The sequence below is a fragment of the Corvus hawaiiensis genome, chromosome 2, assembly GCF_020740725.1.
Source record: "Corvus hawaiiensis isolate bCorHaw1 chromosome 2, bCorHaw1.pri.cur, whole genome shotgun sequence".
Classification (NCBI taxonomy): Eukaryota; Metazoa; Chordata; class Aves; order Passeriformes; family Corvidae; genus Corvus; species Corvus hawaiiensis.
Window position 1 is genome coordinate 114759717 of NC_063214.1, and position 144179 is coordinate 114903895.

Sequence of the window (144179 nt, forward strand, 5' to 3'; positions counted from 1 at the left end):
TGTTATTTTTGGATTTTGGAATATTTTGTAATAGTTGTACGTGTTTGATAAATCCAGCTCACTTGAACCTTTGGAAGTGATGATCATAAACCTTAAGAAGCGTTGCCTATAGGTGTAAGGAGGACAGCTATGACAAGTGCCTTTTATTACACTCTTAAATACAGTTTTACCTTTTGGACTCTACCCTAACCCGGTGCAGATACAGCTATTATTTATTAAAGGTTGAAAAACCATAAAACTGTAAAGTAAATACCGTGTTTTTTCCCTTTCCAAACCCTTTCTGAGAAATCACCGAATCGCCCCCTGAGCTGCCAGTTCCACACCACTAAAACCCCGCTGAAAACTAGGAGATGATACTAACGGGACGTGCACCCTTCCCAACCCCGTCGGAAGGATGGGGTGACCTACCCTGGCGAGTGGGTCCCCACCGGTCCCCCCTGCATGGGACGGCGGTGGCACCCCGGGGCGGGCAGCGAAAGGGGAGCGGGGAGGGCGAGGAGAAGGAAGAGACGGGGAGAGAGAGGAGAGCAGGAGGAGGAGGGAGGAGAGGTGCCGCTGCGGGAGCGCTCCCGGCAGGTCGGGACGGCGGCCCCGGCTCCCGGCCCGGCTCCCGGCCGGCGAGAGGCGCTGCGGGAGCGCGGCCGCGGGGCCGGATCGGCAGCGGGAGAGGTGCGGGGGGCCGCGGTGGAGGCGGCTCCGCTCCCGGAAGGGACGGCTGGGCTGGAGCCACCGCCGGCAGCCCCGGGCTGCGGGAGGAGCGCGGAGGCGCGGGCGGCAGCGGAGCCAGGTCGGCTGTCGGGGGCTGCACCTGCGGAGTCGCTGCGAGCCTGCCCGTGCCCCGGCCGAGCGCGGGGCTGTCCGTGCTCGGTGCGGGCTGTGCGCTCCGTGCCCGAGCCGGCAGCCGAGCCCGCGGGAGCGGGACCTCACCTCCCAGCCCCACCGGGCTGCGGAGTTCGCAGCAGCAGCAGCAGCCCTCGGCGGCGGCAGCGGTGCTGCTGCTGGTACGTGATTTCCCTCTCCTGCCGAGGTTCCTGGTGAGTCCGTCATTCTTAATAGCGACTTGTCTGGGGGATTGTTTTGGTTTTGTTCTCTTTTTTTCCCTTTTCTTTACCCCCAGAGAAGGACCCGAGGAGGGAGCCTGCGGCACGGTCCCAGTGGAGACCCGCCCGCCGGAGCCCTGCCCGGAGCGGGGGCTGCGCTGGCCCGGCTCCCCCCGCGGAGACCGGGTGCTTTTGGTGTTAATAACCTGATAGGGGATGCCTGCATATTTGGTTCGGTTTTATTTTTTAATGCCTTCTGCAGCGTGTTGCTGTGAAAATTCAGGGTGGTGGATCTCGCCGGTCACTGATGCCGTCTGGGGTTGTTGTGCGGTGAGAGGGATGGTAAAGAACGGGCTCTCAGTTGTTCTCTTCGCCACTGAACAGGTGAGTGGCTCTGTGGCGCCCAGGTGAAGATCGGCTCTTGCCGTGCGATGACTGGATTTTTCTTCCATGTTTTTGCTCTAAAAATTATAGTTACTTATTCTTAAATACAGTAATGTATAGCTTTAATTTTATTTTATGACTGTACAAAGAAAAGAATAAATGATGGAGGCTGAGAACCCCTCACATAGTAGTTTCTGATGCTTGATAGCTACTGAATGCAGCTAACCACCACTCATTTCAGTATTCCAAGTGTGGAATGGGAACAGTCAGGGATTCTGCACCCCAGAGTTAGTGATTCTTAGAAAGCCTTAGCAGAAAAGATTTAATGTGACTGCCAGGGAAAAAGCCCTTTAAGTGAATTTGAGAGGATAGAGGAGCAGGTGGGACAATTACCTGTGAAATGCACGGGTGTTACTGTTTTGCTGTATGCACTTCAGCTGAGAGAGCTGCTCAAGGTGCAGCACATTAAGCATTTTAAAGCCCCTTGCAGTAAAGACGTCTGGAGCATACATTGTTTTCTGTGGATCCAAAAGAAAGAAGGAATTGGATCCTTGCCTAAAAAAGTTGAGGTGAGGAATGGCCTCTTTACTCAAGAAAGGAAGAGTTTAAGGGCAGCCAGTGCTGGAAATTTGAAGTTGGATATCCTGAGGCTAGACAGAGGGTGCAGTTTTATAAATAAAAGCACTCATTAGATTAATAAGGTCTTAGTTTTTCGTCACTGAAAAAACTTTAAACCAGGGACTTTTTTTCTAAAGGCAGGTTTCTTTATAGCAGGACTTAGTATGGGGAAATCTTATGGGCTATATATAGGGGAGGCCAGAACAAGTGATCATAATGAACCCTTATTGCCTCAATTAGGTGCATAATCAGGAAAGCTGCATTATCTCTGAGAGCACATGTCATGCATTCTCTCTTTCTTTTGCTCCCCCAACCTCCTGGATGTAAAAGGGCTTAATAATATTGAGAGCAGCCCTGAGGAGAAGAACTTGGGGGTGTTAGTTGATGAGAAGCTCAGCATGACCTGGCCACGTGCCCTTGCATCCCACCAAGCCAAATGTGTCCTGGACTCCATCAACAGCAAAGTGGGCAGCAGGTCCAGGAAGGGGATTCTTCTCTGCTCTGGTGAGACCCCACCTGCAGTGCTGCATCCAGGTCTGGGGCCCCCAGCATGGGAAGGATGTGGACCTGCTGGAGTGAGTTCAGAGGATGCCACAAAGATAATCAGGGGGCTGGATCACCTCTGATACAAGGACAGGCCGAGAGGATTGGAGTTGTTCTGACTGGAGAAGAGAAGGCTCTGGGCAGACTTTGTAGCATCTTCCAGTACTTAAAGGGGGCTAGAAGAAAGCTGGAGAGGGTCTTTTGACAGGGGCATGCAGTGATAGGACAAGGGGTAATGCCTTTAAGCTGAAAGAGGGTAGATTTAGATTGAATATTAGGAAGAAATTCTTCACCATAAGGTTGGTGAGGTACTGGAATGGGTTGCCAGACAAACTGAATGACCCATTCCTGGAAGTGTTGAAGGCCAGGTTGGGTGGGGCTTTGAGCGACCTGATCCAGTGGAAGCTGTCTCTGCCCATGGCAGGAGGGGTGGAAGAAGGGGAAATTTAAGGTTCAACCCAAGCCATTCTGTGTTTCTGTGATACCAATGGTTAGACTTTCACTGTATATTTTTCTGTGTATCTTTAATATAAATTATTTCCCAAGTGCAATTAGATCCACGTGTCTCCCTATTTCTGTTTTCTATCTAAGCAATTACAGGGAAGTTCTGGAAGATGAGAGTTGCTATTCATAAATCTGAGTAAGGTTTGAGGAATGTGGCTTGTAAGGCTCAGGTGTGGGTACAATTCCCAGGCAATATCAAAGTGTTTAAACATTTGAAGTTATTTAACATGCTAACATTTCTAAGCAGCCTTCAGCACTATGTTTACCCTTAAGAAATACTTACTACCCTGTTTGACTTTTATACATTTCATGGTAGTTGAAGTATTAAGTTCTTTAGGGATGGAAAAATGTTTATTGAACCAAAATTCTATGTGAATTTTGGGCTATAGCTGTTGTTCTTACAGTCAAAAGACAATAAGCATGAAGGATCTTATTAAACAATTTTCAATGTGACAGTGCAGTCACCCAGTTTTTTGCCTGTCTGCAAAACATATTCTTATTACATAATGTTCTAAATCTCTTTATCAAGACAGATAAATTTCATATCTGATGACTAACTAACATCTCTTAATAGGACATTTGGTCTTGTGGGGTGGAGGGAGGAAGGGAATGTGTTTGCTAGAAGAATGGCTGAGGACATCTGCAGTGCAGGACCGTGTTGTGACTGAGCACTGCTTCCCAGTGTTTTATTGCCTTTTGCCTTGCCTACATTTACTCTGCCTTCTAATCAAACTTCATTCATACCAGGGATGAGCACACTCATGTGTTTGTTGTCCCAGAGCCTGGAAACATAGGAAAGCAGAATAGGCAAGCAGAGTGGGAAGAGTAGACCTTGAAGACCAGCATGGATTTGGTTCCAAGAGCGGTAGGTAGGGGGTAATTTGTGGTAGGAGCAGGAAGCTCTTATGTGTGTATTTCTTTGGATTTTGGAGCAAGTTTTCTCAATCCTTTATACTGAAGGAACATATAGACATGTACATACAATGTATAAAAATGAGGCTTTCTGCATTCTTTCTGTTCCAACCACCCTGGTTCTGCTGTGGAAAAAAAAAAAAAAAACCAACAAAAAACCCCAAACCAAAACTGATATAAGCTCATCTCTTAGTCTGTCCAAGGTGTGACTGAGTGGCCCCATTTTGTGAGGCTTTCCATATGCTGGGGCACAGCTTCAGAACAGAAACAATTGCTTGAGAACTGAATTTGTCTGTTTTGGTTTTTTTTTTAATCTTTCTCTGCCTGAACTGATATTTCTTCATTATTCAATTACTCTAATCTATACCTTCTTATTTTCTTCGTAACTTCTCCCTGGGTATGCTTTTTGTATTGCTTAGAAACAGAAATGGAACCAGAAATGAAAGAAAATTCCATTGTGGTTTGAACTATATTCCACAAATGAGTATTAACGGGAAGCTCCTTAAATGAGCATTTTATTTATTTTGAAGAGAGTTTCCCTGCATCTTCACTTAAAAGCATCTCTGGAATACTTAAATTATCTGTGGCATCCCTCATTGTTGGCATATAGCTTTTTTTCGTGTGAGAGTTTACCTTTCACCACAGCCTGTGCTTTTTAGGAGTGGTTGCATTATGTATGGGGATGACTTGTGATCTGCATGCAGCTGGACGTAATCTTGTCTGCCCTGGGAGTCCAGTGACTTCTGGATCACTCTGCCACCTTTCACCTGTACCAGCTGTCCCTGGCAAGCTGAATAAGCAGCAGTGCATCCACAGATGAGAGGAAAACATGTTCACAGCATAAAGGTCTCCAAATTTTTATATAATTTATATAATACCTACAGAGATGGAGACAATGTAGGAATTGTATACAGCACCACTGTGTTTCCAGAGCTTGAACAGGAGAGTGGCACTTGAAGGAGATGTCTGGGTTTGGGGTTTTTTATGTGCATGATTCAAAAGTTACAGGTGATATCTGAATAATGTGGAAGCAAATGTCCACAACCACTGGAACTTTGTTTCCAAAGATTCTGCTATTGAGTATCTGGGGAAAAGTGGTGTTTGAAAGCAAGCCATTTGTCACTTGGAGATTATATTTTTCATTTGCAGTTACTGCATGACACAGCTGATGGCTTTTCGAGCAGTTGTATGTGCTTTGAATCTGAACTTGCCCTCTTGCTTCTGCAGCCATTGCAGAGCTCTAAAGAAGGTCAGTGTTGGGAAAAGTTCTACTTATTATTGGTTCTAAAACCTCATTCATTTTCCTGAATCTTTGCACAAAATCCCTGCTGCCTTGTGAATCAGGGAACAGAAAGATGGAGGAAATAAGGATCCAAATTCCCATTCTCACAATATTAAGAAAATAAATAGGTTAATAATGCCAAGATTAACAGGTGCTTAAACACACATGCAAATTTGGAAGGCTTCAGTTAAATAAATATCCAATTAAATAAAGATATGGTCTAGGAATTAGCATCCATTCACTGTAGGCATTAGTGCAGCAGTGGCACCAACTGCATCATGGAGTGTGTTAACATCCACAGCCAAGGACATGAGATTTGTGTGGGGAATGGAGAGTCTTAACCCTGTTTAAAGTAATTCAGAAGACTGAAATATGGGGACAGTCCTTGAAGCCTGTAGGTTTGAAACATATTTGAATTTTGCATTGAAGATTCATAGTAAAAAACAAAAACCCAACACAGCTGCCTGCAGGGAAATGTTGCCTTGCAGAAGCCACTTTTTCTAAGTGTTTTCTAAACTAGCTGTTGTTTCTGAAATGTTTTTTCGCAGTTGCCAACCATAAAACAGCTTCCTTGACTCTAGTCATGCTCTGGAGTAGAAGTGCAAGTATATTTGTCTCTCAAGTAGCATTTCTAGCCCTTTTTCCTACAGATGCATTTTAAACCTTTTAAATATTTTAAAATTCAGGTGCTACAGTAGTGAAAGTGTCTTTTAACTGTTGGCATCTTTATCCACATTAGAGCTCTCTTTATTGTTACTACCAATGTGAAGGTTTAGAGGGGAAAAAGTAGTGGGAATGTAGTTCTTAACTCTGTCTAGCTTTGAAACCCTCACTGTCAGAACAATATGGATGAGTAGGAAGCAGTTAGGAGGAGAATAGCGATTAATGCACTGAAGAATAACGATTTATTAGGTAAGACTGAAAATGAAGAAAGGAGAAGGCTGTACCTCCTTAGTATTTTGTCTTTACTGGGGAATTATGGCAGCAAAGAAAGGTGGAGAAATGTGAGTAACCTGTGCAAACACAAGCGTCACCTGGCTGGTGCTGGGGCAAGTGAGGAGTGCCCTGGAAAGGGGTGGGAATTTTGTGTGTCATGGTGTGTTTGTAAACCCTGTGCTTCCATTAGGGAATGTTTGTCTGGCTTTGGCCTTCCTAGATGCAGATGCAGAACCCAAATGGAGTTTATTCATGCAAATTTAACTGTACATTCTCCCAGTATCTGGGTTGTCAGCATTGGGCACTAGAAATAATATTCCTTTGGATTTCCTGTTTTTCCTGAATGTCTTCAGGCAGTGGTTTGTTTTGGTTATGATTGTGAGACTTTTTAATGGAATTATTTAGATGGTATCATCCATGATAAGGTAGAAGTTCCTCTTGATCAAGTTTTTTTCTTACAAATTTTTTTTGAGACAACCTTTGATTTGATAGGAATTTGCTGTTTGCTATGAAATCATTTTAAACCATAACCTTGCCAATGACGTTTCACTTCTGCTATGGAAGAGAGCAGAAACATGTCAAAATGATTTGTGGTGCAATAGTTTTGAAAGTGCAGTTTCTCAGTGAAGTGTCTAAATAATTAACATCATAGTCTTTATATCTGAATTGAAATTATGAGCTCATTTCTGATTAATTTTGTTAAAACATGTTAATGTTAGTTTGCCACTCCATGTTTCCAAACATGAAAAGGCTGTGTTTGGAAGTAAAAGCAATTAAGAATTCAGCTTCAGGCTTGATACAGTCTTGGACCATTGATACCTGTAAAAGTCCTCTCTCTGAACAATTGCAGTCTGTCTTCTGTCCCATTCCTGTGCCCTCTGAGATCACGAAGGTTCTGGTTTCAGTCAATTGAACCTCTGCACTCTCATCTGCACTCATTCACATCTTGGTTTCTGATGGGGTTGATCTGAGCCAGTTCTTTTACTAAAGTCAGATTAATTTCATTAACTTCATTTTAAACCTACTGCAGATAGAGTCAGAGGCTCACTACATCTCTAATGGGACACCTTGAAATGCATAGCAATATAACAAATAAAGCTTTTTTCTTCTGACCTTTCTTCCTTTAATTGAAAAAATAATGTTTAAACAGTAGTAACTGTTTCTGAACTTTAAATCTGGGCAATATCATAATTGATTTGATACCCAAACCAGCCATCAGACCATATAGCATGGATGATTGCAAGTTTGTTCGGGGTGTGTGCTAATGTGTATCACTAGCACACAAACAGCTGATCTTAACTATGAAAACCCCATGACTTAATGAAAAGTGAGGGCACTTTTGTTGCACAAGTGGGTTATGGTGGAACAGTTTATTGTACATGCTGTGTGTAGAACATGGTTTTTTGTTTGTCCAGGGCTCAAAAATTTAAAAGCAATCCCAGTGTTGTTTGACTTCTGACTTGATACAATTCTACTGATTCTGCCTGGCATTAGACCACAGCTCATGTACAAACCTACACTTTTTTCAAACTAAGTTTATTTTTGGCATTATCAAAAATGCCCTTTTTTTACTTCTGGCTTTTATTAATGGGGAGGGAATGAGACCAGGTTGAAGGTTTTCACTGTGACATTCAAGGAACAGAGTAATGGCAAGAGAGACAGGATAATGTATCACCATGTGGCAGCCTCACACAGATAGGAAAGTAAGACTTTTGTTTTGGGATTTGTTGTTGTTGTTGTTTAATAGGTAATTGTAATGACAAAATAACCAGTAACAAGACAAGGAATAAGCAGGGGGCCAGGGACAATTAGCAAGCTGTGTTTGTGGTTTAGAAAGTTTCTTTGCTCCCAGTGGGTTTCTGTTTAATTGCGAAGGACCTCGTATACCTGAGTAGTTTGTGAGGTTTTTTTTAAAAGCGTAGCCAGAAACCTTCTCTTTTGGAAGAGATCTTAGTATAGCAGTGGAAAATACCTCTAATACTGAAGTGTGTTCCTTGTGGTTTGATGCTTTTTTGTTTACCAGAGACTATGGATAGTGCAGAAGGGAAACAGTTCAACTGCACAGCGCCCTAAAAATGAGAATCTTTCAATTGGTCAGTCTCAAGTCAAGCAAATGTTTTTGAATTAGCCAAATGTAATTTCTTTTTGTACTATAAAATGTTTGTGTGCTTGAATAAAGGGACTATGACTATATTCTTTGACTATTAATACAACTTTTCTGTTGTTATTTAAGGAATTCTACAACAGTGATGCACCCAACTTATTACTGCAGCATCTGCAGTTAATACCTGATGGGATCTGAGAATGTTGATTTGATAAATACACAGTATGGTACAGACTTCCCCCATTATCTTTTGAAACTCTGATGTAAAATGAAATGTAAATAGGAGGTTAGCGTAATCATGATGGTGTCATAATGAAACGTTGTGTGGTACTTGAGTTGTTTGGATTCTCTAGAAATAAGCAGAAATTCTACAAATTATGCTTTTTGGATGAAAAGGTGTCCAGTGATTCTACCAGAGGGAAGAGTATGCTTTAATGTGCTCAGGGGCTGTGCTGGTTTATTGCAGTTCCCTGGCTACCTGAGACCTTTTGATTTTTCTCTAACAGCTCTAACACAACATTGTATTAAAAGTATTGAGTTTGAGGGAAATGAAAAATGGAGCTGAACCCAACTGAACAATATAATGACAATCCACTTTCTTCAGCAGAGCTGTATCAGTTTGTATTACCAGAGGAGCTGGATCCCTGTATTTAAAGCAGTTCAAACTGGCCTCTTTGATCTCATGGAGAATTCTGTCTGGCATAATGGATGGGGAGAGCCCTTTTAGTGTCCTTCCAGACACAAACTGAAATGGTTCATTCCCTCACTCGTGGACACTCAGTTGTACGTGGGCAGCCCTGCACATCTGGAAATCTGCTGGAGGCTGGGAGCAGAACTGGAGGCTGGTGGTTCTCAATCTTTAATGTAAACTCAAAACTGAGATATGCATATTCATGGGGGTAGATTTTAATGTCAATCTTGAAAATCAAATTAGACTTTCCAAGGTTTGTGGCAGTTCTGCATTGGAAAAACCTCTAAACTGGATTGGTTTGAGTAGGTTTTAGTCTAGAGTGAGTTTGAACAGAAGGATTCCTGCAGTCAAAATGGCTGAAACATGAAGGAAATAATAGCTTTGAGCTCTAGCAAAACCAGATAGTTTTCCACAGGTCTAATTATTTCACCCTTGGAGTCCCTTTTCCAGCCCCTGGTACAATTGCTCTTCAGTCTTTTATTCCTGTAGAGCACTAAGGACAGAGTGACTACTTTGCCAGAATACTGGTAAACCTTCCCCACGTTAAATAACTTTAATTATTTATGTGTCTAGAGACCTCAAGTAGGGTGGGAATGAGAGAAACTGTGACAAAATGGAAAAAAAAAAAAAAAAAAAAGGAAGAGCAGTCAGCCAAGTGGAAAACAGCAAAATAGTATTTAAGGCTCACAACTATTAACTGTGATACATTGCAGTGATGTTTCATGACCTGTGCTAGTGCAGTTTTTCTTGCTCTCTGAGGCCAAAGCATGAGAGCATTCACATTATGCCAGAAAGTACAAAAGGAATGGAGAAAATACCAAGGAATACTCTCATTTTCCTCCCCACAATTCTCCATAAATCAAAAATTAAATGGAACTGGTGCCCTTGTGATTCCTTTGTTAAATTTGTGTCTGTTGCAATTAATAGACTTGAGAGTCTAAAACTCAAAGCCAGCTTTCCAAATTCTGTGAAACCTCCCCCATGGAGTTGCTTCTATACTGATGCCCCAGGATGTTGGTCTTAGCTTTCAGTGCCTTGTTCTCTCAATCTATAGTTTAATTAACTTTTGCACCATTTATAGTATTAGTTTAGATGAGAAAGTCATCAAATGAATTATTTGTTTTGGTGTGTAGTGTTCCTTCTTTAAATTAAGCAAATAATTTCAGCTGTTCCAGAAGTTTCAATTTCTTTGTTTAAGGGATGACAAAGATGGTTATAGAAGTCTTGAAAGAACCTCCCTTCTGTTGAGAACAGAAGAACAGATGGAATTAGCTGTTTTGGATGCGCTACAAGTGGCATAACCAGCAATTCTTATAGCAACTCTGGGCATAGGGCATCGACATGGGATACACATCATAAAGTCACCCCAAGACAATTATATTGCCCAACACATCTTGCACATCGTATATTTTTCATTTGGTATTTATTTTATTTTGTGGTTGTGGTCCATTTTTGTTTATTTTCTGGGGTTTTTTCCTTCACATTCTTCCAAAATTTCCCAAATTTGACCATTAGGAAATTTCTGTCTTCATGTACTTGGTAGCTTTTGCAAGTATTTATTGAGCTTGTATGAGCTATACTTTCCTCCACAAGCTTAAAATATGGTTTTAACCAGACAAATTTTAACAGCATCTGCAAGAAAATATTCCCTGACAGAAAATGTTTCCTATCCTTTTAAGTCTGAAGTCTCTCTCCTACAACTTGTATATGAATTTGTGAAAATGGAATTGGTGTGCACCTAAGACAAAGTAAAGCCATGTGGTGGGGTTCACTTCCATGCTCTTTTCAGAATGTTCATCTAGAATATGTCCTAAACATCAGTGTGAGTATTGCAAAAAACCTCAGTTTTGATAGGTAACATGGCAAAGTTATTAGGAAATTGACCTTTTATAATGGAAAAAAAACCTGTTAGTTTTTAATGGAGAGGCTTCCTGGCCCACCTGCTGTTATATGCAAAGCCAGAAAGGAGGGATCCTATTTGCCACAGAAAATAAAAGGAGAATTTTAGCAATTTGATATAACGTGTGCATTTTAGTGAAATGTCTGGAATACCCATAATGTCAGTGAGCCTCGTGGCCCCTGATGTGTTTTTCCTTGGCATATCCTCTTGCAGCAAGAGATGAGGTTCTCTCTTTGCTGGCTGCAAGCAGAAGCACAGAGAAGCTGAGAGGTTTGCTGTGGTTTCCATGTGTTGGGTGGCAACGGTTTCTTCTTTGTACCAGCCTGCTGCTCCTGTTGGAGGGTTATCCCTTTCCATATTTTTGCATGGTTTTAGGAGTTCTCATGAGCAGTGGTGAACTGATAATTTGCATGACAATACATCACAGAACAAAAGCATTCAAGAGACTTTCCAAGAATCTGGGGATTTTATAATAACATACATGAAAATTACTTATATAGATGGAACTTTTACTTTAGAAATCTCTGTAATAAATTACTGAGGAGACACAATCCAACTGAAGAGTTGGAGAGAGCCAAGTAATACTAAATCTGTCTTTAAATGCCTTTAAATGAATTGTAGTGAGCTTTGCCTGCTACTACAGCAGAAGTGAATACTTGAAAAGCAGATGAAAATTTCAGAGCTCAATACAAGATGTCAGAGCAGGTAAATTGGTGCATGGATTTTGAGAATAGTTTAATGTGCTATTATATACAAAAGAACATATAAGATGAAATATCATGTATTCCCCAGAATTCTGCTGAGTCTGACAGTCTAAATCCTTCTTACCCAATTCTGTGGCAGCAGGAAAATGAGTAGTCTGAGTAATCTGTGTCAAAGTGGTCAGCTAATCTTCCTTCTCCAGGCTGGAGGGAATGTTCCAGTATCTAAAAGCATTCATATACTTCATGTTCAATCATATGTTCCCTTTGTCTCCACAGCAGGTCATGAGTAATCTTCTTGTCAACTGGTTTGTGACAGCAAGAAGGCTTGCACTTAGTACATCTAGGAGCAATGAATTTGTTCATTAAACCAATTTTAGTCCACACCTAGAGACCTGGAAATCTAATTGTGCCTCTCCTTTTGCCTTCATGGATAGGACTTCCCTGTTCCCAAACATTTGGGCTGTGTATAAATAATTAAGCTTTCTATTACTTTTTTTATTTAAACAGAATAATTTTGACTATCCTGGCTTACTCACTTCACAAACAATTGACAAGAACATCCCACATGTGAGATCATTTTGCATACAGCTCCTCAGTGATTAGACAGAGACAGCCTCTCTTTATCTGCCAAGAATACCAGGGAGATTCTAGTCTGGCCTGGTGAAACAAATCAGATTTTGTTCACGTGTGGGCAAGGTATCCTTGACCCACACCATCTCCAAACCTCTTGTTTCTCTTCCTCTGATGTACAGGCTTGTACCCCTTGCTGTGTTGTGGGAACCCTTCTGCCCTGAGCTGTGGGCTGGGTGCTTCCCGTGCCCTTCAGGTTGTTTGGAAGTGCTGGATCTGCACTGGGAAACTGCACCTGGGCATTGGGCTCCCTGGTGGGCTATGATCAGGAGAGATGCTAAGGTGTGGTGCCACAAAGCAGATTTTATCCTCTTCTCTTATCTCATCTGCAGATATGTGGTGAGCTAACCAGATGTGTTTGTTCGCAAGTGGGCAAAGGCACTTGGGTTGCTGTGAGGGAGACTGAACAATAAAGGAGCTTAAGGTGGGAGTTGAGTGAACCTTATAGATGAGATTTGACAGCTCTGCATCTCTGATGGTAAAATTCTCCTTGAAAAAGGGAAAATGGAATGTTGAGAAATGAAGCAATTTCTATAAAGTGTCTGTTTATTAGTTTGCCAAATTCTATTGAGTAACTTAGCCAAAATATATCAAAGTTAATCTTGTCTTAGATGGAAAACTCCATGTTCTAAAGATTGATCTTTCCATAGAAAAGCACACTTCAACCTGAAACCCTTTCCCCCTGTTATGCACCAAAAAAAACCTGCTCAAGCTCTAATTTAATTCAAGGAAAGCTTAAAATTTTGTTGCTGTTGTTAATGGAGTGGTGCTCCCTGCTTGAACACCACGTTTCCTTATGGCAGGCACCTTAATGAGGATGCTGTGTGCAAACAGCTCAGCATCCTGTGGTCTCTCTGTGGATGTCTGAGTTCATACTGTGTTTGACCTATGGGCTGGCACAGCTGCACTGCAGAATTGTGTCATCAAACAGGCTGCTAAACAATGCTGGGTTCAACCAGAAAGTTCTTCCATCTGCCATTCTGAATTGTTTTGTAATGTGCTGTGCTTCTCTTTTTAAGAGACTATGCAGTAATGCTACAGGTAGTTTATTTATAAATGTAAGAGATGAAGGAGTGGAGGGAGAGCCTGAGACTCTGAATCCATTTGCTAAAACGTGGCTTGGTGTTTCTAGGACTCATTATTTAAGAGATTTCTAAGGGTGATCTAACCTATTATTTCAGAAATACCTTGCCATTTTCTCAGTAATGGATTAAAGTACTGAAAACAATGTTGGCTTCAGATATTATTTTGAACAAGTATTTAACCCTGAGTTACCCCTACATAGAGATTTTAGGTTGATAAAGGGATCAGGTTAGCCTCTGTTGTTTTGGGGTTGGTCTGTAGGCTTTTGAGTTAAGTTTGAAGCAGTAGAGAAGCTTCAATGATTTGTTTCCCAGTACAGTCGTCTCACACTGGAGGAGGACATTTCATTCTTTTGATGTGCTTTTAATAGCCTGAGGTGTGTTCTTTACAAGGCTGTGCTTCTCGTTCAATAAATCACGTGTGGCAAAGACAAAGCTATGTTGGTTATGTTTAGCTGGTTATACTTTCAACTTTCAAACAGCAGTTTCAAATTGTACTGTAGGCTTTACCTGGGTTTTACTGCTTCTTCTTGTGCATTATACAGCCTTGATAACATTCTCTCTAACTTAACTTCAACTTTTTTGATTGTTTTTTGCTTCTTTTTAAAATTTTACGTATTTCTATAAGCTTTCCTTATGTATCCCATAGTGCCTTCTAAGAAGATGCTGTCTCACAGCTGGAAAGGACATTTAGCTTCTGTGACAGACTTCTCAGTGTCCCTTGCTATCCTTCTGTATCAAAATTATTAGCTTTGGAATAGTGCTGATGCTTTTAAACTAACGTTGCACGGAAGAGTTTTGGATTTCCTCTTGATTTTAGATGCTGTGTTGAATAGGAATTTAGAAACATAATCTTGTTACTTGTAGCTGGTTTTCCAGTTTAGAAGCTTTCCTTTGTCACTATCACTTTTTGTTAAACACAGTCATTGCTCTACAGTTCTGCACTGGTGTGTGTATATGTGCATATATAAAAAATATGTAATGGATAAATATGGGGGTTTCCCCCATTAAAAAATCAAGTTTTGTGGCTTTTTTGGCAGGAGAAGCCTTTAAAAGGAAAAAAGAGGATGAGTGAAGGATTTCTGTTCCCTATAACAAGGTTGAAGAATTTTGTACTTCAGGGCCTGACACTCAAAGTTGCTGGGTGTCCATGAGTTTCTTAAAAATAATATGGGATTATGGATACTCACTAAAGTTGAAAAATCAGGCTGTCTGTAACTGAAGTGTCCAGCCATCAAGATATTTTGATTATCAAAGTGTTTCCCTTCCTGTCCTGTCATTAACTTACGGGATTTTGGTTTTCTAACTAAAAATTAATATATCAAAAATGCCATATATAGAGATCAGTGTAAGGTACTTGGATACATGTGTACAAGTATGATATAAAAGCTCAAGTTTTCTATTAATTCTGAATTCAGGAGTGAGAAAATGTGCCACTAATGAGACACGGGCTATATGCTGAATGGTGGAACTTGGAAGAAATTTTGGGCAGCTGCCTTGCCATTATCTTTCCTGATTGTTGAATGGAACAGAAATCCTGTGGAAAACAAGATCTGTGGCTGTGTATTTTTAAAACCTTTTCATATTGCCAAATGATCAGAATAAAAATTGACACATTTTTAAGGTGTTGAACAGTTGAAAGTCTGATGTAGTACAAAAAGCTGTGCCTAAGACTTCGTGATTTACAGGTTTTGTTTTGTTTCCTGAAGGATTTCAGAAACATCATTCACAATAAAGCAATAGTTGCTTAGCAGGATTGTGCACACACACACAAGATTAATTGCTGAGGGTTGGAATATTACTGATATTCACAGGTGGTAAAGGCAGGAGTTATTATAAAATATTAACTTGGGATGATCAGAAAGTGTTTTTGTTAAGACTTCTTTTTTAGTTGTGGTTATTTACTCTGGTTTCTTGGCACATTCCTTTGGGGGCTTTAAATTAAAGACAAAAAGTGTGTTTGAGCTTGCTGGTTTGCAGTAATCACAAAGGAAAGAGTAAAGACGTAGATAGAGTCAAAACCATGGGCTTTTTTAAGACTGGGGAGGCTTATTCTTCTGTCATAAAGTAACAGATTTCTAGTCCTGACAGGTTTTTCCCCTGCAGTCTCTGAGGGGACCCAAATGGTTGTCTGTCCCCAAAAGGCTGTGTGTAGGAACACAGGGCAGTATCCACTGGGGAATGGTGTTCCAAAACCAACAGACTGGAAACATCACTTGATCTGTTATTGGAAAAAATCACAAAAAAATCAGTCTTTTTCTCTTCCTTAGCCATCTCAGTTCATCATGTAAGGATGCAGTTTTTCCAGAGTATCTTGTGGTATAAGGTAATCTGCTCCCAACAAGGTGCATTTATGAATCCTTTTGAGAGTGCCTGCTAGGCTGAGAGCATGAGCTGTGTGCAACAGCAAGCTGATTTACTGACTGGTGTGGAGAAAACAACAAAACCTACCTAAATCTCTGTGCTCTGAGTGAGTCAGTGATTGAATAGATAAATCTTATTAACCTTTCAATAGTCCCAAGCTAGAACTTGTGTCCTTATTGCTCCTGTGTACTCCCTGAAGGCATTTATTAAACTATAGCTGCTGCACATGATGTGTAAGGAGAAATGCTCAGCTGTGGAACATGGGCATCTAGCATTTGATCACTGGAAAAAATGTAGCTCTATTCACACCAAAAATTATTAACCAGGTTTCCATAAATATATCCTTAGCTCTTAAAACCTGTACTGGTAAATGAGGAAGTTGGCTTTATAGTCAGGTTGTGATGGGATGACTGCTGTGGGGTAGCAAGAGGCACCAGTGGCAAGAGACACCACTGTTAGCAGCTCCTGACTGTGTCCCTGACATCTTGGAGGTGTTCTTTCCAGGTGAGGACATGGGGCCAGCCTTTCTTCTGTGCTGGCAGACTTTGGCTGCCTTCTCTGTGTACACTGACCATCTCAGAGATTACTTGTTCTGTTCTGCAAGATTTTTCATAGATTCCCTACTGGAAGTGTGCACCCACTGTGCTTTCTATCTCATACTCTGACCACTGAGTAGTTTGACCCCCCCATAATGATAAATTTTGGTATAATTTCAAGTGGCATAAGCTGTTTGTATTGCAAATGCAATGAAAAGGCTGGCACACTTACTATGCAGATAGCTGCAGTAAATCTTGGCCAAAAGGAGGCAGAAAGATGCTGCAGAAAGGTCAAGTTGTGATTAATATCCTTTGAATGCAGCTCTGTGCAGTCTTTCTTGTGAGTAATTTCTCTTTTGCTATTTCTACTAAAAGCTGGTGTCCCAGTAGAATGCTGCCTTTGTCCAGCAAATTGGAAGCCCAAAGATTTGGAAGAGTAGCCCTAGGATGGCAAACAGTATGGAATTTCACTTCCAGGTTCTTGAACTCTTTTGCTTCTGGTGCCACCAGAATTACACATCTAACTGCAAAGAGGGAGAAGTGTATGGGATGTATGGTATGGTAACAAAGGGAACCTGCAGTGAAGAGACATGATTAAGGGTGCATCTGTGCTGGAGTAGGAGCTGCTTCTTGAGAGCTTCTGTACCTTCCTGCTGTTTGTGCAGCACCCACTACTATTATATTATGGAATTACCTTGGCAGATCATGGCCTGAAGGGTAGATGAGAAAGCTTGTGATCCTTTTCTCATAGTTTTCAAAAACTATCATAGTATATTAGATGTCATTTATGTTTGCAAAATTCAGATTGCTGAGAAGGATAGGTCGAGGCCTAAGGTCTCATAAGATATTTCTGCAATGGACATCTGGTATCTTCTGTCATGTTCTATAAAGTAATCTTCAGCAGTTGCATCCAGTTCCTTCTAGTGTGGAGCACTGCTCACACAGTGACCCCTTGTGCAGCTTTGAACTTCACTGCTCCAGCCCTGTCCCCTGCTGCTGCTCTCTGACTGCTGTTGGAGATTGGGCTGCCAAAGAGCTGTGATTGCTTTTTGTGCAAAGTAGACAGAAGCCAGACAGTCTGTGCAGCATTGGCAGCTTCAACTGCATGCCCTTCCCTCAGGAAACATCCCTCTGAGGCACTGGATGGGCTATGCTGCAAGGGCAGAGTTTTAAAATGGCAATGAAAACCATCCCGGATGTTCCTCTGGTTTGATTAACAGTATTTTCAGAGGAATCTGCCACTTCTCTTTGTCACACAGTGTGTAAAAAAGGATGCTGATCTTGTGCATGCTGCTGGCAGACAGTCCATACAGGCTTTTGCTGAAAGGGCTCATTGCATTCGTTGGGGTCCTGAGGAGATCCAACAGCAGAGCCCAGCTCTTTTCTCACTGATCGAACTCTACTCCTCAGTCATAAAAATGCATGACTGCTCCCCACAGACCATCTCCCGTTACTTTGAGCTGTTCTGCATAGACATTATGTTATAAATCTCACCTTGGGAAGCAGAGAGAAGACTCCACATATTCCACTACTTCCTCTGCCCCACTGAAGGGGATCCTTAGGGCTCTGATAGCTGATGCACAACCCAGACTTCAGAAAGACAGCTCTGTGACCTGTGAGATTACATTTTCTAACTGGATTTTTGTGGGTTTTTTCCTGCCTGCCACAAGAATTTTGGAAACCGATATTCTTATATATGCAGACTTTCAAACCATGTTCATTTTGAGGCAGATACTCTGGAGCAACACACTGATGCATTTCTTGGAAGATTTAACAGACCTGTTAGCTTTATTTGCTGCTTGTAGCAAAAAACATTTTACCATTGTATTTAATGGAAAACAAAACAAGGCAACACTCCAAGCTCATCCCACTCTCTGATTAAGCTGTTTATATCCTCTGGTAGCTTTCTTGTCCTTGTTCACAAGTGTCCTTGTGAACAGCCCATTTTATGCTGGAAATGAGAAGCAGGACACATTTGCTCACATATTTTGCATGCCTGCCTTTGAGGTAGTCATGCTTCATCCCCTTCACAGTCAGTGGAGAGAAATGGATGCTACCAGACAAGGGCTCCTCTGACCTTTTTAAAATGTTCCTGTGAAGATGAGGTGAGTCATGCCCTGGAAATGCCTATTTCTCTCTGTTGCTTATAGAGAGGGACTGGAATGGTTAGGGCAGAAGAGAAAAGAGAGGTCATAGAACAGAGCCATGGTTTGAATTAGAAGAGATCTTTAAAGATTACCTAGTCCAAAATCCACAAACCCTCCTGACCTCCACCCCTACCTTGTACAGGTCAATCTCTTAAAGACTTCTCACACCTCCATAAAGAGAAGTCATATAATGTATGATTAGATACCTTTGGTATGCATGGAGACCAAACTTAGCTCTTTTCATTATAATGAAAATCCAGTTGCTTTGTTAAATCAAATAGAAAGTCCTTATCAAGAACAGTGGAAAATGAGTGTTGCTGCACCACACTGTTGTGGCAGAAAAGCAAACTTGGCATCAAACAAGCTGAAATAATGGAGGACTGGATTTCTCATCTCCTACAGACAGACACCACATGCACCTTTCCTCATTCAGAGCACTCACACACCAGGTCTGTGTTCCTTTCTCCCCAAGCCCAGAGTGGGTTTCACTGGCTTGGTGGATGCCTTCCCAAATGGCTCCTTTTCTAGGTGCTGCTTCCCTCTTCTCTGACTGCAGCAGTTCCTCAGCAGTCTTCCTGCAGCCCTCTTGCAGAGCTCAGAGAGAATTTCATTTTGGTTTGTTCATGAAGAAAGCAAAGTCAATGGCAGAATTTTTTCAAGTGGACTAAACCTCAGATGAGTCACAAGTTTTCCTGCAAAATGAAATGTTTGATGAAGTGAAGGCACTTCCTTTGGAGTACTCTTAGTTCAGCAAATTAGTGAAAACATTTGAATTTGAAGATACAAATAGATTTCTATTGTGTGTTTAAAGAACCCTCATCCATTTCTATGCAACATATCTGCTGCTGGGTTTTTGGTGAGAAAATTCTGCTGGGAAAAAAAATCAAATAAACCTGCTGATATTTCAGTCAATCACTTGCTGGAGTTAAAAGAAACAGATACTTTTTTTCCATGAGGGAGTTTTGTTAAGTAATGAAAATAGTCCTGTTGTTCTACCATGCATTTTCTACTTCATGTCAGATGAAGCTTCCTGTAACAGTGCTGCAGTACAGGCCACTGCCCCATGGATCTCATAACACATGATGGTGGCTGCAGCCTCAAGTCCCAGGGAAGAGGAGACAGGGAACTTAAGGAGCATGAATAAAGGCCGTGACCATATCTGATGAGCCATGGACATCAGAGGGGCTTTTGGGTGTCCTGTGTGAGCTATTTCATTCCTGTGTATCCTGGTGTCAAATACAATCATGTCATAGCACAATATGTGTCAATTTAAATTCTCCTAAACTGTAAATTTGATATTGTAAAGAAATGCTAATGGTTAGAAAGAAGAATTAGGAATCTTGCTGGTATTGTACTTGATTTCAATTTCTAAAAGAATTCAGTGCCAAGAGCTGAATTCTTGCTCCCAAAATGCCATGTCTATTTTAATGTGGGGACACGGTGCTACAAATTTTTAGAAGTAAAGAATTGATAAACTTTCTTCAATTTGTCTTAGTTAAATTTCATAACAGTGACTCATAGTTTATTCATAATTTATGCAGGCATTAAGCAAAACATGTTAGGTGGATACTAAAACTTGTTTTACAACTGTGTATAAATCCATTCTATTCAAGACCTCAGTTCACTGTTTCTCTTTCCATTTCATCACAGAAAGTATAGAGACACAGGGATGAACTTAAAATATATTAAGGTAAAGTTCAATGCTGAATGAATTGCTGCCTTCATACACACTGTGACTAAGCAATAAGACTGAGATGACTCAAGCCCTAACTCATATTTTCATGGCTGATTTAACATTGCACAGATGCTATTTGCTTAAAAATAGCAGAAATATTTTTCCTTCAGTCATTCTTCGGTTCAGATCTGTTTGGTTTCTTTGATTTGGCAAACTGATGCATTAAATTTTCTTTCCATTCTTGCCCTGGGAAGTGTCTTCTTTTCTGGCTAAATGCTCAGCCAGGAAGGTAAACCATGTTTACCCAGTGATGAGCAAAACAAAAGAAAAAAGGTTGCCACCCTATTGTGTCATTCTTCCCACTCCTTGCCTCCTGTTTGTAAATAAATTAGCTTAAGCATGACAGATTCCCCTGAATCTTCTCTTAGTATAGAAAAGATTGTAGATAATTGTTTATTCTGAAGTATCTCTGACAGAGTTAAATTCTTTCATTGTTTTGTAGGATCTCTAGGAAGCATGGGATGGTGTTCACAAGTGAACTGCCTGGTGTTCTCTCCACCTCTGGTCTGTTCTGCACCTAATGCCCTGCCTGAATGGCCGCTGCCTTTTTCCCAGTGTAGTGCACTTGAAAAATAAGCCAAGCTTGTTGGGGTGGCAGCCAGCAGTGTCTCTGTAGGGAGCTTTCTCTGGACAGTGCTGTTCCGTGTTCTTGAGGACTGTAACCTGACTGCACAGCTGCCTGAGCCTAAATTTCTACAGCAAGGAAGCAGAAAATGTAATTTATTTTTTTAAAAGTGCTTTTTTTGATGTTACTTAATCCTTTTTATCAGAGCTGAAGAGCAAGAGGAGGGAGACCTGTAGAAGGAGCAATGTTTATTGAATGCTCAGGTTGTCACTGCTGAGCTTTGTCCTAGCTTTCTTATTTGTACAATCAGGCAAGTTAATTTACTGTTTTCTTACACAGCAAGGTCTGTTTCATAGACTTAATGAGCTCTAACATAATTGCTTTAGTCTTTAAACACTCATGATTTTGGGTTTGAAATATTATTATAGTAATTGTAGAAATTAGATATAGCTCACAGGCATTGACTGTGGTTGGAGAGAGATCTGCAGCCCTGTAGGTAGGTACACGACAGCTCTGCCAAGACTTTTCCAGACAGATGGAATTGTGCCCAGCCTGAAAAATGAACTGCTTCTGAATCCATTGGGTTTGTTTGATTAACAAATCGGAGTTTTTCTAATTACTCTGAAGTCAAACACACTCATGCTACACTATTAGAAAGAAGTAGACTTAAGGAATCATATTTTCAGCTTTTCTCAGCCTCTATTCACTCCAGTGCACTGATACCAATTTGTATGTGCTTTAAACAACTCTTCAGTGTTGCTGTCACTCATATGTGATCCTTTCTTTGATGCAATACATAACTTCCCAGTCCATAAATCTTCTAGCTCTTACGTCTAAAGGTCTTTGAAGGTTGTTCTTAACCAAAGAATCTGCTTATTATTTGCATTGTAATACTGACCAGAGCTCTCACTCAGTCTAATCCATGTGCAGTTAACTGAGATCACATTCAACAAGTGTGGTTTGGTTTTCCTTTTCTGCTACCTGACTTCAGGGTCTTGACTTGTTCCTTCTCACCTTACAAATTTGTTGATTTTGGCAAAAAGCATTTCCTGGTGCTTCAGTGCCTGCTGACACTTGGTTTGCTCACTTGGGCGTGTGCCCTCTGTAAACACATTGCTGGGAAGTGAAGCTGGTTTTTCTTGCTCCTGTTCATGGCATTCTGCAAGCAACATGCTTAAGTGAGAGCAGGAGGAGAAACCAAGCTGGCCACTACAGTCTCAGCATGGTAAGCTTTACATTTGTGCAGTTTTATGTCTTTCTGCCATTTTATTAAAATTGATGTGGGCAGCCCTTCCCCTCCTTCCTCCATCACTGGCTCGCATACTGAGCTGAGCTGTGGGCCTCAGTAAAGAGAAGAATGGCTGTGGATATGAACCATATTTTGGTGGCTATCTGCTGATGCCACCTTAGTTTTCAATTTTACCAAACCCTATGTGAATGAACTCCGCATACATAGGACTTGTGTGCTTTAAACAGCACATATGTGAAATGTGCTTCTTTTCATTTGAATGTCAAAGCTGTGTGCACTGGATTTAGATTCACCATGCTGTGATCTACACTGAGCTGGGAGGTGAAAACTGCAGCTTCCTGAAGCATGGGGAAGAGTCAGTAATGCCATTAATCCTGTTCCTGCAGATTTTCCAACTAGGCTGTTGTGCCTCATGCAGCTTTGGTTCAAGCAGTGGTTGGTGCCTTTTCAGGACATGATGTATCTCAGCTTCTCAAGTGGCAAAATTAATTACAGCCACCACACCATGCTGCATTTGGCTACTCCTATTAGGAATTTCCTTACCAGTATGAAAATACATTTTATTCCTATCCTAAATACACCCACACTAGTAAATATGTGTAGTGCAAACAACATTCTCTGCTGGCAAAGAAGTAGGTGGAGGCTCTATCACTCAAGCAGTGTGAGGCAATGCTGTGGTTCCTGTACCAGTGCTGTCAGTGCACGTGGAAAATGTTGCCTCTGTTGCTGAGTCACTAAATTGTTCCATGTCCTGCTTCCAGCTAAGTAAACATAATGGTTCAGCTGTGAGAGAAATTTCTTGCATCAGGCAATTTGATGACACAGCCATTGAAGAAAAGAAGATAATTCCTCTCCCTTCATCTTGCTTCCTTTCAGCTTTGTCTCTACAGAGCAGGATGCTTCTCTTCCTACCCAGGAAGATGGGGGAGAGATGAAGCAAAAGTGTCTTGGAGTGCAGATGACTGTGGTCTTGCTGGGCTCAGGAGGATGCCCATGGGGGTCACTGTGCCTGTGACAACTGCAAACGTCACTGATTGCAGAGGATTCACCATAATTCCTGTGGCTCTGAACTAATGTCCCTCAGGGAGGTTCAGTTTTGGGGGTGCTGTAATTGTCACAAGAAGCTGTAGGGCTAGAGTTAGCAAAAATAAATGGCATGTTCTTCCATATGGTAATGCTTTTGGTTTTTGCTGATTTTTTGTTTTGTTGATGTTGTTTGTTTTTTAGACAATCCTTAATTAATTCTTTTGTCTTGGGAAGGTGAGCAAATGCTCTCTGGGTAGACATGGTACCTGTGTGCAGTAGATGCAGTTATATGCAGGATAAACTGCACCTTTTTATTAATTTTTGTCTAATTTTGCTGTCCTGTGGTAAGTGCCTGTTATTTCTAATGTATCTTCCCTCAATAATAGCTTGAGAGAGGAAAACTCCACTCCAGAAATACATTTCTATGGGGGGTAAGAGAAGTGGGAAAAGCAGGGGGGATAGTCCCACTGAGCATTTTTTCTACCCTTCCCATGAGGCAAGGGAAAATAACCACCTACTTGAGAAGCTCACTTACATACAGCCTTGGGATAGTGTCACAGTGGAACAGGAATGAATGAAATGTCTCCTTCCTCCAGAAGGAGTATGATATCAGATCATACTTTACTCTGGCTTAAGAAATTAATGTTCTGTCTATATACTGAAAGTAGATTAGAACAAAGCCCATCCTTTTAGGGGAGGTTTGCATTTTTCCCAGTTTCCTAATTCACATTTTAGTGCTCCTCAAATGCTCTGTTTTGTGGAATCTTCACCCACTTTAGGATGAAAACAACTACATTTCCTAATCAGCCCCAGGGCTGCTTAATAAAACATCAAAAGTCTGTTAAAAGAAGCATTGTCACTTTCTAAAAGCTGGCTGGCTGGTTTTGTTTTTGAACCCCAGATTGATTAATGATTCAGGTCTTGTCAGCTAATTTATAATGGACCATTTAGAGACACAGCAAAAGTACCACAGGAAAGGACAAGAGCAAATTTTCCTATTAAGTCTTAATTTAAAATACAGGTCTCTAATAATGCGTTGTCTAAAGCAGGGAAGTCTTAAGTGGTAGATTATTAAAAACAGTATCTCTTTACTTATTAGTCTCCTTTCCTATGGAGCAACTGTCCCTGCAGGTTGTGCTGTCATTGTTCTCTTGTTTAACAACTACCTGTACCACAGAAGTGCCCAGCACTTACCACAAAGGGCAGGGGGCCAAACAAGGTGGGGTCCTGCTGTGAGGTGGGGGACATTTTGGCACATCTTGTACCAGCACAAGGCAGAATGACAGCAGTGTCTTTAAAGTCTCAACACAGATTCTGTCTAGTTGGAGTGATGTAGGATGCAGGACAAAGGATTTTTTTCTAGATCTGCATCCTGTGGGGTAATGATATCTGCAGAACCTTCAGTCCTAAAAGTTAGCCTGGCAAGGGCAACATTGTCTAAGGGCTATAAAAGAATTGGGAAAACCTGTTTTATGCAAAGTTAACTGCTGCCACTACTTCAGCTAGCCTGAGAATATCACCTAGGCAGAAATCATGAGTGTAACATGTTTAGAAGGAAGCCCATCTGAGCAAAGAGCATCTTCTATTTGCTGAAGCTTCAGCAGAGGGGAATGTCTGGTTAGGAAATCTTATTTTTGAGTAGCAACTTCAGTAGTGCAGAAGAAAGTCTGGAAGGTGAGATGAGTCTGAATCTTAGTCAATTAGCTGGTAGGTGCACGCGTGCTGGACAGGGGGCAGACAGGAAAACTGGGCTGTTTCAGCATCAGGTCTGCTCCTGCAGCCTGGACACAAAGCCTGTACTGCTGCTGTGCTCAGAGTGCTGGAGCTGTTCCCCCACCAAAGCAATAAGATAATTGGAGAATGCTGCTTTTTAGACTCACGTTGGTGGGGTTTACATCTTGCTAATATTGAGTATGAGATCATTAAACAGGCTGCCATCCTGGTTCTTTAGGAGAATACTGCTGCTAATTTACAATGTATTTTAATCTACACAGAGCTGGTTGAACATATAAGCAGGTGAAATCGTATTTCCTGACAGTTGCCAGATCCCTCTGTTAGGTGATAAGGACAGTTAAAATCCACAAGATTTTTGTAATTGATGGGAATGAAGGATAAATTTCGAGGAACGTTCAGTAGAAAATAGAAAGAGCCACACAAACCATTGTGAATAGAATTCAACTTCAGGTAATTATAGTAATTATACAAGAATAGATTCTACTACAAGTATACTTCTGTTAATGTGGGTAACATGAATGTAAGTTACGTCTATCTGTCCATCTGGTGAACTTCATAATGCTCTGCAGTATTCTCTATACTGCAGACTCTGACATAGTTTCTGTTGTCTTTACAAACAAGACTGTAAGAATTTCTAGTCTAGATTCACATAGTTCCCCATAATTCAGCTGTCAGCATGAGATACCAGAATGTTTTTGAATAGACCACTGTGGTTTAGGATTTCTTGCCTGTAAGAAACTAAATGGAACAATTTTTCATCTGATTTATGTCTGCACAGGAGTGTGTAGCCCTCTCTGAAATTTTGTCTGACTTATCTGACAGTCTGTGGTCTCATCACTCTTACCGGTGCTTAGTTCTGCTCTGGGGTCTGTGTATTCGACCCTCCAGGTGGCAAATGAAATAACCAGATTCCCAAATGTGGCTTTAGAAATTTTGGATGTCATATGTGCCTCCCTGCATTGAGAGAAAAATCTCCCAGGACATTCAAGGATCAGCAACACACTTAGTCAAAGGGAAAATTTGAGGATTTTGTATGTTCTGGTACGAATACTAATCCCTTTAGAGTTAAAAGAAAAGCTGAGAAGAAATGGCCAGATGTCAAGTTAACCTTAGGAAGCAGTTTTTATCTTCCCTGAAATCCCAGTATCAGGATGTCTCACAAGGTAGAGTATTCTTGACATCCTGCTTGTCGTACCACTGCACTGTGGTTCTGCAAGAACCCTGCTTACCTGTACCACATCATCAAGACAATAATGGTGCTGTCAGAGACCATTTTAAACACTTTTGTTTTTCTAAATGTCTAGTTTTTTCATTCAATCTTTCCCCTTTACCTCTTGGCTTTGCATTTCCAATAAAACCTGGTGTTTTTTTCCCGCTAAAAATACGAAATGCATGGGAGAATAATGTATTGTGTCACCTGTGCTACCCCGGCAAGGCAATCGGCAAACAGAAATTTGGAGCACCTTGACCAGAAAAGCAATGACTCTGTGAGATCTGTGCTGATGCCCCATGCTCCCCAGTCTGCTGATGTTAGGATCTGCTTGGGTTGAAAGTACTGTTTTCACCAGGCATTTTTCTAGGCAGTTCAAGGAAGAACTTGACCTTCTTGATAGTAACAAAGAACAGTTCCCGTGTTGGATTTCTTCCTTTTGCTTACTTAACTTAAGTACTTAGCTTACTTAACTTAAGTAACTTGATCTTATGGTATGAATAGAAACACCTTCCTCAAGAACTTAAGAACAAACTTAATGGTCCAGCATTGGGAGGTTTGTTGGGGTTTTTTTTTTTGGGGGGGGGGGGGGTGGTGTGGTGTGGTGGTTTTTTTTTTTTCTATTAAAATAAATGCAGACCACAAAAATATTTTTTTTTCCATGTGTGTTTTTATTACTTTGCTGTTGCATGTCTAAGGTAGGAATCTAACCAAAACCATAGCTGTCTATGGTTTGCTTGTTTTCCAATTTTCAGTGATAAGAAGTTCATAACTGGCAATCCTGACTTGTATTTCTGCCTTGAATTGACTTGTGTGCTTCAGTTTGTGTATCACCTTCCTGTCCCATTTCCTGATAAAAGTGACACTGAGAATTGGATCTGTATTGCAGAAACAATGAGATTTTTTACTCTTCTATTAGAAAAAACCACCAAACTTTATGCCAGTTGTGTATAAGTTGCCCCTGAGGTAACCTGGTAAGCCTGCAGGCCATTCTTCAGTGGCTTCCAAACCTTTACTAGATTTAGCCTTTGTCAAAGCAGACTCTGATGGTAATTTCAAAATCACCCAGACTTTTTTTTTTGACTTTCAGGGAGTTTGATATAAATATACCCAGAGATTTTGTGGCTCCAAACTACAATTATTCAGGAAGCTGATTCTGCAGCTGTGATGGATGCCATCTGAAGGCCTGCAGTGAGCATCAGCCAGGACCCAAGGGCATTCAATAACCAGGAAAATGACTGCCTTTCTCGAGGAAGAAACAAAGGACAAATGTTTATTTCTTGTGTAGCTGGAAGGAAAAGCAATACAATCTTGACACACAGTTAATTTAAAGAAGCATTTTTCAAAATACCTCTTGACTGCTTGGATCCTGTAACTCTGACACAAACGTGTCTTTGGACTTGTGCAAATAAATCATTGGAAGAATTGATTGGGTAAAGTGATCACTGGCAGAGTGACTGTTGAAGGATCATGACAAAGCACTTGGAGATCATCAATTTGTCATTTTTGTTGGAACATGAGAGGGAAACAATATTGGGAGTATTGAAGAGAGATGAGTACTTGAAAAAAGTTGAAGATAAAAGAATAAGGTAACTCTTTTTGTTATTGCTTTTAAAAATACAGCTGGTACATATTTTTGTGGTACCCAGTGAGGGTTTTCTATATGCCTCACACGAGGATGAGTGTTGGGAGATAACACAGTTAATCATAAATTCAAGTGAAGTGTGTTAAAAAGAAAATTGTTTGCTAGCGTAGTTCTCTGTAAACAAAAATCATGTCCATTGCTTCAAGACAAAAGCGTAAGGAAGATAACAAATGCAAAAATATGCAGCAGTCACTTTTAAATTTCAGACTCTGTAGATTTAGTCCAGTTTGGCTGAATCTCCCCCTGTGGATGGAAAGCTTTAGTAGGACTCTTGAACTCTCTTCCTCTGGGAGGAGCTGCACACAGGGTCTGCCTTCAGAGCTGACTACAGGGGAGAAGTTTGGAAGGTGTCAGAGGGAAGGAGATTTGGTATCTGACTCTGTTCAGGACTCCCTACAGCATGGGACAAATGCAAGGTGGTGTCCTTCTTCTTTCTGTTGTGGTGCTTACAGATTAGGGAGGAGGGACTCTTCATTTTTCAAATGACTTAGATTTACTAATAAATAAAATTTAAAATCTCAGGTATTTTTCTCAAAAGTCGCTGTTTGGAGAAGTAGAGTCTCAGGGTATTAATAGAGTCCATGTGTTCTTTTTCTATTCAGAAAAGTAAAAACCAAAGTTCAGAGAACAATGTGTGGAGGCAGGCTGAGTCAGCAGTTTTAGAAGGCTCAGTTTGAGTTAGTTCAGCTAAGTATCAGCTCTGCAAAGGTTCCTGTGCTTTTCCAGGATGGTTTTGCTCTTTCCTTTCACTTCCCCCCACTGCCCTTTTAAACTGTCATACAGTTCTGGTTCTGAGAAAGAAGCTTGGTGTGGATGGATGCAGCACTTGGTGTTGGCGAGGCTGCTGAGTATAACGGATGATAGAGGGAAAATTTCCTGTCCTTGCTGGTTTCTGTCCATGAATTCCAATGCCAGACTGCATTGTTCTTCCCTTGGATTTTCTAAAAACATTTTAGACATTGCTCAAAGACATTGTAGACATTGCAAAGATGTATGTTCAGCACCTGCTGAGGCTTCTACTGTGCAAAACTATTATTTGGAAATCTATGCAGAATTAGCCACAGGTTTTGGAAGCTTTTTGCCTTCAACTGAAGCAAGTCTAAGTGCAATGTTGGTGTGCAGCCCATTTACCTGAGGGAACACAGTGGCTCATCTGAAAGGAGGAGGTGAAAACTGGCTGCTTCTGCTGCTGCCAGACTGGAAGGAAAGGTGTTTCTTTAAGGTGGTGTGGGCAAATGAATCATTTTGCCTTCTTAGTGGTTTGTGAGATGAAGAAGAAAACAGATGGAGCACTGTTTGTTCCAGGCACTCGGCTCTATTTAGTAATAAGATAAAAATTTTTAATTAAGTATTTTGATTTTCTGAGGTGGTGGCCTTGGAAATGTGTGATGTGCCAATAGTCACCTGTCAAAGTCATCAGTATGGAGCGTATCAGATCACTGGCTTCCTAAAGCCCCAGAAGGCTTTCCTTTCTACTATTGTCATTTCTCAGTCTCAAATGCAAAGTTGAAACTCCTGAGGTTTTGTGGGGGTTTGTTTGTGGGGTTTTTTGTTGTTGTTTTTTTGGTTTTTTTGGTTTTTTGGTTTTTGTTTGGTTAGTTTGGGGGTTTTTTTGTTGCTGTTTTTTATTAACATGATGTCTTAACCCCCAAAATTTTCTGCTTTTTATGGCATTGCTGGAATTCACTCTGCCAAACCTGCTGAGTCTGGGAACTTGAGGCACTTCTGGAGGGTACAGTTCAGTGAAGTCACAGGTGGTATTGGCTTATCAGTATTTTGGTAAAAATGTAAGAAGCACCCTAAGAAGATGCTCAAAATCAAGTTAATCTGAAATATAATGCTGACTAGAATAACTAATTATGAACTATGGCACTTATGCATACTTCTAGCACCGTGTATGAACCAATTGGCTTCAAATTTATTGTCACTAGACCATACTTTGCCTGATAGCAGTGGAATGAAAGATTTCCAGGATATAAAAAATATAAAGAATTGGATGGTTAACTGCTTCCTAGGAGACTTTTAAATTTTTCTTTCTCAGTACAACTTGTCAAGGATCTGTAATCATCGCTTATAAGCATACTCCAGAGGAACATGTGTTGTCTTCAAAATTCCTTTTGGTACAATCTGTTATGTACTTTATTGAAGCACTTTGCAAAAGAGCAAGTCCTTTTGTATTTATTTTCAAGGCATTTTCCACTCTGGGAAGATGTTTACTTGTACATTCTACTGAAGAATTTTTATTATCCTGTTCTACTCTTTCTGAATCTATCTTGGTAATTGTTTTTTTTTCTCTTCCTATTAGTTTTCAAAAGCCATTTTAACTTAAAGAGGCCTTTCTATTCATTGTGAAGGTAATGGTAAATCTAGGAGGATGTTCTAATAACGAAATTGTTAAGGTTGTTTTTAATATTACTGCTCATACTCGTGTTCTGGAGTGCAGGTGGCTCTTCTTGTGTTTTTGTTTAATGCACAATTATTTCACCCACATGAGAGAGAAACAGAGGGCGGCAAGTTCTTTTTCTGGAGTCTGGTTTTGGTAATGCAAACAATCAACCTCCTTCATAAAGATTGTTGTTTATGTTCTTAACTCTAAGTGTGCATCTAGCATGACTGGAAGTTTCAATTGAATATTGATTTGAAGTTGTTAATAGATTACTTGTGCAAATAACCTACAGTGTTCTAAACATTGCTTTATGATGCTTTTGATGTCAGTTGAATTACCATCAGGATTTATTCAATTTCTAAGAATATTTGAGTAAAATCATTAATTCTTACCTTAACTATTTTCTTAAGTTTAAAAATACAAAGTTCCTTTCCATTCTTTACAGAGCAAAGCTATGAATGCCATGCTTTTAGAGGAGACATCAGAGTAATAATTGCTGTACTGAGAAAGCACAGAATGAGCTTGCCAGTTTTGTCCAAGGAAAAGGCTTTAATGGGTTGCTTGAACCTCTCCCTCAGCATTTAGGTTGCCAGAAGTTGTGTAAGAATTTCACCAGCCCCAGATCTGTATTGACGAGGAAAGTTAGGATTCCTGTCTTTTCATCTGACTAAAATGGCATCTCCTTACCAGTCCAAAGAGATTCATGGAAGCAATTCAGGGTATTAATACAGGAGAAATTGTTTGCATGGATACCACCATGTGGTAGCTACAGGCAAGTGCTTTAGAAAAAAAGACGGACTTTGAGGACTGGGAATGGGAACTGACTCCTCTGCTGAATATACATTTGGCCAAATTTATAAGCACAATGGTTGTAGGATAACATACATAGTTTGGTGCATGGTCTGTGTTTTTGCAAAACTGCCTATAAATATTTGAAGGAGAGAGCCCTCGTGTTAAAGCGCATTGGCCATCTGTACCTGTATGGGAAGTTGTCAAGTTCCTGTCTGGCAGCTCAGCCATTTGTGAGGTGTATTTAACACAGTTTAACACCTTGTTATTCTTTGAATCAGAGACTATTCCACCAAGAGTAGTTACTGTTGCCAGCACTCTAAGGGTAGAGGTGCCTGTTTTGTTGTCTTGTGTTCTTTGAGAGCCATGATCCTCCGGTGGTGAAAGAACTTCTGATGGTGACTAATTCTCATATGCTGAGTGCAGTCTATTTTATTGAAGACTAGTAAGAAACCAACAGGGGATTTGTTTTGGATTTTTTTTGGTCCCTTTTTTTGTTTGTTTTTTTTAAATCTTAGTAACCATTTTTGAGAGGATGAGTGAATGAGTTACCCAGAAAAAGTTTCATCTATGGAAGTTCATCATCATTATGATATCCAGTATAATTTCAGTTCCCATGCCTCCTTTCCTTTTTTTCACCGGGCTCTATTCTGCTATTCCTTATGCCAGATCTCTTTTTCTTTGCAACTGCATTCTTTGCTTGTTTCCTTGCATTGTCACCAATGTAACTCCATACCTGGCTGTTCTTAACACAGTTTTTATCAGGTTGATCTGTTACATTAACAAAATATGAAAACCCGTGCTTATTAAAAATACTTCAGGTACTTAGATTTTACAATGCAAGGAGATCTCAATGGAAGCTGGTAATTTCCCAATTCTTTTTGTGAATTCTCAACAATATTTACTATTTTTTTCTGTATACTGTGCCAGACAGTGAAGGCAATCTGTCTGAATTTGGAGAAGGTACTGAGAATCAGTCTGGAAAGGAACTTGCCTTTCTCCTATTCCAGAAGTAAGTTGATACCAGTTCCTGCACAGAAAAAATCTCTAGTATCTGAGTTAATGGCTGCACAGATTCAGCAGAAGAATGTTTCTATGAATCTCTGCAAGAGTAACTTTTTTTTTTCTGCTAAATTCTTTAATTTTAGTTGATTGAGGGAGTGGGAGGATTGCCCTTTTTTATTTTTAATTCAATTTTTTATGATTCTTTGAACTCTGGCAATTTAGAATGGCAAAATAAAATTAGGTATCCTTGGATTATGCTGCTCTACATCTTCAGAGGAAAACAGGTTTTGAAATGGGGAGGAAGAAGATCCAGGAGAAATTTGAAAATCAAACTCAGGAATTATGTATGCTATTACATTCAACAGTTTTGGGGTTTTTTTTAATGGAGAGAAGATGAGGTAGAAAAAATTTCAAAATAAAAAGTTTTCTAAAATCCTACTGAATTGGAAAAAAGCATCCAAACCAGTCAGTTTGGTACTAAAAGAAAAAGTTACCTAAATTAAAGCAAGTGGATAATGGCTACAGAGTTAAAGGAAATAATGGCATTCATTTAAGTGAATGGCTTGGGTAGTGAATGTCTTGCCTCTTGCAGCAGAATAGCCATTTTACTTTTGGGGAATAAATGTTCTCTGGGGTAAAGTTTACTTTTAATAAAAAATGGATCTTTTAAGGCTTCTCATTGCCTCCTCCTTGCAGCATTATAGGGGTTTGAGAATATTTCATCTCTGGAGGCTGCATTGTGCAGCACTTTTGCCTCATAGCTCTTCATCTGTAGGGAAGAACCTGACTTTTTTAGGGATTCCTGTGCCTTTGGTAGCTGATGGGCAACTGTGCCAAGAGCTATGAATTCTGGAGTTGTTTTATTTGGTCGGGGGGTTTTGGTTTTTTTCCTGCTGTGATATTTTACATGGGCCTTTTAGGCCACCTTTGGGAGGGCTCAGGTTAATTGGCTCAGTGTTACCTGGAATACTGGTTACAACAGAACTCTTCCCCAATGTGCTTAACATATTTTCTCAGACAGTAGAGGGCTCTCAATATAAATTCATAGTTTAGAAAAATGGCTACGTATTCTATTAGCCTTGGCAGAATCAAATTTATTTTTAATAGCTATCTTTTATCAAACAGCCATTGTAATAGAAGGTTTAGAAACCTCAGAGAATTATAGGATTCTTTTTCTCCAAAAGCCTATTAAATTGGATTCTGCTGAGTTTTATTTTCTCTTTCATATTACTAGGAGAAGATTGATAAAGATTAATTCTTGTTTAATGTTTACGATTAAGCATATCTAACTCAGTCTTTAAATGTATTGCTTTAAAATTATGGAGAGTGCAAATGTTAGACTTGCAAAAGGATGTTTATAATTGGTATAAGGGTATTTATAATCCAGCTGGTTCCTGCCTTGGGAAATAAATGTAGTGGTAAGTCAGTGCAGCTACAGGCTGTACCTGTTACCCCTTTTCAGTACAGTGTAACCAGTGCAGCTCAGCTGTGCTTGTTTAGGGACTGCTACAATGATGGATTTTTTCTGATAACTCACCCACCTCCTCCTGATCTTCCTAGCCCTTGAGACACCTAATCTTTTATTTTCTTAAGATATGAATATATTTGTTGCAGTCAATCAGTAGTTCAGCTCAACAAATAATATAGGGGATCTCTAATGAAAGTTCATATCCAGTGTATCTGTCCATGTACTCTTTGCTTGCTTTTTAATTTTTCTCTTTTATTTGTTTAATTGAGTGGATAAACAGTGGGTTGATATATTTTCTCTCGGTTCCCTGGAAGTCATCAAAAGCAATTTGCATTCAAAAATAAGAAAACAAACACTTCTTGGAATTTACACTGTTAGCAGATCAGCTATCACCTGATAAGAATTTTGGATTGTGTATCGCATAAGCAGTGGGAAATGCTGTTGCAATCACCACTACTGGATAGTGGGAATAATGCATTTTTAATGTCAAAAGAATATTGATAAGCTTTTCAAAATGTGGATCTCTAAGCAAGTTGGTTTTTTTTAAATGTTTCTTGGTTTGGGCTGATAGAGATTTCCTAATTTTAAATTGGAGCTATTTAAAACAGATTTTGTGCCCAATAATACTTCTAACTAAGCACAAAATGGCCTAAAAGTTATGGTGGGGATGGGGAGAAGGATGGAGCAGAAGAAGTTCAGTGGAAGTTGTGTTTCACCATTGGACACCTGGATGCAGTCCACAGGGCACAGTGATAATTGCCAAAAAGATGGCAACTGCCAATCTGCCAATAACTGCCTGTCAAGTTCCTGAAATGCAATGGGTCATGATTGATTTAAATTTTTCAAGTAAAAATAAGCCACTGGAAATAAATTTGTTATGAAAAAATGAGCCTTTGCTAGTGCATAGTATTCTAACCATTGTGAGATTTGAAGTTTAACAATATTCAGCTTCTGAGTTACCCTGACATTTAGGCAAGGATCAGGTGTTTGGTTTGCATGCAGACACTCAAGTGCCAAAAGAAACTGGAAATGAATTATTTGTGCCTCTTTACTTTTTTGGTATGTGATTGACCAAATCTTTTCAAACCTGAATAAAAAATGAAAGTACAATTGTCTCCCAAAGACTCTCTGTTGAACATTCATTGGCAGTTCTGCTGTATAAAAAGTCACAGTTTTGACAGGAGGCCATGAAAAACATGAGGTAGAGAGAGAATGACCAATGATCAAGTAAAGAAGTGGTGGTCCAGTTTGGCCATCAAATTAGGTGAGATTGACAGGAGAACATTGTAATTGGGAAAATGGAGGCTAAAGGAAGGCTAGGAGAGGTGTGGACCTGCTGCTGGATAGAAGAGAGGACCTAGTGACAAAGCATGTGGAAAAGGCCAATGTGCACAACACCTTCTTGGCCTCAGTCCTTACAGGTCAGACAGGTCCTCAGGAATCCCAGCTCCTGAGGTCATTGTGAAAGTGCAGGGCAAGGTGAATCGGACTTTCCTTTCGAAGATTGAAAGTGCTGCAATCCCTCTCACTGTGTGAAAGCACAATCAATCTTAACAAATGTCCCTAATGTCAGCTGGTACTTGAAGTGGCCCTGTAGCACAGCACTTTATCTCTGACAAATTCCCATTGCTGGTGGGGTGACAGTAAATCATCAAGCATTTGTGAGTGTTTGATGTTTGGTGAGATGTGAGTGACCATAAACACGGTGGTAATTAGATGTCTTTACAAGGACCTAAAGGTGTATTTGTTATTCAAGTGGATAGATGTCGTGTCTCTTTTGAAAATTGTGTGAGCTAGACCATTCTGGTGGTGGGGTTGCCTCTAGTTCTCAGTCCAGAAGAAGCAGATGAGTTCTCTTTTAATGTTTGAAGGCAGACTTGCTTGGAAGGGAGATCCAAGGCAAAAATAGAGATCATCTCCCTTGCCTGTGCCCAGTGGCAACACCCAGCACTGCTGGCAGTGTTCACAGCGCATTTGGAGCTGGCTGACTCACAGAAGGAAATGGACACGTGCCTGGAACAAAAAGCATCTCTGCAGGCAGCAGGGAGATGTAAGATGCAATCAATAAACTGCAAGAACAGTTAGCAAAGTACCAAGAAAGCTTGTGAAGCCTGGACAGACTTTTGAAGGCCCGGGCATGAGAGAAAGGTTTTTTGGATTGGATGTGAGAGAAGGGCCTAAGGCTGGATGAAGAACTCACTTTTGGATAGAGGCCAGCAGAGGAAAACCCTTGACTGGGATTTGAAGATGCTGCCTGGAGGTGTTGGACATGCCCTTTTTCAGTCAGAGGCTGAGCATCCACAGGTCAGGTGGCTGCAGAGCAGCTGCTGTTCATGGCATCCCAGTGGGAAGCAAAAGGCTGGCCAACCTTTTAGCAAGGCAGTGTATCCATAAATAACCTAATTCTGTCAGAGCTGACTCCCTGGTGGCCCAAGCAGTGTATCTGGTCTCCTTTACTGGGCTGCAACCTGCAATCATTTATTTGTTTTATCTTCCATGTGTTATTCTTCTGACACGTTTTTACTGATCTTTAGGTGAAGGTGGCAGCAGGTTTTTTAAATCCACCTTAAAGCATCTATGTGTGTGCAGAGATTATGATTTCCGTCAGCTGGAGTGCTTCATGACTGAGGGACTTTGGGGGCTCCTGGCTGATGGCGGGCATGAAAGACAGCATAGGGAAGGGTGGGTAATGGAGACCCAGGCATGTAAATCTTGAAGAACTTGTAAACATGTAAATCTTGAGCAGCCACTGAGCTTAGTTACATCTCACAGTTATTTTCTTGTTAAGGACCCAACTCATGTGCCATTGAAACTGCAGACTTCAAGATTACATCTTAAACACAAGTATTTTTATTCTGTAGAGTCAGTGGTAGAACTGGTAAGATCTGCAAGTCACACTATTTAAACTGGCATTCTCCTTTTTTACTTTGATTGAGGCATCACAGCATGACTCCATTACCTATTTAGATATTTTGGTTTGGGCTCTTTTAAGGCTTTGAATAACTGGTGCAGAATTGCATATGTACTCCTAACTAACTCTGCACTGGCATATTATTAAATGCACACTAATTGCAGGAAAGATTTTCTTCTTTTCCTTCTGTGGATGTGCTGATAGTTCTGAGTTGCTGTTAACCTGGGCTCAGCATGACTAGAATTATTGATGAGGGACAAGCAAAGATTGTTTATCAATTGCCCAGAACTGCTCAGCATCTGCAGTTTCTTATAGTGATCTACCAGATTTTCCTCTTGACTGCATGTCTGACAGCTGGAGGATAGATTTATTCTGTGTCATGTGTGTGTAAAGAAATACAGCAAATACAACAACAACAAAAAAAAGTACTCACTCATATCTTGTATTTTTAGCACAAAATCTTAATCTGTTAAAAATTTCTTACAGATCATCGAGTTGAATCTCCAAATTAAAAGACTTTATTTTTTTTACTTCTAGGAAATTGAAAAATGAGCTTCTGGAAGTGAGAAGGAAAGGTGGAAACAGCCACTCTCAACAGGACAACAGCAGGGTCTGTTTTCGCTGCCAGAAAAGCCTGGGCTTGATCTTTGACAGGGGAGACCTGTGCCAGACCTGCAAACTCCGGGTTTGCAGCACGTGTCGCGTGGTGGGCGCTGACGGGCACTGGAGGTGCTCGGTGTGTGCCAAGATTGCGTAAGTTGGGCAGTTTCCACAACCACTTCTGGAGGTTACAGCCGTGTCAGGGATTCTGGGCTGCTGCTACCATTGTACATCCCCTCAGCACAAAAGTGCAGGCATAGAATACACAAGGGGAGAGGCTTGTCTGGGGGTTTTATTTCACAATTCCAAGCCAGTTTCAACTAGCTTGTTTCCCAAAGACTTGGTGTATACTTGGAAAAATAATTCACTTGATTAGTTTGGTAATATGGGATTTTTTTAGCTTGACTTGGTGAGATAACCAGGAAGGAAGGGAGGAATGTGTTGGGCAGCAAAACTCAGTTATGTATCCTGATGCAAGGATTGGATGATACAAGAAAGATGATAAAAATATAATTGAAGGGATTTTTTTTTTACAGACCATCAAACTAATGAGATCAGAAAGGGAAGGCTTTTTGTAAATTGTTTCAGGGAGTGAACCCAAATTGCTAGCTATGTCAAGCCTTTGGCTACCTAGACAGTGAAAAATTAATACAGCAAAAAATTAATACAGCAGGACATAAATTTTAGGGTTTGTGTCTTCTATCTTTACCTTTAGAAGTCTGCATCAATTTTTAAGTAGATGTCTTAACCTCTTCTGCAGGCACATCCAAAGGACAGTGTCTCACCTCTTCAGAGGAAAAATGTTCAAGTGTTTGATTTGTGAAATGATTTTAATTTGGTGAGGGCCTGGCTGAGCTCCTTGTATTTTGCCTCAGGCGGTTCCTGAGATGATGTCAGTGTTGTGCCTTTCAGAAGTGATGGGGTGCAGGTGAGATGACAGCACTGAGAACAGCAAACACAATCCTACACTTTAAAAATGAAGAAAAGAACAAGAGGTTTGTTGACCCTGCCACACTACCTCTAATTTCTCTAAAAACATTGAAACAAATGATAGCTGTGTTGTTTGAAAGCCGAGACAAGGTGACAGGATGATGAGTAAGAGCAGGCTCAAGAACAAATAATGTCAAAACCAATTTAATTTCCATCTTTGATAGGGTGACAGAGGAGGACTTGTTGATGTCTTATAACTTGGCTGAAGATAACCTTTTGATACTTTCTCTTGTTCCATATTAATAGGCTGACAAATCAGGGTAGCTGTGCCCTGGAATAAATTCTGCCAGTGTGATTGCAGACCTGCCTGGAAAATTATAAAGCCCTGTTTTCAGTGAGGTTACAGACATTTCACTGTTGAAAAATCTCAAGAAAAGGAAGCCAAAAAAACCCCCAAACAAACAAACAAACCCAAAAAAGCACCACATGTACAAACAATAAAAAACTTTTAAAAAACCCCAGTGATACAGAGCAGAATATTTCCTGGCTTATTACTGTTAAATATTTTAGTTAAGGGCCTTGATGCAACAGATGAGTTTGCCAGTTACACCTGCAGGAGACAAAAAAACTGAGAGGAGCTCCAGGCATGCTGAAGGACAGGATTAGGTTTCAAAGTGATGATTAGAATTTAGAGAAGTGGTTTAAAGGTAAAGCAAGTGATGGCTCCCTATGGGCATGTGGAAGTACTGCATTTGGGAAAAAAAAGCAGCTGCAGAAACATAAAATGAGGATAAAGCCAGCTTATGCAGCTGTTCCTTAGGAAAGGATCTGGGTATTGTACTGCATAAAAGCTGAACATGAATCAACAGAATTTTCCACTGCAGAAAAATTGAGCATCACACAATGAGGTACAAGCCAAATTATGGCCTGCAAAATACATGCTAAAATCCTGTTTTATGTAGAGTACCTGCCCATTTCCATGTATCACAATTCATATCAGCCACCTGGAGAAAGTTCAGCAGAAAATAATGAAGTTTAGCACACAGGATGTCCAGAGCAATGGAAGGAGTCACAAGTGTTTGGCCTAGGCAAGAGAAACTGAAAACACTTGAGCTTTAAATCTACAGAAAGCCACTTACAAGCTGTTCTATGACCTCTCTTTGGGTAAGAGAAGTAATGTGATACTTAAATTGCAGTGAAAGGATATAGGTTAGATAGTATGAACACTGACATAACTTGGAAGGGTTGCAGAATGTTGGTTTAAAACAGGTTGGATCAACCTCTCTTGGGGATGATGACATCAATAAAGATGGTCCTGGGGCTGAAAGATGGGTGAGGCAAATTCTCAAAACATGGTCTCTGCTTCTCCTGATTGTGCTGCAATTCTGTGTGCCAAGCAGTGGTCTTAGCAAACACCTTGACAATTCATTCTGGTTGAAACTCGCCTTTAGGTTGTTACAAACCATGGTGTAATTTGCTTGCAAAGTGCTAAACCTTGCAAGTGCTGAAGTTCTGCCCGTGTTGAGTATCTTTATGAAATTGAAAGCTCTCTCTCTCCTTTCTTTTTGTTCATTTGCAATGTTTCTGCAAGACTATATGACAGTTAATGACATGTGAAATGTCTTTCACATTGCTGTGAGTACACCAAGAGATGATCTCCTGTGTGGGCAGTATAGAGATGGAAGTTTGGGAAAGGCATTTCAGTTACATCATTTTGCATAGTTCTCCTTTAAATTATTTCAGTTCAGCTTTTCTCCCAAGTGAGAAATGCAGGGGGAATCAGGATTTTTAGGCTTTTTTTGAATTACAGTTGATGGAGGAGCTGATTAAGTTAATGCAAATAGGGCCTTTGACAAGATGAAAAGGCAAAAGGCAAGGAAAAGAAAATAATCCAGTGTTAAGAGATATTTACGCTTTACAAATAGCAAACAAAAGGCAGGAGGAGTGGAAAAATCTTTTAGCTCTGTGGCACTGATCTGCATACAGTGTTTGTGTCTGTCAAATTGGACTGTTTTACCATGATACTGGCTTTCCAAAGAGTGTTGGAAAACTTTAATGTTTGTCCCTCTTTTTGCAGCCTTGATTATGTTGATATCTGTGTAGACTCTAGCCCCTGCTGAGCTGTTCCATTGGCAGGACAGGGTTATACTGTTCTTACGATGTGTATGTCTGTTGTCATACAGACTGTGGCACCCTTAAAAGTCAGGGAGAAGTGTTTATGGCCTTTGTGAACTCTTAACAGTTTTGCTGCTGTACTAGTTCATGGCTGTGCTCCCCAAACTGTACTCAAGAGTATCTTTTAAGTGCTATTTAAGGTGATGGTCATAGTGTACAAGCCCTCTTACATAGCCAGGAGTTACATCTGCAGGAATATGTCCAGAAGTTCTTCAGGACTGTTGGAAAATCTAATTGGTACATCTGATGTCAGAGAAGAAGGTCTGGTACTGGGTGGGGAGTGTGTTCATTCAAAGAGAAAAGTACTGCAGAAATTACTGCAGAAATCCCTTGAATTACACAGATAATCCAAAATGGTTGCTGAAACAACTTGTGTCAATAAAAAGAATTTAGGTCATATCAGTCAGCTTCTGCCTGTTGCTTCATTTAATACATTTTGACCTTTCTTTCCCTCTGAGATTTTGAGTCCTGCCTATCCAGTCCTAACACTGGAGTTTGGGATACCTGTAGTACAGTGAAAGAGCATTTTGTTGCTTTAACATTTATGGTGGATTTATGTCCAGCTACCAAGTTTAAAAAAAAAAAAGAGACAGCAAACTGCAAGCATGCTGACTTTTGTTTGATAAACAGTAATTTTAAGGTGCTAGTTTTATAAATATATGGTAAAGCACAATATTATTATCTGAATAAATTAAAATAAACCCCAAACACAACATAGTAACATGGTGGTGGCTGTAGGGGTGAGATGCCAGTTCATTTAATAATAGAGTCTCTTTGTTCATCTGTCAATCAGAACATCATCTGGCAACAAGAGAATATGACTTCTATAAAATAATAGTTAGAGCATTTCATCTGCCATTTCTCCAGAGAGAGACTTACCTGAAAAACAGCTTATGATGATGGGGAAGCTCATGACAATACATTAATTACATTCTGAAAGGCTTTCAAAAAATGAGATTTAGTGAAGCTGAGGAAAGACTTTTGAATGTGAAGAGTGAGAGAGGCTCATCAGTATTTTTAAGTATAACAAACAGGTTTCTATGTAAGTTGTCTTACAATTTACAGTTACTGTCAAGGATATCTCCCTTGAATGTCCCTAAAGAGAAAATTACTCAGTTGGATTTTGCCCTACATGGGTGTTATTACCAGCTGAAATATAAAGTCTTAAGATAAAGCATTTACAGGTCAAGAAGGATTAGAACTAAGTCTTCAGCCAAATTCTTAGTTCTACAGCTAAGGTCAGAGAACAGGACAGTCCTTATCCATGTGATTGTGTTTGATAGTTGTGTTGTTGCACCATTTAATGAGATAAATCAAGCCTGTATGTAGTGATGCACTCGAAGGAGGAAGCTTTCTGCTCCATTCCCTGCATACAAGGAACAGAGGTCATCAGGAGTTTTCAAACATGGGTGTTAAAAGAGAAACTTTCCATTAAAATCTCTTTTTTTCCTCCTGCATCTTCCTAAATTATGATCAGTTTGTGTTTTAAATTTGGCAGACAAAATGATCAATAGATTGAGGGAAATAAAGTTCTTCCAGCAGTCCTCTGATGGGCATGTTTCACACCTTGATATTGTCTGTATTTCTTATTGCAAGTGTGTCTAGGCATCTGAGAGCACTGCCTTTGATATATCAAGTGCCTAGGTAGCTCAAGCTATTACAGCAGAAAAAAACAGTAATGGGAAATTTGTCTTCATCTTTGAAATAATTATGCTGTCTTAACATGTCATGAAAATTCATCAATATCTCTTAGTAACATTTATTCCCATTAGGAGCCTAAAAATAGAGGCATTTCCAATGTTTTAGTATGCAAATGCTTTTCAAATTTCTTATAATTTTATTTTAGTAACTTCTAGGCAAGTTTGCCTTCTTTTCACTGGGTCAAAAATTTGTGTTTGATAGCCTCACAGCATGATAAAACTTAGAGTGGAATTAATTTATATTACAGAAACTACTCTGCAGAACTGAATACATACAAAGATGAGGGTATATGCTTTGGTATGTTCAAACATGGGCTGCATTTTAGCCAACCTTTGGTTTTGCCATTTTTTCCCACATTTTCTTCTTGATGATGAAGTAAAATAACTTGATGAAGAGGGGATGGAAAGGAAGGAAGGCTGAATCTCCTGCCTCTGCTGTGGATGTAAGTTAGACAGGATGATCAAATGGAGATGAAACTGTTTTACCAATGTGGGGCTTTGCCCTAAAGAAATAATTGAAAGTGAAAATTGGGACTTTCCATCTTAAATGGATTTTTTTATTATTAATTGAGCATTTAACTGTGAAGTGCCTTGCAAAGGTGAGAGTGGAAAATCTGACTTTTTGCCAGGGGCAGGCCATAGGTTATGTTGTGTTTTTAAACTGAGCAGCAGGTCATTAAAGTTAATTTGTTTAGTAGGAGATCACAGAGGGGGAAGAAGCACAGGAACAAAGCCTGCTCCCTCTCACATGATGGTGTGAGGTGGATCAGTAATTAACGTAGAAGGACTTTAGCAGATACCTAAAGTATTTGGTACTAAACTGCTTGAATGTGAATTTTCCGAGCTGTTCTGAGCATAGGAAAGAGCAATCATGCAAAAATTGCTGTGATAATTTTTAACACTGTTTTCCTTCTTTTTAAAGCTACTGACTTCAGCATCTGTTGAACATCTTGGAAGTCCAGTTTAAATGCTGTTTTGGTAGAAATTATACATATTAACATTATGAACAACATCAAACTGAGAAAGTAAAGAAAATGCATGCATTTATCATGATATGCAGTCAATATGGACCTTGGGCCCATTTTGCAAACAACAAAACAACAAAAACAAACCTGCAAGCACTGACTCAGTGTACTGTTGAGTAAAGCCCTTGTTTCTTTTCACCTGAAACAGTTATTTAGACAGAAAGGGTTCATTTAAATCCTGTGTCTGAAATAGTGCATTTTTCTTCTATCTCAGTAGGAAAGAGACTCCCCTTGTCATAATTGCATGAAAATAACATTATTATTAAAAGGCTGTTTAGGTCTTGCTCTTCATTTTTTGATTCAGAATGTCAAATGCAATTATGAAATTCAAACTTCAAGTCAGAGACTTAGGCAATCATTTGATCTGAAGTAATTTCTATTTATGTGTAGAACAAAAATTATCTTAATAGGTACTCCTGACATGTATGAGTGATTAAGATAACATGAACACTAGTCTTTGTGTGACTTGTTCAGTATACATGAAAAAAACACCCAATAGTAATGCACTAGAAATTCAAAGCTGCAAATCTTGGGGGTGTTCACCTTATTTCATTAGAAAGTGATATTTTTGTAGAAATGATCTATTGGGTAAGGCCATTTCTGCAAAAAAAAGGTCTGCCAGCTGAAGTCAGGATCTCAAGACAGGCAGTAACACTGAGGAAAATAAGGATGAAGGTCTGAAGTGAGGGTTGAGGCCTCTTGTTTCATGCAGCACTCACAATGGCTGGATGTCAGTGCCTGTTGCTTTTTCCCTTTCACTGTGGACAAACAGAGCTGGCCAGAGAGGTGAAGCACCTGAATAAAGCAAGGCAATACTCCCTCTCTTTGCCATGTTTTGTGCCTCAGTTGAGGGAGTTGCCTGTGTTTTACCTCAGACCTCATCTTTCTGGTGAAGGCAGAGCAGAATGGGTGTGAGCATCTCCAAAGCAGCCCTGCTGAGGAGTTGGCACCTCATTGATAATGCAGATCTTAATAATATTAGTCTAATGAAGAAGGTGGGCAGTTCAGTTTGTCATCATTACCTGAATGGGCACACAGTTCAGCTCTGTCAGTGTAGTGACTGTCACAGTCCTTTGCCTGCTCAGCCCTGAAGAAGGGATTTGCACCCTCCTCTTTCCTTGGGGTCCAATTTGTGTTTGCCAGCAATGTCCTGGAACTTCCTCAGCTGAGCAAGAGGGCACAAGCTGTGTGATTTGGGGCTGTTTGATTGTGGTAGGTTACAGGTGGCAGAGAGAAATTAGTAAGAGAAGTAGATTGCTTAGTTATCCTTTGTCAGAAGATAAAGGGATCAAATGTTTTTGCCCAAATAAACTAATCTATCCCTTCCCTGCACAGCTGATGTGTGAAGAAGATGAGTATCAGGTCAGTACAGGGATGGCAAGAGGAAGGGAAAGAGCTTCTGCACAGCACTCCTTCCTCACTCCCAGCCTGGTGCCAGCCTTTCCCATCTTGCAGGCTGCTTTAGTACCAGAGGGAGGAGTAGCAGAGGTTGTTCAGATGGCATGGGATGGAGTGGGGACACAGAGAGGGAGACGGATGGTGAGCTCTAAGGCTGCAGGTTACCCATACCACAGTGGAATGGGGGAGAGGAAGGCCCTCTCCCAGGGCTGGATGCTGACGGAGGGCCTCCCTCCACCAACAACACCACTGCTGATCTCTCCTTGCAGTGCCCAGAAGTCCTGCATCTGCTTCTTTCCCAGTCTCCTTCCACAGCTGTCCCATCTATCCTTCCCTTGTCTGCAGCTCCTTCAGTCTCTCCAGCCCCCATGACCCTCCCTGACCCCTTGGTCCTGCTATTGCAGGGCCAAATATCCAGATCAGACCATAAAACTTATATATGTTGAAACAAGCAGACACACTGGTCTCAGCTACCCTTCCACCCAGGCTGAAGGCCCCTGGGCGCCTGTGATACAGGAGGCACCAGAGAGGATTTCTCTCCCTCATCACTGTCAACATTCTGTTAACAGAAAATGTAGGGGATGGTTCTCCAGGGGCCCTGTGGCAAAGAGCTGCCCCTCCATGAACCACAGAAACCCATGGGGGTGTCATCATGAGGGCTGTGTGTGGAAATAATTGCAAGGTGTGGTTGTAAAAGCCTGGAGCTTTGTGTGAGGCAGCCTTCAGCTCTCCTGAAACCCTGGGTGAAGGTCACACCTCCTTTAGGTTCTCTGAGCTTGGAGAAGGGTGAAGATGCTTCTCTGGATAAGGATGTGGGTAGTGTTCTGTCTGACCTTGATCAAGTTAAGTATTTCTGGTGAGATATCAGGGACGGGTGAAATCTCCATCCAAGGGGAAAACAGCACTTGTGGAGTTTAATGGTCAAACTTGGTAGTAACTGAGGAAAAAAATGAATGAACTATGTAGATAATACTGCAATGTGACATGTCATTCACTTTGCAATGGAATTTGATGGTGTAGTGAAAGGTCTGGAAGGTTTATGGTTTGATATAAAACATTAGGTATGCCGTAAATCTTGGTATAAAATAACTGCACAGAGAAGTATGTGCAGCAAGGGAGTTGTAAAAATATACATTCAGAGAAAAAACATTTTTCACACCAGCCAGGTCAGGCATAGTTTCTAATGAAGTGAATCCTTTTCAGTGTTTGGAATCAACAGAAGTAATTTAAACATTCCTGGTAGAAGCATAAGGATTTTATTTAATACCTTTCATAACGACTGAGTGATCGTGATGATGAATTATGGAGGGTTTTTTCACTAGGAGTCTGCAACAAGAAGATAAGGCAATAATCTGTTTCTGTGCTTGTGGACATGTGTTTGGGATTTGGATTTTTCAAACTTTTTTTTTAGTGAGTCATGCAAAGATGCATGCTTCATTAACAGGTTAGGATGAACTGATAATATTAAGGTCTTTTCACCAGTGTCAGGATGTTATTCTGTAATTTTTAGTATTTTCTCAAGTGAGACTCCTTTCAGGCATGACTCAGAAATAATTTAATAGTGAAGATATTGATCAGTGCTCTAAATCCATCTGTAGTAATTTTCATGCCCAAGAGACTGGATGATTTCTTTTCCAGTAGTGGTTTGAAAGTATGCTTTCTTACTGAACAGTAAGCAGGAACATGTCTGGAGCTAAATCAGTTTTTAATGTTTGGGGTTTATGAGTTAGTTTATTTGCTTTTTATTAGAGTATTCATGATTAGTAGCTTTTTGCCATCCATTGTGCATAGTGAGGCAATAGAAATGGTGATGCTGTGCCATAATGAAACTATTTCAGGAAAAGGTAAACAAACAGCATTAAAATATACCCAGCAAAAATCCAGCAATGCCAGTACAGGTTTTCTTAATTGCTAGCAAAGGTAAAAGAATTTGAAGCCATAAGAAGCAGCACTATCCAGAACAGCAGCAAAGACAGATTTTCATTGCTCTGGACCTCTGACACACAGCTATTTCATAGCAGCACTGCTATGTGGAGAAACTGCACATAGTGTCAGCATATAAAACTAGAAATTGGAAATATATATGGACTGGCAGCAATCTGTCCATAACCACGTTGGGTCCATGAACTGCTGACTCATCAAGGTTTGATGGGGGATTTTCTCCCTTAATCCACTGTTGTTTTTTCTATGTCTCTTGTCATTTTGGAGATATTGAAAACTGTGACACTGAGTAGTTCACAAAAGACTAGGATGACAGTATGTAATGTGTCTTTCACAGAAATCTTGTAAATGTGGTTGAAACACTTTTTTTGCCAAGTAAATTTCCATCTACTAAAAATTCCTTTCCATTCGCAGAGTAAGGTAATATTTTTCTGCTGTGTCCTATTATCCCGAGCTCTACAATCAATCACTTTATTTTGAACTGTGCAAATGTTGTCCAGAATTTGGGAGCATGGCAGTTGATTGATGAACTGCAGTAGCTCTGGTTTGCCAAGCTTGTTAATGGGTATGTGTCTCTGGCTTTTTAAACTTTCCTCATACAGAGAGCTACGGATAGTGACAGGAGAATGGTTCTTTGAAGAGAGAGCAAAGCGCTTCAAACAATCGAATCTTGGAACAGATGTTGTCAGACAGTCTATCCTACACAAATTCCCAGGTAGGGACCTCATGAGGAGGATTCTCTTGTGCTTAATATGTTCAAAACCTTGTTTCTTGAGTGTTTGGCTTGTATTTTCTTCCTGACTGTGGAAATTGTGAGTATAATCAGAATTTTAATTCTTTATTTGTGCCTTACTATACAGTGATTTATGAATGATTTATATTCAGGAAAGGTAAGGCCTATATGAAAGAAGTATCTCTGTGGAGATAGGGAGCTGCTGAAAAACTCACTGTCCAAACAGGTAGACAGTGTTATTTAGCTGCAAAGCCCAGCAGCAGATACTCTGAAAGATAATTCTCAGCTCCTGCCAGGAGGTTTGGCTGTATGGAGAGATTTAAAGACAGTCGTTTTTTGCCTTTGGCTCTCTTATTTGTGATAGTGGTGTGTAAAAATCACTCAGATTTTCTTTTTCAACTCTCAAGAAGAAAGGTAAATGGGAGCTCCTGTGCTGTCTGCTGGAGCAGGGGCTACGTGGTATTCAGACCTTCCTTTTGCCCAGGTATCTCCAACAAGCTGCACCTGCACTTTTAGGTGCAGTAAATAGTCTGTCTGTTTTGGCCAAACACAGCACTGTGTGTGAGAGCTGCTCTGGTACCTTGCAGGGTACCACAGGACCACTAGTGTAAGAAACAGGAGGTTTTCCTGAAGGCTGATGGTCTGTACTCATTAACTCCTTCACTCTGCACACAGAAGCTGTTTGTTAGGTAGTCTATTTTGGGTGTAGCATTTATCCCTAGTTTTATCCCCTCGTTCTTAAGGAGAGGAAGTGGTTTACTGCCACTGGAAAAAATACGTGGTGCAAACCCGCTCCTTGGAAAATACACACCTGCAATATCCCTGTGCTTCAGAAGCTGTAACACTGGCAAATGTGTAAGTTCTTGATATCATGTCAGTGGTCAGATTGGGTATTTCATGATTTGTTACTTGATAGATATATTGAAAAATACCTTTAAGCCATTTTTCCCATACCTTAGTCCTAGTTGAACAAATATTTTAATTGAAAACATTCTTTCATTCAAAACAGAAGATACTGTACACCTCAAAATTAAATTGCAGGTCCTTTCATTATTAAATATTGTCACTGATATTTTTGGAAGCGTAGATCAAGACCAGAGCTGATAATGAGGAACATCTCAAACTAAAGTTTTATTTTATTAAGAGGAGCCCCCAAGGCTTTTTCACTATCTGGTTTTGCAGGTTGTTGGACATGTGCTGTGGTTTTTGTGCAAAGTTCACTTTTTAATTTCTTTCCCCATCCACTGCAGACAGAGCTTCCAATGCAGACGAAGAAAGAACATTCAAAGATCAACCCCAAGAAAGTGAAGAAAAAAAGCCAGATGTACCAGCCTCCTCCACAAATGGGCACAAATCTGTCTTTAGCAGACCTAGAAAAATTGGGTAAATCCTTTGGTTTTGTTGTTGTTGGTTTTTGTTTTGGTTTCTGTGTTTTTTTGAAAACTGATTAATCTGAAAACAGCTGTATATGGTTGGATAGATTTTCTTTTGAGTTTTTCCAGTCTTCCACATGAGCCTCAAACTTCCTGGGGTAAGAAACAGCCTTCATTTAAAGGCATACTTACTATAATTAGACTGCTGTTTCCTAGGAAATGCAGCAGTAATTATTCTTCATCTATGAAGGTAGCAGAAATAAGAGTCAATTTTACTCCTGGATTTTTCTTGTTTCTACTCAGAAGTAACAGTGTCCTTAAATGCAGGCTTGCTGAAGAAGCAAATGCAAAAAATAGTATTTGTAGGACCTGGTTTTTATGTATATTGGTCAGTTTGGCTCACAAGACAAGTTTTCCTTTAGCTTCCAGCTGTGCAAGTGCAGCCTAAGAGTGTGTGTGAGACAGTGAATAAACAGAGCTGCTGCTGGTCATTTTGCAGGGTTTAGCACCAGTTTGGCTGTGCCCTTTGAGGTGCACTCACTCTCAGGGGACACAGACAGATTCACTGACTCTGTGGTTACACAAATGGTGTCTGGACCTAACTGGAGGTTTTGGGTAAATGGGAAGAAAACCTGGATGGAAGTTCATATCATGGCTGGAGCCTCCATGGTAGTTGGAAAACTTTGTTTCTGTTGAAAGGAAGAACACATTTTTATTAGGGATCCTAAAGATAGGGCAGGTGGATGCCTTCCACAGGTTTTTTACTGCTGAGAAGAGATGAGTATGGAATTCCCTGCACCAGCCACTCCAGAAATTAACACAAGTGTTTTATCTCTCTTTAATATAAGGGTAAAGAGCATCAGAATGCCTCTGGCCTCTCAAATTATGGTGAGGAAAGAACCACCTTAGGGAATCCTCTATAACAGACCTAGACTTTTTCTCTGAGTCATGCTAAGTGGTATAAGGCATGCCATAGTAGGAGTGCATTAAAGTTTCCTTTTCTAATTCTCCTTCCATTTAAATCCTTTAAGCAAACCAATTAGTCATATTCCCTTACAAGAAACAATTGGTTTTCTCATTGTCAATTATTTTAGTGGTGCTTTTTCCATTTGTGGACAGATGTGTTTCTGGTGGTGACATTCCCCATAACAAAAATTTAATCCTACAAAAACTGGGCTTGCTTTTCCTAGTGTGTATGGTGGCCTCTTTCAGAAATATTTCATTATTGTTCCTCTTCCTTGCTTGCTTCTTCCTGCCTCAGGTTCCACATCCGTGTATCTCATAAGTGGATTAGTTTTAGCAAAGCTCTTTTGGGGCCAGCTGCTACTGACAGGGTAAAGGGATGACTTATCAGTCTATTGTGGTTTGTAAGGTCATGAGGAATACTATTAATTTTTGAAATTTCACTTCATTAATTTCTTTCCATTCGGCCATGTTTTGCAGGGTAAGTGGGTGATGCCATGTTTTTTAGAAATGGCATGTTTGGGGCATTTGATGCATATAATTCTAGAAATATCTATAAGAGAAAATACATATAGCATAATTTTCTAGGGGAAGATACACATACTTAGTCAAAAATACTTTGTTAACTATAAAGTCCTAAAAACATAGAGATGAATTTTCACAAAAGGCCCATCTGAATAGAAGGAATATTTAATGTTTTGGTGTCTTAAAATGCAGTTTGTAGTAGATATGATGTTTCTCCCCCCAGGAACCAGTTCCATAACCAGATTTGGTGCTCTCTTCACCCTTACATCCAGAGCTGTCCATAGGTTAGCCAGATGAAATTAATGGACTGTGCACATCGCAACTTTAAAAATCTTTTATTCCCTGTTTTCAACAGGAAGGTTATCAGGGCAGTTACCAAAGGAGAAATTACATATGGAAAAGATGAAGGTGAAAGGAACACAGGTTCAGAGGCTGAAATCTCAAGTGTGCGTGGTGGCAAGTCAGCACTGTGCTCTGAGAGGTGAGCAGGAATCTGGGACAGCTCCTGCTGGGACCGACCTGGGGGCGTGTGCCAGTGCCCTGGGCTGCTTTGTGTCTTGGGATGCTCAGCATAAATGCTGTCTGAGAATCAGAGTTTATGTTCATAAAACAAACAAAAAACACCCAACAAACCTAAAAATTATCTCCACTAATCTTATTTTTCTCTCCTGGTGTTCAGCTGGTGACTGATGTCAGTATGTTGTTTCTTGTTTTCTGGCTTTTAATTGGTGAGTTGTGTTCTTGTTACGGAACTGAAGCTCTTTGTTTTTCTTTAGTAATGGCATGTTTATTGATTATACTTTATGTTTTCTTCTTCAAAGGTTGTTTGTCCTTCTCTTTTCATGATTATTGTCACAGTTATTTCTGGTAGGATTCCATTTATCGTTATTCTGGGCCTAAGAGATCTCTACTATTATAATGCCTCTGATGGCATTATAAAATGCCAACAGCAACATTCCTGTCATGTCCTACCTTCAAAATGAAGCCAAAGAGCAGCTCACTTTTTCCTTGTTCAGTTGGATAATCTACACTGGATAGAGACCCACATTCTTTGCTCAGGTGCACACACCCAGAAATTTTACAATTTGAATTGAAAAAATAATAATAATTTGCTGTAAGTTTCAATAGAAATTTCTATCCCTAAACTATTGTTTCTGGGAGACTTCAAAGAGATATGCAGGAAAAAAAGATAACAGGTAAAAGGAACATCGTAGAGTTTAGTACATCCTCAGATAAACCTTCTTGTTTAAGCAAGAACTTGCTTCTCTTTTTTACCTACAATTCAAATCCATTTGCTAGATGTTCTGCAAGATGTTTAAAGCTGATGGTGACAACCTTCTTGAAAGTTGATAGTCTGATTTTTTTTTCACTGGATGCTGCAGAACTTACCAGCCAATTCAGCTTTCGAGCTAGTTTTCTTTTTTAATCCATACAAAGTTCTTTTTTTTTTTTTTGACTAAGCTTATTAGGCCTTCTGTATCTAACCAGATTCACAACTGACTTCTCTGAGACCAGAAGCAGATTTTTTGCTGGTTTTCTGCATTTGTTTTGCTTTTCACTGAATGAAGTAGAGATGAGTGAAGGATCTAAGAGACAACCTCAGTAATCTGGAGTCTGTGCTGCTTAATACTGAGGTTATGCAATATTGGTAGCTTTCTCTGAGAGTTTACCAGGATAAGGACAAAGGGAATATTGTGAGAGGTCTATGTGGTTGTTTTTATGTGCCAAACTACAAGAAAGTTATCATGCAGTTAACCATAAATGAAGCAAAATCATTTTATTTGGGTGCTGGATTTCAGCGCCTGATAAACTCTCTGTACAGACTTAGAAGGAGTGAAGCAGTCTGTAAAGACAGATTTTATGTTTGATTGCCTTGCTTCACTTTACATAAATCATCAATTTTTAGCTGTTTCCCAGAACACAGAATGTTTTAAATTAGGGGTATTGAGTCATTATGGCTTCTCCTCTACTTGTCATCTCATTCTCTCCTGGTGAAACTGCTGTCCCGTGCCAAAGTGCAGAGTAACGTTGTCAAAATTGGTAGTATTTCACCTACTGGCAGGGAAACCAAGAGAGAATTTTTATTCTTTTTAAACATTTCTGTTTAAGAGAAGATGTAATGATGAGCTGGGAACAGGGACACATTTTAAAATAATTTTCTTTGCTTAAAAAGGTTAAAAAAGAGCAACAGATTACCCTTTCTAACCCTCAGTGTTCACATGGGTTTACCAGTATTTTCTAACAAAATGTCCCATGGAAAAACTTGTGCTTATTGTGATGTTAGACAGCAGCTGGGGTCTGGTGCACTGGTCACAGATGATTTTTTGTCACTTTTGCTGACGTGAAATCTCCAAGAAGACCTGTCCACATTGGTTGAAAGAATCAATCATTTTGGGTCAAGTGACATTATTGCAACATAAACAGGACAGTGAACAAGTTGGTGTTTTTCTGGAGATGCTGTAGACAGACACACAAGGATTTTAGAATTTCTGGAGATAGTGCTGGCATTAAATTGGCTGTAGAAGTGTCCAGAACTGTCATGGTACTGTAGTTTCCCTTTACACCAATGGAGCAGCCTGATAGGAAGGGTTGCACGAGTTGTCCCACCTCCTGCTGGAAGTGACGGCAGTGTGAATCAAACACGGACAATGCAGCCTGGATAAGAGCTGCCCATTTGGGCCATCTGCAGTTCTGGTAGAAGTGCTGATAATATTTGTATGACTTGTATGTGTGATTCATCTTTTTTTTTAATTTCCAGGTGATCCCACAGTCCATCAGGGCACAGTTATTCTCGTAACCTGTTAGCACAGCACATTTCTTGCTGCAGTTTGCAAAACGAGCTGCCTTGGCTTGCTCAGAGCAATAACCCTTCCCTCCTCCTCTCTCCACCGCAGAGGGAGCACGCTTTCCCTGACCAGCAGCGGTGCAGGGGCTGCTGCAGGACATCCAAGAGGAGCCCTGGGCCCTGCGAGCCGAGGCAGTGCTTCCAAGCCTTCCCTGCCGCGCTCTCCGGCGCTCAGCGCACGCAGCATGACCGCAGATTACAGCAGGGTAAGGGCAGGGCTGGCTCCAGGGACAGCTGGCACCAAAAGAGGTGGCTGGGCTGGCATCTGCCCTGTTAGATGGATCTGCAGCACAGCAAGGACAAGCCTGACAGAGAAAATCGGATTTCTTCCTCAGTTCTGCTGGGGCCTGCGGAGATCTCTGCTGGAGCAGAGTTTGTCATGCTCTTATCAGTGATGTGGTTTTTGGTTTGGCAAGCGTTTCTCTTTTGTCTAAAAATTGCTGTTGATGTCCAGCATTAGATAATGAGTTACAGATTCTGAACTGGGAGGCACAAGGGATGGGAATGAGCATTTCTTGGCACTTTAGAGCCTTGAGTAAGTGCTGTGAAATAAGTATGTGGCTTTCAAGCATGCACAACCCAGCATTCTCCCACTGACTTCTAAGGGAAACTTTGCAAGTCCAGCACTTGCAGAAAATCAGGCCAAACTGATTTTAGTTTCTTCTGGGTTTGGATGCTGGGCTCTGCACAAATTATGCCATAGCACAAAATGTGTGATAAACACATTGTCAGAATAATTCCTCTCACATGCTGTTAGGCTTCTTGGGATGTATGTACCATTAATGTTTGGAAAAAAGGTAGATATGTGTTTAGATCAGAGCCCTATTGAAGGCATCAATTTTCTTTCTAACTTCCAGATACTTGGTCTAATATGTTGTCTTTCCTAATAAAAAATAAGTTAGTGTATATGAAGGGCAGTTTTGGGAGCTGTAAATAAATGAATAGTTGTTTTATTTATATTCTTGTTGGCACAGAGACTGACTTGTTTTCAAGTGCATTAGATTTGTTTGAAAAATCCATTTAATTTAAATGGAGTTATTAGCTTTTCTTTTTCAGGCAGGCAAAAGGTCATAATGATATCAAGCATATTGGCTTTATTTAAGGGATTATACTGGCATAATTTAATTATTTCAAGTGCTTTTGGTTTTGCCCTGGCTGAAATCATGATGCTAGTACAAAACCAATAGGTTTTGTCCTTTCTTTCTTTCTTTTTTTTTTTTGTGATTTCTGAGCTGAGTGGACTTCTAATAGGTTTGAGTGTTTCTCTTCCCTGATACTTTTCTGTGATTCTTCAGCTGCAAACTCAGAATCTAAGCAAGAATTGCATCTTTGTGCAATTTTTATGCACAATTAGTGCTAAGCAAAGCAGATTGGACTAGAATCTAAATATATTCAACATAGACTAGATGTTCAAGGAGCTTTGGAGTTCTGGAATCTAATAGAAATAATGATTTTGTAAATTAACAGTGAATAAAATTGGGCTTTGTATTTATGGCATGTGCATTTTTCTTATTGGGCAGGACACTGGCTTGGAAAATGGCATGATTATTCCAGCAAGTGAAAGTGTACCTGAAGATTTAGTAAAGAAGCACTGCAGGAAAGCATCTGGAACACCTTCCATTGCAGTTTCTAGGGTGTCTTTGTCATCAGGCAAGTATTAAATCTTTTCCTTCTTTCTGCCAGCCTTTACTATCAGAGGATTATTCCTAGTCTTGTGACTCTTCTCCTTCTGTTTTTAAAACACATTGAAAGACCAGATGCAAGTTTCATAAATTTGTTCATTTTCATTCTGAAAATGCTTTCCTTTCACTAACCAAATTCATACCACTTCACGAGTTCCACATGAAAAAATGGTAATTCTAACCCCAGAAACATTGGTACAATGTTAGTGTTTGGTAAATCACACGTTCTTAGAACTGTTACAAGATTTCATTCACAACTGCATGTTGTTCAATCATCCTCTGTGTGCTCCCCTCTATGAAATGCTACCTGTGTATCATAATACTCTGCTGCTGCCGTTACATTTCACACCCACTTTGCCCAGAAGCAAATTTGGGAAACAATGAGTGGTCAGAGAACAAGCCCCTTACAGATTTCTTGTCTTTTCATTTTTATATGTGATTCACTGAACCAGTCAATCCATCTGTAATTTACCTCGTTTCATTGGAGGCTGGTAGGTAAAAAGGGCTCACACAGGAAGGTGCTGTCACAGCCACTTTGCAGTAGTGGATGGAGATCCTTTTTTCCTCTGAAATAGGAGGCAGGAGCATCCTGCACTCTTCTGCTTCTCCCAGGCACTCAGTCAGCTTCCTGCAGGGTTAATGGAGTGGGTTTGGGTTTACAGGCTTCTCTCTGAAGCACAGCAGGACACACTTTATTGTAGCTGGATTTAGCCCAAAGCAGAAACCTAGCAGTGTATCCCACAGAGCTAACCCAAAGAGGGAATGTTTTTTACCTCAGACATTTCAGTCTTGAAAGCATCAGAGTTTCCTTGAGAATATTGTTCAGTGCAAGTCCAGGCAGAGGTGTTACAGATGGCTATTTATTTAGGAAGTAAAAATTCTCCTATTCCTGTTACCTTACAAAAGAAAGGCTTTCCTGGTAGATAAGAACTGGCCTCATGCTACCAAAGCAGATGGATGCTGAGCAAACCTATAGGCTACTTGGGAATGGGCCTCAGACTCTGCATTTTCTCCCAGGCAGATCTCAAAGGGCATTAAGCTCAGAAGAGTGACCTTTCCTGTCCCATCAGCTGTAGACCAGGTAGAAGATGAACAGTTAAAAACCTTTCAGATTGCTATCTGCAGTATCTAAAAGTACTCTTTCCCCCCTCTATTGAAACAGTCACACAAAAGATTTATACAGGGAGGACTAAGATCCCTTGCAGAAAGATTTTCTATGTCTTATGCTATAGAGTGGATGAGAGACCTGTAGGACTGAGAGAAACTCTGGAGCTCTTGAGACTTACTTGTTTCCTCCTAAATTCTGCACAAGGAACACTGTTAAGGACAGAAGTACTTTCTACGTGCATCTGTATCCCCAGCTGCTTAATTCTGATGCAGATGCTGGGGAGAGTTTGGTGGTGGTGGTAGATATGATGATCACTGTGAACACTTGGACAGAGAGTTTTACAACATTCCAAGCTGACAGGCATTCCAGGGAAAGTCAAAATCTTGATCTATGGTATCATCCACAGAAGACAATCACAGCAGATAAATAAAGAGCATAGGGGTAAAATTATTGCCCAGAAGGCTGAACAGCATCAGAACACATATTTCTCCGTTTATCATAATGATGTTCAGTTGCCATAATTTCTGACAGATAACTAAAGTGTTGTTTTGATTTTTTTTTTTTTTGTTAAAAAACCATTGGGGTTGTGATAATACTTGTATGGAAGATGAAACGGAATATTTCTGTGGAAAATATAGAAAACATTTAAATTGCTTTTGTTTTCCAGACCGTAGCCGATCTGAGATAGATTTGAGTGAATCTTTCTCTGAAGGAAATGAAGATACCCTGAGCATAAGAAGCAAATCTGTACCTAGTGCCTTAGATCAGGAATTGGTGAGTTGTAAATATGTAAATGTTCATCTGGTGGAAATTCTGTTTGTTTGGACCAATGAAATCAGGACTGTATGTGTATCTATATAAAATATGGGTAAGGCAGAAGATTCTTTCAGGGATATTTAATGAGTTTTAAAACAACATCATCTTCTGAGTATGTTTGTTTTAGAGTCATTTCAATGAATAGTCATGGTACCAGTTTGTTGTGAATTTGCTGGGTGCTTGAGTTCACAGATGAAAGAAACCTAGCCTGAAAATAAATTTCAGGCACTAAATTACACATGCTCCAAAATTCTGCTACTTCATATTTTCATAAGTTTTAATTTCAATGCTGAGAAATTCCATACTTTAAAGGCTTTAACCTTTGTCTTGTTTGGTTTTTACCATTATCTGTATTTTTAGAAAAGCAAGACCCAGCTTTCTGTTCTGGCAATGTTGCTTGCCTCTTCTTCCTCTTGATTCTTCCATACATGTCCATGCCTTGTTGTATATAATCTATGGACTGCTTTTCCTGAAGTGATTCACAACTTTCCTTTCCTCTTACGCACATATCCAAGACAGGCAATTTGCAGATGTGCATCAATGTTATAAAAGAGCATCCAACATTATTAAATATGCATGAGGGGATAAAAAGTTATTTAAATAGTTCTTTATCTAATTAGAGTTTGTACTAAAGTTTCCAAATGTGTGCTTGCAGCTTTTGAATTTTGCCTGTTGTCAGAGTCCTTCCCTTCCATCTGCTCTTCCCAGAAGAGCATTGGCCAGGGCAGATGTCTCCCCTTCTTGTAGTGTAGAAATTTGAGTCTTGGTGGAAAAAAATATGTTGGAATTTCCATCTTTTCTGGTATTAGTAGCAGTCAGATAATGTGCCTGCAGCATTGCTTTGGGTTAATCTTTGACTAATTAACATAAGGCATTCCTGTGTGTCAGATGTTGGTGGAAGAAAAACTGTTGGTGGAAAATATTGCAGAAGAAAAGCACAAAATAAAAAATGCAGATTTTATATTTCTTTATATCTGTTCTCTGCTCTAATTGACAGTTACAACTTATACATTTCTCTGAGGCAGCTGCCAGAGATGACAAATCCAGGAAGGTTTTTTGTTCTTTCATTTTTGTCTTCTTAATCAGAGTTTTTGTTTTGTATTTCTTTCCTGCTGACTCTGAATGAAATTTCAGATCGCATCTCTGCAACTCTGTAGCTTCTTTGCTAGCACAGGAAACCTCTCTTGTGGCATAATCTTGATTGAGCTGCTCTGGAGTGTGTGACAGTGCTAATTCTCCTTTAAAATTCATTCATAACAGGAGTCACAGATCTCTGATTCTACCCATATCCTCGCTTTTCCTGGCTTATGAAATGAATTGATTGCACTCATCAGCTTTTGTGTTACCATATTTATCTAGGGTAGTTTGTCTCACAGGAGTCCTTCAGAGTCTTGTCCCGTGTTCATTATGGATGCAGTGGTTTGAGATAAAAGCTGTATTCCTGCTGGAATTTACTTTATTTGATGCTTGCATGTAAGAGACAAAAAGAAGGGTATCTAATGAAGGTAACAACAGCTCCTGCAGCCTGAGAAAAGCTGGAGTTTTACCTCTGTTTCTTCCAGCTGAGATCCTCCAGGCTCTTACTCCTGGGTGATGGGAGCTGCCAGCAGTGGGAGATGCCACACATCAATAGGATATGCAGATTGCTGGAATTTATCAGCTGAAAGGATGGGAAAAGGCTTTTAGCTACTTTGCTCCCACCTTTATCAGGGAAACCCGTTACACATGCAGAGAAATCAGGTGGAAAGTTGAATGGATATTTTGCTTCCCTAATTTAGTATTGCTTTTGATAGTGAAAAGGGACAAGCCCCAAAACCCACATGCTGTGGTACAGATTCATCAAGGAACATGGGGAACCAGCTAAATCCAGTGTTGTGCTCAAGTGTGAGCACCTTATGTAGAGATTTGTGTGTTGAATTCCTGACCAAGTAGTGTTCATTACCTGCTCAGCTGCTTTTTAAGGAGAAATTGGATGATTGGCATTTTATAGACCACACTGGAGACCATGAGATTAATAACCTACTAGCTCTAACTCTAATAAGCTAATAACACCAACCAATTATGTAGCTGCAGTTCTGTAACACCTCCTGAGAAATATAATCATCATGGTGCAAAGTAAATTAAGAGCAGAAGTTAAATGCTAACCTTTTTTTTAAGTTTTAGATACCTGCTTGCAGACAAAAATTGGTATTCAGCAGTTGTTAGGACTCTGTGAAGCACTGTTAGCATTTGAGTGTCTAGACCTGAAACACCCCAATCTGAAGATGTTGCCTTACTTTTTTCCCCCCCTGTATTTAATTATTTAGCAGTAAAAATGTAGCATTGTTTATTTCCATGTTCACTGGTATGCAAACAACCGTGTAAAGGAAAGCATGTATTACTAGAATTGCTTCTTCCTGTTCCATGGCAAGTGAGAAAACTGTGTATTCTTGTTCCAAGTTTAAAACCAGACTACATCACCTGACATCTGAACTCAATAAGGGGAGTAGAAATGATGAGTGGAGGTCTTTTTTGGTTTTATTTCAGGTTTTTGGGAGGTTTTACTTTTGAATGATTCAGCTGCCTGTCTTCCTGAAATAGTTTGCTCTGTTGTGCCTAGGTCTCCAAGGATATTTCCTTTTATTTAGTATAAAATATCTATTAGTTCTTCTTTGTTTTTTGGTTTGGTGGGGTGGTAACAGTGCCTTCAATAGATTAGAACCATAAGAGACCAGCAGAGAAAGCTCATGGTTAGAAGATGAAGCTAAGTGTTTTCTTCAGTATGTGAATTTTGGTGATAGCTTATTCTGAATTCCCTCTACTCAATATTAAATACGCAGTTACAGTTGAAAAGCAGTAACAGAAAATCACTTTTAGGTGGTTTCATATCAGTTCAGTCACTGAGCAAAGGAGAAGAGATGTAACAGCCAGTTTTATGTAAACTAAGGCAAATATGCTGCAGATTTCTTTATGTAAACTGTGAATTGAACGCTCCAGCAGCATTTTTTCCCCGCTCTGTTTTTGCTGATTAGCACAGAAGTCTTTGAGACTTCTGAATCTGAATACAGTGTTTCTCTGCTTAGTTTCAAAACAGTGAGAGCAAGTAAGCAATAGAGAATGAGGTAGTTCCAAGGGTGAGGTTTTTGTAGCTGCAAAGCAGATATAAGGAAGCTGAACATTTGACTCTCATTAAAACTAAAAGCAAAGTCTTTCAAAATATTCCTGCTATATGGCTTAGGAAAATACTGAGATTTCCACACTATACCTAATGTGACTATAATTGTCTGCTGGTGTTTTTTCATGTTATTTTAAGTAAAAGTTAAGAGTCCCATTAGGACCATCAGTCAGATCTAAAGATTCAGTTTAGGTTTTACTTTATTGCTGTGTTTAAACAATGAATTTTTTACTGTATATAGGTTAAAGATGCTAAACTTCAGTCTTGCTTATTAAGACTCAAGCACATATATGAAGTTGTGCAATTACTGATTTTCCACCTTTTTATTATTAATACAATCAGAAATTTAATTTTTTTAATGCTTATAAACTAGCTTGTTAAGACATGAAGTGTATATGTGAAGATTTTCAGTTCTTAAACAATTGATCCTGAAACCACAGCTGTCTCTTCCCCTTATGCTCTGTGTCTGTGTAAAGATGTGGAAAATGGAAATCAGAATTCCTCTACAGAATAGAATTTGAATGCATCCAGCACCATCTTCCTAAAGTGGAACATTCATGAAACAAAATTAAGTGGCAGAGGCTGACCAAATACATAGCAGAACATGACAACTAAAATACCTGTTTGTCATTTAGGGCTATCTGGATGAAACAGAAGATATTGATGACATAGTGGCCTCTCGTTATCCAAGAAAACATGAACATATGACAAGTGGATTATCAACAGTAAGATCTTGAGTAGAAAACATGCACTGTCCTTCCACAAAAGACTGTATTTCCTCCAGAAAGGAATTTAACTTCATATCACTTATCACATTCATCTTCCATCCTACGCTTGAGAAACATCTTTTAACATTCAGAAAGATTTTCTATTACATTATTAATGCTGTTCAAAGCTAAAATGCTGTTCTCTGCAGGGTATGGAAAGAAAACTATTTTGCATATTCATTAGCAGGTTTCCTCATATGCTTGGGTTATTACCAAGCTCAGATGTGGAGAAGGCAAACCAGAGGTGTTTGCAGTGTGTGACTGCTCAGCTTTGCAGAGGAGCACTTGATCTTAACTAAACTGAAACAAAGAGAACAAGGCTGTGGGGGAGATTTTCCTCCTCAAACTGCTTTCTGATTTTTTAGGTTCTGTGGACACAAACATTTGTCTGTGTGTTTGCATACATCCCACTTCCATGGAATCACTGTCCATCCCCCAACTCAGCTTCTCTCATTCTTCATGGCATGATTGCTAACCCACCCACATCTGGAAAGTATTTTCCTTTAGTGCAGGACAGATGTACTTGGGAATTTGGGTTGGCAACAACAAAGGGATAGCTGCACCTGATGGTAGCAACCAAATTGGTGTAAGAAGCCTTCTGCTGTTCATTGTGCAGTCTGCTATTCACTGGGAAACAAAATAGATGATAAAAGCAGCCTTAACTTGTCTAGGTTATTACTATCTGCTGTGTACCTCCTTTTTGGGATCTGTGGGCAACTGATAATATCTTCAGAGAGTCCTCTCTGGCCACTCCTCTTTACAACTTGTGTCTAAGAATAGCTCTGGACTGCACAAAGCTGCAACAAACTCTATGTAGAGTGGGTTAGTGCCAAAGAGGATGAAGGATGATGAGTCTGAATACTAAAAAGGGAGAGAAAATTTGGTCCATGAAAATAACCAAGGAATTGTCCTTTCTAGACTGTACCTCCATTAGTCCTCATGCAAGCAAGGCCATGGGAATCCCCAATGAAGCTCTTTATCCCAAAGAAAAGGAGTTGGCTGAATCAAACTTGGCGTACAAGGGGAGAAGAAAGGGCTGAGAATATTAAGACCACAGAGCATTTTGATGTCTTAGATCTGGCCATGTCAGACGATTTTTCCCTCTGATTTTTGTAGTTCACAGAAACAGACACAGAGAGTGCAGCTCCTCTCACCAAATCACACTTGAGCACCTGCAGCCTGTTGACACTGGACTAATTACATCCACTTAGCCAAGGCTGACAATGACTCACAGCCTCCAATGCTTGCTGGTCCCAGGGATTTTATGCACAGAATAATTTTCATTTCCTCTGAATATTGATAGGAGGGTTGCAGGGGTTTAAGTGCTTTCTCTGTTAGGCCACTATTTAAGGAACTGCATTTAGAGATCCTTCCCTCTGTGCTTAAGGCAGCATTCTGTCCATGTGTTGAGTTCTGTCCTTTGCTGTAGATTTCCCTCTGACCTTTCTCTTAAGCAAAGTGCAGCTTTTTCCAGTGCTCACATCTCACATCTCAATGCTCCTGTTTCTCCTTATTCACCACGACATGATTTTTAATGTCACTGCACGCAATGTTAATGGCAAAGTTGTGAATGGCCAGCTGCTTCTCCCTGCAAGAGCAGGTCAATTTTAAAGGTTCATTTCTTTATTCCCCTTAAGTGTGTTGCTAACATTTCCCCATCATATTTTTACCTTCACTTTGATTGTTTTAAGCCTTTGAGCCTTCTTGCACAGTATGTTTTTTTATCATGTGCTATCTTGTCAAACGACTGCTAGCTATTAAGTCACATTGAAATAATATTATTAATGAACAGTAGACTCTAACTATGTTTTTCTCTTTATTTTTTTTTTGAATCTGAGAATTTAAAATAAGTATGGCTAGTCTTACAATGAATATTTGAGGAAAAGAAAGAAACATCACAAAGAGTAAAAGATACTCGAAATCTACCTGCAACATGAGTGAGCAAAAACAGAAGTGGAAATAGGGATTGAAGAGAAACTGTATCTCAGTGTTACTGTTTTATTTTGTTTTCCCAATGCTAATGCATGAATTGTGAATTTAGTTTTCCCTTCATCCTTCATCCTCCACATATTTATGTGGTGCTGTCAAGACCCACCACATCAGTGAGACTAAAATGTTCCAGTGCTCTACTGCAGCGATAAGATATGATGCAAAACAAACATAATTCTTTGTGAGGTATCAAAATGAGACTCTGCATCCTTCATATGTTTTTTGCTACTTATAAAACGGAATATGAGTATGTTTCTTTGGGATTTTACATTTAGTGTATGCAATGTCCAGTGTAAATGCTACAGAACAGAGTCTGGGGGTGGGGGCAAAAAGTGAAGTATATCAAATTCTACTAAATTAGTATGATTTTCTTTGTGCTTTGTAAGAAATTCAGAAATTGTGTTTGCATAAATTCAAGGGCCAGGGGCCATCTATTTGTTTAGGACCTTCTGTCAAGGGTTTTTTTCCCTCTGTCATTTATCCCTCACTGCCTGCTTACATAAAGATTGAGGAAAAAAAGTATTTGGATTAGAGGAAGAAGTGTTTGGAGTAGAAAACCACTCATCTACCTCCTTGTATTGGTATTACCTTGGTGTTTTTTTCTGAAGTGGGCATACAAATTGTTACAGGGATAATTGAGGCATTTTTTAGCACACACTGGACTGGTTAAGTTCCCTAACAATGTCCAAGGGTATTTTCATGTATTTGAGAGGTGGAAATGTATAAATGGTAAAGGCTGAAATTTAGCTCAAGGCATGTTAGGAACTGGAGGAAATACAACACATTGGTTGGTGTGCGTTGATAATTCTCCAGTAATTTTAATCAGTCAGTTAGAGAAATTTCAGACAATTATAAAAAGGATTAAAAGGACAAGCATTTTTCTTTCTTTTTTTTTTTTTCTTAATTAAGGATAAAGAAAGCCAGCAGAAATACTGGGGTTTTTTTTTCTGTTTATTTTTCCTACATGGGGTATAAAATTAAGTTTATGGATAATAATTGCTTATATAAAAAACACTTTTTCCTGTCTGTTGTTGTTTACCACTTTGACATAGAACTGTTTATCCCTTGAGCCTTCTGTGCTGCGGGGCCCTTGGGAAGGGTACTTGGAGAGTTGGGTTTTGTCACAAACCAATTCTTTCTGTGTGGTCCTTTCCCTGGACTGTGCTCTTCCCTGCAGCTGGCAAGGAAGGAGATGGATCAAGATACAGATGGTGAGATCCTGCTCTAGCAAGCAGAGGAGGGAAAATGTGTCCCCAAAAATCAACTACTGCATTTTTTTTCCCAGAGAGTGGCATATTTCAACATTTTAGTGCAATTGTCATCTATTCTTGTTAACTCGACAGAGAAACTGCCATTTCTTACAAAGGCACTGATGCTGCAAATAGAGGAATATTTAGCTTTTGACTGGCTTCAGGGAGGATTGAGATGGACATGGACATGTAAATGAGAACAAATCCAAATGTATTCCAATATTAATCCAAACCTGTTGAGCTGCTGTTCTAAAATATAACTTGTTTTTTTTTGATACAGAGGTTATCTCATTTCTATTTAATTACCTTGAACCACTCATCCTTCAGTATTTGAAGTGTATGGAAAACACAGCATTTCTCTGATTTGGTGATACCTTTTTCTTACTTTCTTTCTCACTATGGCTTTGCAATACAAACTTCCTTTACCTTTCTATATAGATAAAGATTTCTCACTGCACTTATTCTTTCTTATTGCAGCAATCTAATGCTCTTTTCTCTTGATCTTTTGCACTGCCTTACTTAAAGAACTCCCCAGAAGGCTCTGACAGAAAATGGACATATTTAAATGTGCCTGAAACAGATGGTGATACTGTGAGTTCTCCTGAATCCTCTGCTCTAGTTTACTTTCAAGATTTCTCTCTCCTTTCTCCCTTTTTGTTGACAGCTGTACCTGTGTGTCTTGCAAGATTCCTATGTGTCAGAATTCAGATGGTGATACACGTTTTTGAGCAACCTTGTTCAAGGACTCAGAAGGAAATATGCACTAGATTTCTAAATGTTTTTTGTTCTGGCAGTGCACATATTTCTCTAGTTTTCTTTAAAAAATATTCAGTTCTTTCCTAATTGTAAACTTTTGGAAGAGGGAATCCTCATAGCAGTACTGTGCATTTTATGAGTGTGAAGGAAAAGGGATTGAGGGGTGATATATTATGTTGTAGTGGAAAAAATTGTTGTATTATTGCTAAAATTTTTGGACTTTACAAAATTTGCAGAAATGGGGTGGGGGTTGCATTTTGCTCCTTCTTTTAGAATTGTTAATGAGAGACAGGTGTCACTTTAAATAAATATGGTTTTATACTATCTCCATTAGGGGAAGCATCCTTGTAAGTTTTCCTAAGGGCTCTGTCAGCAGTTGTCTTATGAGACTCAGTAAAAATTAGGTGACCAGCTGAGCCAGAGAAGTGATTGGTTTTTTGGTTTTTTTTTCCTGCTTGGAACTTACATGAGCTTACAATTTATGTAGCCTGTCTGCTCCTCAGTTCATACATTAATTAAAAGGTAATTTAGATTAAGTCATGTTTATAAATAGGTTTGAGTCTTGCATGGAAAAATCATGTCTAGACATTTAAACTACTATTAACTACAGTTCTTATTCTCTTTATATCAAATCATGGCAATTCTATTCTATGATATATCTGTTTCCATAGCAAGTCCTAACAAGTGGGACAATATTGCAAGGCTGTAGCTTTATGAAAAAAAAGCAGATTTTGGAAAAGAGTAATGTGTTTCAGCCTGTGAGCCCTTTTTCTGTTCCTCTCCAGACAAGCATTAACAGCATGATGAGTGTATATAGTGAAACTGGTGACTATGGCAACGTGAAGGTCAGTGGTGAAATCCTCCTCAGTATCAACTACATCTACAAAACAGGTGCCCTCAACATCCTGGTGAAGAGCTGCAGAAACCTGGCCATTGCAGATGAGAGGAAGCAAAGGACCGATCCGTAAGCACAGAGAAGAATTTCCTGCAGCTCTGCTAGGGGTGTCCCCTCCCCACATCCCACCCTGACTGCAACCAGGGGTTGGGATATGAGCCTGGGAATTCACAGGATCAGTTGCTACAAGCAGCATTTTGGTGATGGTTGGGTTTGGGTTCCCTGTGGGAAGAGCATTTTCTGTGTGCTTCTTCGGGCAACATGTGCCTGTTCTGGGGAAACAATAAGATTATTTAAATTACCAACCTGTTTGATAGTAAAAGGACAAAAAAAATATGAAGGAATAGGCAGGCAGCATCATGGGTTTTTTTACTTCTATAATCAAAACTGAAGTATATGAGAGGAGTGATATCTTGGAGGCAGGGATTGATGGAGATGACTTTGCTTCCAAGTATCCACAGACTCACTTTGCAAGTACCATGTTTTCTGAGTTTCTCATCATAGTTTTCAGTATAACATGTATACTCCCTCATCAGAAAGTACCAATTAGTGTCTCTAATCGTGATTAATCTATGGTACATAAATTATGCAGTTTTTCATTCTCTTGTATTTTTAGTGTATATTTTATCATATGTAACCAGTCGGTAATCATATATAGCAAAAGGGAAATTGTTAGGAAAGCTTGTTGCCTTTCTGAGGATAAGTAAATTAATTTACTTATATATACTTAATATACTTTAAAAGCTCTGCCTTTTGTTACTCTGATCTTATCTGACTAACACCACTATGTTTGTAGGTAAAGGCCATACCTCTCCATGTTCTGTATATTCTCTGTTACATGTTTACACTCTTCACACTGCAAAAATTAATTTCCTTGTATGTGTTGCTGATGCAGCAATGTCAGGTCTTTGCTCAAATTGGTCATTGTCTATTCCTTGCTAATAATTTTCTCTTTGCCCTGCAGATATGTCAAGGCCTACCTTCTGCCTGATAAGTCCCGCCAAAGTAAGCGCAAGACCAAAATTAAAAGTAACAGCACCAACCCGGAATTTAATGAGACACTGAAGGTGAGAACAGTCTCTCTCTCAAGCTGTGATGAATGTTTCACTTGTGCTCACAGGTATTTTCTATGTGTGTTCCAGTACAGGGAGTAGAACTTGGAAGAGATGCCTCAAAAGGGAAGGTGTTTAAGCAAAAGCATCTAGTAAACCTATGAGTTGCAATTTCTGGCTTTCAGCATTAAGGAAGTGGTTTTATTTGGTTCTGCCCTTTACAGTTAAAAATTCTATTAGTTGCCATAGAGCTCTTTTAAAACTGTTGATGTTCCCATCTAGCCTGAGCTTAGAGTTGTTAAAAGCACCTTAAAGATTTTATATGCCTGATGCTGAAGTAAAGCTAGATTAAAACCTCCCGTCAAACTAATTTTGAGGAGAAAGTAATATTTTGCAGTAAGATCTGAATTCTTCTGGAAGGTTTAACTTATTTCTAAAGCAGAAATAACTTTGATAAGAAAATGCCAACAACTGCTTCTGTATTTGTCTCCTTGAAAAGCTGTGGTTAATTTCATTTTCTGTTGCAATGGACTTGATGCACTTGAGGACACAGTGCCCTTTATCCACCCCCTCGCCCTTTACCCATCCCCAGTAGAGAGACTGAACTCTTCTGAGCTCCTCACAAGCTGCTTATTCACTTCCCTGACTCTGTGGTGCAGGTGGGAATGGTGGAGTTGCTGCCCCTTCATGGCCTCTCTGCCATCTTGACCTCAAGGCTCCTGGTGATTCCCTTTCCTACCAATTGAAGGGAGTTATCCAGCAGGCTGCCAAGAGGCCAGAAACTCTCTAGTTAATCCTGATTTTTTTGTTTGGTTGGATTTTTTTTAAAATTTCAGTTAGGTTTTAAGTAAGTTTCCTATAATGGAGGCAAATAGATGTTCCTTGGCCAGTGCATTTGGCTTAGCCTGGCTACAAAACCATTTTGCAGGCACACACACTCGGTCTGGCCAGACTGCTTGCCAAGGGAGAGTCTTTTTATAGCCTCATTTTTAAATGGTATAGAGTAAAATTAAGTCTTTCCTGGAACTGGAAAAAAATAAGGTGTTAGACTTTATTTATCAAGTAAAATAGGACTAAACATGTTTACTGGGTGAGGATAGGACCTAGAAGTTTCTCAAAACCACAAATTGTAACAAAAGGGGCTTACTTGAAATGTGGGTAGGTAAGGAAGAGTTGTTCACCACAACTGAAAACCCTCTTTAAAAAGAAAAATAATTAAATCTAATTAAATCTGTCTTTTATCTTTCCTCTTTGACTTTTACCCCATTGTTGCAGAATATGAGGTTTCTCACAGTGGAGCAGTTGGCATCTAGGATTAAGCATTGTAGATATATCTGTACATAATTAGCAAACTGACTTGACTGTTTCAGCTTTTGGAGAGTATTTGTCCATGTACAGATATTGTTCCTGATGCAAAAATAAGACATCTGGGTCTCTTCAGCTACCACTAGAAGGGTGAATGTCAGGGAAATAATGGGCTTTTTGCTAAATGTAGAGTGTGCAGAGCCAGAATTCCAGATGTTTATAATTTTATGTGTATTTGCTAGACTACAATGCTAGTTTTTTTAATAGCTTTGATACATTAATAGCTGTAGATGAGTTTTTCAATAGCTTTCAAACCCAACAATGGTTTCTGATTCACTCAGTGCATGCCTTACAAATGCTGTTGTACGTGTTTAAAGAACAAATTTTCGCAGGCTACAAAGACAACATTGGAAATGAGAAGATGCTTTCTGGAAAGCAGTGTTCAGCAGACTTCCTTTAGGGATGAAAGAACCAGTGGGATTCTTCTTTTCATCAATCTAGATGTTGATCTGCTTCTTTTACATAAACTTGTAGGGAATTAACAGAATCATATTTTTAAGCATCATCATTTACTTTATAGCCAAAAATACCCAGTAAATAATACCAAAAAAAAGCCACAATACTGGTAATAACATAAATTATCACTGGATGCATACAGCACAGGAAGATTTCACATTAACATTATGAGCTTTCTGGCTAGATCAATCTTTTTTGCAAGGAAAACAAATCTCTCTTTCATGCTTCATTTGTTAGCTGCTGCGGGCTTGGTGAAACTGAGCTAGAGCTGTAAAAGGCTCAGTGGAAAATATTATTTCTGCTTATTCTGAGAGTTTCTTTTTCTCCCTTTCTGTTGGTAGTATGTCATCAGTCACTCACAGCTGGAAACCAGGACCCTTCAGCTTTCTGTCTGGCACTATGACAGGTTTGGACGCAACAGCTTCCTTGGGGAAGTGGAAATTCCATTTGATTCTTGGAACTTTGAAAATCAGGGCGATCAGTGGTTTGTGCTCCAGCCCAAGGTAAGGGTTTCCAGGACTGCTGAAAGGGCTGTCAAGCAAATTTAGCAAGACTTAGTTATTTTTTTCCTTTGGAACTTATTTATAAAGCAGGACTTTATAAGTGTCTAATATGACAATCAAAAATAATATTTACTTGTTCTTAATTCAGTAAAAGCTTACTGGTTTTGAATTCTTCATGAAAATTTCACATGTGATTGGGTACTTAAAAACAGTAGCAAAAAAAATGTTTTTAAATAAACCATAAGTTCATCCCGTAATAAACTCCAATAGAAAAATTACCTAGTAAATATACATTAATTCTTTTAAATAGCACATAAATCAAAGAACTTTCCTACCATTCTGCCTACCCAATCCTTAACAGGTTATTAAAGAAACCAGCTTTTTTTTTTTTTTCAGTTCAAAATGGTTTACACCTTTCAGACGTGACAAAGTGACTTCTTAATCTCTCATTCACCTTAACTAGAAAGGCACAAGATAGGGCTTCTAAAACAGCAAATTAATTGGTCTGTGAAATTGGTCTGTACAGGGTGTGCCCTGTATCTAGTGAAGGATAGGGTGACTTCTGTGCCCAGGGCACCCCTGCTTTGGCAAAGGTGTTTATTTTTGGAAGAGATTCAAAGAGCTGTTGTAAACTAGAGGATTAAAGGTTTCTGCCTTGTTTGCTCCTGCAGCAGCCATAATCCCCAGGAATTCCAGGGGTTTAGACTGCCATTTAAGAAAGTGTATTTTTCTAGTTGCAAAAAAATATGAGGTGTGCAGCAAACACTGTCAAGATTAACTAGATGACTTGGTTTTTCTATGTTCATTACATTTAAGGAAATTGTATTATATTTGGGGTTTCAGGAGAGTGTGTTTGATTTTTGTCTTTCTAACAGGTGGGAGATGGATCTGATTGCTGTGTAATTAATTCATAGGTAATTTCTTTTAATCCTAACGGGAAAATAACCAAAAAACTCATGAAGCTCTTCTGCTCAGGAAAATAAGTAATGAGGCACTAAGCACTTCAGTCAGTCCAGCTGGAAGGTGTTATCTGATTATTTCCAAACCCATTAAAAGGATTTTTAAATTACTTCTTTTATGTCAAAGAAAGCAAGCACAGAATTGGTCTTGTCTGCCTCCTAAATTGTTACAAAGAATGTTTCTAAACTTAAAACACTGCTAAGGTTTTTGATCAGCAAGGATAATATTGAAGAAAAAATCAATTATTGTTGTTTCAATTAACAAAAAAACCTCACTGGTTAATACCCACACAAAATACATGCTATTTTCCTATGTGGACTGCCTGATAGAGACAGGAATGGAAGAATGGCAATCAAACATTTTCTGGGTTTCATTACAGTGGTTGGTTTGTTTTATTATGAATCATTTAGCTGCTTTAGTGAAAAGATTGGAGACTCAAAGACGTGTTTTTTCTATGAGCATTGAGAGATCTGTTTTCAACAGGAGTGTGGCTAAGTCAGAAAAAGTAGAGAAAATAGTTCTGTGGCTGAAGAGGGGACAGAGTATAGAGTCATGTTATATGTGGGTTTGGGGGAGAGGCTGACAAATCTTTTCTGACATTAGAACTTTACACCATTGCTTATCCACTAGTAGAACTAAATAAAAAATAACTTTTGATGCCTTTATGGGAAACTTGATCCTAAACTTGCTTAGTTTAGACCACAATGAGCTGCCTGACCGGCAAAATGTAGATGTGCAAATGATTCCACAGCCGTTTACTACCGGTTTTCTTTAGTCCTTTGTTGTAGCAGCTGGCACTGGACACTGGTGTGAGACAGGACTGTTTTCCTCAGTCAGCACAGCAGTGCCTGTGTTGCTGTAAAAATGCTTCAAAGTCACAAAGGGGCCGTGTTGCTATCACTAAAATTGCTTTGTTCTCTGTGCCATCCTTGGGTGCAGACTTAGCCCCAGTGAATGGTCAGTGCCTCAGCCTGGGGTCGGTGAGGTGAAGGCAATGCTGACTCTCTGCATACACCTTATGGATTTCTGATGGGGGTTTTTTTGCTTGTTTTCTCTTGGTAATAGAATTTTGACCTTTGTGGGGTGTCAGGAAACAAGCTGAATGCATCTCAGAGAAATACATTCACAGGTCAGATCTTCGTCTACAAACAGTTCTTCAAAGGCTTATGTGGTGCCTCGGTGTGTGTCTTGCTGTGCTGGAGGATCCTCTCCCTTTATCCATGTCCTTTGTCCCTCCAAAGAGATCAGGAAGATTTGTTCATTTGTACCAAAATCTAAGCACTGAAGCATGTACAGAAATCATATCACAGAACCACAGAATGGTTTGGGTTGGAAGGGACTTCAAAAATCATCAAGTTCCATGGGCAGGGACACCTTTCACTGGACCAGGTTGCTGAGCATCTGAGTAGTGCCACCTCCATCAGTGAAGTTAGATCTCTCTGTGTTACATCCAAGGTTTTAAAACTTAAGTTTCCAATTTCTTGCAATGTGAATGGAAGTTCAGCACCCTGCCAGTGAAGGCCTAATATTATTTTAACAAGATGGTCTGAAGAGCACCGATTGCATTCTTCTGGGTAAGAGTCAAACATTTATAAAAAAATATGTAGAAATGCAGAAATAGTAGCTGTGTGGAAAAGGACACTGGGAATAACAGTTTTTGAGAAGTTTTTCTGTTTCAAAGCTGCACTCTGTTCTCCCTCACCTTCATTCCCCACACATCTATGCAAAGAGTGACTCAGGAGTGACTCCTCTAAAATACAAGAAAATAATTACATTTTAAATCCTAACTGAATTTAAATAAGGGCTATCAGCTTAAATCAGTTACAGTTTATATGCTCAGAAATAAGTTGGAAGGGTTTTTTTGTTGTTGATTTGCTTCACTGACTCATGCTAGATAACTCTCTCCTCTGTGTGTTCACTGAACAGTTTAATTCCACTTGGGTTTATTTTTCTGAGAGCTTGCATTCCCTAGCTCAGAAAGTTTTCTAAAATGTGATTGCCTCCAATTTGGAATGTCTAATTATCTGAAAGTGAGCTGGTGAATCTTGATGTGTTTAAGTGTTTAAAACACTTATTGATGTACTGATATATTTCAACAGAATTAAAATCAAAAAGAGAATGTGAATGATTAACCTTGACTGGATTTCTGTTTTGTTTGTTTGTTTGTTTTCTCCTCAGGTGGAGGTTGTGACAGATTTTGGGCTTCAATACAAAGGAGAACTGACGGTGGTTTTACGTTATATTCCCCCAGACAGAAACCTAATGCTTCCTCTGGGGCAATTTCAAGGTAAAACAAACATTAATGATGATGATTTAAAAAATCATGTGATGATGATGTATTAAAAATCCTCACTTAGGGTGAAGATTGAAATCACACTTAAATATGCTCGTTCATAGAATCACAGAATGTTAAGGGGTTGGAATGGACCTGAAAGACCATCTAGTGCCAAGCCCCCTGCCATGGGCAAGGACACCTCCCAGCAGACCAAGTTGCTCAAGGCCTTATCCAACCTGGCTTCCACAGTTGTGTTTATCTGTGAAAATTCTGAACCATGTGTATGTTTCTTTTGCTCCATCCTTTTCTCTTACACTGAACTTAAGGAGAGAGAAAGGAAGAGGAATATGCAGTCAATGGTTGATGCATGACTCTGACTTAATTTAAAAAAAAAATCCAGACATTAGGTAACATGATCAAGGGCAGCCACAGAGAAAAAAACTGTCCGCATTGTAGGCTGAGAGTTCTTTGTTCGGCTAGTTAGATACAGTGTTTAGCTGATCAAGTAATAGACTTCACTTAGTTCTTCATGCTTAATTTGCCTTAAGCTGCCTCCTCATTTTCACCCTTTTTTTCACACTCCTTTTCCTCTGCTCAGTCTTAGTGTATTACTGCTGCAGTTTAGTCCTGTAAAAGCTTATTTGAGTTCTTTAGGGTGAGCCATGATTTTCATCAGCAATGAACAAGGGAAAAGAGTTACTATCTCTTTGCATTGTAGTAGCATGAGGAACAGCAATCCTTTGAAGTGAGAGCAATCACTGGGTAGCACCTGAGTGCACATGGCTATACCAGACACACATATATCACCATCTTAGTGACAGTATTGCTTGTTAGCATTTGCATTTGATAGATTAGATTTCTTTCTTTTCCTTTCTTTTTTTATATGACAGATGATATTCCCCCTGCTAGCAGTACCGTTCTCTAAAGGTTTGTTCTCTTAAAAGCTAATTGTTATAAGCTCAGTCCAGATACGCTGTCTGCATTTTTTAAAATTAGTACATTTTAACATCACTCCTGATTTTCTTTCCCGGATGTTTTCAGCCTGAATCAGTCTGCACAATCTCTGCTGATAAAAGCTCCTTAGAACCTGCAGCAGCAAGTGCCCATGTCCTTGTGCTGCTGTTTGAATGCAGCAGCATGTCAGGAAGCACCATGCCCTCTGCCATGGTCTCTGGGGAGCAGTGCATCCCACACACAGGATACAGTTGGCTTATTTCTGGACTTTAAGCTTTGGGACAGAGGTTTTATAGCTTCCTTTGTGGCCCAGGGCTGCCTTAACATCAGCACTGGAAGTGGACTCTGAAAAGAGGGCAGGATTTACTGGGCAGGCAATTTTTTGTGTTCAGCACAGCAGTCCACAAATACTTACAATGGAACAGGACTTCAGATAGGGCATGTTGTTGTGTCCTTCAAGGACAAGCTAGTTAGTCCTTGGTCAAGTTCTTTATCAAATATGGAGTGACTTTTCTGCCCCTGCCTTAATGAGGAATGCTTTAGTCCCATTGCAATATATTACTTTTAAAAATCTAGCCAAGATAATTTACATTTTCAAATCAGTCTTACAGTGTATATATAATTTCTGATTGTAATTTTGCAACTTTGTTCTATGCTTAGGAAAGAGAGGCTTCAAAAAAGGAAAAAAAGGAGATTCTCATCTGCCATCTGGAGGCATATTAGAAGTCCTCATCAAAGAAGCAAAGAATTTAACAGCAGTGAAATCAGGAGGCACATCTGATACTTTTGTGAAAGGGTTTGTGGGGGTTTTTTCTCCCCCTTTTTAATGACTGCACTGGATCTAATTTAAGATTTGTGTAACATATCTATAAGCACGTGGGTACACAAAAAATTTACATAGTATGACAATATATGCATGTTTTTAGTAGATAGGCAGCGTTTTATGTTGGACATTCAAAATCCAAATTACACAGAATGCTTGTGTTCGAAAAAAATGAAAATAATCCTGCATGTCTCAGTATAATGGATTTCTCATAAATGTAGGTTATGCATTATAAATGTTACATTTAGGAAGTAATAGATACATTATTACAACATTTTTCTTTCCCAGTTTTTTCTCTCAATGCTAGTTTTCAGGCTTGCTGATTTCTAGATATCTTTGAGTTCATAGTAATGGCTTGAATGTTGTTACTAAATGGGGACAACAGGAAACATCCTGTCTTTAATTCCCTGGTGGAGCTTAGAATTTATCTTGATCTTCTGTTGTGCTTAAAACTATCACTCAGCTCATACATTTCAAGTAGAAGAAGTAATTTTCATTTTTTTCTGGACGATCTCTTCTTGTGGTTTGAGATGGACACTGGACAAGATGACTCCAGAGAGGCCCCTTCTAGCTAAAGTTTTTATGACTCTGTCTATATTTAGCCTCACTGAAACAAGAAGTTTGTGGTTGAGGCTTGGGGCAAGGAGACCTAATTCCAGTTTCTGTTTGTGGTAACTGACACTGTAGCAATGAGAACAAATGGAGCACAAATGCAAAATAAGCAATTCAGGCACATGCTTAACTTCATACCAGTGGGGAGATGGGGTCCTGATCCCATTTGAGTCCCTACATAATTGTCATTTATTGTGACTGTTATGTGACAAACCATTTCCATATTCATTTTCCTTTTCTTTCTCTCCCAGATACCTGCTCCCAGATGACAGCAAAGCTACAAAACACAAAACTCCCATAGTGAAAAAGAGTGTGAACCCCCAGTGGAATCACACCTTTGCTTTCAGTGGCTTGAATTCAAGGGACATACAGAATGTCTGCCTGGAACTGACTGTGTGGGACAAGGAGTCTCTTTCCAGTAATATTTTCCTGGGAGGTGTCCGTTTGAGCACTGGAAATGGTAAGATCCCATCTGACTCACGTTGCTTTTCTTATTCTGCTCTCCTCTTTCTTTACCCACGTGATTCATGTGTATGAAGGACAGAAGTGTTACTGAGTGTTTTGAAAATGTATGGGAAACTGTGGAATTTGAAAATGGAGAAAAGGCAACATGTACATAATCTGTAGATGATTTAGTTCTTTCCTCCACTGAGTGAGACACAAAAACTTTGTGCCCATCTATACTTCTGCATGGTCTAAAACAACTCTGAATACCTTGGGAAGTATTCCTTAGCATCCCAGTGAGAAGGAGTCAACTACTTCTGTCCAGCAGCAGCCTTTCTGCTGATGGTGATGTGACCTGGAAGAGGTGTGAATCCATTCCTTCTGTGTTGGGAAAAAGTTGCTTGTGGTGCAGCGTGTGGAGGTTTATGAGCCTCTGCCCACGCACCTGAAGGAGTTCAATGACAAACTGGTGCTCTCCAGGAGCTGCCTGTTTTCAGTGTAACTCCCTGTACAGGTGAAGTGTAAAGTGCTTGTCATTTCTCTTGTACACTGTTGTAGTAAACGAGCAGCGATGTTACCCAACTGCTTCCTAAAATGGCAAAATGCCTCATGTTTTTACAATTGTCAGGTGTAAGCAATGGCAAGGAGGTTGACTGGATGGACTCTCAAGGGGAAGAGCAGCACCTCTGGCAGAAGATGATTGACAGTCCGGGAGCTGCAGTGGAAGGGGTGTTAATGCTGAGATCCAGCATGGGGAAACGCAGACTCTGAAAGACTTGAACTGCTGGGGGGTGCCACAAGTAATCCTGGTTTCAGTGGTGTCCAGGCTCGTGTCACTTTGCCCATTTGAATGTGAGAAGGGTTGTACTCTTTGCCTTGGATATTAAGGCTGTGAGTGAGATTTTAATGCATTCTGCACTTTCATGTACATGTTTTTTACCCAAGCTTCTTGTGTGAATTGTTTCTTCTGAAGCCAGTGAGAACTGGACCTTGTACAGAGATCAGACTGGCTTCCTCTGTCCCTTCTGGCAGCTGGTGTGCAGCTGATGAACACTTGGTCTGAGGGCTGCTCAGAGTGAGCAAATTCTCTTGCTGGTCATTTAGTGAGTAATGCCACGTTTATGAATCTCCTTCTGGCTCAGAGATGGCCTAGAAGGCAGCAGTGGCACAGTACAAGCAGATTCAGAGCGTGTCTGTGCTTTGGTGTTTGTAGTCAAGAAGCCATAATGTTCTGAAGGATAACAAACAGTGTTTCTTTATCATGTTTGCTTGTTGGCCTGTGCAGTGGTGCAGCACGACAGGCTTGGGACCAAAACCCCAGTGAAGGAGGGCCAATACTTGGTTCAGTGAAATCAAAAAGCCTCTTATGAAAATAAATCATAACAAATCCTCAAACAGTGTCCAGAACTACGTGATGCTACTGTGGTTTGGATTCAGTTGACAGCTCTAGCCGAGACCTTCTGACGTCATTGAACAGAGGGAATATGTCCACATGCCAGTCCCCATCTGATGTGTTGCTGAGATGAGACACACACCAGGCTTGGACAGTTAGCTAAGACTTGATTCAACAGATTGTGTAGAACAGAATGAGATTAAAGCATGTGCCAAAATGATTTGCATAACTGTAAAATGTTCTCTCAATGGGCTGGGGTCCCATTCAGGCCCATGCACATTAATTATAACCTGAGTAGGACTTTCATTCTCCTAAACATCCCCTAGTAGATTTAACGATGAATGGGTCTTGGCCAAGTCAATCATTAATCTTATTAACCATGACAATTGTTCGACAGTAATTTTGTGATTCCTCAAGGTATAAGACAAAGGAAGATCAGGAAATGGAGTGAACAACATTTCTTCTGAATTTTCCACAATTAGAACACAACTTTCTATTTGCACTGGTAAATTAATCTATAGCCATTCCTTCATATTTTTTTGCCCCCAAAGTTTATTGCAAGAAATCTAGATTGAACAACAGAATATGAACATAGCTAAGCAACTACAGCTGGAGATTTTGATATCAGTAGCTGTCCTACTGTACAATTAAGTACATGTATTTAGAGCTGAATTCAAAACTTTAAGATGTAAATTATTTTCCTTTTAAGGTATTTTATGCTGGTTTTTGTTCGAGTGGCTGGAAACTGCAAAGAGGTTTACAACCAGTCTTCTAAAATCCTAATATTATTGGATAAAAAAGTATTTATTTGTGTTAAAAATAGCAGTTTTAATAAAATTATTTGTTTCATTATGCATAAGTTATTTCAAAATTCTGATATGACTTTCAAAAGTCACTGGAGGTACTTCTTGCCCAGTTGGAGACTCACCATTTTCAGGAATTAGCGAGTCATCTTTGAAAATGAAAATTCTCCTACAGACTCTCACATTGGGAACTGAAAGTCAGTGGTTACTCAAGAAAACTGATTTCATTTTCCTTCTTTATCTTTTCTTCATTTTATTCTGAAGTTCAGCTCAAATTGGGCAGTGAGGGAAGTCTAGTTTGGTTTTAGCTGACTTTTAATTTTTGCAACCTAAATGATTCTGTCGTTCTACAATTCTGTGCCGCAGATGCTGTGAGCTGATAAATTAGAGCACAAATATCAAGCATGTAACATTTTATGACCTTGTTCTTATCACAATAGTCTGTCTTTAAGTATTAGATTATTTTTTATTGCTATCTTCCAAAGTGAAACTAAACCTAACTTTTGACACCTAAACTACCTCTCTCTTTAACAGAACTGTTCTGAATTGTCTTGGTTGTTCGTACTACAAACCTGAATTTATTTTGGGAATAATGATATTACATTGACATGTAGGCACGAACTTGATTTTTGCTTTTGCTAGAAGTTGTTTCAAACAGCTAAAGCTGTTGAATCTAAAGAAAATGGTTCTTCGAGGTAAAATTCCAGCTGGAGTTTTAGAGGAATATTGTGCTGTTGAATGGTTTGCTTTGATTCATTTTGATGGTGAAAATGCCAAAAATAATAACACAAAAACTCCTCCCAGTTGGACCTTAGAATGGGCATCTTTTCATTTGCCAAACTGAAAAACTTAAAATGATGTTAAGTCGAATTTATTTTTGCATGGAGCACAAGTGTTTGCCTAATTTTTGAATGGCACTTCCTAACCTTCTAAGCATTAGCATTTCAGCTAAATCATGTTTTCCTTTGAAACAAAAAAAGTTTGTATTTTACTGCTTCAACTTCTGCCCATTTTGGTCTTAAGGCAGAGTTTGTGATGAATGGTCTCATCTGGGAAGTGCCACCCAGCACATACACGGGCTTTAAGCTCTGCCTTTCCTTGCAAAGGGTCAAAATGTTGCTCTGAGCCCACACCTGAAATTACAGGCTGGGCTGTGAACAGGCTGAAGTTCAGCATATGGAGGGAACAGTTTCACCTGGAAGTAATTCTGGCCAAGGTGGTGGTGTTTGCCATTGATGGGCTTTGGAGTAGAACAGTGAAATTACCTCCTGCCTTAGCAGGGACAGTGCTGCAGCAGGCTGTCAACATAAAAGGTGTCACACCCACCAGAGCCTCACGGAGATGACGAGCATCAGATAAACACTGGAGCAACTTGGAAAGTTTTGCTGTTCTCTGATGTTACCAGCTCATTTGTAGGAATCATGTGACTTATGGGAAATGTCACATTTAATTATGTCTCTCACCTCTTTGTTCTCTTCTTCTGTAAAGATGGTTTATGGTTTGGAAAAAGCACAAGATGATTAACTGCAGATTTGATTTCTTGTTTCCCGGATATTTGAATTAATTGCCAATAATTGTGCGTCATCACGTGCTGTGTGTTACCAGGCTGAACAGAAAGACAGAAAGCCAGGAATTAGACCAAAGCCTTCCTTTTCTATGTGTGTTTATGGTATTGAAGGTGCATTAATGGTTTATTCAAAGTTAATTTTTAGGAGGAAATAGCCACAATTTTAACACTGATTCATAAACTCCTGCCCTGAGTAGATAAATACAGTAGAGCTGACGTTTCTGAAGTTGTTTTCTACACAGACCTGAACAACTAAAGCTGCATCAGTGGAGAAGAAATCAGCTCTATGGTGGGTTTGGAAAATGTGTTACAAACCACATTTTACACTGATACATATTTTTCTAGCAAGGTTTGTGATTAAATTTTGAGGGTTTGACCCATTAAAGAAGAATAAAAGTACAACTTTTGCTGTAAAAAGTCAAGTGGGGCCAGTAAATACACCAATAGACAGTGCCAGTATCTATCAAAAAGAGCTGATGCCATGGGCTTTCCAAGCCCTGCCAACAGACTTTGGTACCCAGCCCTGCACTCTGGTGGTTTTCTCTACCAGCTATATGGGGACTTTAGGCTTCCAAACCTGCTTGCGTGTTGAGAAACCTAAAGCAGGATAAAACAGGTTTGAAATGTCCTCCCCATCTCCTCTACCTCCACCACATTACACAAATGAGATGAGAGGAAAGCTGCAAAGATTGAGGGATGATGTTGCCATCTTCCTGTGCTAATCCAAGTGCCACTGCCCTCCTTGGATGCCTTTAAGAAGCCACATTTTTTCATCTTTCTTTCCCAGCTGGAATGGTTTAGGAGAGAAAGCATTGGGATGGCAAGCATGTTTTGATCATTGTGCATTAGACTGGAAGCTTTTCCTTCTGTGCCTCTTCTAATACAGATTATGCTGAGGTAGCACAAATGAAGCATTTTTATATATTAATCTTTGATTTTTCTTTTCCTGACTGGTTAAGCCCTGTTAAATGCAATTATTCTAAGTTGTATTCTGCAAAATATCAACTCAGCTATAACAACAGAGCAGCCTTTGAGCATCCACTGGTCCTAATTGATAAGGAGAAGTAACGGGAGGGTTGCATTTAGTCTGGCGTAATTTTGACTTCTTGGTGGGTCTGCTCATTTCCCAGCTTCAGGAATGTAAAGTTTGCAGTTTGCTGTGTAGCATCAATGAAGAAAAAGGCTGCTTGGATCTCTTACAGCTCTGGAGAAGAGATGAGAGTCCTATTTGCACAGCTGTCTGGTTTGTGGGCTCACACAAGGTAATAAGAGTTGTACCTGAGTCTTTGCAAGGGTCTCTTCCCTTCATCCCTCCCTTCAGTTCAGCAGCCCTGACCACAAGGTTCTCCCTGGACACTGATCCCCAGTGTCTGGGAGGCAGCAGCATGCAGAACTGAAGGGAGAGCCCCACTTATTTTCTTCTCTATGAGGTTAAGACTGGAATTTTCCTTTGCTAACACACAGTATTGATTTTCAGCACTTTGCCACCATGACAGAAATCAGCATCTCCTGAGACCTGGCCCATGCACTTTATAAACTATTTTTTAAAAGTAATTTAAAAAATATGGGTTTTTTAAATTTATTTTTTACCCCCAGAAATGTTAACACCTGAGAACCCTAGAGAAATGGTGGTGAATTCCAGAACAGGATGCAGACATCTATTTGCAGTGATGGCCTTTACCATAGCTCAGGAGGAGATGCTGAGAAGCATGCTAGCAGAACCTTACCACTGTGCCCATGAACTTCCTACCCAGTGATTTCATGTTTGCAAATGCTGTTTAATAAGTGATAATAATACAGTGTTACTTATACTGTGTATATTGACACTGGAAACTGAATCTCAGCTTGCTTTTTAGGTGTTTTTTTTTAGGTTTTCTATTTAGATTATTTATTTCAACAGTTCTACTTTGTGGCAATAACATGTATATGGCTGTGTGCTACTGCTCCTGACAGCTCTGTGTAGATTCCCAAGGATAGTTCTAATTGTTGAGGTTTGCCTAAAGCCAAGCATAGTCATTTGCTGCAGCAATTAGAGAATGTCACATATCCCTCGTGCTGCCTTTGTTCTGCTTAAAATCTGTTGCTAGCAATGTGTTTAATTATTCTTCTGGACATGAATGGTAGTAGCAGTAAATGGCATTGCAGTATGTTAAGTTCTGCCCAAATTAAGACAAAGCAAAGTTTTCTGCTGAGAACATCTTTGTACTGTGCATTGTACATTGTTTTGTGGACAAAGGTGGCTGTTTTCAGCTGTTGTCAAGATTTCTGTTATGTCTTTTAAATTAAAATACTGAAATGTTGCTGTGTCTTTGTCTCTCCTAAAATGAATTACAGCAAACTATGTCTCCTGGGAACATCCTGTATTATCTCATTGAAATGATGACTAACGCAAGAGGCCTACCATGTCTTCAGAGGTGGGACTCCATTGATGGTGCCTGGGTTTTTTTGGTCTTAAAAGCACTTAAAAGTATAGAAATTCAGCTATTTTTTGTTTCAGAAGCATTAGATCTGATTTTTTTTATATATTCTAAGAAATAGGGAAGTGCACTGTTCTCTTCCTTCTTGCTACAAAATTATTTTACACGTGCTTTAACTCTGCCTGTTCACCAGGACCTTCCCTCCATCCCTGAATCTCCTGCTTCTTCCCTAGTTCAAGGTCCTGCCTACCTGAAAATCCAGGTATGTTCAAAATGCATCTTTTCTGTAATTGCTAGTTCTGATTTCTTTTTTATAATTATTATAAGAAAAAACAAGCATTCGACCCCTCAATTTACACTTTCAGCACAGTCATGTTCATTTCAACTTACCTCAGAGCTGAGGGCCCTCTTGCACCTTGTGGTTCTCTAGTTCCCTGGGCTTTTGTGTCTTGCTGTGGCTTCCCCAGTGAGAAAGGAGGCAAACCCTGCTCCTGGTCTGGGCTTGTGCTGCCTCTGCTCACTTTGGAGCAGTTCCAAAGTCTGGCTCAGTTCTGGTGCCCACGTTACGGGGAGATCACCTCAGCATGGCTCAGGGGTCTCTTGGTGTGGTTTGGGCACAGGCTCTTTTGCCCTCACACCACCCTTGTCTAGCTCGTCCCTGTGCTGGTTCTGGCCTTTATGGGCAGGTCAGACACCCAAAAACTGGAAGCAGCTGCAGGTAGGGAAGAGCCTTCCTGCCATTTCTCTGCCCTTTGTACCTTTGCTCAAGACTGTACTTAAGGACTTGCTTTGGGGTCTGGAAGACCCTCTGACCCCCTCTGTCACTCCTACACAACTGAACTGCAGTCCCTCCTCCCCTTCTCTTGGAGGTGATAGATGACAAATTCTCCTTGTAAACTGGAATTATGGGCCATCCTAATCACTGAAATTCAGGTCTTGGTACTTTCTGGCTGCGTGGGTGGCAGTGGGAGATATGTTGCTCACTAGATAAGACACCAGCACATTCTGCATGGACACTGGCATTCCCATTTGTTTCCTCTGTGTTTCACAGAGCATGCAGCAGCTGGATCACTGCTTGAAAGTGGCCAGAGAAAACATGCATGAGCTCTCCTCAGCTGCCCATGTCCTCACTGGCTCCTGTAGCCCAGGCAGCCTTGCTGCTACTCTCTGCCTTCCAGCATCTGCAGATGGTTTCCCACTTTTCCCTTCAGCAAGCTGCCATAAAAATCTCTTCCAGACACAAATGGGGAGAGAGAAATGGGCAGCCGCACATGGCCAAGAGGAGCTGGGCCACCTCCTGATGGTGTGGAGCACTCACTCCCTTTTCCCTCTCTGTGGATGTACAGCCAGAGCAGAGACTGGTGAGTGGCTGGAAGCGATCAAGCACTGAGATTGCACAGCCTGAGCTCTATTATTCCCCCACCACAATTTAAAAAGTGGGTTGTGATCGTAAGAGGATTTAAATATACTCCAGGTTACTCTTTAGCCTCTGCATTTTCATTAATTATGTGATGCAGTCTGACTCATGCTCTTATGTAAGCACTGAGCTGTAATGAAGCCCCATGTTGTGGTTGTTTAGTGCAGAAATGTAAAGGATCATTGGTGTTTTCATTAAAATGCAACACTTGCTGTCCCAGAGGGCTTTGAACTTCAAGAACAGGGATGTGAAACTTCAAATTCTGCCTCTCCTCTGCAGCTGTAGAGGAGGTATGTGACAGCAGGGGTTGTTCTCATCTCATTAGGTAGATTACTGGGTAGAATCTGGGGAAAATCAGGCCATTTACAAAATTGTTTTTTGCTGAGAAATTGCTGCCTCCCACAATTTATCTCAATAGTTTTGTTTGTAAAAGATACTGGATGTCAGGAACAGTAATTCTTTTCTCATCTGAAACAACTGAAGTCTTCTGGTTCTTACTCAGAACTCCAGACTGAAGTAGGAACCTCCAGCCCTTGACTGTATCCATACACTGTGATGTGTCACATCTCCTGCAATGAACAGCCTGGAGGTGGGATGGAAAGGACAAGACTTACGGCAGGTCTAATATTCGTGTTCTAAATCAGATTTGCATTTTGACTGCAGTGGTAGGATTAGAGCTATGGCATGAAGAGCTATGTTGGTAGCACTAGAGAGACTCCAGCCAGTGTAACTTTGAGGGAGGGGAATTTTCTACTAAACCTTCAGTAAAAAAAGTGCTCTGGTGTAGATACTGAACCTTGCTTATGCCACGTTATTTTTCTGGAACCAAAAGTGTACAGGATGAATTACTGGAATATATTTGCATATATAAATGCTGGGCTAAAGCCAGAAATACTAAATCCCTTGTTCAAACACTCCTTTCCCAAAAGGCCATTCTACCAAATCCCTGCATACCATACATGCAGGCTGATTTAACTCCAAAAGAGACTGCACGTGGTATTTTTCACTGTTCCCCACAAAAATGTACAACAGAAAATACCAGAAACCTTGTATTACTAATCAAGAACAGCTTTTCTTAATCACAGGATTTTAATAGATGTTCTGTGCAGAATATACCTAGTAATCCAATCACTCATGCACTCTCCTCCACTTAATTCAATTTCCTGTAACAGCCTAGTGATTGCAATCACTTTACTGATTGTAGCAATTGTAAAGCCCTGCTCCTGTTCACCCAGTCGTGAAAGATGACTGGATGCACTGACTCTGTACCTAAATCAAAATGGAACAGCAGCAGACTGGAATTGCAGCAATACAGGAGAAAAATCAGACCCATTTGAGGCTTTTTTTTAATAGGTTTTAAATCACTGGAAATCAGTTGCTCTGCTTTTTCAGGGAGGAAAGTGAGGAGAAAAAAACCACTAAACCTGTCCACCTGTGATTCATGCTATAAGCATGTGCATGCTGAAGAACCTGAGCAAGAGAACTGGGGCAGCAGCAGTCTGTGTATGGATGTGTCCTTGGGCTCAATCACAGAATCCCAGAATGGTTTGGCTTGGAAGGGACCTTAAAGATCATCTCGTTTCAACCTGCCTGCTGTGGGCAGGGGACCTTCCACTAGGCATGCTGCTGAGAGCCCCACCCCACCTGGCCCTGAACACCTCCAGATTCCAGTGCCTCACCACCCTCACAGTGAAGAATTTCTTACTAACATCTAATCTAAACCTGTCCTCCTTCAGCTTAAGGCTTTTTCTGTCACTTCATGTCTTTCTGAAAGTCCCTTTCCAGCTCTCTTGTAGCCCTCTTTAGGCTGCTCTAAGGCATCTCCAGAGCCTTCTCTTCTCCGGGCTGAACAGCCCTGATGCCCTCAGCCTGTCTCGGTAGGAGAGGTGCTCCAGCCCCTGGACCACCTTAGTGGCTCTTCTCTGGGCTCCTCCCAGAGGTCCATGTCCTTGGTGTGCCCAGCCCTGATTTCCTAAACCACTGACTCTCTTAGGCAGCAGAGGGAAGGCAGCTTGGGGTACAGCTGCGTCCACCACCCCACGGGCTCTTACCCTCCTTGCTTCTTTACAGTGGGCTGCAGACTGACTTTATCTTTGGTTTGGTCAGGTCTGGAAGAGAAATGGTATTTCTGTGATTTTTGTTACCAATCCTGTCCTAAGAGCAACACTTGGAATGGCTCAGGGCTTCTTTGCCCCTCAGTTGCCCATCTGGCAAAGTTGGCACCACCACCTGCAGAGCTCAGGGTGTATCCTGATCTTGACCTTTGGCATCAGCACTGGAGGGCCAAGCCATAGCTGCTCCTGGGTGTTCAGCAACACTCTCCTAACACTGGGAAGCAGATCATCCTGTTCAGAAGAAATGGCTCACCCCCATACACCTCCTCCTTGGTGCTGTCACGCTTCAGGCCACAAATTAGCTTTTGTTAGCTGGTGTCAAGGCTGACTTACCTCTCTTCACATCCACTCCCTCACTGACTCACTTGCAGGACCAATCTTATTAAAAGAATTTTTTTTTTACTTTTTTGTTTTCTTTTTTTGTAATTTCAGATGATGTGAGAGACCAAATTCTGGTAAGGATTACTTTAAAGATGCTGGTAAAACTGTTCTGCTGACAGCAGTGTAAAATTTAAAACTCTTACCTTATGGTCAAACAAGCATTTGGCTGAAAAAAGACTGTGCTCTTGAGGGGCAGCACAGATGCTGGAGTGCAGCTTTTCAGACATGTCAAATTATGCATCAAACCCTGTGAACAGGCATCCAAAGCTGTAACTCTCAGTTTTCACTCCTCTGATACTTGTATTCTTCTTGCATGATGTGTATTCTTTGCAGTGGATTGTCAAGATTGTGGGCTACAATAAAACAAATGAAAATTTTTTCCTGTTTTGACTGCCTCCTAGTATTTTTTATTAAACAGGGAACTTTTTTGGTAATTTGAAAGTGATGACTTGGAAACAAGTATTTTCACAGCTCTGGAAGTGACATATCCTTGATGAAGTTTCCCTGGAGTAATGTTTCCCTGCCATTGAAGCAAGAGCCTGGTCTGTCTCCAAGATGAAGAGGAGAAAAAAAATCTGCTACTCCAAGACTGTTGGACATTAAGAGCCAGAAGCAGAATCTGTGTCTATTAAGCACTGCAGTACAAGGGCTTTAGTAATTACTGCCCATCCCCTACACTGATCACTGTTCCTTCATCATATTCCCTGTGGCAATGACTTCCATGCTCCTGCTATCACCAATTTTCTCCTTGCTGCTGCTGAAAATCGATGCTTGCATTGCCTTTGGATTATTCTTTTTGTCTGTGATGGACCATATTTTTAGGGGAACTAAAAGGTACCAGTGGGTTGCTTGTACACTTTCAATGTGAGGCTAACGCCCATTATAATGGTTTGCAGAAAGATATTTTGAACCAACTTTTGTATAAATCGACCAACTTTAAACCCCAAGAGGAATTTCAGACAACTCTCTGTTTGCAAAACAATATTTTATTAATAAAAAGAATTATAAACAGTAAGAAAGAACCCCCAACTTTACACTGAATGAAAAATCCATAATAAACTCCCAGAAACGTGCCTCAGTTCTTCACTCTCTGTACAAGAAATTCCATTAGGTAGTAAATCCTACATCCACATTCATCCAGCTGTGGGGTCCCCAGCAGGAGGAAGGACATCCACCTGTCAGAGCAAGTCCAGAGAAGGCCACCAAGGCGATCATAGGGATGGAGCACCTCTCCTGTGAGGAAAGGCTGAGAGAATGGGGGTTGTTCAGCCTGGAAAAGAGAAGGCTTAGGGGTGACCTAATTGTGGCCATTCCAGGTCCTGAACAGAGCCTACAGGAAAGATGGAGAGGGATTTTTTACAAGAGCCTGGAGTGACAGACAAGGGGGAATGGCTTCAACTTGTAAGAGAACAGGTTCAGATTAGATGTTAGGGAAAAATTCTTCACTGGGAGGGTGGTGAGGCACTGGCACAGGTTGCCCAGAGAAGTTGTGGATGCCCCATCCCTGGCAGTGCTCAAGGCCAGGCTGGATGGGGCTCTGAGCAACCTGGTCTAGTGCAAGATGTCCCTGTCCATGGCAGCAAGGTTTGAACTAGATGATCTTTGAGGTCACTTCCAACCCAAGCCATTCTGTGATCTAAAGATGACTGAAAGTACAAAAGAGCATTGTGCACACTTCTATGCAGAGCAGCTACATGGCTGGACACATTTACCAATACACAAAAAATCACATGAGTGATTAAAAAAGCCATGCTTTGTGTAGCACCAAGGGGAGAATTATGAGGATTAAAAACAATTCACTGACAACTGTAGGCCCTGAAATGCTGAATTAGGGACATGACTGACCAATTTCTGCTTGCAGTTTCATCTCATCTTTTCTCAAGGGAAATTTGTCAATAAGGGCAAAGAGCTCAGCTGGTGTTGCTGGGAAAGGGTAGCGTTCCTTGTCCATGCCGTGCTTGTCCATCACCACGATGTTGAAATTGTAATGGGGGATCCTCAGCAGCAGCCTGCAAAGCAAGGAACTGGTTTTGTTAAAGGGCAGCACCAGCCTCTTGAGCCTGAGCAGAGGAAGGTGAGGATGGTCACAGGGGCTACACAGAGTCCACTTGGTTTCAGCATTAACAAGGAGCCAGATAAAGAGCAGGTGCCTGCATGTGCTGCATGTGTCAAGGTAACTGCACCCAGCTCTGTTCTCTGCCATTACCCACTGCTGTCACAAGAATGAAAAAAGGTCAGACAAAAAAGGTAGTATGAACAGTACCTAAAGAAAACCCTTGTGATGAAGCTCGAGTTATAAATAAGACTATTCCCTTTCCTGGCTTCCATTTCTTGGCTTTCCTTGGTATAAAAGCTCACAGTAAGAAAAGCAGGACAAAAATTTTTGGAGTCTGCTTTCATTGCTACCTAATAATAACAATCATGTGGGACTCTAATTTTAGAGGAACAAAAGCCAGCGCTAATCATGGAGGAGTCCTTTTCTTCCAAAGTGGTGGAACTGGTCATTTAAGCTCCTCTGAAGGTACAAAAATAAGAAAAGTTTATCTCTGGTGCTCTTTTCATCTTTTGCATGAAGGACTAATGTACTAGAAGATCCTTAGATACACAGTCAGTCAACATCATTAGTGTGGGGTAAATAAATTCAGGCAGCCCTGAGAGAATGGTGAAAGAAGAATGCCACGAAGAAGAGTCTGGAGGGATGTTGGAAAGGTGTGAAGCACCAAAATTGGCCTTCCACAGCCTCCTACCAAGTCTGAGTGCTCTTGGCATAGTCTTGTTGCCATTAGGGAGCTTGGCCATTAAATTCAAACTAAAATAAAGATTAAAGCTAAGCAACAGGGATAGAAAACTACATTCATCTTGTGCCTTATGTCACCTAGGAAAAAATTCTTCTAAAAATCCAAATGCTAAACTTCTGTGCTTTCCAAAGTTTTAAATGGGGTACCTGTGCTCATCAGCTTACTGAAATGCCAATTCTGGATGACATATTTATTCAAGATGTTTAAGAGTGCATTTCATATTGATTTGAGCACCTTGCAGAACTGAAAAGCTGTAATTCACACACTAAGCAACAACAAAGGAAAAAATCAATGGAAAACTAACTTTCACTGAGTGAAGGGCAGGTCATACCATACCAATTTCTGAAATGTAGCTTCATTAAAGGTTGCATGGGAGCAGGCAATGAGGTGTTAAGAGAGCTTATTATTTTCTCCAGAGCCACAAGAAAATAATTTCAACTTTAGTAGAAGTATCTTTATTCAAAAAAGAAAAGGAGAGTGTTGTGCTCTCCTTTTTCTTTTATTGAGAACAAATTTTTTTAATAATTTGAAAAAAATCCCCTCTCTGCTGTGCCAGCAATTTTCATTGTCTTCAATTAAAACTTACTCCCTTTCCTCAGGCCTATCATAGAATATGTTGCCTAAAATGCTCCTTGACTTTTTTCTAAACAACTCTTCCTGCCAATGAGGCCTTCACTTTTGGCTTTTGTTGTTTTCCTGTCCCTAGGAAATGCTGGCACTTGAATGCTGGCACCCTTTCAAGTGAAAACCAATCCTCTGCCAGTCTAAACCCAAGTCAAAACAGTTCAGGCACCTCAGTAAAACTGCTGATGCTGCAGTCAGGGTGGGGAGGCTGAGATAATTTCCTCTTTGAAATACTGCCCATCTCATTCCTACATGTGGGACTTCAAAGAGTTTCCCCTTTCACTGCCTCCTCCCCTTTGGGCCTGGCCACAACCACCACCAGCCCTGGTGCAGAGGATGAGCTGTCGCTGCCATTTGGGGCTGCCCTGCCAGCTGCTCCAGGGCTGTCCTTGCAAAGGAGCAACTCCAACACAAATACAGACAGACTCTGAAGTGTTTTCAGTGGCAGCACCCAAAAATACAAACTCACATCCCTATGATCATAGGCATATTAAATATGTAATAAATTAAATAAATTTTTGTTATTTTTAGATTTGCTGTAGCTATTACACAGTGAGCAAATTAACCCTAAAGTGTGCTCATCAATATCTACTTTCCAATGTCTAGCTATGTACATTAGAGTAGAATACATGTATTTGGAGAGTAGGATGCAGGGAATCAAAAGCAATGCAACTTGTAGGATAAGGTGCAAACACAACAGCAGTGAGAGCTTCCTTTACCTGAGCTGCAGGGCAAGTGATGGGGGCAGCAGCTTCACTCCTATTCTTCCTATCTGTGCTGGGAAGACACCAACCAACTCCACCACGGTGACATGTCGGAGGTCTAACCCACACTGTGCCGGCTGCAAGGGTTAAAAGGAGAAAGAGGGGTATTAGTCATCCCTGAGAGAACAGAGGAGTGTTTTGAGTGTGCAGCAAGTGTTCATAGAGTCCCCTCTCCTTAAGTTAGTTAAATGTTTTAAACTGAATTGAGAGCACATTTTGCAAACACTCAAATTCTCACAGCAAAGAACTGGAGCTTCATGACTCCAGGGGAGGTTAAGTAACAGATTCTCAGCTACTCTAAGAAAACCAACACACAGGAATCACCTAGGAGAAATATCAACTTGTCTCTGTAGTCATATGAAAAGGTGCCAGGATATTAAGCATTGTACTAGTAATCTAATTTGGCAATCAAAGCAAATTATGTGAAACAGAAGTTGACTGCAGGAAGTTATCTTCCATGCCAACTCATCTGCCCACTGTCAAGAAGTGGAAAATGTACTATAGCCATTAAATTCAGATTGATCAATATATTGAATTTTCTTGCCAAGTTTATCTAATAGGGAAAAAGCCCTGCTTTGTTTTTTTTTTCTTAAATACAACTGAGACAACTTAAGACAGCAGTTAAAAGCATCATCACATTCATATCTCAATGATTATTTATACTCCATTTTGTTACAAGTTGTGAGAATCAAAAAACAAGATAAAAGCACTTGTAGCTGTGAAAGAATACAGGTTCCTTTCCTTCCTTTCCCTGAGGACACAGATACATTTTGGAGACACATCCCTAAGTCTAGCAAGAAGCCAACAAGGGCATCACCTTTACAACACACAAGAAGGAAAATTACCAGAAGTTTTGGGTTTTTTGGAACAAAACACCCCACAGTGTTATCTCCAGCACTCTGGATGATTTCTCTCCTGTGTCTCTGGTCCTTTGTTTGCACTTTGTATTTCTGAAGCTGTGCATACTTCCTTGCATTGTAGTTGCAAATTCTGTTAAGCCTGGTCTGCACGAGCTGCTTAAGTGTTGGAGGTTAGGTTTGGGGTTTTTTTCAATTTCTTTAGCAGCTGAGATAGGGACTTATTACTGAACAAAAATTATTATAATTAATTTGGGGAGGATGGAAGGGCCAGAACAGCCTGGGATTCAGTGACTGGTCAGTCAGAGGCAGCACAATCCAGAATGGAGCTGAATTAGAGACTGGGGAGATATTTCAACTCAAACCCCTGTGAAAAGGATCAATCCAGGACCATGACTGTTTCAGCCAGATCTTTCAGTGGCTACAATATAACAGCTGAAGTTTGTGTATTTTTATCAAACAGTGGAGCTTGTCCTCTTGTGTCTTTCTTTAAAGAAAAAAAATAGCTGCACATCCCCCTTAAATGTGTTTTACCTGCAGCATTCCCAGCTGCATCCTGTAGAAGAAGTTGGCTGCAGTAGGAGTTGAAATAATTAGCAGTCTCCGCTTCTCATAAAATTGATCCAGAAGTGCAGCTGCAGTCCTCACATTCACATTAATATTCATGGCTAGAATTAAAATTAAAACAAAAGTTATGGAGCATACTGAAAACAGATCTATTTCTAGAGGCAGAGTTAGACAGCAGAACCACAAGAACAAGAAACAATAATAAAGAAGACATGGGTGAAATGCTGGCCTCATTGAAGCCAACAATTTTACTGCAGACTGCTCTAGCTTGCACACTGGATTGACTCCAGAACATCACATTTTGTAGAAAGTTTTGAGCTAAGACAAACTTGAGGAAAGAGAAGTCAGAGGTGGCAAAGGCTTCAACTGTAAGTGCAAACTGGCAGGGGAGACAAAGATGGTAAGTTTCTTACCTCCGGTACACTGCAGCTGTAGTCCACCCCACACCCCCTTCCCAAACTCTCACTGCCCTAAGATTCTCACTGCACCGGATTCCTCCTGGTAAGGTGGTGAAATACTCACTTACGTGCACAGGTTGGCTCCACTCCTGACCACCCCAAATTGTACTGGCAGACTCGAGCTGGGCTTCCTTGCAGCTCATAGCCACCAATGCAGGAGAACTCACAGGTAGCACCATAGTTATTTCCATCACCTGAGCACTTGATGTAGCCATTATCTGGGGCATTTAACTTCACACAGCGCCTGACTTTGAGCAAGAGAAAAAAAACCCAACAAAATAAGACACAACATGAATCACCATTTGTTATTAAGGTAGCATGGGTCAGGGGACTACCAGTACCAAAGACATTTTTCTGTTTGCTTTCTGTAGCATTAGTCATGCACTTAAAAACACCAACCAACCAGCTTGAACTCCCCCACCCTCACTCTCACGTAAAATGAAAAGGTGTGTAGGTGTATGCATGTGACAAAAGGTCATGGAGCACAAAGAGCTGAAGCCAAAACCTACAGGTATCATCTCTGTATATTCAACTCCAGATGTTAAGATCTGGACTTGTGAAAGGGCAGCCCTGCTTGACAGACCTGAGCCTCAGCTGAAAAAATGTCTTCACCTCCTTGTTTCAGCAGCTCACAAGCCTTAAGTATCAGGGAGGAGATGGCAGAAGGGAAGGGGCGTGGAGCTGGAGGCAGGGCTGATCAAAGAAGCTCTTCCTGGACATGCAGGAATGCTGCAGACCTGGCCCCAGGGTCTTCAGCAAGACTGTTCTCCCTTTCAGCATCATCACAGGAGTTTATATACACAGAAATATGCAGATAAACACAGAAATGAGGACATTTTCAAATTGCCTACCAAGCCAGATGCAAATCAGTGTCTGTATTTACAGGGTAAAGCACCATTCTTACCTCTGACTTTAACAAGAAATTTGCAAGTGCCTTTGTTTTCAGCTCTGTCATACACAGTATATTGGATTTTGTGGTCTCCTTCTGGAAAATGTGACCCTGGTGGCAGGCCTTTCAAAATAACACTAAAACAGGAAACAAAACAGGACAGATGTTCAGAAATTCACCCGTATTTATTTACTGACAATGCTGTAAAAGCCTGAAGAGGGATGTTTGTGGTATGCTAGGCTGCACTGCAGGACTGAAGACTTGAGAGTAAGCAAAGGAAGAAGTTGGGAAGCAGCAACCAGAGTATTTAAATTAGCTACATACAGCCCACCCTGCTGAGACAAGGAGGTGAGAGTGGGCAAGGTCTGCTCCCTTCCTACAAAACAATCCATAGTGTAGCCAAGCCCATCATGCCCAGAGGAACTCAAGCTTCCTTTTCCTTACATAAGAAAAAACCAACATTAAGAAAGAAAACTTCCAGCCTCTCACAATGGGCATGTACTCCCATCTGGCTGTTCTGAACTGCTCCTGTGATTGTCATTTGTGACTATTAATATGTACAGAAATGGAACAGAAAAGGAGATTCAGTGTCACAGCAGAAGGGTGTGGTGATCCACAGCAGCATTTTCACCTGGAATTTGCCCCTGTCCTGCAAACAAGGTGGGAGAATTTAGACATGTTAAACATATCCTCAGTACTGAAGCAGAGGGTAACCAAAGAGCTTTCCATGTAATGGAAAAGCTTTTGTACTCCTGAAACTGAAGGACTCTGTGCATTTAAGAAAAGCACTGCATAGTCCATAAAACAGCACAGTTTAGCAACATTTTATAAAAATAGAGATGTGGTTTCTGGAAAAACTTTCACTGAATTGAGAGCTTGGCTCTTTTGAGCTGACAACAGTTATTCATATGACAAAGTCTACAAGGGATATTCCCCATTTTTTTTGCCTATCAGACATCCCTTTGTCAAAAAGACTTAGGAATTTCTTTATTCTGACATTTTCCAAGTTTTTACTTTACCAGGTGTAACTTTTAATGTTGATAATTGTCACCAAATTGTTACATCAGACCTTAATGGCAATTAAGTTTTTAATTATGCAATGAATTCTTCTTTATGAAATTATTAAATTATAGCAATAAAAGGGCAATATCATTGTGTCTTTCAACAGGTTTTTTTTTTGTATTCACATGAAATTGTACACATCTTCAAGCTCAACTGTGAGCTTGAAGCTTAAGCTTAACCAGTCCACTAATGTAATGATGTAACTTGCTTACTGAAAAAGCAGATTTTCTAAACTCCTATCATTATAATAACCCAGACAGATTGACCTAAGTCCTGCGTGATAAAAATGGGAAAATCAGTGACAGTACACAAGTACACCTTGTTCTTCTGGAAAATGTGTCTGTGAAACCACACAAACTGGCAAAGAAATTTTGAAGTGTAATGTCTAAATCCAATGTTTAAATCCATCAAGGCTACAAACATGAAATGTTACTTCAAAGGTAACTGCCGAATCCAGGGACATCAGTAGCCAGCACTACTTCAGGAAGAAGCCTAAAGATGACAGCAGATGATTTTGTGACACACCTTGGTTTTTTTAAGACAGTCACACTTACCTCTTGTCACCTCCAATGCACTAGTCTGTTTTCATTGTTATGTACAAAAGGTAACTTGCTGTAAGAAAACTTGTTGACTACGAGACCATAAAGAAGCTCTGGAAAATGCAGTCAAAATGCTGTTGTTTATTCTACCAGCTCTAAATAACCACAAGTGGCTAACCAGTTTCTGAACGATTCACCTCCAAACTGCCAGCTTTTCCAGTTAAACATGCAATTCTTTACAGGTCAGCGACATGTGACAGCTATAAGAAAGCATCTTGGATGAATTAAGGGAAAAAGGTTCCTGGCCTGCCAAATTGCTAACAAAAGAGTAAGAAGGAGAAAATGCAAACATGTAGGGATGTTCACCTACTCTGTCAGAATCCCATCTGCAGTGTCCCGTCCCTCCGGGGTGTCCCAGAACACTCTGGCTGTCAACTTGTTGGGCTCCGCGGTTTTCTCCTTCACGCTCGGGCACTGGATCCTTGGAGGTTCAGTATCTGTTGAAAGAAATGCCACAGAAAAGGGCACTGGAGCATCTGCTAGAGCTGTGCATTTTCTTCACAGCTCCTTGCCTGCTGTCAGGGTAACCCAGGACCACCTCCAGCTGGCCTCCTCGGCACTGGATTCATCCCGGTGAAGGCACATGAGCTGACAATGATCAGCCCTTTACAATGCAAAAAACCCAACTAAAAGTAGTTACTGTAAATTTCTTTACACAGTTCAGCTAAAAAGTAATGTCGACAAATGGATGGCTTTGAACTCCAAGGAGGGATGTCCAAGATCCTACCCAAGGATGTTCTGTTTCTCTGCATTCTTTCCTTTGTCCATCTGTACAGTAGATAATGTGACTAAGAGCATTTTTAAAGCACACTGAAAATCAATCTCTCTCTGCATGGTAACTTTGCATGTTACTCTTAATATGCTGGTTATTTTTCCTGCAATAATGGCAAAATGAGAAACAACAGAAGACTGGCACAATTACCATTTTGTGGAGAATCAATGCTGCATTTGATTTTTTCCTAGTAACTCTTATAATAACATCTTACCTCAGTAGTCAGCACTACTAGGACAAGCATCCTATCAATACAGCCTCAAGATGTGACAAAAGGATGACTTAGCTTGGTGACAGCCATTTACCATAACCTCTGTTGTACAACCAGCAGGAAAAGGCAATCTTTCCAGAAGAAAAGACTGACATTTTTCAATCTTCTACAGGAAAGTATCTATTTTAATATATGTCACAGTGCGTTACAGATATAATAGAAATATTATTCAAGTGAGTATTGGCATTTTTAGCTAACTGATAACCAAAACCAGCTGTACATTGATTTTTCTTTCCATCAAAACTATTTCAGGACATGAGGGATATCCTTCCTCTTACAGGGTGGGGACAGGAGACAGTCTGCTTTGTTAGGACAGAATACTCACTAACTATAAGGACTTCTGTAAGTGACTGCTAGAATATACCTAATTTTAAAAATGTGTCTTTTTTACCCCTTTTAATGCATACCTGCTTCACTACTGAAAGGCCTTTTGCCTTTCCTACATGGATCTTTACTGCTGCACTGAGAAGCCCACATAATTTAGTGCAAAAATGCTAAGCAGTGCAACTGCAGTGTAAAGGGGTAGAGGAAAGCCCCTTGTTTTTAAGAGCACTTTAAGTTCAGGTCTGAAGTAATTTTAGCCATACTCAATGCCCAAAGCTGTGGAATACCCAGGCCACTTCCATGACATGAAGTTTACCAGCCCATGCCCTGATCACAAGTAACATCCCTACTGTGCACAGTGCAACTAATTGTTTGCATATCAAAGGAAGAAATTAGACAGCCTTTTTGCCTTTGTATTTCATTGCTGCCTTCACCTTAATTTCACTCCTCAGCTGAAAGTGAGCTGTTCAGCCAGTCCTCTCCTGGCCACTGTGTAGGCTGCTGTTCTGCAACTTCTGAATTACACTAAGGAACAAGTGTTCAATTGCAAACTTCATTATACTGTTAGAATTATGTCTGGTCATAATTATGTCTGTGATGTCTGGTCACAAAAAACTCTCTATCCTACCTATCAAGATGTCAAAATACATATACCTTATTGAACAGTCTGCTAACAGCAGATCTCACTATGTGCATATAGGAACTATGTGCACACAAGGTTTGAAGGAGCCTTCTCTGAACTATGTGGTATTACCATAACTTAAATCTTAGTATTACTTTTACTGGGTTACTTAGGACTTGTAATCCTAGGCAACAATTGGGACTTGATATTCTATGCAACAATTACTCTGCATTTTTGGAATAAAAAGAAGTGTTACTGCTAACTTAGCCTCTTTTCTTTGCAGCTTAAGGTACTTGCTTACTTTACTCCGCAAGACAGCATCCTCTGTAATAAGCACACCATCTCTGCAAACAGACGAGCTGCTGAAAGTGCCAGGAAATACAGAGGACAGTATTTTATCATTTCCAAACTTAAAAGGCTTGTTTTTCTTCCTCTGCTCACACCACTGAGAAGAACAAAGCTTGTTTTTGCATATAAAAACGAGCGACACCACAAACAGTCTAGACCTAAGCAGCTCATGTCTACATTTGTACAACACCAAATAACAGGAAACCTGAAAAACATTTTATGAACATCAGGCCACTGTGGAGAGGCTCCAAAGCCACTTGCCAACCTAGACTGAGCCACAGGCATTCTGAGGAAAACCAAGTTATCATACACACAAAACACTAAGCACAAACATTCTACCACCCACATGCTTTAAATTACTGGTAGCCATTTCAGATGGCCAAAAAATACTTTCCTTTGTGGGTGGCTGCTGAAGCTTTTATCGGAGGCTTCCCAGAATCAAGGGCAGCAGGCTGAGACTTCACTATGTGCTGAAATTCCATTAGTAGTCAGGAAAGTTAAATGTCAGTATTTGTTTATCTCTCTTTTGGTTTTATGTATATAGAAACACTTCTTCCAGTGAGGTTCCCAGGAGACCACTGACTATGTAATGAAAATTGCTGGCATAACTAGAGCGAACTAGGGTGAAATTTAAATTAGCTCACTGCAACCATACTGGTAACTACAATCCATTCGCATTCTCTGGATGTATTTGAAGACCACAATCCCAAGGAAGAAAAACAGTTCAGACAACAGGTTTACTTTTAAACCTGTTTTTAATCACTAAGCAGAAGAGAGTGTGACAGACTCCAGCACACAGAACATGCTGGAAGAGCAGCACAGACTACCAAGGAGTTACTCAGGAGTCAGCAAAGGCTGTTACAAGCTTTGTAAAGTGCTGGCCATTTACACCAGACTCATCTTTAATTAAGTGGTAATGCTTGGAGCTCCTGTGTAAGAAAGATACTCACTTTGGACTGAAAGTACCGAGTAACAGAACATTGCACCCTTGGAAAACTGTTCTCTGCTTCCTTAAGAGGGACAGTTGCTTTTTCACCTTATAAACTGGATAAAAAAGGCCTTTTGGAATTTATCCATGCAGAACTTGGGCACTAGCAGGTACCTCTGGATGTAGACCTCCTGGGATGCAGACCCAACACCCCACTTACCAACGCAGGCCGCTGGCCGGCCACTCCAGACTTTGTTGTCCATGCAGGTGACGATGCGGTCCCCCTTCAGCTGGTAGCCTGGGGAGCAGTAGTACTCACACCTCGAGCCAAAGTAGGCACCATCCAAACACTTGAAGCCCCCGTTGGTCGGCATGGACAGGGTAGGGCAACGCTTTTCTGGAAAAGCAAAGACAGACTTCTGGAAACCTGTTAACCTCCCTTTAGAGTAATGTAAATGTGGGGTATTACACAGAAATAAAGACACAGCTGGCAAACAAGTGGGAGGACGTCTTGTTCCACGTGAGGTTTTTCCACACTGTTCTTATTAGCTGCATTTCAAATTTAACTCTACATAAGCATTAGTGGCCTGATACAATATTTATATGAGAAAAGGGATGACAAGTAGCTATTCCTCTCTTCTCAGAAAATGTTTTACTCCAAGAGCCCATTTAGACACCTGATACAAATTGTGTCAACTTAGAAAGTCTAAGATGGGCGATACTTTAAAACAGCTTTATGGCTCTGTCATGAAACTATTCCCACAAATCAAAATCCCACATTCACAGAATATTCCCTCTCTGCCAAGAGTGTTTGTACCACTCAGAAGCATATCATGACAGGCACCCCTGTGAGATCCTCAACAAACTAATCTACATATCCAAGCATACTGCCAACCTTTAAAACAACAACAACAATCCAAAGATCAGTTTCAAAGGCAAACAAGAATTTACTGTCTGCTGAACCTGGAGCACAAGTCACACACACAGAGATTTTGTAGCCACTTACGTTTGCACAGCACCTTCCCAGACCAGCGTTTGCTTGACTGACAAATTAGCTGGTGAGGGCCATGCAGTTCGTAGCCTTTTTGACAGCGAATATCACATCTTGTGCCCAATACATTCTTGTAATATTCCCCTTGAGGTGTCCTGCAGTTTGCATAACCATGTTTCACTTTAATGGGGGAGCACCACGGTGTTTCTGGCACAGAGAAGAAAAAAACCCCACACACAGCAATTACAAAAACGTTAAAGTTGATACACAAATATAAAACCACTTTGCTTAATCAAGGTCACACAGAAGAAAAGGAAATAAACCTCTTATTTAAAAAGCTGCCAATCCTCAAAGTGGAGAACACTGCAGAGGTGCACTTACACACGAGGAGGTCAGCCCTTAAAAGACTGGCAGCTCTGGTTTTTTATGACAAGCATTAAAGATTGTAGCCATTAGATTGAAGGGGTTGGGAGGGCAGGTGGGTTTTTACTATGCTTTTTGTCCATGGAATAAGTGTGCCACCATGTGGGCAGTTTGATGACAACTGGGCCGTTTTTCCCTCATTTTTAAGCAGACCCATCGAATTGCTCTTTGGTAAGAGAAGTTTGCATTAGGAACACCTTGGTTTGGCTGCAGTTGTCAACTTTCCACATGAAGCTCTCTTAGTGCCATTAAAAAAATTAATTTCTCCTTCCTTAATAATCTGTGCCTTGCAAAACTCAGTGATGGTTCAAGCTCTCCCACAGTTATAAGGTATCACTTACACAAATCATATTGCCAATATATAAAGTTGAACCTGCTCAAACTGAACCTTTATTAACTGGCCAGGGCTACACTGTAAAATATTCAGGATATGGGTACCCCCACCTTGTGAGAATTTACCACCACAGTGTGGTGCTGATGGACACAGCATCAAGTAGAGAGTTCTGTTCCCAGCCAAAGTTTCACGTACTTTGTTAGGTTTGACAATAGGGTGCACACCAAGAAAACGGGCAGCTTCTCAATAGGAGTTTCCTACACAAGGAGTGACTAAGCCTGCTGCTTTCTCAGCTCCCAAGATTTGAAAAGGACATATTGGGAGAAGAGAGAGGGAAAAAGGGAGGAATTGCAAAGTAAAAAGAGAAAGATTACAGGTCCTGAAATCCTTTGTGACAGTGTGTTACGTAAGGGAGGGGCATGAAAAAACTTTTTAATTTTGCAAGAAGGACGGAAAAAAAACCCTAAACAAACAAAACACGAGTTTTAGCCTTCATACTCACAAAGTCACAAACAACAATAAAAAAAAAATTCTAGATTATCTTTGGCAGATGTTCACTTCTAGCTCTTAATGCCCATAGTTATTAAGTACATTTTCCCATACTAGCTGGATCAGCTCCACGCATAAATAAACAAAAATCAATACAGCATTTCTCATACATGGGATATTTACATACAGTGTACTGTGTCTCTAGGACATATTTACACTTTTCCAATGGAAACTACACTTTACATCTGTATTTTGCAGTGCTGGTCCTGAGTCAACACAATAGCATCTGCAAACTAAAATCAGACTAATTATCAATCTTTTGCCTAGACCAAGGGCGCATTTCCTCTACACTAGTCCGTTTCTGAAGCAGTAGTACTGTGATATGCTTATTTTTGTCTTCCACCACTACAAGAGAAAACCCTTTACAAAGATGTGTAAGTGACATTATTCCCAGTGTCAGCAAATAGACAGTAACTGAGGCACAGGACACAAGCAGGCCAGTCTAACAGCACCCCTCAGGTTAAGGGTAGACTACAGTTCAGCTTTTTGGCTCAGCCATACAATCATCCCAGCTCTGTTTATTCCCACCTAAAAGCCTGTTTGCTGAATGTCACGTACATCCTCCGCTATTTACCTTACGATCATGCAAAGTGTTTTGGTGGAAAGTGGGTTTTGGTTTGCGGTTTGATTTTTTTAGAACTATTTCTTGTCCTTCACCCTAATCTCGATCCCACAGCTCTCAAAAGACATTTAAAAAAATCTCCACATCCACCGACTTGGGCCATTTTGTTGAGGGGCTGTACCACAGTGGCTCCCATTTTTCATGCTTGCTGTGCACCAAATTAAAACTCAGACAACAGATGAGGAGTGTGAGCTAATGGGAACAGAAGTCAACCAGCTACTGCTGAATTAATGAGTGATGCCAGCAGCCAGCTCTGCCTCCTTAACTGCTACCCCAGGGCTGCTGGTGCAGTCTCAGGCACCACCTCCAACCACTCTCTGGGGGAAGCCACACATCTTGATTCCCAGCCTCTGCCTCATTCACCTCCTGGAGGAATCCTCCTACTCTTGAGCTTTCCCATAATCTCCTCTTCAGTGGTCTCATGCCCAAACTTTCCAGCTTTTCTGTCCCACTTTTTCTTCCCATGCCCTGAGATCTTAAACTTCAATTTATTTACATGCCCAAGCTTATAAGACCTCCTTAACTAAGAACAAGGCCTTGGTTTTTCTGCAGAAGGGCTCAAACCTGAAGTTACTAAGACAACACTGACTGAAAGGGCAGGACTGGGGGGATGAAAACTCATTTGGGCTGAGCTTTCACCCCAGCCAGTTACATAATCCTTTGGCAAATTAGCTCAAGATATTTATGCCTTGGCTTTTCCACATGTATAAACTCCAAATGCACATCGCTGACTTCCTTTGTAAAGGGTGTTAAGACAAACATGCTTTGCAACATGATCAAGAGGCTAATAATAATAAAATAGAGGGCAAAGAAGCTGTTTCAGGTATTGCAAATTGCCTGAGCTTTTGTGCAAATTTTTGTGGTTTTACAATCACACTTAAGATAAGAGCTGCCCATATATTTAAAAAAAAAAAGTGGCTAACAGCTAAGAAATGCAGATTAATGCACAAGTACAATACTGAAAAAGCCTTTCCTGTAGTGTCAATGCAGCTACAGTGGTTTACAGAGAGAAACAAAGCAAGCTCCTAGACAGGGGAAAAATGCATCTTACTGGACCAAATGATTCTGCCAGAAAGAAGAACAAAAGCAAACATGCTTTTGGATGCAGATAACTTGAAGAGCTTTTTGATTTAAATCTTTTTGATTTAAAACATTATAATGCTTACTCTAGAACTGATCATGATTACAAGAAAATGGGTGAAGCAGGGTTTACAAGCTATTTACAAATATCAGGGTTTAAACCAACTGATACTACTGGGAAAAAACCCAGCTAACTTGAAAAGCACATCAAACTATACAAAAAAGATTTAGATCAAAGTTTGTTTATTTTTAAGTGAAGGCACATACTGGTTTTCAAAGGCAAAGCAGCTACATGGAGCACTTAAGGAATATTAGGTTTGTGAGAGGCCTCAAGGGGTTACACAAGCTGATCCCTACCTCAAGGCCGGATCAGCCATGTTCCTGAAGGCTTTGGGGATTATAAAACCTAGAGGTTTTCTAGACACCTTTTTTGCAACTTCACCATCTATACCAGGCTCTGTTCACCCAAATGAAATAAGTTTTAGGTACCCAGACCTATATACTAGTTTTTTTGTTTAATAGAAAGTTTGTACCTCAGCGCAAACTTGAAAGAACTGGAAAGTCCCTCAGCAATATAATAGCCTGAATTACCACTTGTGAGTAGAACATTCAAGAGACTCAATCCTGTGTTTGAAACCACGGGAAAACAGGCAGCAAACAGACATGGCTGAAGCCTCAATGTTGCCTTTAGAGCTGAGGCTCCTGCTTGGTCATTACAGTATCTGAGAGAACATATTAGGAATGAGGATCACCAGAGCAGTGTCAATGGAGCTGTGATGAACACAGGAACTGCTGTATTCAGGAAACCCTCCTTCATGAAATATGATCAGAGATGCCAAGTGGCAGGAAGGAAAGCACTTTCTAGAGCATCATCTCCCCCAGCCCCTAGGTCCTGTTTAAACATCAGCCTCAGCTGAGCCCTTCCTTCACAAGCAGCATGTAAAGTGACCAGCTGTACTGCTGCTTGCTGCTACACCAGCCAACAGAGCTGAAGGTTCACCAGGGAGGAAGGGAAAAACTCCTTAAAAATGTTGTAGGCACAGAAAATCTTGGCAATGTTTCTCTAGAAAGCTAAGCAAGTGGGAAAACATCCAGATGAAGACAGAAGGGTTTAGTAGGAGGTCGATTTTCACCCCTCCCAGTAAACTGCAATTCTTTGTTTGCAGATGTCATAGAGGATGAATCTGTGTGCTCACTTGCACATGTGTGCAAAGAAAAAAACCAAAGCTGCTTACATAATGTGAACATCAATTACGAAAATCCTTTTAATTCCTGTTACTGGCAAATTTTATTTGCTAAGCAATGGGCCACGCCCAAAATGCTGGACTGCACATCTGAGAAGAAGCTCTGAAGATTGCTACACAGCCCATTTTTCCTTGCTTTGTCTTTTTCATCCCCTTCCCCCCAAAAACAACATAAAGAAGTATGCTAATGAAGAGTCAGCCTTTTCTGTTCCAATGCTTTATACTCTTAGATTCACATTGTCTGTTCCTCAGCATTTGGCAGTAGTGCTTCCAAAGTTGGGGCAGTTTTTAATATCTGTGTGAACAAGCCATTATGTTTCACTTACCCTGATGACATTTTGGCTGACATGAGTATAATCCATTTTGGATCACCATACAAAAGGAATTTATATAGAACCCATATTTTAACTGCTTGCCTGCCCTGGCATGAATTGGCATTGATTTATCTTCATGATCTCTGAATGCTTTTTCTATGTGTCTGCAGAGGGTCACATGTTAAAAGGCAAAGAAAAATGAGTTAACCTAAATAAAGCTTTAGAGAACTATTTGTGCACGTGTTTGAAAGCAAAATTTTATACTGGAGTATTTTACTGGGATGAAGATGAGACATTTATGAAAACAGCAACATAGCCATAAAAGCTGTGCTTTCCCTTTGGCTGTTCATAAATGTCTGAATTATTTTATGACTTACCTCTCATATGGCCCATTGATTCTTTGCAGAGAATCAATAATGTACAACAAGACACCAATGGCCAGTATTTTCAAGTAATCAAAATGAAGACAACTCTAGCATATCCATAGACTAATTTACTAAAAAGAAACACAGTTACCATTTAATGAAATGACAAATGAAATGCCAGGTCTCTTTAATGTCCAGGTTTCTGAGGATTTGTGGCAGAGGAGAGCGATATTGAAACAGAAGCAGACTTTTTAGAAAATGGACACAGCAAATGGAAGATTTACTGGTAGTGGCAAAACACTTCTCACTCTTGCTGAATAGCGAAGTCTTCCAGAATAGGGAAGAAAACCTGAATTTACATTATAGACGTGCCAGTCCATTCACTCATCCAGCTATGTAATTTGGTTTTGAAATGTACCCATTCATTCATTAAACACACTTCAATTGGCACTTCAGGCAGCAGGTTAACCTGAAACGCAATCAACTTTATGGAAAGAAAAAAGTAATGAAAATCAAGTTCTCTTGCATGTACTTCTATACACTACCATCAGTAAGCGCAGGTTTTGAGGCAGCTTATCATTGATGGTTTTGTTAGCATGTATGGAAAAGAAAGAGAAGCTCTTTCTGATTTTCACAATTCAACAACCTGATCTCCCAAAAGCAAAGGCAGTGCAGAAGTTACTTACTCAGGTGCATGAAAGAGTTGTGATCAGCACTTGGTCTAATTTCCATTGTTAAAAACAGCAGAAATTAAATCTTGATCTAAATATCCATGAGAAAAACCATGGAGCTGGATCACCAAGATTTTATAATCCATAAAAAGAAAAAAGAATGAAGCTTTCTGTCAGCAAGCAGTTGATCCTCTTTAGCACATAAGCAAAGCATTCACCTTTGTATCTATTGCGTGCATAAACATCCTCATCATCTTCAAGGGGTGAATATCCCGATCCTACAATAGAAAATAAGAGAAAAAACACTGCAGCAAGAAAGGAAATATAAATTAAAAATAAAAGAAAGCTTTGAGAAATGACATGCAAGATTAGAATGCAATAATCTATGCAATGTCATCAGCATGGGCTTCTCTGAAGCTCAGTCATAGCAGACCCACTTTATAGTGAATTTGGAAGGGGCAAATTGATTTGACAATCAAGTGAAATAGTAAATTTCTCTCAGTGCTCCTAGAGTAGTGTTGTGCAATGTTAAGTTGCACATGCCAAGTCACAGCTCCTCTGTTATGGAGAGCCCACCTACAATGTAGTTGAGCTACTGAGCAGAGAGAGCAGAGCAGGTACAGGTGAAGGGGCACATCAGAGGTTTCACTATAAAGTGGTTCCACAGTGTCAGTGGCTGTTAACAGCCATCAGGCCAAGTAGCAAAAGTAAAATGTAAATAACTCAAGTACAACCCTCCTTAATGACCTGTAACATCCTCACACCAAGAACAAGACATCAAGGTGCACTACCTGCAAACACAACTTCAAATCAAAAACACAGTTTGGCTTCAAGCATTCTTCTGGAATTGTTCAAATAAAGAGACAGTAAAGCTCTATACTTTTAAACCCCTGAGCAATGGCCAAAAACTTAAAATAAAGGTAAAACATGCTTTCTAAAAACCAGAAACCATTTGGAGCACTGCTACTCAAATAATCCATCAACAAAACAGAGCAGTTGGCAAGAAAGCCTTCAAAATATCCCTAAACAACATTTAGTTAAAATTAGCAACTTCAGAGCATGAAGTCTAGTCTAAATTCTAGATAAACTTTTTCTACAAAGAAGGGCTCATACAAATTCCCCCTTGAAACATTCTTTTAAAAACCTTACATGCGATAGGCAGATACTCAGGGGCTACAGGAGCTTCTCACATGGGATCTCAAGTTGCAGCATTTGGGGTTATTTCATTTACATTTGTTGACATTTGGGACCATGGTCTGTACAAGCTGCTACTTAAAGTTACGTAAAATTACATAATTCAGCACCTTAATAAACTACTGATTCCATGTGTAAAGCATACAACTGTTCAGCAGAAATTAAACCCAAGAGTTTCATTTCTGTCAACATCTGTCAACAGACTCCATTTCTTATTAAAAACCCCATAATAATCTGCCCAGAAAATGGTGAAACTTGATTTCTTACTCTACCAGACTCAAGAAAACCCAGCCCAAGTATCTCCAGCTGCTCCACAGTACCTTCCACAGCACCAGCCCCAGCACTGGATCACTGGGAATCCCTCCACCAGTTTGAGCTGGGACCTGAAGAAGCAAATTTCCAAACAACTTCTCCTCTGAAATGGTAGGATTTATATACAACAAAGTCTTTTTATTACTTAGAATCATTTCTCTGGATTTTTTACATTTATTGTTGAGGTTCAGTTTTGATGCCTAAACACTGACATCTGAGAGACTTCTGAACATAAAAACAAACTTTAAACTTTCTTGCACTTGAAGTCTGACTGCATAGCAAAAAGAGCAAGCTGTGAACCCCAAGGGCATCAGGAAGACCTTGATATGTAAATGAATACCTCTCTAAGCATCAAAGTATCTAAGTAAGTAAGTATCTAAGTATCAGTATTAGCCAGAAATTGGGATACTCTTAGCTAATTACTCACTTTGAGGGTTATAAAACTGTTACCTCAGTGTTATCACTAATAACTGTCCAAATTTTAGTGTGCAGTGACTTTAGCATCTAAAATTAGTAAATCTTAGAACTATGTGAGCTCTTATGTATTTGCCTTTCCTTAGACAAAAAACAATTAAGTGCTTTTGAGAGGTTTCTAAGAAAAACTAGCCTTAAATAGTTATTCCCTACTTTTGCCCTAAAACAAGGCTCTCTTGATGGAGCTCAACATCTCCCTTTACAGCTCATTTTCTAGCTCAAAATGAAAAGCGAGTCAGGTCTCTTTCCTAACAAGCAATGTTTTATTAATAACCACAATGGGCTTGGCTTGGGGAGCCACGGGAGCAGTGTGGCCATTTCATCTCCATTTTCTCAGCCACAAATCAAAGTGTTTCTGCTTCACATGCATTCAAAATTGGCTACCAAGCCATTTAAGGACAAAGCATTGTTCTGTGTCGGAAGCGCTAAAAATATCACAGTTCAGAGTATAGCACATTCCTGCAAAATAACACTTGTGGACTTTGTTCTGGCAGATGTCAATCAAAATGCACAAAATAACACTTTCATTTTAAGATTAACCTATGGACTTATATGATTCTGTTTATGTCAGGAAAAAAGATTTCTTCATTTACAAAATAGAATTCTGTCCCCACTGCATAGGTTCACTTGTGCAGGTCTGATGGCAAGATCAGGGCACAAGAGCATAGTGCCAAGCCAGGCACTGCATACACGGGTGTGTACATGAACAACACTTCACATGCTATTGTGCTATAAATCCTTTATAACTGAGAAAAAGAAGGAATGTGACTTGTAAGACACAGAACAGCTATGCACACATGCTTTCCCAGGACTCACATAAGAATTATTTAATTCTTTGAGTTTGATCAATTTAAAGTAAGCTATAGACAACAACAGTATAGTTCATTAAACCAACCTGAAACTTTTCAGTTTACTGCCCTGAAGCAGGACAAGTTCTGGAACACAAGTTCTATAAGGAGTTGCTGAGGGAGCTGGGGTTGTTAAGCCTGGAGAAAGGGAGGCTCATCACTCTCTAAGTCTCTGAGAGGACACTGTATCCAGGTGGGGTTGGTCTGTTCTCCCAGGTAATAATTAATAGGATGAGAGAGAGGAAACAGCGTCAGGCTTAAAATAGCTATTAGGAAAAATTTCTTCACTGAAAGGGCTATCAAAAGCCTTGGAACAGACTGCCCAGAGAATTGGTTGAGTCAGTATCTCTATTTAGAAGATACCAAGATGTGGCACTTAGAGACATGGTTTAGTGGAGTATTAAAAAGAGACATTTTGGAAAATCATTTTACAACAATCATTTTTTTGCGGTATAAGCCCATATCTTCAGCTTCTGTAAACTGACCTTACCCAAAAGAGCACTTGAGAATGTGAAAGATCGCTTTGTCCACCTTAGTGTATTTTTTATGCTGCTAAACTAATGGATAATTTGCCTTCTAATATTCCTGATAAAAGCCTTGAAGGGAGATTCTGAGAAAGTATGACCTAGTGCCACTTCAAAGTTCTGGCAGAGAAAACGGCGGTGAACACGACTCGTGGGGAAAGCAGAGCTCAGTGCTATCACTTGTACACTGCAAATCAGTGCAGCGCTCCCGGCCCGGCCCCGCTCCCCGGCCCGGCTCTGCCCCGGCCCCGCCGCCCCTTCCTCCCCTGCCCTGCCCTGCCCTGCCCTGCCCTGCCCTACCCTCGTACTCCAGGCTGGCCCGGGCGCCCAGGGCGAGCAGCGCGGCGAGGCGCAGCCAGCAGCTCCCCATGCTCCACACGGCGGCTCGGCGCGGCAAAGGGGCAGGAGCAGGAGGAGCAGGAGGGGCAGGAGGAGGAGTGGGACGGGGACATTCTCCGAGCGGCTCCCGGGCGCCGCCGGAGTCTCCTCCTCCCGCTGCCCGGCCCCGCCTCGCCTCCCGGCAAGGCGCTCCGCTGGTTGGGGTCCGCCGGGGCTGCGGTGCCGCCTGTTCCACGCGTTGTCCCCCGAGGGGCTCCTGCCGCCCGCTGCCCTCCGACGCGGCCTCCGGGAGTCGCCCGGTGGTGCCCTGGCCCGGAGAGGTGTGTGGGGTCCCCGGACTTGCTGCGTCGGGCCCTCCTCAGCCAGGGCACCGAGCAGGCCAGGTCAGTGTGTCTGTCCAGATGTCTGCTCATAGGATCACACTAGGTTGGAAAAGACCTCTGAGATCATCGAGTCCAACCTGTGACCATCAAGTCACCTTATACCATGGCACCGAGTGCCACGTCCAGTCTTTCCTTAAACATCTTCAAGGATAGCAACTTCATTACCTCACTGGGCAGGGCATTCCAACATCTAATCACCCTTTCTTCCTGATGTCCCTGCCCTGGTGCAGCTTAAGACCCGGTCCTCTCATCCTATTGCTTGTTGCCTGGTGGAAGAGACCAACCCTCACCTTGCTACACCCTCCTTTCAGGGAGTTGTAGAGAGCAATAAGGTCCCCACTGAGCCTCCTTTATTCCAAGCTAACCCCAACTCCCTCAGCCACTCCTCACAAGACTTGTGCTCCAGAGCCTTCCCAGCTCAGTCCCTTCTTCTCTGGACTCACTCCAGTCGCTCAATGTCCTTCCTGAACTGAGGGGCTCAGAACTGGACACAGCATCCGAGGTGTGGCCTCACCAGTGCCCAGTACAGGGGGACAGTCACTGCCCTGGTCCTGCTGGCCACACTACTGCTGATACTGGCCAGGTGCTATTGGCCTCCTTGGCTACCTGAGCACACCTGAGCTCATGTTCAGCCGCTGCTGACCAGCACCTCCAGGTGCTTTTCCTCCGGGCACCTTTCCAGCTACTCTGCGACTAGCCTGTAGTGCAAAGATCACCACATTTCCAACTTTTGAACACTGCTGGGAAATGGACAACAGAAAAAAACCTAAAAATACAGCAGTAATAACCAATTTCAACTGCATGGCAGATTTCACAGAATAACAAAAAGAAGAGAACAAAATTCAAAACAAAAAAACAAAACCCACCTCAAAACTACAATGACGCAGTGTCTTGTGCTCACAGAAACAACATGAATTAAAAGAATCTAGGCGGCATCTTCTGTAGCCTGTGGGCACTGGCTACTCGATATTGGGATGAAAGAGAAAGCTCCTTTCACATTTAACCTATCCTTCAAAACAGAGGAAAAGTGCTTGGGAATTCCTCTCATATTCAAAAAGTTCATATTCAAAATTTTAAGCATATGTAAGAAGAGAATAACCAGTTTCCACCAGTAAGTGCAACATCTGGATTTACTTCCTCCAATGTTTTGCCTCTGAGTTTTACATTCCACAGTACCTGAAGACATATCAAATATGTGAATTTAAAACTTTAGCTCTACTGCAGCAAACTGAAGAGCTTCTTGGGAGTATTGCAGGGCTAAGGTCACTCTAAGACCTCAGAAGTCTGGAAGAAGCACATGAGGGGGCAGAAAAGGCACAAAATGGTCATGATGCTCACATTTTGTGCATAAAAATACTTGCACTCATTTTATGATGGTATTAAAAATGGAAAGCTGGGTTTTTCATCTCATTCTTTACTGGCTGAACATTACATCCCAGAAGTCTGAAAAGATCATGTTTAAAAACCATTTGCTTTGGTGCAATCTCAGTATTTTTTTTAAAACTGCATGCATAGTTAGGTGGTTTTTTGCATCTGGTCTGTGAAGTTAAAAAAAAAATATATATGTACACACATTTTGTTTTGTTATAGAAATCCTACAATCATAGAATGGTTTGGGTTGGAATGGACCTTAAAGCACTGCAACACAACCATTCAGCAAGAGTTGTGCTCAACTGAGAAGCAGAGGATATCAAGACAATCATGGCATGTTCATGAATGCCAACCAAGTTAATAATCCTATGTGCAGTTTAGTAACCCAAATTATTAACTTCCAGAGATGTTTAGGAATTTCTCTGCTCATATTTATGGAAATACACAGGTGTATAGCACAGATTTGAGTTTCCATGACAGCCACAAGCTCCAGTCCACTGTTGTTCTTCTATTCCTTGCAGGTGTACAGTCTTTCAGGCACAGAAAGTAATCCTATACCAAGAAGATCCCCTCAGGGCTGTACACAGATTAATTCACTGTGTCTCACCATTGATTAAGATGCAAACACCGTGTTTCAACACACAGGTTTTAACTTGCTTCAAGAGAGATGCCTCATACAAGATCCCATCAAAGAACTGTTCTTTCAAAGCCACAATCAAAGCCCAACTGAAATGCAGAACAGAAAACTTCAGAATTATCAAGCTCAAAAGAGGTCAGAGATGCCTGAAGTTTGCATGCCAGCAGTAGCTTATGCTTTGTGAAATAAAACCACCCAATTACACAGAAATCATGAATCTGATTAGGAAAATGCAGGCATGAGTTCTTTTCCCAAAAGATAATCTCCTTCCTCTCCCTTGCCATCTGCGACCCAGTGTGACTATGAAGAAACACTGCAGCTGACACCAAGCAGTGAAGGTGTTTGCAAACAGATTAATTACATGTTGAGAAAACTATTGCTTTGCACAGAAGGCAGCTAGCAAAATAAAACTCGTTTCACGTGTTGGCAAATATTGTGCAACAAAAAAAGCACTACTCCTGGCTCAAGGAGTTTCCTTCACTTCAATGAAGTCCCATATCCAGCAGCAGGTAGCCATGCCCATGCAGTTTACTCTCAGAAAAATCAGCAGTGGGATGGAAACTGCGTGGATACACAAGTTAGTGCTAGTCCAGAAAAGCTCTGTAAAATACAACTGAACTCTTCTTCCTTTTATGGACACACATAGCTATCTTAGATACAGCAAAACCTAATCAAAACACTTTCCACCACAGATTTTGGTTTATTTTTCCCACTCCAGACTGGCAATAAAAAGTGGAAGTGGCTCAAGTGGCTCTGACTTGATGCAGGCAGAAGTCCTGTAACACAGCTGCAGTCAAGGGAAAGCTGGCAGACCTAACAAGAAACTACAAACCCCTTTGCCAACACATCCAAATGATCCAGGAACCTTAGTGCAGTCCCAGGCTGCTCCTGGATACCTTGCTCCATTGCAAATGCATTTACTTTTACTATAATCATGTGTTTAGTGATAGAATGAGCAGTATGTTCAAATGCTGCTTGCAGTTTACACACTTAAATGACCAAAGGTCTTGGCCACTTGTTTTTTAAATACTATTCACCTGAAGCTGTAAAAAAAAAAAAAAAATACCCTTCATGAAAATGGTGTCCTTATATTCAATGTAGAATACTAATTACAGAAATTCTAAAGAAGCCTTGAATTGTTCTTGTGATGTGACATTTTGGGTGATTCAATGGAAAGTGAGGATTTAATTTCATTTCAAGTTATCAAATGTACATACATCTACATATTGGGTTTTCAACAGAAAGTTAAAGAAAATCTAGACAAAAAAAAAAGTGAACTATATGGATGAAAGGCCTCTGCTATTGAAATAAAGTGTTTATTACTGTGGGGAAAAAACAAGAAGCTCAACAGGCCAATAAAGATACACTTGGGAGCTGACACTGGTACAACTTCAAGAGAAGTATCAGTCCTCTGCTGTGTTGTTCCATATTTCCCACATAAGCCATGTTCCCTTGGTTGCTGAGCAGTATGAGCCACAATGGTGACACAATGATTCATCAGGAAGCTGGGAGCTTGGCTCAAAGGGAAAAAATTTGACCATTACATACATTAATAGGGCCCTCAAGTCATACTGATTTTCAGCCTGACCATGAGTTGATTTTTGTTTGTTTTGGCTCATTGCCCAATCAAAGTTCTAAATAATGAGGTACAAAGAAAATGGAAGAGGTTAGCTTCCACGATTTTTTTTAAGCTGTCAAGAGAAGGCCGAAAAGCTTCTTTCCTCCCTTTTAAAGGGCTCCACCTGAATAAGGATCTTTCAATAAAGTGAAATACAGCAAAACAAAATAAAAACTCCAAAAAGACAGGCAAACAAAAGAAGTCGCTGATCATTTGCAAAGGCACTTACTTATGCCAGCAGAAAACTAACAGGGAGGAAGCTGGAGAAAAATGTTTCCTTTGTTCAGGCCATGAAGAATTCAAAGTTTGATTTTTGCTTAAGGCACTCCTCAATAAATAATGCTAAAAAAAAATTAGTGGCAGCATCTCTCTTGATGGTCAGAAACTGTCACAGGCTGTTACTAGAGAAAGGACAAAAAGTGTCGTGAACACTAAAATGCAAATCAATTCAGCTGAACAAAATGTACATCCTTAATCGACAGGTTTAAGGAAGGTGAGCACTGTATTAAATCTACACAAAACACAGCTACAGTGCTGCATACTGCAAAATATATTTGTTATCCTGAACACAGATGTGTCTGTGCTTTCCTGCTCTGCTTGAACTCTGGCTAAGCCTTCAGTAGGTACAGCAACTCAGGGGTTGTCCATGGATATAAAAGAATGTCTTCTATAGAAGACTTTGCACTCCGTGTGTGACAAACTACAAGAGGCTCTGCAAAGGCTGTTTTCTGCAGTGGCCTTGAGGGGACAGAGCCTGGAGTAGTGTGGGCATGTCTCGGTTGTTATTCCATACCACACGTCATCACTGGGATCAGGAGTAAGGGACTCTCACTTCTGGGAAGAAGGGAGTGACTTTGGGCAGAAAAAAGATAAATAATTCCTGTGAACACACTTCTATACGGGTTTTTTTTCCTTATATTAAGATAGAGTCTTTAACGTAGGTCTACATTTTAGGAGCACATTGAAAAGACAGAAAACCAGAAAGTCACCTATAGAAGACCAATAAGGGACAGAAAAGAGGTAGAACTACTAGTAACTGTTTAATTAAATAAAGACCATTTAAGCTGACAGTCTCCCTGACAAGTTCCAGTGGACTTTGGGATAACTTTCCAAAGGAGGAGATTGAAAACTAATCCTGATCTATTCTGAACTGGTGGCAGATGGAAGAAATTTTTTTCCGTTTTTTTTAATGCTGACACTGGAAACTGGCACATCTCAGTTTCTAACTTTTAATACTACAGTACCAGATACACTGGGGTTTTTATGCCTGAGACACATGTTATTTCTGAAGCTCTGCCACTTTTAAAAGGTTTTTCAGATTTTATGAGGAGACTAAAAGAAAGGCTCCCTAAGAAAAAAATCCCAGCTTCAAGTGTCAGACACTACACCAACACTTGAAAACTTGCACGAGGAGCTGCCTGTAATCCACAGGAAACTCTCCAACAAGTTCCTAGAAAACAGAAGGGAAGTGGGAAAATGTGATGTTACTGTGATCTCCTCCTGCTCTTTGCAAATGGAGTCAGAGTGTGTCAGAAGCAACACTGAAATACTACAAACCCTAAGCTGGCAGCGAGCACCCTTCTTTGAAGAAAACAGGGACTTTAAGGACTCTAGGACTACTCTTGCTTTACTACTGCTTTGCATGGGTAGCATAAAGGAGAAAAAGCAGGCATTACACCAGTGAGGAACAGCTGAAGAAACAACTGTGAGGCATGCAGGGCAATAAACAGGTCAAAAACTGAGCAAAGACTACAGAAAAACACATGGAAGCCAAAATCCAAAATAAGATGTAAAGGAACTTCATATTAAATAGTAAACTAATAATTGAAGGAAAAAGTAAGCAACTGCTGTCAAGACTCAGGAGATAGGAATTTAATTTATTTAAAAAGAATAGTATTAAAAACAGCCTCATGACAAACAATATTTAATATAGCCAAAAGCAGAGAAGTTGTATAAACCAATTTATGAGAAGTGGCTTGCTCGTTTTGTTCAAAATAATCAATGTTAATCATATCCTAAGGTAGAGTCAAAAGTTATTTCATAGAGCCAGCGTGAAATAATGCTGATTAGATTTTAAAGGAACATTTGAGACAGTCCCTCCAAACCCTTGCTCTTTTTTCATTAATATTCATGTCAGTGGCAAATCCCCATCAGAACAATGTCTTCACTTCCATCAAAATCAATAGGGTAAACAAATTTCCTTCTGAAAGAGCAGTTACCAAGGTCATTTGAGAGGATACTGGCTTAGAAGATCCAGTTTCACTAATGATACACACTGTTTGGGGCACCACAATATAAAAAAGATATAAAGCTATTACAAAGTGTCCAAAGGAGGCTACAAAGATGGAGAAGGGCCTTGAGGAGAAGCCGTGTGAGGAGAGGCTGAGGGCACTTGGTCTGTTCAGCCTGGAGGAGGCTGAGGGGAGACCTCACTGCAGTGACAACTTCCTCATGAGGGGCAGAGGAAGGGCAGGCACTGATCTCTGCTCTGTGGTGGCAGTGACAGGACCTGAAGGAACAGCCTGAAGTTGTGTCAGGGGAAGTTTAGGTTGGATGTTAGGAAAAGGCTCTTCCCCCAGAGGGTGGTTGGGCACTGGAACAAGCTCCTCAGGGCAGTGGTCACTGCACCAGCCTGATGGAGCTCAGGAAGTGTTTGGTCCATGCTCTCAAGTGTAATTCTTTAGGCTGTCCTGTGCAGAGCCTGGAGTTGAACTTTGATGATCCTAGTGGGTCCTTTCCAATTCAGGATATTCTATGAGTCTTTATATATATATATATGCACACACACACACAAAGCCATAGTGCCAAAAAAAATGCTCAGAAACTTCAAATGCCCCAAACTAGAAAGTAAGTAAATAAAAAGAAATCAAAATAATATTCAATTTCCTCCTCCTTTGGAACCCTAACTGCTGGTTGAAGGCAAAAGGAGACCTGGCAATACCAATATAACTTAATGACTTAAGGATGGCCACAGTCTAGGTCCCTTTTGTTAAGGGCAGGCTGATATGTAGGGACTGATGAACAACACCTGGCAGGAACAACCAGCTGCAGCAAGCAAAGCTGGCAGACAGCTTCAAATTATCCAGGGCAGGGTTCACTTAACATATTTAGGATATTATCCTTTAATAGCCTGTTCTGTGAATTTTAGTTGTCCACAAAATCAGTTTAGTACTGAAAAAATGCTCAGGTTTCATAAACATCCTGAAGATGATAACTAAAGGCTGTCAGAAAAACCAAAACAAAACAAGAGAAACTTGTAGCAGAATAGATGTTTTTAAATAACAGATGTATAGACTTGTTGGTATTCTTGTTACACCAGTTTCTTCTGAGTATAAAAATATAACTGAGTGTCAAAGACACTGAAGACATCCACCAAAGATCAGTTGTTTGTCTCATAATGGCAGGATTGGGATGCCATTGTACTTCTCACTGTTTCCTCCTCACAGAAGCATCAAAGTCTGAGAAATTGACTTGTGAGGTTTCAGGGCTTGCCATTAAAAGCAGACTGACAACCTGCAAATCTGCCATGTGGACCAGAGATATGGATGTAAAAAGGGAGCATGTCAAACACACTGGGGGAAAAAAGATCCACAGAAAAGGTACAAAGCTAGTAATAGTTCTCACAGAAAAATGAAACCACTGCCTAAATTGTTACTGAGAGTTAATACACTGTAAATAATGTGGAATTTTACCCAAACATGTGAGACGTATCACTACCCATAACGTTCACACCAGCTCCAGCCCTGACAGGGGCTTGGCCTCGAGGTGCCCCTTTCTGTGCAGCTGGAGCTGATCCCTGCCCTCCTCTGGGTTACTGGGAGAGATCCCTGTCTCACTACCAGCCCTCACAGAACCAGCACAGACCTAACCCTTAAGTCTTCTGGGTAGAAATGGGAAATCTGAATTCCAACCCCCCGCTTTTTTTTTTTAATAACTGAAAAATATAAGTTATGCAGTTTCCTACATATCTCAACCAGGTGCCACATTTCATAGAAAAATAACCTCTTCAGCTGAGGAACCTACATAGGTTTTGCAAAAAACCTTAATGATTTGGAGCATGCAGACACAAACATAAAATCAAGTGCTCACGTTCCTGGATATAATGCTCTTAACCTTCCCTTTGCAAATCTGATCCCATGTCATTAAAAATTTTCAAAGATTTGACATGGATTTCCATTGCAGACAGACCAAATAATAACCGAAGGATACACACAGTTCCTACCTAAAAGTGCGCTTCTGAGTTTATTCCTTTCCATGATTTAAAGTTTCCCTTCTTATGGAACTTTACTATAACACATAAAAAAATTAGAAACATACTGTATAGTCAGTTCCACAGTGTGGTGTGTCTTGTGTGCAAAAGACAATCAGCATCACTCCCTTGCTGTTATCACAGACCTGTACTGGCCTCGTTACATCGAGGAAAATGGGATGTTCTGTTGAGCAGGAAGTCCTGGCAGAAGGCCAGGGTCAGAAGGGGTCAGACAAGCTGTACATGGCAGCTCCTCAGTCACTTGCCTCTTGCCACTCTGCCCCTCTGCAGTCACAGGCTCTTATTTGTAAGGATTCAACAGCAACATGAGACAAAAACAACATCTGCCAGTAAGAAAACAGGCCAAGGGCAACCTCCAGCAACACCTGACAGTAACCCAGCTCACTATGGGAACAGGAAACATTTTCTGGGAAAAAGCAGATATAGTAGGGCTTGTTTCAACCATCCCTCGACAATCTGCCAGCTTGGCAAGGAGCTGTCAGCAGGAGCAGTCCATCAGCCAGCTGCCTGATGTGAGCTTGCTCCAGCTGTCAGAATTTTTCAGGAGCCTCTTACAGGGCTGGAGCACTCTCATTGCAGGTGTCTGACAAGTTAAAGCCCAAAAGAGCTGCAATCCTGTCTGAACATGTGAGCTGCCGTGCACTGTGGTGCCTGCCAAACTTTCCCCTTCCCCTGCTCAAACACACAGACAAAAAGTACCTCACTGTGATGGCAGGGATTCCTCACAGCACTTTCCACAGTGGAAATTAGAGGTGACCTGGAACTGAATAGCATGGTTTTAAAATAACTATTTATAATACAAAATACAAGTTGCTGCATCAGCTCTGCAAAGGCCTTGGGAAGAGGGAAGGAGTTTGTTGAATGTAACTGATGCCAGTTGAACTTTATTTAAATTACTCATCTTTGCACCCATGAGGTCTTACTTATGTTTTCCCTTTGTGCACTTCTGTTGCCATTTGTCAGTCCCACTTACCATGGTGCCTTCATACAAGAAAGTCCAAGAACATTTTGGAGAGCATGGCTTCTGTGAACTGGAACCCTGAGCACCATCAGGCTCCACACTACAAAATCCATTATTAATACTTTAGTTTATTCTCATGTGTCACATACTACAAGCTTGATTTTTTTCTGTTCCCTGTCCTGCCTTGTCATGGTCTTTGTGCAGTAAGAGAAGCTTTGTCAATGGCAGAAGAGTAAAGAGAGACCAGGACTGTGCTTTAGAGATGACATTCACCCACTGCAAATAAATCTAACCCCATTTTCCTTGTGATGGGCTTATAAATAGGGAAGTATTTTCTAACTCAGATGGAGCACTTACTTTCAATTCTTTTGGACTGATCTGTTTTGGCAAACCTGTTTACTCTTCTGATAGGGCAGTGAGCTATAAATCAATATTATCTTTCTGATGAGTTAAAAGTTGCCTTTTATTACACACAAAATATTTATGGCTTTTAATGCATATTACTGCTAAAATGTCTGAGTGATTTTATAAGTATGACACATATTAACAATTTGCCTACAATATGGCAGACAAAAATATTGCAGAAGAATGGTTTTGGATAAGAATAAAACAAAATAATTTAAAGGGCTGCAGTGCATGTCTTGTGCTGTTACTGGTATCCAAGAGGTATGAAATGCCTTGGAGACATCTAAAAGTACAGTTTAATATTCTTGGTTTTGACATGCAGTTGGAGAGAGGTACAGAATCCCCAATCAGAAACACTTCTCCTAAAAACAGAGCCAAAACACAATTCAGGTGTTCTAATTTCCAAAAAGATGACAAGCTGTCAGACAGTCAAACACTGCAAGCTTCCAGAGTGCTGGTGAAACAAAGAGGTATCAGTGATACACCAACAGCACTGCTGGCATTCCTATAAAAGCTGCCCTCTGTTATTACAGAACCCCTCAGGATTTGATGTATTTGACTGGAAATTTCCTTAAACTCTAAGTCAAAGCAAGTTTCCAGTTATGGTTATCTCCCATTTGTCCCAGACATGTATCTCCTATCTCATTATAACAAATGTTAAGTATCAGCAAGAAACTCAAAATATGGTTCTCAATACCAACTGAAAGGGATGCACATGCAGAAGCTTTAGCTGAGGCAGTAAGGAGAGCAATGGAAAGACAAGCCAGAAGAGCACACAGGAATGCCCAGAGCCACAACCACGTCCAGGTCACCCCTTTTGAGCTCCAAAGAGACACAAAAGCCACCTGTAGAATTTCCATAACAAAATACACACGGTGTTACTTGATATGGTGCAGTGCACGTGCAATGGCAGTAACTGCAGCTGATGCACAAATGAATGTCTTCAGTCAAAGCTCTCTGCACAAACCATATTACAAAGGGGATGGACACAGGCCAACCAGCTGCCTTAACGTGACAAAAAAATAATTCAGTGGTACAAAGCTGAAGCAAACTATCAGTCAGATGCCTTCACAAGAAATACCTTGAGCAAGTCATCCCTTTTTTTCTTACTACACTAATAGGAAAGGTACCTGCTTTCAGCACAGGGCACTCACATCCACCTCTTTCCCAGAAAAGTATGGGAAAGACCTTTATATTATTTGTTGGGTTGGTTTTCTTATTTACACATTTCACTACGACTGTAACGTAGTGCCAGGTGTACTGTTTCTGATATCTGTCCCCAGGCAGTTTAGAACAGGAAATGTCTGCAAGCCAACATGATTGTAATCTTCAGGAAGAGCTGTACAGAGGCATGTTAATTTTGGGCTCTTTTACTTACAAGTCACACAGTATAACTAGAAAGCCACAATGGATGAACTCAAGACAGCAGACTCAAACCGAGTAATTATATTTTAGTGCATTGCCCTGAAGCTGACAACTCCTAAGAAAACTCTAACAGGCACAGGCTCATAATTTAACTGAGGCAGGAGTTGGAAGCAGCATCTTGCCCAGTCTGGCCAGTCAGCATCAAGAAGCCTGACAAAAGACCTCTGAGGGACACCAGGATGCACCACAGACCCTGGCAGGTTTAAACTCTCATGATACAGCCTAAAAGAAGACAGACTTTGCTGAGTGATTCATGTTGCCAGCCCACAGTGGTTAAGTGTAGGCTTTGGGTAAACCATGCAGCACAAGGCATGGCTGCAGAAGCCTGAAGACAGGACTACTTTCAAATTGCAACGCTATTCTTAGTGAATGTATGTGCAACACATCTAAATCCAGTACCCTAAATAACAATGGCATTTCCTCAAAAGAACAAGAAGAAGGCGAGAATTCGGGAAGGAAAAGATCAGATGTCTTCAGTCACACTGCTCAAATTATAAGAAAATGTGTCTATTTAGAGTTTTGACGAATTTTTAATTTTATACAACAGGAAAGAAAGGGTTTCCTTCTATAGCAACACCACAGTAATTTCAGAATCTTCAAAACAAGATTAACTTATAAAACTTCTGAATCATCCAAACTGCACGTGTGCAGTACTCTCACACATGCATATTTTTATCCACTGCAAGATCTGAAGCAAGTGATAGCACTAACATAAAATTTAATGCTATACATCTTACTGCAAAGCTGCAGAAGTTTTTCTGTGTCTTCCTGAAGGACACAGCTGCACATCACAAATCAAAGACTATACAAATCAAAGATGTATACACCCATATGGACTCACCAGTTTTAAACAAATGAATGCAATCAAGAATCTTTATGATACACATCCTGCATGTTTCAGTTGTGGGTCTTCTTTTCTTTCTTCGAAAACAGCTCATAATGACGTGCTAGTGTCCCACAAGAACAACCCAAAATATGCATAATTTCAAGCATTCTCCTTTCTTTTTCGGGTCTATGCATCAGGAGGCAAAACTTGGTCTTTTAGAGCAGCCTACCTGAGCCCCATAGATGTCATCTGCCCTCAGCTGAAAACATATTTTCACTGAACAAGCAAAAAGCCTGAAGTTATACAAACTCTGTCTGCTCAAATGGCAAAAACCTTTGCAAAAATGTCCGGCCACCCCCAGCTTGAGCAGACTGGCAGAAGCTCAGCACCCTGACATGGCTGGAGGTGTTTCCCTCTCCCAGCCTGTAATTTGCCCTGCATGCTGCCAGGAGGGGACAGCAGCTCTTCCCAAATACTGAGCCAATGCTCGACAGCCAAAACCAGGGTAGTGAAGACGTGCAGAAGCCCAGCTGGAAGAGACAGCACCATCCAGAGCAGCAAGATGGGTTCCACTCTCAGTGCTTATTTCACATTGAATAGTCCAAGAGGGCACAGGAGAACACCCTAGAAAAATTTACAGGCATCATGTCCTGATTTGGCCTCACTAGCAGGCTTCCCTCTTCCCAGACGTTTGTGATCCCATGGAAACCACCACAACACTCACACACAGGGAGCCAGGGATGCTCACCCAGGGGAAAGCAGGACAGCTGGACAGCCCACCTCACAGTCCAGGGGTTGAGTTAAAATACACAAGCAGGAGAGCAGCAAAGAGCTGAAAACTGCTGCCCAGGTGAGAGAAGAGGGGATGTTTCCAGCAGTGCAAAATAGTTTTGGGAGAAAGCTATTTTGGAAATCTTCCCCACACTGCAGACATGGCTGGGAGCCCTGGTCAGGGTCTGGACCTGGGCCATGTAGTCTCAGTACCTGAACAGAGACTGAGGCAAAGGATCCTGCCCAAGGTCTTGTATGCCAGGAAAGAGGCAGCAGGGATGGGTAGGAGGAGGCCCAGGACAGCCATGGGGACAATACAGAGTCCACCAGGATCAGCAACAGGCCACAGCTGCCTAATGTTTCCTGGAGGGAATGCACAACTCCCAAAAGCAATCAAATTGAGAGATACTGTTGAGAAGAATGACAGGATGAAGGAAAGCAAAGTAGCTGCTTTTTCAAGTAGCATCTGCTAAGTGCCAGAGGAAAAGCACAAGAACAGTACTAAAATTAAAATCAAGAACATTGATAAGGGCCAGTCAGCCAGTCCAGTAACTTCCATTTAGGAAACAAGCAAAACCTCACCAGCAACAGTTTCTCCCCAAATCAGCCTTTCAGCAGAAGGGTTTCATTTTAACAGTAGTCCAGCACTGGGGTATTTGGACAGACTCACTTTTGCAGGCTGGTAACAGGCTCTTAACGTGCTCCCATGCTAAATGCATTCTCCCTCCATCTTCAGAGAAATGAAGGAGTGTAATTTTAGACATTTCTCTCAGGGAAAATCCCTGCAGCTGCCAAGAAATAAAGCTGCCAAGAGGTAATGGTGGGCTGGGGAGGGATTTCTTATCATCCTGATGCTGCATTTGACAGAGCTTTACTCTCTATGTAACTACTCCTTCCACATTTCTGTGTGTAATATACATGCCAAAGACACCATTTATTTCCTCAGGCACAACAAAATCTCGTCAAGATTGTTCAGGCAGTTCAAAGGAAAATATTGGCAAAGCTGTGCTTGCAATATGCATTAACTTGGAGAAACATCTTTTTTTCCTTGGGTCTCTCATATACAAAACCAGAAAGCTCTTTTCACATGAAGATATGCCAAATGACAAGTCAAAGTGATTTCAAACTCAGGCAGAGATCTTAAGTGGCTATTTCAAGTTACAGGAAAGATCAAAATAGTTAATTTAAAACCTATAATTTGGAGCCATTTTCAAGGTACTGCAGCACAAATTTTCAGTTTGAATAAACTTAACAGTGCCCTTTAAATACAATCAATAGTTAGAAACAGTGGCAGAGAAGTGCCAGACATGTCCTGTAGGCTGAGATGTTCATTTACTGTGTTAAAAAAATTTAAGTTAATGCCTCCTGAAATGGGTGATACACACACACACTGTAATTTTTAACATATAACATAACTTGAAACAGCAAATTCAAAGAAAAAACCCAAACCAATCAAAACAGCCATTTTAGAAGCAGAAAAAATTAGTCAAGTATTTCGAGAAACACGTAACTTGTTATCTCAGTTAGGGAAAAACATGTACTTTCAGAGGTTTTACAGAAGTACCAAGAAAGACACGATAATTGCCAATTTTAAATTGCAGTCTGTATTACAGTGCACTGTATATTAGAATTTTATGAAGTATTAGATTACTGATATGCTTTTTGGACAAAAAGTTAGTAGTGTGATGGGGGTGCAGGGAGGGAGGGATGGGTGGGTTTTGGTTGCCTCTTCACTGCTTTTCACTCCAATCACAGTGCTGGACTGAGGACCTGTGCCTTGGGAACAGTCTCTCCCAACAAAGATACTCCTATTTATCAACATTGCATCAAAACATCTCAGTGTGGGCTTAACCCCATGCCCATCTCCAAACTCTGCAAAGTCTAAGCAGCTTGCCTAAGGCTATACGTAAAATGTGTATGGAGTGTGAATTTTCAAATCAGTGGCTTATTCAACTGAATGCCAACACAAGAACTTGCCAAATCTTGTTCCCTGCACCTTCATCAGCCACAAATTTGACCAATCAACACCCATTCCATTCATAGCTCTAGAGTGAAAGAATAAAATCATATTTCACTAATGTTCCTTTCCAACTACTCAATTCAACTGTCAGAGAGACAAGGAGACAAAAGTAAAACAACATTTCCAAATTACTTTTAGAATAATTTTTGATAATCCAAATTATAAGCACATTTATATTTTTCACAGAAAGAACCCCACACATACTGATGGCTATCTCAAGTGCAAGCTTTTATAAACACAGTATTTCCACATTGTAGATGTTTGGGAAGCCCATGTCACATCTGCCAGCACTTACTACTGCAGCGGACCAAGAAGATAAGGGGTACAGCAGCTTGCAGGCATGAAAAAAGCCTGTCACTGATGGTTCTATTGCACCTCCTGTACCACCTCCAATGCTTCCCCAGATTTAACTACCCAAGCCATTAAATGCAGTTAGTTTGTCTGTGCTTTCTGGCAAGGTGCATTCCACTGTGAGAGAAAGGGCAGTTCAACAACTCATTAAAATATCCTTAATTTCACTGTTTATGTGATCTCACCCTGGAGATTGCACTGAAGACCCCAGGTGCTGCTGAAGAGCGAGCAGGCCGAGCACAGAGGATGCAATGACCTGATTATTTAAGGACCACTCAGACAGAAATGTAGTGCTTTGATAATGCTAAAAAGCCACAAGGAGTTTTCAGTAGGGAATTACCACAGCTCATGAAAATGGTCCACTTCACACAGGAATACATGAAAGCAGCGTCAGGAGATGAGTTAACATTGATTGATATAAACATGACTTATCTGTTATGCCTGAGGTCACCTGAGAATGTCATTTCTATTAGGCTTCTCTGCTGCTGGAAGTCTTATTCATATGCAACTATCCAGGTTAACTGGAGCTTGTTTAGACAGAGCCAGCCCGTCCAAAGCACAACTGTGGGTAAAGCTGTGCCTTAGAACACACTTACCTGCTTGTATTCAGAACATCACAGAACCACAGAATGCCTTGGATTGGAAGAGACCTTAGAGCTCATCTAGTTCCAACTCCCTGCTGTGGACAGGAGCACCTTTCCTTAGAGTATTCACCTGCTGAGTTTTGTGCTGTATTTGGCCAGCACAGGTCATGAGCGGCACCCGCTGCTCCCCACGTGGATCCCGTACATACAAATTGTCACCCAGGACTGACAGGCAGCCAGCAAGCTGCGTTTAAAAGAAAAACACAACAGAAGAACTCTCAGCTGACACAACAGGCCCCACCCTTGGCACTGCAGAGCACCCAGCTGCTCAAGGCTCTGGAGATTGCCTCTTGACCATTCTGCAGCTTGATCTGATGGAGAGGAGCTACCAGTAGAAATCAAATTATTGTGATATTTTTTAAGTCTGTCATTTGACTTTAAGAAATCTTAAATACTTTCTTCCTTCAGTTTTGTCTTCCTATCCTTTGTCTATTTATGGTATAAACTACTGGGCAAGGACTGCCTCTCTCTGAACAGCTGAAGCACTCAGAGAAATCTCACCCACAGCTGCACCCTTGATCAAGAACACAGCTTTGAGAAGAGCTACCCTTTTCACAGTCTGACTTCCATCTGCTCATATTTAATCCATAACATACATGGTTATAAGCATACTACACACACATATATATATTGTTTTCTTTGAATTAAATCCCCTACAGCTTTTGAAAACAGTTCCATAATATTACATGGTCTTCAAGTGATTTTAATGACATCTCTCTCAAGGTTCATGGCCCCTTCACACCAATACCCTGTTCCAATGCACAGTTCACATTCATTCTCTCATAGATAAGCTTTTCTTTTCATCTACCAAAAGTGTAAGACAAATACCAGCGCCTTACATGATACAGTGTCATTTGATTTCACCTTCACATACCCAAAGTACTGAACAAGAGATCTCCATGTGTACATATGGGCAGCTGTACCCTCCTCAACACCACAGAGAGTCACTGAAGAGCTCAAAGATCACATCTCCCTCTTCAGTCCTTAGGAAAAGGGTTTTATGCTTGTTTTAACTTCCAAAAGGTGCATCTCTAAACTATTCTTGAAGAGAAAACAGACTTTCCTCTGAGTAGTGCCACCAGAGAGATTCTGTCAGTACCTCATTAGCTTTGAATGTACCAATGTGAGAATATCACAGCATCCTTTATAAATTTGAAAATACAGTTACAGTTAAAACAGCTGCTGCTTCAAAGGCTTTGAAGTATTTTAAGAATTTTAATTACTTGGATATTTTTCAGTTTTTCTCCTTATGCCAAGCAGATAATTAGTTCAATTACATTTTCACAGGTGGAATACTGGCTTGATTCCTACTTGCCTGCCATCAAAAAATTGGTAGCAGAACTCTTAGTGCATGGAAATTATACCGATTTGGTGTGGTGTTTAACATAGTCTTTGGATTGTGGAGCACAAGTGTCCTACACCAAAAATTTCAGTGTTACCAAATTATGAATTCAAGAGCAGATTAGACTACTTCTGATATTTAAAGAACAATCTACTATTGAATACAAGCATTTTGCATCAGTCCAAAACAGCCTGCTTGGCTTTGTCTACAAAGTAGTCCAGTGCCAACATCTTGGTAAGCATTAAATAAGCTTGTGCCTGTATAATCAAGAGGGCCCCAAACACACATGCTGTAAAGATTTTTTTTTTTTTGAGTCTATTTTAGTTTACTTAATGGCATTCTGTACCTAATGTGCACTGTTACATACCAACACAGTACCATTAGAGAAAATATCTATTTACAGTTTCACTAGATTTCTTACTGGGAATAAAGATCTGAAAGAATATCACATTTCTCTACTAAAAACAAACAGAAGAAAAGTAACTGGAAACATTAACTTTATATTAGGGTTTACAATTACAGCTGCTGATGATTTAAGCTCTTTGGAGCCTTTGACACTAAGCATAAGGGGGAAATTGGACTTTCAAATGAGTGAAAGACGTAACAAGCAGGCTTTTGTGCAGCCCACTTGAAGATTACACGCAAAAATTAGACTTTGGAGATTAGAGAGGTTACATTTGGCCTTTTAGGAAAACAGAGGATAGGATATTAGCATCCTCTGTAAACTACTTGAACACTAACATTCACATGAACCGCAAACTAAAGCATTCACTCATCTTCTTAAGAAAATAAAGAGAATTTGGCAGTACAATAATCCTCAGAGAAATGCCAGGACAGAAACTTCTGTTTCCTTTGTTGATTTAGCAACTGATGTGTCCAATACCTTAGTGTTTGGTAAAGAAAGAGCATAAGCGTGTGTTCCAACACTTTTCCTGTTGGAACGAAGCCACTTGGAGCCCGCCAACGAAAATAAGGAAAGCTAAACCTCAACTCACAAATACCACCATTATGCCATTTTACACCCCTCCATGGACAGAACTATGTTTTAAGTAGGGACAGCTCCAGGAAACAAAAAATGGGTATCACCAACACACAGCTGAGTTGTATTAGACACCTTTCTCTCCCTTTCACTGCTGCTCTTCCCTTTCAACCCACAGTAACACACCTCAATTTGAAGCCATACCCACTTATTTGGAAGGCTCTGTTCTGACCACAGATTCTCACAGACTACACCTGTTAAACCACCACCAGGGCATGACAGTTTACACTGCTTTGCTTGCAATGTCTGCCAAATCAGACGTGTTTAATCGGACAAGATGCAGCTGCTTTAGAACAGGCAAACCCACGTACCCCTTTCCTTTTGCATGGAAATGGAACATAAATTTGAGCTCATTTCAATTTTGCTACAGGAAATGCAAACAATTAGAAGTGAAATAGCATCAGCATACTTTTTTTTTTTTTTAATTTACTAGACGCCTAAGAACCCAGCCAATTCACCCATTCATTTTTCACGCTGAAAACTGAGATTAGCTTGCTGCATGCACAGTCTCACCTGGGCACCAAAAACTGGTGAAAGGCTCCGAAGTGCCAGGGTCCAAGGGGCAGGGCTGGCCCATCGGACTTACCCTCACCGCTCCTTTACAACTAAGGACAGCACAGGACCTCTCTTCTCCTTCAGCAGCTTTGAGCGGGTGTCACCTCCTCTCTCCCAGTGCCAAGGTGGCGGCACGGAGGTGCAGAGGTGACACCCGGTGAGGGAACGCGCAGGGCTGCCACCAGCAGCGCTTAAACCCGGCACGGGGGGAAGCTTTAATCGAACCCACTCCAGCAATAACCCGGCACTCCCCACCCAGGATGCGGCTTCATCCCCGGGACGAGCCGCAGGCTGGACCAGACACAGAGCGAGGCACAAAGCGCTGCGGGCGGGGAGCGAGCGAGCAGGACGGGCCCCCGGCCCCTCGGGCTGCCGCGGCCACCGCGGCGCTCCGGCCACCGCTCCCGGCCCGGCCCCGCTCCCCGGCCCGGCTCTGCCCCGGCCCCGCCGCCCCTTCCTCCCCTGCCCTGCCCTGCCCTGCCCTGCCCTACCCTCGTACTCCAGGCTGGCCCGGGCGCCCAGGGCGAGCAGCGCGGCGAGGCGCAGCCAGCAGCTCCCCATGCTCCACACGGCGGCTCGGCGCGGCAAAGGGGCAGGAGCAGGAGGAGCAGGAGGGGCAGGAGGAGGAGTGGGACGGGGACATTCTCCGAGCGGCTCCCGGGCGCCGCCGGAGTCTCCTCCTCCCGCTGCCCGGCCCCGCCTCGCCTCCCGGCAAGGCGCTCCGCTGGTTGGGGTCTGCCGGGGCTGCGGTGCCGCCTGTTCCACGCGTTGTCCCCCGAGGGGCTCCTGCCGCCCGCTGCCCTCCGACGCGGCCTCCGGGAGTCGCCCGGTGGTGCCCTGGCCCGGAGAGAGATCATAGAATCAGAATGATTTGGATTGGAAGGGGCCATAAGGATCACCTGGTTCCGCAGCCGCTGCCTCCTCTGGACTCGCTCCAACAGGTCCATGTCCTTCCTGCGCTGGGGTCCCCAGAGCTGCATGCGCTGTTCAAGGTGGGGTCTCACCAGCGCAGAGCAGAGGGGCAGAATCCCCTCCCTGGACCTGCTGCCCACGCTGCTGTTGTTGCAGCCCAGGTGTGGGGTCCCTGCTCGGTGCTATGAGCCCCGACCTCAACCAGGGCACTGAGCTGGCTGGGACAGTGTGTCTGTCACCGGTGTCCTCCCATCTGTCCCTCCAAGGCAGGGAGGGAGGCAGGGAGGCTCACAGTGAACAAGGGCAGGATGGGGAGGATGAGCCCTTCGTGCTCCCTCCAGGAACTTTTCTGGCGAGGTGGGACCTCTGTGGGGACACCTTCTGCTGACAGCCCCCATCCTATCCCATCCCATCCCATCCCATCCCATCCCATCCCATCCCATCCCATCCCATCCCAGGTGGCCACGCCTGCCACGCAGGCCTGGAGTTTTGCGGGCAGTGATGCAAGGAAACAGACTGCACTTCTCAAGATGGACTGCTCTGGTTGCTCAGCAGTTTGCAGATGGCCAGCTTTAAATGTTAAAAAAAGAATCCCTAAGTCATGAGAGTAAGAAAAAAAAAGGTTGGAGTCATCACATTTCTCATTAACTTTTTGAGCTGCCAGAGTGTTGTGGGGTTACATTTTCAGGCTTTGTTCCATAACCACAAAGACTCTAGTCTTTGTCTAGGCTTTTTTCCTGCCTTTCACATGAAAGCAAATTCCCCAGTCACTCTACGCCTATGGAAGTGGAGGCTTCAGGCAGAGCATCATATGTTCCAATGCTCTTAAGTTTGACATCTGTCAACCCTGCAGCTTGACTACAAGTAGATTTGGGGTTTATGTCTTTTTGCACTTCCTACCATGAGCATTTAATGTGCAATCTAAACTGGTGAAAGTGTGAGAAAAGCCCTGGCCCCAGCCAGAGTTTGTGTGCTGGGGTAGTACAGGGGAGCGAGCCCAGGGAGTTCTGAGGGTCCCTCCCACATTCTGTGCTGTTTCCTGGACAAATAGGGAAATACCACCTAGTCAGGAAAGGAATACTTCTTTAAAAATAAGGGACATGGAATTGCAGAGGGGAGAGAGTAATCTCAAGGGGAAATGTTAGTCTGGAAACAGAAGAAGGTGCTAATTCTGCCACATTTTGAGGGTGGCTATACCAAAGTGGCCTAAGTGTGATCTTGCTGGCAACTAGAATAAAAATCTGTGTGGGTGCTGTGTTGGGAGCTTTCTTCAAAGCATTTTTTTCTCATCTGAATTTCCCTTTGGATCAGGAGTACCCCCAGATACCTCCCCACTCGGATTCACTACTTTGCTGTCTGAGACTGAAATGTGCACAGGAGTGCATCTCCTACATCCCCAGGGCCAGGCTAGAGCTCCTTCTGAGTAAAATACTTGATGGGTTTGGGTGGGTGCTGGGGCCTCAGCACAAACTGTTCTCCAAGTTGCTGTGCCCACTGCAGGTGCAGTCTGAGTATGCTTGGGTTCAATAATCTGTTTTGACCACCTTGTTTGCCAAAAAATGAAGAAAGAGATAATAAGAAAAACAATGGCAGTTTCATCAGAGCAACTGCAGTTTAACAGCCTAAGGAATCCTTAGATTTCCACATATGAAGAGATTAAATACTGACATTACTCTGTTTAAAGTAGAACATCAGGAAAAGGATTGCTTTAATCTGATATTATTGGCATAGAAAAGATAAAGTAAAATGTTAGAAATCCATAATAAATTGTGATGATCTCTGCAGTTTATCTGTGCTGCAAGGCTTTGGTAAGAGTTCAGCATTCCAATGTACTGGAACAATAAAGGTACCTGAAGCAGATCTTCATGGGTCAGGTATCTCTTGCTTCCCCTTCGTGTATTGTCCTTCTAGCTGCCCATTTCCAAAACACTGGCCTTCATTTGGGTATTTCTTTGAGTATAAGGACTGTACTACTATGAGAGCATTGTACAAGAGGCCACTGCCAGCAGAAGTGTGAATGCAGCTGCAGCTCCTCCATCAGCTGTCCCATCACCACCCTGCCCATAGGTAACAGCCTCTCTCCTGGGCAGCCTTTTTGAGCCATTTCAAGCTTCATGGGACAGTGCAGAAATTTGGTGATTGTGGTGACAAATCCTCCTTGCTTCATTGTCTCGTCAGCGTGAGAGGTGAAGGTGTCAGTAATAGGTGCCATCGGTGACTGCAGCTGTGGTGTCCGAGTTAGTACAGGCAAGAATCCTATTTGATTGCCTGGAATCAGTGAGAACTCAGACTGCTTTCCTGTTGCTCCTGATTGGGCATGTGCAATTCCCTCTGTTCAAACAACATAACCACTGGTGTTTGCAGGATTTTTACTCTGTCTTGGCTGTCCACTGCGTGGGGTTCTTGCTGTGGGCACTGTGAGCAGATGTGCCTGCGATGCTGCTTTTCATCTGACATCCAACTCCTGGAGTGTCCTAACTGCCCTGAGAAAGGCAAGAGACTTAAGAGCTAACACAGTCTGCAACTTACAGCTCAAATTTAGACACAAGTGCAAGCATAAGGAGCAGTGGGAATGCATCCTTTGTGGACTGTTTGAATTGAGCCTTGGAAAAACGCAGAGCCAGGGTGTGCATTCATCCAGCCTCCAATTTGCTCTGGAGTTTCTCTGTGCAATGGAATGCTCATTCTTCGTGTTTGATGGGATGACAGCGATGTGAAATCACCCAAAAGACTGGGGCTTGAAAGGCAAATTCAAGGCAACTTTAAAAAGATTTGAATTCCAAATACAAATTAGATTTTTGTAGTTTTCTTAAGGGACATTTTAATAGGAAGAAGTATGTGGAGCTATGAATGAATTAAACAAATGTCACATATATTGAATTTGAAGGCACAGTCCTTTTTTTCCTCCCAGTTCAGCTGTCAATTTTCCTAAAAAAAATTCCAACTCTTTAAGCTTGTGGTTATTTGGAGTTTCTGGCACTCCTGGCATCACACAAGATTTAAGCAGTCTGCTTTTCATGGGAAATTCAGGTTTTGACTGTTCAGAGGTAAAGGAAAATTTTCATGACTGAAGTCAAGCAACAGTAGAGGACTGAAATGTGTGGAAATGTCTTGGTTGAATAAAAAAATAAGACCCGAAGCAAAGTTAAGAGCTCTTGGAGACTTAAAAAAATTCTTGTTATGTCAAAGAGTTAATTTAAGGACATAATTTTTGTTTCCTGCTTTTTTCAATAGCAGTTTAGAAGTATAATTTTATTACTCTGTACCAGAACAGCTGTAACAACTGCAGTTACAGTGATAATAAAAATACAGCTTTTGATGGAGAGAAGTTAATTAAAATCAAATTTTAATAATGTTTAGCAATCTGATAACTTTTCTCCAAATAGCAAAAGAATTATATGGAAATAAAAACAATACCCAGACAACCCAGCTGTGTGTAATGAAGTTTTGGAATCCCCAACACTAAGGTCTGATTAGTCATGCAAGGATGACAAATAGGGCCCCAATCCAAACCAGTGAATTGCCTGACTGAATGCAAATGCTCTGATACTTAGAATTACTCTTGTAAATATCTGTAGAACTAGTCTTAAAATAAAATAATAATCATAATAATGCATTTCTTCTGTAGAATTCCTAGAATTCTTGGAGCTTATTATTACTTTTTCATGATGTTTAGTGGCAGCAACACTTAGAAATACTAATTTGTAACTCAACATTTGCTGTTATTAGACCCTCCTTCCAGCTTCTGGTCACTGCCAGCTTCTGTGGCCAAATTTTTCCTTCTGGATGTCAGCCAGTTGCACATGATCTGTGCTCGGACACTGGTCCCTTTAGGATCCCACTCAGGGCCATTCTGGGTGCTTGCTGTGAGGCTGTGGGGCGTGCTCCAGTGCTGGGACATTTCAGAAGCTCTGCCAGAGTCTGGGAGAGGGAGGCTGAAATGGAAGCAAAGATTGGGGTTGACACGTGGAGCTAACAGGCAGGAAGAACAGATCTTCCAGAGGTGCTGCTGTGGTGAAGGCATCAAGAGGAAAAAAGGCAGAAATATTCAGAGGAAGGCATGGGCAGAAAGACACAGATGAATGAGTGTCATGTAGAGTGCTCTCTGGGGAATGATGGACAAAATTCCTCACACACCGTGCTGCTGCTATCAGCAAATGACTGTGGAACCCCAGTGCTAGCCCATGAAAACCCAGCACTAGCCCATGAAACACCACTGCTAGCCAGGAAACCCCAGTACTAGCCCAAGACCATGTCTTCATGCAGAGTGGATGCTTCACCCTGTGCAGTTTTCAAAAGGCATCTCCCCTGCACATGGCATGCCTGTCAAAGGCACTTGGCTCATTTTGCATTTTTAAGTGATATATCCATGTTTGTTAGTAGAAAGCTGCTTTTCCTAAAATGACAGACAGGAAAGAAACACTAGAGGCCAGCCTACAAGAGGACAGCATTGGCTGAAACGTCAGGAAGATGTACACCAATGGAAATTCTTGTTCTAGAAGCATAAATAACAGAGATGATGATCACACATTTTCTTGTGTGAAATAATAAACTGAAGTTATATCCTAATAACTTTCTTTCCTAGGTCACACCTAAACCTCAATGGCACACTCCTTGTCAAAAATATAAAAGAAGATACTGCCCTGACTGTAAAAATAGCGTATTTTAGGGAAATGAAATGTTCTTCAGAGCAGCACTCTCTGGCTGAGTGTCCCACCTCTTAGGCAGCACTTACCTGCTCCCCACACCTTGGCTCTTCCCAGTTAAAGGTGGCCTCATGCCGTTTCTCCCAGCAATGGCACAAAGGAGATGGTGAGAGTAACTTTCTCTCAATTTCCCCACTACCAAAACCCTTGCAGTGGAAAATTTCAACGTGAAAGTCTGGGTCAGGCACACAGGAAGCACATACATGGTGTACATATGTAGCAAGTCTTGGAGAACACCAGTTGCCCTTTTCCATTCCATCTGGCAGGGGCTGTGTGTCTTAGGCAGCCAGCAAAACAGAGAATGTGGGGGAGAAGACAATATTGCATTCCCAGTTAGACACTGACTGATGCATCAGTATGTGGTAAAACAGCAGATACAGGGTTTTGTGTTTAATAGATGTACTGAAGACCAAAATCTCTGGGTTTTTTTTTTTTTTTAGTGCTGTTAACATCCCTTAAAATTCTAACTGTTAAAATCTCTTCAGGTTTTGATGACTGTGATTGGAAACAAATGTGTTTAAACTGTTTTGACATTAAATGAGAATGGTCTCGAAAATAAAAGACTTCTTTGTGTACAAATGAAAGAACTACAGTTTAACCAGATTTAGATTTTGCAAGGCTTTTGCTGAGTCATTACAATCTAGTCCTGAAAAAGAAAGTGGTAATTACATAGCATGAATAAATTGTAATTCCAAAACAGTCTTAAAAGGCAAATAAATAGGTGTGAACTTTGAGAGCTCATCAGTATAAGATACTGAGCAAAGCAGACTTACTACCAAAGCATTAATATCTCCAATTCTCACCACTGATGGTGGTCTCATTACACTTAATCGAAACACTACTTAGGTCCTTAAAGGAATTTAGACATAACAGGGTGTGAAAATGTTGTAAACTCCTCTAAGTAATGAGGAGTATAAATAATATAGCTCCTAAAAGTGCTGTGAGGGAATTTGGAGATAGTATATTTATATTTATATTCACATTTATATTTTAAAGAGATAAAGTAGCTGGTGTACATGAGTATGTTTTAAATAAACCTGTACTCAGTCTATCAATAGTCATGCTAGATTAGCTTCTGTATTCTTGATTATCAGGACTTACAGTGTTTTACCATCATGATATAAATTCAGTTTACTTCAACTATTCTAATGTCAACAGCATGACTTAAAATATTCCTCAGGGACAAGGACTGGATGTATTTTGCATATTGGACAAGTAATTCCTGGAAGAAAAAGGAAAAAGTTGCATAAAATTATAATTATGATTACGATTATTAACTTTGGGCATGTAAAAGTGTCTAAACAGCGTGTTCTCTCCTTTTCTGTTTCAATCGCCACAAACTTGCATAGGACCAGCAGCTGCATAAAGGAATCCTGTACTTCTGGAAACCAGTAAACTTGCATATGTAAATATATGGATTAAATGGAAATTTCAGGAGGTCAGGCACACGTTGGATCATCCATAGGCATACACACATACACACATATATCTATATAAAAGTATGTATCTTTGTATATAAATACACACTTATGTGTATCAGTGTACATGCCTGTGTCTGTGTATGCACTAATAGCACTTCAATTTAGGTGGAACATGTATATCTAGACTTACATTTATGTAACAGAATTTGACCACTGTCCATCTATGTAGACACTGAGAAATAAATGAGTAATTGTATTTATTTATCTTTATATTTTTAGAAATACACATCATCTAAAACTTTCAAAATACACTATATAAATACGCTGAGATATCAGAGCACTTTAATGCCAAAAGCAATATGCCAGAAAACATAAGGTTTTCTGAAAACTTTGAAACAGAAAATTTGATACAGAATGAGTATCTTTAACTTCTTTCAGGGGCCACGAGAAGGAGAATTTCTGGCTGCAGAGGCTGGTTACACCTTCGAAGAGCACAAACTCCACCTAGTGATAGGTTCAGCAGTGAAACTAGAAAACCAACAATTCTAAAGCACAGTCTCAGTTGTATGGCAGGACTATAAAAATGAGAAATAAAGTGTTAAGTTGATACACTTAATCTTAGGGAAAGTAAGAAAAAAAACAGAGAAAGATGTACTAAAAATGCTTCTAGAACTTTTTGCTACTTATGTTTATGAAAACATTTCAGTAATAAAACATCTTCACATTTTTATCATAAGAATTGTGAACTTGTTAAAAAACCCCCATAAATTAATACACATGCACATGTAAATTGTTTTATTTGTTTAATCTCTTTTATTAAAAATGAAGACATGTAAAAAAGACATTAGAATGGATTAATATGTTTCTGCTACTTGTTGAGCAAAGTGTGTGGACAAGATAAATGTACCAGTCCCTGAAACTGCTCAGACATACAGCAGTTTACAGTCCATTACATAAATTTCTATAGCATTAGATTGGAGGGTAATTCCCATTTTAAAGGAACATTTCTCATGAAATTAGTTCACCTTAAGAAAAAGAAATTACAGGAACAATTTCTGTGACTGATCTCCCCTTAAAAAATAGTTAAAGCTTATTTAAATTAATGAGGGCACCATTTACTTTATTTCTCCTTTTCCAATTTACTCTTCTCAACAGTATCCAAGTAGAACAGAAACCACATGTGCATTCAGAAAAATAAGAAAATATGTAAATATAATGGAGGAAAAAACCTCCTCATGTCAGGTTCACTGCAGAACTCAAGAGTAGCCCAAAGAAAAATAAAAGAAATGAAAGGATCCTAATCAACTCTGGCAAAGGATAACCCAAGCATCCAGGTTTTCAGTGATGATTATGGTAGCACAGAGGAGGCCCTGTGAAACAATCTGGGCACCTGCCATACTACAAGGACAAAGCATTCAGGTGAACCAACTCCTAGGACGAAATCAACTCTGGACACTTCTGACCAATTATATAAAATTTAAGCAACTCTGAAACTAGGAAGAAGTGAAGGAAGGACTGGAAAATAACCAGCCCAGTTGTGCCAACCTTTACCAGGTCACCAGGTGGTCAGGGATCCCTTTGGGGTCATTGACCACCAGGGAACAGCAAAGAGACCTCCAGGACAGAAGAACGCATGCAAAGGGGAGGGGAAATATAGTAATGATTTCAGGGAAATTATTTATCATGTGTATGTTTATTCTGGGAAAATCAATGACTCTGTGTGTAAAATACAGTATAAAAACAGGAGCTTTTTCTGCACTCAGCCTGCATGATATTTTGGAGGGGATATCCCCTCATGCATCTGGCTGAATAAAGAATTCCTACTTCTTAATGCTACAGTGGTGTTAAGCAGTTTTTATTTGTACCGATTTTTGGCTCCTCCTGCTAAGCTCTGTCTTGGGGTGACTTGATGTTGTATTCCCTATCACTGCACTATGCCCAGAAATTAGTATATATACCTTTCTGTGCTTTTAAACTGAGCCTGAGTGGAGAGAAAAAAAACAAACCTCAAGGACACAGACAGAGATAACACACTCTCGTTCTTTGTGGTTTCTTTGGCTTCTGCATTCTGCTGGAGAGGAGCAGAGAAGCATCCTGCATGCTTGTTCAGCCAGCTTTCAGGGTTTTTTCTCCTCTGGAGAGCTGGCCTTTGTTTTTTTCTGGAATTTCGGATTTTTCCCTTTCTCTGCTGGATTGTTTTCAACATCACAACACACATCGGGACTGTTCTCCACCGAGGGCCCTGGCCCCTGCAGGAGGGGGCCCACCCCGTCCCAGCTCGAAGGAGAAGGACCATAGGGAGGACTCTAACATTTTCCCAGGTTTTTTTCACCACAGTGAGAGATTGTATTATTTAGCATTATTATCCTTTTCCTGTGTGTTCTTTAAATAAATAGTTTTTATCTCTTTCACTTTCCTTCGAGGAAAAAGGTTTTTTTCCCGAACCTGGTGGGGGAGCAGTGGTTTGTAACCTGCCCTCTCTCAGAGGATATATTTCTAAATTTAGCCAAACCAGCACCGTCTCCATCTGAAGAAAAGCCAGTCTGCCTGAGAGAACATGAATATTTACCCATAATGATCAGTTTGTCGTACCAACATGTGCCACAGTAACTTTGGTTGCATTATTTTCCTGTAAGAAAAGCTTCACTGGAGACTCATCAAGGCGTGGATGTTCAGAGAATACAGGATTAGAATCCAAGTGAAACAAAAGCGAGGGTGTCCAGTTTTCACTGAGCCTGATTCAGTGAGGAGAGAGGCCCATCAGCTTATGCCAATTTCAGCAGGAGCAAAGGTTTTCAGCACCTCTCAGAAATAAAATCTTTCTCCCTGTCCCAGTCTGGCAGGATACTTCTGTACTTACACTGCTCTTAGGCACTGTTTCCACTGGGACTGCTCCCACACATGAAATTAGGCACATACTCAAGTAACTTCTTCCATAAGGGCCTACACGTTAAATTGAAAATTTTACTGCTATTTTTTCTATGTCAAAACAGAAAGAAACATATGTATTTCTAAGTAACTGAGTACCCTCAATATTCTTAACTAGGTTGTTAAACCAAATAGTATCTTACATCAAATATTATAATTTTGCAAGAGTATCATGCTGAAAGTGGTACTCTGTAGACTGAAACAGAATAAAATTATTTAGCAAAAATCCATAAAATGCCCGTGTTCAACTTTTCACATATAAACCCCCCATATTTTGCTTTAGAACACCAACAGGTAAGGCCACAGAACTCCAGAAAGGTGCTGTTAAGCATATAATTTTGAGCTATTAAAATTACCAATAAATACCAAGAAAATCATCTGGCTATTTAAAATTACAGCAATCGAATCAATCAAAAAAAGCAGCCATCAACATCTTGAGTCATAACTGTTTTCAAGTAAAAATTGCACAATGTGCTTTAAGACTGTCACATTCTTACATATTATAACAGTGTTAGAGCAATATACATGTATTAACTTTCATCCTTCTGTCCTGGTTAGTCACAGTTTCACTGGAATTCTCCAGTGTATGATTCTGATTTTCATCCTTACTGTCTTCAGCAGATAAATCTTCCTTTTCTTTTTCTTCACTCTGCAATGGCTTTTCAGAGCTGTCTTCCTTTCTGCTACATACATTCTTCTGGCCTGTCAGTGGCTTTCGCTTAAACAGGGAAAACTGAAGTGAAAAAAACAGGTAAATTATATGACTGAAACAGTTAGCAGTGAAATTCAAGATAAAAAACCCACAAACCCCTTTGTATGTACCAAGGTCAATGAGGTCGGCAAATTTCTCCTTGGTGAAATAAATATTTTTTTTCTAAACAAAATGACTAAAAATATTAATGAGAAACATTTGCAATATTTGAAATGTGGAAAAATAGCACATCAGAATCAGAAATGTTAAAGTGACTGCATTTTGTCAAATTAGACACTGTACAATTTGTGCAAAATGCTACAAGTGGTGCATTTAATTTGGGTTTCTTTCAGATTAGAGCCTGAGGCAAGGTCCAAAAATAAAGCCCCAGAGCAGTAAGTGCTTGCTGATAAACGTGTGTACTGCCATTAATGACAGGGCTTGTGCTCAGTGAGACTACACACGTGCTCAAAGTTAACTGGATCTTAGGGTCTTTGTTCAACAGGAAACTCAGCAGCCTCTGCAGGAGCCTCTGGATCCTAAACCTGTAAGAAATTCCATATCAGGTACTCCTCAACATGCTCATACACCTATATAGAGAGATATATATGATCACAAAATCAGTGCATGTTGGAAGGAGTTGCAACATCAACCAGCTCAGCTGCTGCTTTCAGAGACAATTAAGGGGGGGGGGGGGGGAATATTTTTAGATAATTTCCCATAGGAATCAAGTCCTAAGTTTTCACCTCACCAGTACGTGAGGTGATAAACAATCTCTCTTTCATGGACATGCCATCCTGAGGTGATAATGGGCATTATCTCATTTCTTTTATTTGGACAATTTTAAGCTATTCTTTCAAAAATAAAATCAAGTCTTAAACAGAAGGAACAGGTTTCTCAGCAGTTTAATTATCTATGCAGATCGTGTAAGTTGAGGTATTTGCTTTGGTAAGTGCCCACTGCCTTCTTGGTCACTGGAAAAGCTGGAAAGAAACATCAGGACACAAACCTTTTTTTTCCCCACAATTCCTCCAGTTTTTTGGTCATCAGTGTTCTCTGAAGAATTGCTCACAGTGTGATTGTCAGTGCTTTCCTTCTCTACAATAATATAAACGTTTATATTTATATTAACTTTCTTCTGATTCGTACAGATCAGAAAAATATCGCAGAAAAACAGAAAACAATTGTTCTTCAAATTATTTTTGAAGTAGAAGTCACCAAATAAAACTGAAAAAGCAATCAGAATATTCAGTGTAACTTGATGCCCAGCCCGACAAGACTATTTTTATTTACTCTCCACATGCTCGATTTTCAAGAACAGAACACTTACAGCAGTGACAGTATATAAAATATTTTCACTTGACACTCACAGTTTCCTCTTGATGACAGAAGACAATGTCTTGCACACTTATTTGAAAGTATATTCTAATTCAGGAAAGCTGACTTTTAGGGCAGGAGTTACGGTTCAACGTGAACTTTATTCCATAGAAACAATTCTGGGAAAGGAAAAACTTTCCATCTCAGTTGATGTTCCTGTGTTTAAATTTTCCTATACTCCCTGTATGAATCATATAAATTTAGAACTTAGTATCAAAACTTCCAGATCACTGGATAACGGAAAAATATTTAAGCATCCTTCTGTACAAGCTATTTCCATTATAATATTGAAAATAACTGGCATAGCTTCTTCATTATAAAGGCAGTGGTCTGTTTTATACCACACTTGTTATTTTCTGTCAAGAAAACAATTCTAGATTACTTCAAAATTTCTAAAATAAAAGAAGTCCTACACGCATAGGGCACCCATTTTCATCTTCCCCAGCTTTTCTACAGGAATATACAGTTCTCATAAACTGCCATCAAAACTACAAGGAGCATCTAGGTTTACACCTTCAGCATCCTGAACAGCATTCACATTATCACATTTCACCTAAAATAATCTCTTTGTGAATGGAATGAGGAAGTGTCAGCTGAAAAAAATGAGGAAGAATTCTGAGAAGCTTCTTGATTGAAGTGAGGCACAGGGTACCTAAAGAAGTTGGTTGAGAGATAATAAAATTTCCATGACTTTGGCACTGCACAACCAGAACTGCTCTTAGTAAGATGCAGTCTTGCTAAGAGAAAGTTCTTCTCATGGACTTCCTCCAATACATGACTGGGAAAAGTATTTATTTCTTTCAAATCATTAACAATTAATAATGGGGATTTGCCTCTCAAATTTCATCTACTCTAAAGAACTGCTTTGCCATCTACCAACAAGAACTGTGTTGTCCACTATTTGTATACTATTGTTTAAAAAAGTTTTATTTGTCTTCAGGATGTCCAGTTCTTAGGAACTGTATTCTTACCCTGCTGAACGATGGTCTCTTCCTGAGTAGTCTCCTCTGTCTATAGACCAAAAAAAAAAACCAAAAACCCTCTTTCAAAATTGTTTAAAAAACCAGATGTTTAACTATTAACACCTACATGTGTTTCTCCCTCTAACAAAACCACCCCAAACAACAACTTTGCATTTACAGGATAGCTACACATGTATCCAACTGAAGTTAGTTATAGAACCAAATCCTTTCAGAGACCAGTAACTTAATAGAAGTAAATGCTTTTACCTCTCCAGTTTCCACAGTGCTACTACTGCTTTTCTCTCCCTCAGGTGTTTTACTATGCTTTTCTTTTTCTTTTTTTTCCTTTTTGTCCTCTTCTTTCTCTGTTCCTTCTCCTGCTTCATCTCCTTCTCTTTCTTCTTTTCCTTCTACTTCTTTTACTTCTTCTTCTACTTCTTCTTCTTCTTCTACTTCTTCTTCTACTTCTTCTTCTTCTGTTTCTTCTTCTTCGTCATCATCATCTATTTCTTCATCTCCAGACAAGTTTTGTTCCTTGGACAAAATTGCCAAAACATGATTTTGAAACTCAAACTGTACAATGATCATGATCCTCATCCTACACCAGTTCATCACACATCAGAATTTGACTAAGATCAAGAAAACTCAAAAGAAAAGGTTCTAAGGAGTACATAGAATAAGGACAAACGCAGGAGACCTCAATCAAGGTTTGCTAATTTTAATATATTTTTAAAAAACTGACCTCCAGGGAACATTAGGAGTGCAGCTGACTTATGCTTTGCCAACATGTGACTCCTTAAAGGAAAAACAATGAAAACAAACTTTTTTTTGGAAAGAAAATATTTCTTTTGCATGTTTGAAATGAGCATAATTGATGCAAGCAGTAGTAATTCCAACACTGAAAAAAATAATTCAAATCTATTTCCCAAGAAAATTAATGAAGAAATGCCTGATGCAGTGTTTTGATTCATGTGATTCAATACAGACATTATAATTTGAATTTAAGTTATTTTCAGCCTAAGATAAAACTTCAATATAGTAAAATAAAATGGCCACGGGCATTATAAAATAAATATTTAAAGGCACAAATGTTATTTTTGTAAAATGTGTAGAAAAATGAACCAATTATATCCTTCTTACTCGCTTCAATCAGACTGTAATTATTATGCCATTATGTACTTATAACAGCATAAAATACAACAGTTAAATAAGGAACAGTGTCCTTCCCATTGCAGAAATATATAAGGGCCTAAAGCAAGGACTTCCAAGGTCAAATCAAGTGAAGTGTCATCACTGCCCAGAGGGAGAACATTTCTGTTCCACTGCAGCCAATGTCACGATGGTAACTGGTGGGAAGTATCTGCACACTCTTTTGGAAGTGTGGGAGAAGAATGAGTCGTACACTGAACTCCTTCCTACACCTGTGTCCAAACGTTGTCTTCTGTCTTTTTTTAATGTTTTCCTTACTCCCTCTTACTTCTTTGGAGTTTTGCCTGTTGGCTCCACAGCTGTGCTCATGGTCATTAGAAGGTAGCTTGCTGGTCAGAAGGAGACCACCAATGAATGTTCCTAGAGTTTGGAACAGAGGGATCTTTGGTGGAACTCCTTTGCTAAGCATGACTCACATATCCCAGGAACATCCTGGGACATCCTTACAGGGGACTTATGGAGACCTGCATCATTCTGGACCCCAGCTCACAGCCTACAGCACGTAAAATCACACTAGATGAATTTATTTCAGCAACTGAGCCATGCTCCTCATCCAAAATAATAAAGCAGGAGGAGAGAGACACTCTTTTTACTCCAAGGAAGACACCAACTGTTATTTAATGAACAGCTTCCCAGACTGACCCTGTTTCCATTTACTGCATTTGCAGCTTTTCACAGGTGTCTCTGGCTGTCACCTCATCTGTTCAACTCCTAAAATAGCACATTTTGCATCATAACTCTGACAGCACAGTTCTATTTCTGTTATTTCTGCTTGCCCACTTACAGGCATGTTTTGGAGATTTTACCAATGGTAGGGAATGATCTGAGAATGTCATACTACAGATATGCTTTTGCTTTAAAAGATGACTCATCTGACCCTTAAAAATTATGCCTGAAGAATTTAACAATCTAAGAATTTAGGCTACTAATTAAAGCACATATATGTGTATATATATGCACTGTATATATATATATATATATAATCTCTTCATTACTCTCTTTCATCATGCTTTAGGGGGTTTATTTTCTTATTTCACTCTAAATTCTTTTTCACAGAAAGATAATGCTGAAAGAATGCCTTCAATACCTCTAAAGTTGAGGCACAGAGAAGCTGACTGGACCACGGTCACACACAGAAAGTCTAAAGTATTAGGAAGCATACAAGTGAAATATTTCAAACTGGTTTCATTTAGGCTTGAGGTTCCAGTTTCTTCAAGGACAAAAAAGTGGTTGTTACTATGAAACAGCCTTAAACATTTTGTTCCTCTAGTATAATAAATCAGTGTAGCAGAACAGCTTTCCAAAAAATATGACCCTCTAAATTTAACACAACACTAAAGATTTCTGTAGAGCTGTCTTCTTTGCTTAAATTTTTCATGCATTTATTCTGGCTTTCCTGTAAATCCAGATCTTCATAACTAGACATTCTTTAGCATAAATTTGATGTTTCCAGGCTTTAGGGGACAAATGACCTTACTTGCACTGGTTTTGAAAAAAGTATTGCCTTAGTGGGTATAACTCAGTGGGTATAACTGTCTTTTGCTAAAATGGCTGCAACTGGCTTTTCTTTGGGCAGATTAATACAGAATAAAGACATTTCTTTTCAGAACACTCTATAAAAATGCAGTCTTATGTCTACTGGGGAGAGGGGGAAAAATTTCATTCTGTTCTGTATTGTTGTCTCACCTGGTGTCATGCTCTGGCTAAAATCTCACTAAAGACTGAGACATATCTCATGGTAAACCTTGCTCAAACTAGGTTTCTCTATATTTCTGTAACTGTTTCATTGTGGACCCCTCCTGCTTAGTTTATGGAAACAGCTCTGGCAGATGGGCTGCTCTTAATTAGCGTTTAGGAAAGGCTTATGGTATCTTTCCACATCTCCTCAAGAAGTCAAAATAATGTTAGTCACCACCATTTTATGTTTCTAGGGAAGAAAATCTCAAAGCCACTGATGAGACAAATTCAGTTGCAGATCTTTTAAAAATCTGGTGAAAACTCAGTGATGAAGAGAAAGCGGTAATCGCTATGTGTACCACTCGCAGTGGAGAGTTCTGGGAAGATCTGGTTTACAGAGATGTTTCTGTTTCCAGTTGCCTTGGAAACTGTTAAAAATCCACAGAGCAGATTATTAAAGGGAGTTGAGAATGAGGTAGGTAGCTACATGTCTGTTCCTGGGTGGTGTTCTGCCAAGCAGCCATAAACCAGCAATTGCGTAGCAGAGATTTAAATCATTTAACGAACAGATTTCTCCCATTACCTGCCCAGCTCATTAGCTGCACACTCTCAAAAGCATTGCCATGGCCCTCTTACATGTCTACAGGACAAATGAATGGTATAAATACCAAACAGGAGTTTCCCTATGAAGTAGAAGACTCTGAGTAGATGGCTATTAAGCCTAAGGAGGTTGGGCAATGGGCATTATGCTTCATATGGGACTGAAGAGTGCTCCCTTTGTAGAGCACTAGTAAAGACAAATAAAAAACACATTCTGCAGACTATCTTCCTGCTTTGATACAGGACTGAAGAGGAATAGGTGCAGGAATCATATCTTATGCTAGTTGTCATTCTACTCCCCAAAGATCTAGTGCACATCAATGTCACTCCTGAACTGTCCGTGCTGGGAAAATGCACTGAGTTAACATTTTACTAAAACAGCATTGAAAGTAACAATACCAACCATGATCTTACATACAGATGAGAGGAAAAAAAAAGCAAAACCAAACATCTCAGTTTACTCTTTGTGGGTTGGAGGTACATGGATGGGTAGGCATGTAACATTTTGTTGGTACTGATCATAATGTCAAGGTATCTGATGTGAAGTGACTGGAAATATTGCCTGACAAACTCTTAGCAAAGCTAAGGTTCATACCTTGTAGTTTCTTACCAAGCAGTTACAGAGACAGCTTAACACTTTAAAATCCACACAGTGTTAGCCACTTGTCATCAGGTAGTTGAGCTGGCTTTCATTTTGTAGCTATTAATATAGAGAAGTTATTAGCTCATCTACTCTAAGCCTTAGAGAAATATCCTTCACCTTAACAATTATTAAAGAAAGCTGTCCAGTTTAAAGACTGACAAAATTTGAAGACATGAGTACTCAAATGAGAGATTTAGCAGCTTATCCTTCCACTTACAAGCAATAAGGCAGCCAAACTAGGCTTTCCTTATTTATTGTCATGGACACAAACAGAAAAGCTCAGCCGAATACACTTAAAAGAATTTCCTGTAAAAAGCTGAGCCTGCAACCACAACTTGTCTAAAAGGTGACATCTAGGCTTCTACTAGGTTATATTGGTTTCCTAATTACACAATTTTATGTTAAGAGCACTTAACATGGATTACCTGATACTTATTACACTCCCTTAACACTGCTTTTGTGTGAGTATCCTCACTAAGGAAATGCTGCACTCTTAATTTCAGGCACACTGTGCAGACTGTGAAACCACTGGAAACCAGTCTTATGTCAAAAACTGAACTTTAAAGATAGTTATGCCTTCTTGTAAATATAATGGAAGAAAACTTACCTAAGTAGCAGTTGCCATGTAGTGATACACTGATTACCCTGGATATGTGATGACTACCACAACAGTGCCCTCCAACAGGAGGGATAAAATAGTGAATACACAGCCGAAAATGACATTGGGTAGAGACTGACTGAACAGAGTCATGTTCCACTGTTGTTTTATTAAGTGTTTTTTCTGCCCATACTTTGCCATGGAAGGTATTTTATTTACTAAAAGCCAAACACAACGACCTACGAGTCTCCACAGACCTGTGCACTTTTGTCACAGGCTGGCAGTGCACATACTTTGCCTTAAGAGGATTAATCAGATTAAATTTATTAGCCAAGGCTTTAGGTGTCATCCTGAGACTGCACACTGACATTTATTACACAGAGTAGCCAGTTATTTTTGAGGGCACTCTCTTAAAGATTATTTCAGTTGGCGTTGGTGTAATTATTCTGTGGTTTGCCAGCATGCTGCGGTAGGTGTACCTGGAGAAAGACATATCTCTGTATTCTTCTTTGAATAAAAACAACTACTTATCAATGCATAAAATTCTGATGTAAAACTACATTCTGAAGAGGTATCTTTTGTTTATTCCCCAAGATAAATCAACATCTGAAATAGCTCAGATGTACTACAGCTGTCATATACAAAACTGTTACCTTCTCATAGAAGTTTTCTTTCTTTGGGGAACAAATAGAAAAGATAAATTTCCGAGTAAAAAGGGGGAAAAAAAATCTACAGAACTAGAAAGAATTTTTAAGGTGTTTTGTGAAAACCATAAAACAAGTTAGAGATTGTTTACATCAAGTGTAATCTCTTATGAAGTATTTTACCCAGTAATATAAATACCCTCTAGTGTTTAGTTACTCAGAAACAGCACATCAAAAAAACTCCTGGGTACTTAAGCAAAACAGGAGAAATATAATGAGCAGCTCCAAATCAGAATATGTTGGTGTCATCTGCAAAACTTACTGTGTCTCTGGAAGATATTATGCTGCATAAAATGAATTCTTAATGCTAACAGGCACAGAGAAAAAAAAAATGACTTGGGAATATTGGCCCACACTTGGATACAGATTGTGCATATTTTCCAAATCCTTATAGAAAAAATTTTAGTGTCTGGAGTTTATCATGCACCTCCTACATATTTGCAAATGAATGAGGACAGTCACTACTTTCTGCTTTTATTGTGCACATATCTTAGAGTACTGCATATCTCTCCCAAATCCTGTACTATTCATTAAAATCCTGCCTTAATCATGCTGGTTTTTATTCAGTGTTTTGATAAAAATACTGGTAAAGGCAAAATTTCACCAAAGCACCAGAGCAGGCAGGAAAGTTCTTTAAGATTTTCTGACTCTGTACATTCCTCAAAGGGATGCTCCACAAGTCACTGCTAAAACCTCCAGAGCCTG

The 144179-nt window shown here is 40.5% G+C and overlaps 2 protein-coding genes and 1 long non-coding RNA gene across 11 annotated transcripts; 1 reads left to right on the top strand and 2 right to left on the bottom strand.

The window, feature by feature from the left end:
- The first annotated feature begins 671 nt into the window (after nucleotides 1–671).
- Nucleotides 672–84648, top strand: SYTL5 (synaptotagmin like 5). Of its 6 annotated transcripts, XM_048288924.1 has the most exons (20): nucleotides 673–1034; nucleotides 1303–1424; nucleotides 3837–3954; nucleotides 26987–27485; nucleotides 36638–36853; nucleotides 46472–46584; nucleotides 47853–47985; nucleotides 49819–49944; nucleotides 52358–52514; nucleotides 53829–53958; nucleotides 55766–55872; nucleotides 59704–59793; nucleotides 63600–63665; nucleotides 64616–64794; nucleotides 65690–65792; nucleotides 67940–68101; nucleotides 71240–71348; nucleotides 72951–73086; nucleotides 73977–74185; nucleotides 74798–84648. In XM_048288924.1, exons 4-20 carry the CDS (start codon nucleotides 27367–27369, stop codon nucleotides 74938–74940), a joined length of 2298 nt encoding a protein of 765 aa, XP_048144881.1. In that variant the 5' UTR covers nucleotides 673–1034; nucleotides 1303–1424; nucleotides 3837–3954; nucleotides 26987–27366; the 3' UTR covers nucleotides 74941–84648. The 6 variants fall into 6 exon arrangements, with proteins under 6 accessions (XP_048144908.1, XP_048144920.1, XP_048144881.1 ...); XM_048288951.1 differs by lacking the exon at nucleotides 63600–63665 and having other exon boundaries at nucleotides 672–1034; XM_048288934.1 differs by lacking the exon at nucleotides 3837–3954.
- Nucleotides 84649–85229: 581 nt separating this feature from the next.
- SRPX (sushi repeat containing protein X-linked) lies at nucleotides 85230–106680 on the bottom strand. Of its 3 annotated transcripts, XM_048288976.1 has the most exons (10): nucleotides 106390–106569; nucleotides 102956–103015; nucleotides 97151–97342; nucleotides 96365–96541; nucleotides 93190–93316; nucleotides 91234–91355; nucleotides 90398–90577; nucleotides 89839–89972; nucleotides 88403–88524; nucleotides 85230–86270 (listed from the first exon to the last, which is right to left on the bottom strand). In XM_048288976.1, the coding sequence occupies exons 1-10, from the start codon at nucleotides 106457–106459 to the stop codon at nucleotides 86090–86092; spliced, it is 1365 nt and encodes a 454-aa protein (XP_048144933.1). In that variant the 5' UTR covers nucleotides 106460–106569; the 3' UTR covers nucleotides 85230–86089. The 3 variants fall into 3 exon arrangements, with proteins under 3 accessions (XP_048144933.1, XP_048144942.1, XP_048144951.1); XM_048288985.1 differs by lacking the exon at nucleotides 102956–103015 and having other exon boundaries at nucleotides 106390–106680; XM_048288994.1 differs by lacking the exons at nucleotides 102956–103015; nucleotides 106390–106569 and adding an exon at nucleotides 102753–102926.
- A 23911-nt stretch (nucleotides 106681–130591) lies between these two features.
- On the bottom strand, nucleotides 130592–138357 carry LOC125318437. 2 transcript variants are annotated; one of them, XR_007200354.1, is made up of 5 exons: nucleotides 138311–138357; nucleotides 138053–138092; nucleotides 137075–137262; nucleotides 136714–136802; nucleotides 135753–136249 (listed from the first exon to the last, which is right to left on the bottom strand). It is a non-coding gene; the product is annotated as an uncharacterized LOC125318437 (long non-coding RNA). The 2 variants fall into 2 exon arrangements; XR_007200359.1 differs by lacking the exons at nucleotides 135753–136249; nucleotides 136714–136802 and adding an exon at nucleotides 130592–130605 and having other exon boundaries at nucleotides 136985–137262.
- Between the last annotated feature and the right edge of the window lie 5822 nt (nucleotides 138358–144179).

Excerpts from the sequence above, each read along its gene's own strand:
- SYTL5 (XM_048288924.1), top strand. The coding sequence starts at position 27,367 with ATGACAAAGCACTTGGAGATCATCAATTTGTCATTTTTGTTGGAACAT. Across the intron at positions 55,873-59,703 it reads GTGCCTTAGATCAGGAATTG|GGCTATCTGGATGAAACAGA; the intron begins GTGAGTTGTAAA and ends TTTGTCATTTAG. Across the intron at positions 71,349-72,950 it reads TCCTCTGGGGCAATTTCAAG|GAAAGAGAGGCTTCAAAAAA; the intron begins GTAAAACAAACA and ends TTCTATGCTTAG.
- SRPX (XM_048288976.1), bottom strand. The coding sequence starts at position 106,459 with ATGGGGAGCTGCTGGCTGCGCCTCGCCGCGCTGCTCGCCCTGGGCGCC. Across the intron at positions 90,578-91,233 it reads ATTTCTTGTTAAAGTCAGAG|TCAGGCGCTGTGTGAAGTTA; the intron begins GTAAGAATGGTG and ends TCTTGCTCAAAG. Across the intron at positions 88,525-89,838 it reads TGCAGCTGGGAATGCTGCAG|CCGGCACAGTGTGGGTTAGA; the intron begins GTAAAACACATT and ends TAACCCTTGCAG.